Here is a 138,992-nt window from a genome sequence, read left to right as displayed (position 1 = left end):
CTAGGATGCCTTATACATGGTGCAGTCTTCACCTGCACTGACCCAGAGGCAAGGAAGAGTGCTTTGGTTTGTTTTATCCCTCCAATTTTTGTTTCTTCAATCTGGGTTTCTCTGTTACTGAAAACACTAACTTCTAACAGGAACTGGGAAATCCCATTTCTGAATGTAAAGCTAGTTTTATTTATATTTAAATATATTTTTGAGTTTATATTTTTGTACTTTTTGTGTTTGTGTTTATGCTTCGGCTTTTCCTTTGTCCTCAACTATTTGATCTTCCCGGTAGGCACCACACCACATGTACAGCAAGAGGTTATTTCCAACTCCCAGCTGCAGGCTTGCGGTGAGGCATTTACTGGGGACTTTCCTCTGTGGACTCCTTCCAGGCCTGCGCTAGTTTTTTCTCCCTAACCTCATCTGTTCCTCTTCAGTATTTGTTTTTTATCTTTGGTATAAGCAGTCATTGTTCACTAATAAAAAAAATAATGTGATCAGAAAAGCTGGATCTGTTCCATCTAGTCAGGTGCTTTGTCTATCCTGCTTGGAAGTGAGAATAGGGAAGACAAACTAACCCCTCTAACTCGATTTCTAGAAACAGATTTCTGGATACCTATGGCAGCTCTTTTGCTTTTGGGATGCTGACAGTCATTGCTGGAGGAGCAAAGTGTGTTATCAGCCCCTCTCAGAGCTGCTCAGAGCGGAGTGATGAGGCCAACTGCAGGCAGCTGCCCATCTGGGTGGCGATAAAAGGCACAAAAGGCTGCATCATCACTGTGCGCACCATGCCGCAGAAGGTCGTTACTGTTTGTCTGTGAATGATAAAAACAAAGAGCACTGGAAATGCTATTTCTGAAGTCATAGGAGAAACTGTGATGTCTTTTCTAAAATACCTGTCGGTAAATAGTGAGACTTTTCCAAAGCTGTAAATACAATTTAAAAGGTTTCAACCTCCTATCCTGAAAATGTTGAGGGAAAGGTGGGGTTGGTTTGCCAGATTGCTGTCAAGCTCTTCCTTCACTTTCTGGAAGAAGCTGGGGCTGCCTCAGGGAGGCTCACACAATCACTGTTAGTCACCCCGTGTGGTCATGGTCCTCCACAGGCTCTGTTTACTCTTGGTTTGAAAGGGGAAAGTCCACTTTCAGTAAATCTGAAAGCATGAATGCACACCTTAAACATTTGTACTTGTTTTTTTTTTTATTGTTCCTGGTTTTGGCTTTATCAATGACAGAAAAATCAGAGTGGATTCCTTTTAATATCACTTTATGTTGAAGTGAAAAGATCAATGCAAGATAGAACTTTATTTCAAAAATATCTTATTCTCCACTCCCTTGCCCTTACATATACACTCATTTCTACTCTTTAAAAGCCTAGGGCCACTTTTTAGTAGGTCTGACTATTTGCATGAGGGTGATATCTCAAACAGACTCAGAACATGAAAAAAAGCATGGGAGTTTGCAGTTATTCTCACTGAAATCATCTGTTTATTGTCCATGTGGCTTGTTGTCCTCATGGAAGCATGTGTGTTTCTTGTCCTTGTTTACCCAAGCTACGCAGCTTGTAGAGTGAACCAGACTTGGGCTACGAGAGTCCCTGCAGATCTGAACTAAGGCTTGACCTGTAACTTGAGTGCTGGATCCAAGGGGAAGGAGCTGAGAGGATTAGGATGCTTTTAAAGTAGAGCTTTTCGACTGTCTGTCTTCCGGTTGCAGTTGTTTTGAGCACATCCTGAGTCGAGGTTGATGTTACAGAAGCTTGGCTATTAATTTCCTGGCAAAATGACTCTGAACCCCCCTCATATTACAAGGTTTTGGAAGTGTTGCTTTATCATGTCTGATGGCTCTAAGCAGAGGCCTTGTTGCAGTCCGGATGAGCGTAGGTATCTTGGAGGCCCAGAGATGTGGTAAGCAGGTATCAGGTCTGTGTTACTCTGTGTTACTCAGCTCCAGGGTTTTCTAGTAGTGTTAAGGCCTTAACGGTTTAAAAAAAAAAAGAAGAAGAATGTGTAGAGCTCCTAAATGCTCCAATTTTAGCATTTCACTGATACTGGATGGAATAATGACCACTGAACACTACATCTACTAGGTTTTAATTGATTCTGTGGAAGTGCATATGTGGGTGTCAGGCTCTCCTGGCTCACAGTGCAGTGCTTCCCCACTTGTGGTCTGTGAAACCTTAGAGCTTGAATGTGCAAGTGAAGGGGAAAGAAAATCAGAGCAAGCAAATCTAGTTGGAGAATTATGGGGGTAAGGGGAAAGCAATAAATGAGCATTAAGATCAACCTAAGTTTTATATGGATGTTAGTGAAAAGTATGGGATCTTCAGCATTTCGGTGAGTTTTTTTTTTCCTTTCCAAAACCTTAAATAGTTCTTCCATTTCAAAGATGAAAAAAAAGAAAGGTTAGGAATTGCTGACCTAATGCTAGGTTTGATCTATGAACAAGGTCTTAGTAAACTTTCCAACCCGTGAGCAAAGGCTTTGAAATCTTCGCCTGCTTGTAATGGAGCTGAATGAGTTCAGTGGTAAATATGCAACAAGTGCAATGCGTGTTTCCGCTCTTTGTTCCCCTAGGAGTCATTTAAACAAAACAAATTCAGTGCACGCTAATAAAGTGGGTAGGTAGCTATTGCAGCTTAATAGCCTGGGCTCGACCATTTGGCTTGGCAGGGAGTTGAGGGAATGTTTCCAGCTAGGTTATGATATCTTCATCATGTGCTGTTATCAAGATTTGCATTTCCTGATGTCAAGCCACAGAGCTGGAGATAGGCTGCTCTTTCTGCACCAGGGCTATCCAGAGTTGTACGTAGCATATATGCTGCTCCACGCAGCCCTTTGTCATTGCTGCAGCCTTCTCCACTGGCTTTCAAGACATTCTCCAAACAAAGCGCATATTGGGAGTTCGCCCATTTGCTTTTTCTTTATTTCTTTTTTTTTTTTAAAAAAAAAAACTGTCAGTGATTGCTGGGACTAGCCATACCATTTTTCTCAATTCTACCTCTTAGCTTCATTTTAACAAGAAGCAGGACATAAATATTCTGGTCTGGGCTGTGCCCCAGGCCTGACACTGCTACCTGCTCCTGCACAGTGTGGTGACTCCTTAGCCACGGCTCTCCTTGCACGTGGGAGGTGAGAGCAACTGCAGAGCTAGAAACACAGCCAGGATTTACTTGGTGAATGATGTTCTATGTCTCACTTCCTCTACCCAGCTCCTCTGCAGTTCTTGTGCTGAATTGAGGCATGAGCCTCCAACAAATGGGACAGTGTGACCATTCATCTGCAAATGAACATCTGGTGTTGGTTTTTTTACTAGACTTCAAAAATAGTGAAAGAAACTAGAAAAAGATCTGCACACTGGGGAAATAATAGTAATGATTTCCAAACATTTTGTGTCCATAGCTCAGCATCTCTGAGGTTTGTCTTCTTCTGGTGGTTCGTAGAATAGAATCATAGAATCGTTTGAGCTGGAAGGGTGTCTTAAAGGCCATCTAGTCCATCTCCCCTGCAATGAACAGGGACACCTACAGTGAGATCAAGTTGCTCAGAGCCTCTCCAGCCTGATTTTTGGATGTCTCCAGGGACAGGGCATTCTCCATATCTTCGGGCAACCTGTGCCAATGCCTCACCACCCTTACTGTAAAAAACTTAATCCTTATATCCAATCTAAGACTCCACTCTCAGTTTGAAACCATTTCTCCTTGTCCCCCTCTCCTTGTAGATGAAAGTTTGTCCTTCGTCTACTAAGGTGGGAGCCTTCTCTGCAGCTCGGAGCATCCATGAGAGGTTACTTACGGCACCTCTACCTTCCTCTAACCTTGTAAGCATAATGAGCATATCAAAATTTGAGACGTGTTGAAATTTGCTTGAGGGGTCACTAATTACTGGGATTTGAAAATGAGCTAGGTAACGTGACAATACATCTTCTTTTCTTCAGGAAACTCTAACATTGCTGATTCACTTAGCATCCTCTTACAGCTGCTCTTCCAGCTTGGACTTGCACATTTTTTTCTTTCTAGTTTGGTGTGAATGCATTCTCCTTTGCTAGAAGATTGATTTCTAAGAAATCACGCCTGAAAGATTTTTAATTTACCTTCAACATTTAGAGGGAACTGATGTTCAGACATGCAATACGATGAAGTACAGTCTAGTTTAAATCAGAAAACTGTTAATCTTGCCAACTGGACCCCTAATTAGAAAGAAGCAAAGCATTTCTGGTGAGTGGCAGATCAACTGAGAAATTCAAATCAGAATTACTCAGAATCCTGAGTCAAATTCAGTCAATAACTGAGCAGAATTTAAAAGATCTTGAAACACAAGCATATAGAATATATTGTGATGCTTAATTGCTTACTTCTAATGGCTTTTTTAATTATTTAAGCTTTAGGAAATTGAATCAAACCATTATAAAAATGGAACTCTTAGTTATTTTGTCCCTGTTTTTGTAAAGAAATAAATGTTTACTTCTGTAGTCTTGGTTCTGCCAAACAAAAAATGTAATGATAATTGTGGCTTGCTCCCAAAGATACTTTATTATGTGCCCAGTGTTACCACTAGTAACATGTTAAACTTTGCATACATTGGTGGCTATTTTTTATGGTAAAATCTATACCTGAACTTCAAAGGTTATTTCAGCTCTCAAAGCAACAGTACCTAAAATGCTATACATTGAACCATGCACTTTAGAGGCTGATTTTATGTACCTTACCTTTTTAAGAGGCCCAGACCACAAATTAAAGGAGATCTTGCAATCCTCACTGCAAATGAAAGTCCAGCCTTTGCAACTGCTGCTCACATGACGTAGAGCCTGAACTTCCCACCTGGAAACTTAAATACCTGCAGCACACTTCACAACAAATTTTAAAGTTGTCTGTGTATTTGGCTGTACAGCTACCCTGAGCCTCTCTGCAGAACCTCTGTGTTTGCAGTTATGATTTTCAGTCACATGATGATCATCACAAAAGTCTAGCAAGGCCTCTTCCTCTGTACTAGTGGGGTGGTACAACTAGATGTTAGTGCTCAGGAATGTTATTTCCTACAGTAACAATGGGGACAAGTTCCTCTCTTTCCCCAGCAACTTTGGCCAGTCATGGTTGTGTTAGTGGAGAGGCTGCCTTACCATATGTCTCCAAAGTGGCTACTTCTCTCCTCTCTTGGTAGCCAGGTCCTGTCTCCAATAGTGCTACTGAAAATTAAAACAAGACCATTTTTCTGTTTGCACCAAAATGTGTTGAAGCCCTTGAGGACTGGTGGCGAGATGTAGGTGTGGGTGCTGCACCCTTGGGTGTGCTGAGACCTCATGTGGACAGAGACAAGTGAGGAGAAAGCAGTTAGGAGTGCCCAAGGTCTCCATAGGGAACATGACTCCAGAAGTCTGTCGCTCCTCCTGCAAATTGCTGTAGCTATTAGAACTCTGCCTTAATGAAGCTTGCTCTATGGTGATCTTTGTCCTGCAACACAGACATCAGTAGACTGCCTAATCTGTCCTCATAAAGGAAGCTTGTTTTGCAGGGGGCATGATGCAAAGAGTCTGCAAGCTTGAGATATCTGAATGTCTTCCAACTTGTATTCCCAAAAGTCTTGTTCTAGGAAATAGTGTTGAATATACACACAGTACAAAGGGGTGCAGGAGATGGAATCATGCAAAACATCACCAGTCTTGGAGTAGCACAATTGAATGGCCTGCTTTAGGTCTTTTAACTCAAGTTGCAGTGATTTCTTCTTTAGGAAATCACATTGCCTGGGAAAAGCAATAACCTGATGTGTGTTTGATCAGCCACAACTCTTGAGTCTAGAGGTTTATTTTCCAGCCTTCGTGTGGTCATGCATATGAATTTCAGGATGTATTTAGGCATAAGAGCCAGCTGATGTTAGTTCCCCCACTCACTACAGCAACTGGATAGTCTTCATTTGCCAGTCTAGCAGCAAGAAATATGAGCAAACTTTCCCACATTCTCGAGCCCCCAGACTTTTCCCTAAGTCTGAGTTCACAGCAGCCAATAGTCCCCAAGACTGTCATTGCTTCCTGTTTGTTTAGGTTTAGACATTCACAGACGTGCTTTGGGAATTGACTGTAGCAGAGCCAAGATGTGAAGTTTGCTGAAGGAAGTTCTGTGGTGGCAGAAGGAACTGGAAAAAATTTCTCCCTCTGCTTTCCCCAGCCTAGATGAGTTATTGACAAGTTCAGCAGAGCCATTGGCCTCCAGCTGACTCTGTCCTGCTTTTTTTAATATCCTTAAACCTTAGCATGAGGAACCAGACTCTCTGCACATTTGCTCTTGGGAATATGGTGACAAAAGTCAATGCACTCCCCTGGCGAGGTTGAAGAACCACCTTGAGAAACAAGCAAATTGGAAAAATAAACCACAGCAATAAAAACAAGCGAAGGAAGAAGAGCACAAATGTATTAGTCATCTCTTAATTGCTCTTGGAGCCCAATATGTTTAACATCCTGAAATAGAAAGCCCATCAGTTCAGTTCTGTACATTAGCAATTTAAAAAGAAAGTAAAGTAAGACCTCCTGAGAATGGAGTCACATATATTTTCATATTGTCAAACGAGTGCTTTTCCTGTTTGCAACCTCTCAACTTAATACTTCATGATATTCAGGACTTCTAGACAAATTCCATTTTGAACAAGAGAGAAGCGTTTTTCTGGGCTTCCAGGAAATGTATTTCATATTGCATGACCAGAGTGTGCCAACATCCTACTAATATGAACTCTTGTATGTGAATTACCCTGAGAGCTGTGCAAAAACTCTCAGACTTCAATGTTTTCTTGCTTGCAAATCTTCCTTTTGAAGCCTGTGCCTCAGAGGTGAGGGCATCTATAGATCCATTCAATTCAGCATAGCTTTTTTTTTGTCAATAAAATCTGTAATTTTTCCTAAACCATTTACCAGGCCAACTACCTCTCTCCCTCTTGCACAGTGAATATAATGAAAATCGCCTATGTGGGAATGTTTGGCTTGCACGAAATAGACCAAGTGATCTTCCCTGCAGCTCTCTGGGGGCCATCCTTTGATCCTGTTTCTTGGGTATATCAACTGTGCCAAAAGTTGCCATCACCTGTCTTCTGTCAAAGAACACTTTCCCCAATGTGTCAGTCCCTATTTCCTTCCTCCCCATGACTTCTCTCATTACTGCTTCATGCACTGGCATTTCTTCAGTTCCTGGGTGCTATTTCTTGGCGCTTCACATAGACGTGGTCAGCTCTGGTTTGGAGGCATCAGATCCTTTCTGCAGGACATGCTGAGGCTGTGAAGACAGCAACCATTTGAAATCTGCTTGTGTACAAATTAATGGTAGGCACAGGGCTGATGCTGTGTGTTGTTGTGTGACCCATAATTTTGCTTGGCATTGCTGACATAACTGATCCCACAGCAGTAATCAAGCAGGTTTACCTTCTCTAATGTGTTTCCCATGAGGTGTTGCTCAAGGTGATATTTTGATGGCGGAGAAAATTATGTATTGGAAAAAATATTGTGCTCATAGTTACACGGCAGAGATTAAATGGTACCATGTTGAAGAATGGTTGTTATGTGAAAATAACCGATATTTTAAACTGAAACTGTGTTTTTAACTATTTTCTTTGGAATTTAGAGGTAGGTGTTTTTTGTTTTTTGTTGTTGTTTTTTTTTTTTTTTTTTTTTTTTCTGAGCATTAAGACACTTTGGCAGTATAAATGACTGATTTTTAGAAGCACTTTCTAGCAGTGGATTCAAAGGTCATTCCAAAAGGGGACAAACAGATTACCAAGTCTTCTGATTTCTGGATCAGCACTCCACTCTTTCTAGTAGTTGCTCAAGAGTCTATAAATGCACTGAAATAATAACTGTTTTTAACAGAGAAAGAATACGCGTGCCTGGAGCAAAATCTAAAATCAGAACTGGAAGTCTAAAATCAGGTTTAAGAGTTCAGATGAATCTTCAGTTTTGGTCAAAATCCTTTCTCTCCACCATCAACACCACAGTGCTATCCATAGGTATTGGCATTCCTTATCATTTCTAGCCCAGAAGCCAGCAGGACATGAAGACATTCAACTTCCATAAGTTAATCACTGCTTGGAGAAAGCTTAGGTGAACAGTGCTTAATGCTATGCCAATTCCTGGAAGGAGAATGAGAATTTCATTCTACTGTGCTCCCAGTCTCCAAGCACTTAATCAGAGCTAAATTCGCAAGCAGCAGTCTCTCAAATGAGCTCAGCAGGGAGCAGTGGCATTTGCAGCATCTGCTGAGCTGACTTTCAGCCCTCCACTACCCGTGAGCTTCAGTAGTAGTGCTGGGGATAGCAGGAACATTGGTGTCAAAGGGAAGAAATTCAGACAGTCTGTGGAAAGAGATCTTCAGATGCCGTTATTTTTCATGCTTGTTCTGTAATCCTCTATTGCTGAGGGCTAATATTTAAAGCAAGGGTCACTGAAGGAGAATGAATGGGGTAAAGCAGTATTTGAGGAATATCTGGAAAAGAGGATCCCCACTGTCAACTCTGTACAGAGGGACCAAAGGAAATTGATTGTTTCTCTTTTGTTTCCTGGTGTAATATCCTGGGGCTGTGGACTCTCCCCTCATTACGTCAGGGTAACTGATCTAGAGTCAGCTGTGAGCAAAGGAAGCTGCTGGGAAAAAAAGTTTCCATTAGAAATGCAGGATAACCACAGCACGCTGAGCTTGACTTTTGGAGCACTTCTTGGCTTTAGCAGTACTGTGGAGCTGCAGTGATGGAGGGAGTTATCTCCTTGACAAGGCGATAACTGGCTGTGGTGTACCACATAGGGGTGGCCACGGGGCTCAAAGAAAGGGTTTTAACATCACTTTAAGCAGTGCTCCAGACGCGTGTATTTTACAGTCTGTGACTGAGGGAATTCTATCACCAGGCCCTTTTGGTGATGATCTGTGCCTGCTGGATGGCCACAACAACCAAATGACAAGATCTCATCACAAACCAGTTGGAGAGAATACTGACGTCATTCCTAGTGGGGGGAGTGCCGTGCTGAGACTTTGATTTCCTGGTGCAAGAAAAGAGGAGGAAAAGGTTTTCTTTTATGGAACAGCATTGAACCAACTTCAGTACTGGGGTGCATTCACAAAACTTCTCATACCTTTGTAACTGGGCAGTTTTCTAACCTGAGAAAAGAGATGAGTCTTCCTTGGTAGGGACTCCTTCAAGCTGTCTAGAATGACTGTGAATTGTTTTGGTATAGAGTTTGAATTGTCCTTGGTAATGTGTGGGGTTATTTTTATTAATTTTACCTTCCTGCAGCCCCTTGAAGATGCCCAGTAGGCTCAAAAAGCAAGCTTGGCAGCAGGGGTGGAGAGGGGGCACTTTTTTCTCCTTCTTTTATTCAGTTTTTAAGGCACATTTCTCAGTATTGAACAGGCAAAAACATTGTTGTTTATTGTAAACAACCCTAGATGTGGAATGTGGGAGATTTTTCTGCAAGCAGAAATGAAAACATTAGTTTGCTATGCATATGAGAAGCTTCCGATATATGTTGCTAAAAGACTTTTTAACTTTTTCTTTCCCTTTACAGCTTGTACCTGCAGGCTCTTTAACAAATCAACTTTTACTGATATTTGAACATTCATCTGTTTTTTATCTGAGGGTATCTAAGCTATTTTGCATGTCTACAGTGATGACACAGAAGTAGAAGGGTTCTTGTTGAGATGTGTGCTGATGGGTTAAGCGTTTGGTATGACTCTAGGGCAAACAAATTACCAGTGCAAACTTCTGAAGATCCATAACAGAATGTAAATACCTAGAAAGACTGAATACAGACTGTACACACAAGCTCTAGGGGTTATGTTTGTTTTGTTTTCTAAGCCAAAGTCGACTTCATTTGAGCACAATGAACTACATAAATTATTTCTCTCTCCAAACAACTGAACTTCAGAAAAAAATCCCCTCTCATCCCTAGCACATACACACTCAGACCAGATAGATGCCCCCAGAAATACGCATGGCCCTCTGGGCAGAAGTCCTTGCAGTGAGCCCCATTCCCTGCAGGATGAAGCAATCAACATTGAGATCTCCCCTGAGCAGCACCCGCAGAGGGAACTTGTTGCTATTTCATTCTGCAGCTGAAGAAACACAAAGTAGTGGCAGGGAGCCTTGGGGCAGCTGATTTAAGGGTTGGTTTTGTAAGCTGTTCCTTACTATCTGGCATTCATAAAATTTACCTTGAATAGCTGTTTTTTATTTTTGTTTTTTTCCTGCTAACCAATTAAACTCCTACCAGAAGAGCATCATGCTGGCCAAACATTTTCAGACCATTTCCTAAGCTGCACTAAGATGGTACCATCCATGTTGCAGTCCAATGGGTAGTGCTTTATTCCCAACTCCAGTTAAGATCTGCTCCGTTCCTTTCCAAGGGACTCTGCTAACGCAAACAGTAAATTCTCTCCCCAGAGAGAGCTTCCCACCATCCTCTGCTCTGTTCTGAACAAATGAGGTAGGATTAAAAGAGAATAATTGCTTCTGGGCAGTCAGTTCCTGGTCAACCACGTGGTGATTCCACACACTTTGGACAGAAATTTTAATTTGATGCAGAGTTGCTAATCTACATCAAACACACGAATGCCAATGACTGATAATTAATTGGGTATTTGTGTAAAAGTACTGCAGGAAGTATGTACTTGAAACATCAAAGGTTGAGTTTCAGAACTTCAGACAACACTCCTGTTAATGTTTTTGGGAATTGCCAGTAATCCAGGTGCCTTCCATTCATTCCCATTTACCCTGAAACCGTCTTCTACCCCCTCTTTGCTAACAGCAGAAGTTGGAAGGCATGTGGTGAATGAAGCAGGCATTGGTAGAAGGTGAAAACAGTCTATGGCAGCTGAATGTGGTCCTAGAGAAAGGGGTTCCTTCCCAGTCTGAGCTACAGAGCTCTGGTGAGGTGCTACAGGTGTTCTGCTGCTTTTGGTCATTCCCATTACTGTGTCCATCTGTGATCTGGTTTGATGCATTAAACCCTCAAAATTTGAACAGGAATTGGCAAAATGTGCTCTGAACGCATAACTTTGGCCTTCCAAGAAAGCTACATCTCCCTGTGTGTCTGCTGCCTCACTGTAAAATAAGGGCAACAGAGCATTTTCAGGGGGGTTATGTAAGTTTGTTAATACTCTCCAAAGACTTGGATGCTGTAGTGCATGTGTGGATGCGGCCATGAGGAAAAGACGAATTCTGCCCTCACCACAGGGGCTGGACAGTATGCCATGAGGAAGGCCAACAGTCTCATGCTGAGCTTTGACAAGAAGGAAACAACATATTAAATGACTGCTGATTAAGTGAGGACTTTTCATTCTTTGCATTAAAATAAGGAAGGAATGCCAGAGAAGAAGTCATATGTAGTATTTATTGTAGACTATTAACTTTCTGGATAAGGATTAAGGTGGGTGATTTGCCTTAGCTTTCTGTGAGGGATTGAAAGCTTTTGAATGCTACCCACAAGCATGTACATTGAACTAAGACGAAGGCACTATGCAAGCAACAGGAAGTCAGCTCTGTGGATTTTATGTCCGTGTGATTGACCAGCTGGTGGATGAAGAGATGGTGAGACACTGGAATATGTTGCCCAGAGAGGTGGTGGAAGCCCTTTCTCTGGAGGCGTTCAAAGCCAGGCTCTGAACAACCTGATGTAGCTGTAGATGTCCCTGTTCATTGTAGGGGAGTTGTATTAGATGAACTTTAAGGATCCCTTCCAACTCCAAGGATTCCATGATGCAGGGTATATATTCTACAAGTTGGTTCGTAAAGGGGTTTCTCTCTGCTTATAGCTAGCCTTTGTTCTGTCAATTAAAGGAAAAACTGAAAGAATGATGCAAACTCTGGTAAAACATTTCTCACTCCTTGCTGTTCCTCTTAGGCAGGTGATGCAATACCTGAGGCCGTTGGCACACTGAACTGATCTCACAGTTGACTAATGAGGAGCCAGAGAAGCCAAAGGTGAACATGAACCACATAATGGGCTTTGATGCTTCAGTGTGACTTCTTATGATCAAGTAGTATTACATCAGCAGAAAAGAAGACCAGAAGAGATTATATTCCTCTGAGACTCCCTAATTTTAGATTACAGAGTGAGTTAGTCAGATGAGAGATGTTTAAAATGAATAGGAACTTCTTTCTATGCCCACTTGAGAATTTCTGGCTTCAATAACAAAAACCACTAATAGAGCACAGTGGCAAAGAAAAGGCTGAAATTCTCATTTCAGTCAATTTCTGCCCTCATTTACCCTAGTATAGGCATACTCCTTCCTGGTGGCCTGGCTTTGCTGCAGCCAAGGACACTGGGTCACTCCTGGCAGACCTCTGCTGATGCTTGCACTGCAGAGCATCCTGCCCAATCGCAGATGGAAAAATCCATATTTTAATATATTTTTTTAACAGAATGCATTGCATCCAGTGGTTGAGGCACTGTAATTATAACAATTCATCACTGTCCTCAGTGTTACTGTTTTGTAAAATAAACAATGGTCTTACAATCCTTAAAAATGTGGAGGCCTTAATCAGCTTTTTCCTGGTTACAGTTATCATCCTCAGTAGGTGCTCAGTTAATGGTCCCTCCTTCTCTGTGAAGATTGAAATAATATTTGGAATATAATGGAGTTAATTTCAAGGTGTCTCGTTATATCTATTGGAACTCTTATTTTAGCCCATCTGATGTCATTAATGATACTTTTGAGGGAATGTGGGTTTCATTGACATTGTACTCTGAGACTTATTGATTAACAGTGACAAAATCTGGCCTGATTTGTCTATCTGGAGTTTCAAGTAAAAAGCTGCTGGTGCAGCATCACCACTTAATCGACTGAATAATTTTCCCCCATCAGATATCACAAAGATAAAAGAGATCAGGGCCTAATTATTTTCTAATGAAGATAGTTGATGTGCAAGCCACAGTTGTGTTAACTGAGGAAAGCAAGAGTGCTGTTTGCAGAGATTTGGATGAAGCTAAGCTTGCCTAAATGAAGAGTGGTCCATGCAGAGCAGACCCACAGTGTGCTACCAGCCTTTTGCAGGAGGTGTTCAGGAGCCAATTATTGCTTCTTTGTGAAGAAAGCCCCAGGGCTCTTATGAGACCAGGGCAAAGCCAATGCCTGCTTGCTGTGCTGCCAAGGGAAGGATCAGGTTTTGGACATTAGGAAAAACTTTTTCTCAGGAGTAAGTAATACATTGGAACAGACTGCCCAGAGAGTGGGCATCATGGTGGAGTCATCGTCCCTGGAGGTATTGAAGGAACATGTGGATATGGCAGTGAGGGACATGGTTAGTGGGCATGGTGTTCTTTGGTCAACAGTTGGACTAGATGATCGTAGTGGTCTTTTCCAGTCTTAATGGTTGTATAAACGTATCCACATGCAGCCTGGGGGTCAGCATGCCTATGGCTGCTGTCATTGAACAGGAAGTAAATATTAGCTTGTATTCAAAAGCTACATCTCATAAATCAATGTCTACTGGAGAGAAAATGGCAAGGGTCTTGAATTTCTTCAAGGATAACGTTGCTCAAATATTAGTAGAAACCAAGGCTGAGTACCTTAATAAATGGTCTGATCTCTGAAGCAAGCCTGTAACATTCCCACTATTTGTGTGTGAACTGCAAGGGCTCTTTCATTACACAGACTCTGACCTGAGATGGACAGTGCACCCACACACTCAAGCACCCTCTTTCCAGAAGCCCATATTCTAAGATCCCTGTTCAGCAGTGCATCCTCAGCCCCTCCCATGTCCCTGATGATTTCAGACTGGTTTAAGATCTAAGGAATAAAATTTAATCTCTCTTCATAAACTTGCCTAATTATCTGTGCCTTGGCTCTCAGTAGCCTCAGAAATTGTCGAATTTCTGAATTGTCTTTGCCAGCACCCTGGGGCACGGAGCTCCTTGCCCTACATGTTCACCCTCTCTCATAATTTTGAAGTCATCAGCAGTCCCCTTGATGGTGTGACGAATCAAGGAGAACAATTTCTACACCTTGAACCACTCATAATTTATTTTGCTTCTTCATCTCCTGTGTTTAGCTTCTCCTTAGAGTGACAAACCCAGGGGGTTTCATCACATTAACACGAACCTTTCTAAGCCTTTGATGGGCTCTATTACTCTCTTCTGAAAAACTTCTGCTTATTTAACAGCCGCTTGTCGGGTGAGCCGCACTGAGCGTGCTGTTCCAGGAGGCCGGCCCATTCATTCATCTTACAGCACTGTGACCTTTTTTTGCATTTATCTTCATCTCATTCCTTATAAATCCTTTTTGTTTCCTTCTCACTGGAGTTGGAGATCGAACATAAATCTTCAACGAGCTGCCTCGGTTTGAAAAATGTGTCTCTTTCCTCTATTTCATCTGCATGTTTAGGAGTAAAGAAAATCCTGTGGGAGGAGAAGAATGCAGTTTGTACGTCTGCCCTGCCCACCCACACGTCCTGCTGCCCCTTGCCCTGTGAGATCCATCATTTCCAAACAGCCTGGGGGGGCTCTCGCCAGCCCTTCAGTTGCTTGCTGACAGCTCTGTGCTACAGCCCAGACTCTTTTACAGTTGCCCTGCAATCTTGCTCTCACAGCAGAAAGTTCAGAGCTTTCTTTATCGCTCTGTGCAGTTTTAAGGGATTTAACTTAGAAATGTGCAGGCTTGATCTGACTGGGGCATACTCTGTGGGTAATTCAGAGCAGAAGCAGATCATTGGAACAGTTATGAATCTTTATTTGAAATAAAATCTGCTTCAGCATAAAGGTCTAAGATCATCTGGAAAACACTAAGCTTGTTTTGTCCTGCTACAGTATTTCTTCATGGACTTTTATTTCTGCATCTTGGCAATACTGCAGTAAATAAGGAAGTCACAGAGTTCAACTATGGACAAATGTAAGATATCAGCTGTAAATCTGTGGAAACATTTGACATCAGAGCGTTATTAATCTTTAGTCTCGTTAAGATCTAGTGGATAATTACAGTCCCAGGCTCTTGCATGTAGATTGATGTGTTTGGATAGTGGGACTTACAGTTATGACTTTGTGCCGGTAAAAATACAGATTACTATGGCAGCCTAGAATAGATTACCCAAAGGGGCTGTGGAATCTCTTCCTGGAGATCACCAGCAGCCACCTGGACAGAAGCCTGGGCAACCCTGCTTTGGGTGTTACTGCTGGAACAGGGGTTGGTTTGGATGGACTCTGAGGGCCCTGCCAGCCTCAGCCCTTCTGGGATTCTGTGTTAGCCATGGCCTGGATGCTGTTTTGTAGCGTCAGCAAGTTTAACATTTGTGGACTGCAGGATGGAGCAGGAACCTGAAAGCAATACGTCTTCTCAGTTTACTTTGCCCCACTTGCAGACTAAAGCCTGCATGAGAAAAGAGGCAGGCTCATGCTGCATTCAGGACCCAGTGTAGGTGAGATGTTACATGCACGACAGGCTCAGCAGCCTGCCCAAGGTCTGCAGAGCAAGGCTCGGTTCACAGCAGCCGTGTCTGACATGGACTTTAACAAAGCAGGCTAGGAAGCGGGGGTGGACCCCTCACCTAAACCAGATTAGGATGCTGAGCTCATCGTGGTCTGGAAACTGGCACAAAGTAGAGCATTGGACAGAGCCAGCAGAAACTCTTGTTTCATTGCTGGTTGCCAGGTAGCTTGAGCCTTGTGGAAGGTTTATTATCCAAGTAACAAAAGAGAAGGGTAAGTTTTCAGTGGCACAGAAAGATTACACTGTTGAGGTCCATCTGTGCACAGTTATTCTTCTTTAACTCTTATTGCTTTTTTCTGTCTTTTCCCCTCTACAAACAGAGAATGCCAGAAATGGGAGAGAAAAAGCAAAGCTCAGCCTGTAAGAGGGGCAGAAACTTGATTTCGGAGTGGTTTTAAGAGACTTCAAAACTTATCTAGCACAGGGAGCTCCAGTGCTGGAAGGCAGCGAGCAAGATAAAATTTTGTTATGCAAACTAGTAATAATAATAAAACCGCTAGTTGCTTTTATTTTTACACTCCTCTCACACACAAGGGTTTCCTGCAAAGAATGAGTTCTGTTGCTGCAGGGCTTGCCAACAGGGGAGAGCCTCACTTTCCAAAATAATTGTCCCCTGCTGCAGTGTCCTCATCGCCCATTGCCTGCCACAGGCCCTGCAGCGAGCTTCCTGCTCCAGCTGGCTTTCACACTGCCCCTTGGCTGCTCTCCTGCCCCTGAGGAGCTTTTCACAGGCTGGAAAGGCCAATTGGCCCCACGTGTACACTTGTGCTCTTGCACGGACCGTGCTTGCCTTTGCCTTGGTCTCAGCCTGCAGAGCCTGGAGGTCGGACTGCCTGATGCCACTGCCTGATGGCATCCAGCACCGCGTCAATGCACCTTGCTGAGGGCTTGTGTTCAGCACTGTGAGTTGTTCCATGGAGGAAAAATTGTTTTCAAAGGGTGAGAAAGAGAATGGCTCTGCTTTTTTTAAACCTGACAGGAATGCTTCCTATGCAGGCTGGTTTTCGCATTGTGTTTTCTTCCTCTCCTCTGGGACAAACGCTGTGTCTCTTTGTCGAAAGGAAGGATGTAATTGCTCACAGCCTGGGGGAGAGGGAGGCTGCTCTGGTGTTTTTGTTTTATTTGTTTGTCATTTTTGTAGCCTGGTTTCTTAAGATAAGCAGTTTGTTGAGCCATGTCATCTGTTTGTCTTCCTACACCATTCTTCTTGGTTTTATTGGCAAATTTCATTCTAAATTGACAGAGGTGCTTGAGATATCAGTGATGCTAGATGTCTGTAAGTTTTAAGGAAATGATGATAGATAAGCAAGAGAGTTTGCATTAACTTCCTTACTGTGGGACAAGCTAATAAAGTGGCCCTTTGCATCAGAAAATCCCGAGGAAAAAGGAAGTGCCTGTAATTGTCCTTATTTTAGTAGAGAACTATCTGACATGCCAAGGGGCATACAAAGTAAATAATGTATTGTCAAGGTGTGTCTAGCACTCAGATAATCATGCAAACGGGCACATGGAGCATACAGGGCATGCTTTGGAGGAAGGCTAATAGCACAGCTATTGCAGTGGATTTTCTTGTTTGAAAGGAGCTGCTGTGCTGATGATGTGGTGCTGTTCTGAGCCTCACGGCGAGTGCTCATCAAGAGCAACAGCATGAAGAGCAAGGGCACTAGTTGCAGAAAGGACAGTGGGTCAAAATCACTGTCGTCATCTCCTATAAATCTCACAGTTCTACCTTCAGGACTAAAACCAAAAACTGCCCAGTATGCAACTTCTGTGTGCAACAGCACAGACCTCAAATTGCTGGCACTGCATTCCCCCGCGCTTGAAAACCCACTGTCTGTATTTTTAACTGCACTTAGGTTGCATACTGTCAGGAGAAGTTAGAAACTCCATCTCTTTGGATTCAATGATATTGATGACCCTTTAAATATCAGAGAGCTCCTTGCGGCTCCTGGGCTTTTGCATACAGGCAAGGAAGCTCCTGTGCTGTATTGGCCATCTTGTGCTCTATTTTGTGACAGTTTGGGTTAGATAGCTGGAATTAAAAAAAAACTTTTTTTTTAAAACATTCTTAATCCACCAGATGCCCATGAATAACATTTATGATGAAATTCCTACCGGCTGAGAAGTGAGGGAGGCAGGGGAACATCTGCCGCTGTGCATGCAAATGGCAGCTCTTAAGTGTGTGTGACTGTGATACGGGAAAAAGAGAACAGGGACCTTGAAGGAGCACCTGGCTTAGGTGAGATGTCAGACTGTTGCAATTTATTAGAGAACAGATGTGCTTGCCTCAGGGTAGGTGTCCTGTGGTCTGAGAGGCCTTTTTTGGCATGGATTTCCATTCCCACCCTGAGTCCCTGATCCTACCTTAGCTGTGTCAGTTCATTGCCCCATAGCTCCCTTCAGACGAGCCACCTGACACAAGCAAGGGGAGTAGGGCCCAGCCTGATGGAATATACTGCAGAGGCAGCTCAATCTTTGTCAGAGGAGAAAGCAAGCCGTGCTGTTCCTAAATGATCACTGTAGTCTGTACAAACAGGAGCGCTTGTATCTTGAAAAGTAAATGCTGTCCAGCCTTCCCTTGCCAACCTGTGACTGAGGAATCTCATTCTAGGAGCAGGAAGTGCAGAAAGACAAGGTTGTATTTTAGACCTCAGGCAGAGAACATGAAGACTCACAGAATAAATAGCATGAACATACCAATCAAATTTGTTTTATACATAGCACCATTTTGGGATCTTAGTTCATTTTTAGCTGTCATTTTGGTGTTGTACAAGTGATCAAACTAGATTACCTTTGAGATTTCTGCTGTTTGGATGGAATAATTGGGATTTATTGGCTATCCTCAAGTTCAGGAGGCACTGGGACAATGCTCTCAGACCAGACATAGGGTTTGAACTTTGGGTGGTCCTGTGTGGACTCGATGATCCATGTGGTTCCCTTCCAGTTTGGGATATGCTATGATTCTGCCCTACAGTCTGAAGCACTGATTACTAGGTTTAAAAAAAAAATGAAGGTATGGCATGTTTGTTTTACAGGAATTTCACATATCTGCATATTTTGCAGCCACTCTACTTACTACAGAGTCTCTGTGACTGGTTTGTGAGTCCTAAAGGGGACTGGGAGAAGGCTTTGTTCAACAACTCCTGGCTTTGGCAGTTCTTGACTTTAAGAGGGAAACTGGAGATAAGGAGGATAGAAGGGTGAACAGATATTTGCCTGCTGAATGTTACACGCCTAGTACTGGCAGCCAGGAATCATGAATCTCCATCACAGGCTTAGCATCAGCATGGTGTGAGACCTTTGCCAGTCATTGCTTCTCCACTTCCATGACATTGCCCTGGGGAATGTATGACACAGAGTACTGTACACATCAGTCTTTGAAAGCAGATTTATGATCTTTGCATTAAAACTTGCCCAGATGACATGATAATAATAATCATAGTGCAATGAAGTTTCTTTGGTATTTATGTGCACGGCATGATAGAGGAATATATTATTAGCATGTGTTTTGCCTTATGGTGATTTATTCAAGCTTTTAACCTTGCTGTTGAAATTTCACACCTTTAATTGCTATCTGTGTCAGAAAATGGATGTCACCTACATATTCCCCAGCTCACTGCCATACACTAATTAGCTCAGAGGACAGCTCCAGTGAAACTAAAGCCCGGTAATAGGTGGGGATGGTAAAAAGTGAGTTCAGCCAGAAGTCAGGAGGTCTGATACAGCAGGCTCTGCATCATGGAACAAAATAGACAACACCTGTTTTAAATGACTAGCAGTCAGTTTCTGAAGACTTACGTTCCTAAGTGTTGCACAACATATTGGAGTCACATGCCAACCTGACAGAGCAGACAGCACTACTCAGGAGCACAAATACACATAGTTTTTCTGCTCTAGCTTAAAGAAAACTGTTTAATGCACCATTCTGAAAAATTGCTTGAGAAAAATAACAGTCTTGCACAACACAGAGGCTTAGGGCCATTCCCCATAGCATCTACCATCTCAACTTAACATGATTTGCCTTCAAATCCAGAGGGCTACATGGGGCTCTTCCCCCTTTCATTTCAAGAGTTTTCTCCATCTCCCCAATAAGAATGATGACAGCAATATTCAAAGCCTAATCTACTGAGCTCAAGTTATCAATTAACTTGTGCAGAATTGGCGAGCTTGCTTATCATTTAAGTCAACTTCCTAAATTTCAGGCAAACAATACAAGCTCACTTGAACATTTTCATGAAATACCACTGGAGCTGTGGGGACACTGTCTACTCACTTTGTTTCCACCTCATCTCTTTCAGTGTTATCCGCACTGTATTGCAGCTGGCTGGTGATACCAGTGATCTTTTTTGCCCTTGCTGACTGCTTAGGGTCAGTTGTCTTAAAGGCTCAAAATGGATATGCTGACTTTTTTTGCTTGTTGCAAAGGTACACAGTAAACCAGAAAGTTTAAGAACACCATGCAATTACAACACAGAACTGCACACAGCTACTTAGTAATGCATTTAAATGGAGACTCCAAAACACATGTACACCCATTCCTTAACGATTAAATAAAATGTCAACAGCTTGAATGAGCTGTGAGAGCCTGGGTTCTGCAGAAAGCCTTGATGTCTTTCTCTTGGTTTCAGCAAACAAATACAGCTTGGAGTGCACTTAGCTCCTGTGGAGAGAATCAGCACAAAACATACGCATCTTGAAGACCTATTTTGAGGACTCAACCAGGACTTAATTGGTACATTTTGTGATAGATCATTATCAGGCATGAATTCTACTTCAGGAGAGTACTCCAGACTAAGGGATTTTGTTTGTTAGTTATTTAAGATCTTCATTTTCATGTTCAAGGAGAACAAGCTGAATTCTCTTCACTGGTACACCAGTAGCTGCTCTGCACCTTCCAGTGAATTACACTGCTCAAATCCTTTAAAAATGGGGAGGTTTCCATGGCACCACTGAAAGACATCCTCTGAAGGGAATGTCATTGCCCTTGCACAAATGAAGGTAGAAATCACCCAGATAATTTTCATTTTTCCCGTGTTTCACAGGAATTAAAAATTAAAGGAGGCCTCTCTTGAATGCAGAGACCCCAGCCTACATCTGCAGAAGCAGCAGTTAGAGAAGTCTACTGAGTGTGTGGAAAAGAAATCACGAGAGCTGCTGCTCTTTCAGCAACAGTGTAGAATGATGGCTTCAGATGTAAGCTCTGAAGGGGGATTGTCCAGGTCTTACACCCATAATCCAGATGCCATGCTGCCTCTCCCTTGGAACAGCTGAGGGCAGCTCTGTTTCCAGACTATGAATGCAATAGTCTTCTCCAGGTTGGCACTGGCCCTCTCAGATAAGGTAACACAGGGAAGTGCTGCTCCTCTGTGTAGCTAAATTGGGGATTACAGTCAGCATCCCCCCATACCCAGTGCGGCTCCTCAGGAAGCCTGTGAATTCACACGTCTTCTTTTTTAAGGGGATGCCTGGAAGGTATTCGTGGTGAAGGCAGTGGCTGCTGTGACTAGTTTAATTAGTGCTTATGCACACTAATTCTACTAAATTTAGCACCTGGGTCTGCTAATCTAGCACCCAGCTGGAGGGCGTTGGATATCAAAGGAAAAAGGAAAGTAATTGCTCTGGCCCTGGGGATTAAGCAGTAAAATTATGATGGAGAATTGAGTCAATTGAAACATTTTACTCTCTCTGGGGAAGGAAAAGGAAAGAAAAAAAAGGGGGGGGGGGAGGAAAGAAAAAAAAAAAATTGTTACAATTGCCTGGGAAACAACTAATATATTGAATATCTGCTTAACATGTGCACCCAGCATAATATGTGGCATTACTGAATTGTTCTTGTATTGAATCACAAGCAGGATTTTACAGACTGATGCCATTAATTAACATCTATTAGTTATCTAAAAGTAAGAGTATCCCAGCTTTTCTGTATGTGAGCTCTCCAGCAGAGAGTAGAGGTCTTTCATGGGGACTGACAAATCACTGTCCCACATTCTGGTGAGAAGAAGGCAGACATATACTCTTGTGTTATTATCAGGAAGGGCATTCAGTTAAATAGTGAAATGTTGCTTCTCATACCCCCTCTACAGACTTTTAAAAACTTGTTCTTACTGGGCCCTAAGGAGTATACGTCTTCTGATAGCCTCAGAGGGATTACAGGCAGATCCTCCCCAGGGCATCAGCCGACTGTGAGTAGCACAGACCAAGCTGAAGATCCCCAGAGTGTGCTCTGGTGCCTTTCATCCTTATCCCTAAAAATCAGGTCAGTGAACCTGGGCTCTGCACTCAAGTACATCTCTGCTCACTGTGCTGCTTCCTCTCCTCCTGCAGCACATGTCCGTGTGTGAAACCCTGGCCCCTTTTCTCCCCGCATCTCCAAGGTAAGGAGAAACGCCCCATTGCCTGCTCAGCTCTAATGCTGCAGGCTGGAACCACTTGTCTTAAAATCAGAGTTGTTAAGATTGGAAAGACCTCTAAACTCATCGAGTCTAACTGCCAACCCTTCCCCACCATAGTTAGAGGGCCAGTGCCCCCTAAATACGTCCCTCAGTGCCACATCTACATGTTTCTTGAACACCTCCAGTGACAGTGACTCCACCTCCTCCCTAGGTAGTCTGTGCCTCACCTCTCATTCTGAGAAGAAAGTTTTCCTAAGGGCAGGAAGTGTGGTGGAAACCTGGCTCCGCTGAGTCTTGGTTTGTTGTTCTTCACTCAAGCCTCACTGTGCCAAGGCACGAGGAATGCACGGCATTGCCTTGTTCTGCCTTCTGGGCCTTTTCAAAGCCTCTGAGCCTTTGGATTTGGGGTTCATTTTGTGAGAAGTAGTCATTTTTCCAGTAAAAATGAATAGCAGAGACAAGCTCCTTCTTCTCCACTCTGTCCTAGACTTTGAGAAAGAGTACAGCATGTGTGTAAAGGCAGGAAAATAATCCAGATTAGCTGAGTACCATAGATTATTGTTAAAATTGCATTTCCCTTAATATTCAGGATTTTAAGGAATCCTGGATTCCTGAAGGGGTAAGTAATTATACACTGCTTCTTCTGTTTGAAAAAGAAATGCATGTATTTTAAGTTTAGCTATACTGAGGTGGCTGTTAGAAGGAGTTTCGTGTGGATAGACACACAACAGCTAACGTAAGGCAGGCAGCTTTGCATGCTATGCATTGCTTTCTGGAGGTGTCCAGCTCTTAACCCTGGCTGCAGAGGTATGATAGGCTCCAAACTTCACACATCTTACATGGCATTTAAACTAGATGCTGAAAAAGTGAGGGAGATTGGATAGTGCTCAGAATGTCCCTTGCTACCGGCAATTAGAATCAAACGCTAATTGCCTGCTTGGGTTTTTGAGGTACTTTATTAGGTATAATTTATGCCTATAGCTCTGGAAAACGTGGCTTTTCTCTCTTCATGCCCTGGTTTCACTCTCTTTTCAGCAGTGATTCCATTGTTCAGATACCTGTGACAGCAAATTTTGCTTCTGTAGCAAATTTTGGGTGCAAATTGCTTTGTGCAAAGTGCAACTAAGTGCCCAGAAAACAGTTTCACACTGCTTCTGTTCCTTCTTTGGGGGAAAAAAAATGCTCAAGTCAAACACTGGAAACACTGAGTTTTTGTATATTCCCACAAAGCAGAAGTCCTTCAAAGTGAACAAAGAAAGTGGTAACTTACTTTTGAGGAAGAAGAAAGTATAATGCAACATCCTGATATACTGAGCACAACACTTCATTTTGTCAAAAAAACAAACAAACCCCAAACCAACAACCCACAAACAACAACAAAAAAAACCCACCTTGCACTGCAAAGCCATTGTGCTCAACAAGAGGAAAATACATCCCTACGTGGAGATGTAGACCTGAAGCTAAGTTCAGTTTCTTTGTGTATAAGCAGACTGTCACCCCGGCGTTTCAAAGACTCACAACAAATACTCAAACCTCATTTGTTACAAATGAGATAATGGAAACCATGGTTCTATAAAGCACAAGGGAAGTTTTGAAAAAATGATGGACTGAGCTGTGGTGGGCAAAATTACAGCACTTTATATTACAAAGTACAAGTGGTTCTGTGCCTGCTGTAGTGGGTAACAACATGACTGCTCATGTAGCATTCACCGGATTATAGAAGGTGGTTACAGGATCTGTATAATTCCTGCTAAAGCTGAGACTTAACAATTACTGAGAATAATATTATGATGCAGCTTGTGAAATGGCAGCCTGCAGCAGGCTTTGCAGTCAGGCTGTCAGAGAAGGCTGTAAGCTGGAAACTTGGCACTCTAGGAAACTGTTGTAGAAGGTACTGATCCCGGGGATTCTCTTGACAATGTTGGGAAAATCTGAAAACAGAACTTAATTAAATGCTTAAAGGAGGCGTTACATTTTGGGAGATGAAATAAAAGTATCTTTATATTGCACTTTTATAAGTGCAATCTTGCTGCCCTCTGCCCAGTTAAGCAGTCTGCCAGCAATGAAACTGTTCACTCTGTGAGAGTTTTGTTGCACTGTACTTGATGGGAGAGGTTGAAGAAGGTTCAGAAGTTCAACAAACTTCCTAAAACATTCAGTAAAATTGATGACATAGTCCTTCTGGTCCAGAGGAGCCTAAATTTCCCTGTATTAGTGGATTAGATTTGAAAAGGATGTTGCAAACATTGTGGACTTCATCAAAACCTGGTCACAAACCCCACAAAGAAGGGGCTTGTTAATAAAAGAAGGTGAACCACTTGCTCACTCCAGTGCTCTTATGGAGCAAATCTGATTCTGGATGGAGCCAGAATTTTTTTCCCTCTAAGGAACTGGAAATTTCCAATGAAAATTCATATAGAACAGGAGAATCCAAATGACCAAACTGTGTCTAAATTCACTCCCTCCCAGGTATCATGTGTAATGTACCCTGCACAGTGAAACTCTGATCAGGGGCTCTTCAAAGCTGTTTTAAAACCTGAATGTCACAAAGCCTATTGCACTGGAAATGCAAGATTCGCTACAGATATATGGGTTGAATTTCAACCCCATTCAACTGATGACTCAGCTTTGCTTGTTGAAAGCCAGCTATCAATTTGCAGAAGGTCATTGAGGTCCATTCCAAAATATTTTTTGTTCAGCCAAACCAAATGCTGACTGTTTTGCAAAAAGGTGAAGCTGATACCAATGTTTTCCATGACAGTAGCAGCCAACCTGAAAAATGAGAGGATTATGGATGCCTAATATCTGTCACAGCACAGGAGTCTGCACCTCCTGCAATTAGAAGGGAAGGGCAGCAGAAAAGTCTGATTTAAAGTTCACGGAAGATTTAGGTAAATTCACTTAAAGAAAACAGCAGCCTGTGAACTCCATCCAACTTGGACTCTGTTCTTCTATTTCTGTTTTTAAAAGAAGTAATCCTGAGCTTTGTACCACACCTCCTTTTTCTATCTATAATGAAATCAGGTAAAGAAACTCAGTCTTAAACTTTAAAACCCGTTACCCACAATCTTTTTCCTTTTTTTACTGTCAGCTAATGCCCAACATGCACTGATCTGAGGTCTTTGATGAGTGAGCAACACAGTTTGCATCCGCATTAACTAATGGAATAAAGGTTTGTCTTCTGAGCTGAAAATAAGAGAAGAATGAGTTTAAGCTCTAAGAAAAAAAATCGAAATAACTGACTCCAGGAACATTCTCCCATTGCCTTTAAAAATAAGTCAGAGAAGTTAATAGAGAATTGCAGCAATGGTTTCAAACTAAAAGAGGAAATATTTAGATTGGATATAAGGATGAAATGTTTCATGATAAGGGTGGTGAGGTACTGGAACAGGTTGCCCAGAGAGATGGTTGGTGCATCGTCCCTGGAGACATCCAAGGTGTGGAGGGGGCTCTGAGCAACCTGATGGAGCTGTAGGTGTCCCTGTTCATTGCAGGGGAGTTGGACTAGGTGGTCTTTAAGGGTCCCTTCCAACACAAAAGATTCTACCATTTTCCCTTTCCCCTGTCATCCTATACCAAGTTTGTTTCTTCCCAGTATTGTTTGCTATTTGCTGTCTCTCTTGTTCCTTAAGCCAGACCTCCCCATGCCAGATGTTGTTTCCCTCTCCTGTAGCATTTCTCCTCTCCCCAGGTGTAACCTCCCATTCTCCACTGGCTGCTGCTGGCAGCTGTTCCCTCCAAGCAATATGTTGCTAACTAGATGCCTCCAGATGGAGAGCAACTTGCCTTTTCTAGCTGGCTGCTGTTTTCTCAGACTCCACAGACCCAGCATCAGCAGAAAAGGCTGGGGCAGGTCTGTGGCAGCCATTTGGTGCAGAACACTTGGTAGGCCTGATGGCTTCACCTCCCCATGGACACACAGGGTAGCATCCTGGTGAGCCACATTCAACCTGGTCCAGAGCAAAATGAAAATCAGCTGCTCCCTGATTTTAGGCTGCATATGCTCAGGCTGAAAAACAAACAAACAAACAAAAAACCCACAAAACAACAACAAAAAACGCCAACAAACAAACAACAAAATGTGTTGTTAAATAGGAACTTGGTATTTCCAGGATCAGGTCTAACAACACAGGACAACATTGCTAGAGTGCTGGAGAGGGAGTAGTGACCTTTGTGGGGTAGGGTACAGATTGGTGGATGTGCCTGGAAAGACAAAGTCTGCTGAGCTGACCGCACCGCAGAGCTGTATTTACACAAGCTGACCTGGATTCTAGGTAGCTACAAGCTATTTAACTCCTAGCAGTGCAAGCCTGTTCTCCCCCAATCTTCAAACATGTTGATAGAAAATAAAAAATAAAAAATAAAAAGCTATGATTTCCCCCCCACCTCTCTCTTTTCCCTTTGTTCTTGTGGCGGTTATTTTTTTTCATAACAATTTTCTTGAGCAAAATCAACACGCACTTTCTTTGACTTGAACTAATTAACACTCTTGTTTCCCTCTTAAACCATATGTGCACGGTCACGGTTGGATGGTATGCAGAGAATTGAGAATGTGCTCTTCTTGATATTTTTGAAAGGATTTATTGTGGAGAACTGAAACTAGGAGATGAACCATGGCCAATGGTGCGGGTACTCCCTGTGGATAGGCAATGGGAGAGTATCTTGGGCTGTATTAAGGCTGGCTGAATTTAGCAGGGTCTTTGCCAGTTATCCCACTGATTCCTGTCTGTGATTTAGGGAACAGCATCAGAGAATGCCGTATAAAGCAAAAAAGGATGGGCAGGATCAAGGAAATATGAAGACTGTGTTCCTTGGAGTTCACTCACTCACAGCAAAGCCATTTGGATGCCAGGTGAGTCGGAGCTTTCGTGTGCAGTAGAGGAGCAGGCATGGAATGAAACACTTTCCACTGAGCATTTCTTTTACTCAGGTATAATTTTTGAAAAAGCAAAAGGAAATATTTCATGTGCAAATGAGTTTCTTGATTATATGTTCTATCCTCACTAAATATGCCGGTTTAGTCCTGCAAGGTTGGAACCTAGTGATTAATACATTCGAGGCAATTAGGCTGTGAGCTGCCATCCTTACATTTGTTTGGTTATTTTCAGTAGCACATGCACACACTTGCACAGTTAGTCTGCATGCAAGGTGTAATTTATCTGTCTGAGGGCTGCATTCTGAGACACTGAGTTACCTCAGGGTGTCGTGATTCCTTTCCTCTCAATCCTCAAGGAATATCCTCGGTGCTGTCTGGCTTTTGCATTCCCATTAGAAATCAAGTTACACCGTAAAAGTGGCAGCAGCCATCTGCATGTAGCAGGTTGTGATTCCCATTATAGGTGAAATGTACCCATCTTTCTACCGAACTCTAAGGATTACTATTCCAGTCTCGTTATTTCTGCAAAGAATCTGTCAGCAGCCACAGAGGAGGATGCAGAAAATATATACAATGTATTTACACTTGGTGATGTTCAACATCAGATATTTGACTACAGTCTCATGACCAAGGGAATGTAGAATGAACGCTGTTTGAGACTTTGGTCCTTCGAAGCAGGAATCCAGCTCAAAGCCTGTGTTTAATTTAATTTAACTTAATTGTTCATTTCATTTAATTTATTTAATTCTAGTATTTGAAGATCTGTTTAAAATAAAAAAGCCACTGGACTGACTTAATTCCTACCTAATTTCCCTACATTCCATTAAGGCATTCAAACCATCTGTGTCTAAAAACGATACACACTGTGTAACTTGTCTTGTGTGAGCACTCATTATTCCTTGCATTGTTTTAATGTATACACACAGAGAAAAAGCCCTGCATTAAAACACCACAAAGAATGCAAAATCAAACACTTGAAAGTAAGGAATTACACCGGGTAAGGAAGCCTATGTAAATCTCATTTGGTCTGTGTGTGTGTCTGTACTCACACGTCTATGTTACACATGTATAAATAATGAGTGCAGTGTTTCTGTTTGTACTGGGACAAAAGCCTTTAATTACATGAGTACCTCCTGCTTTTTCCATAAAGGGTTTGCCTTGTTTGGTGAACAGGACAAGCCTGCTTTCAATGTGGGTCACTTTGCAGTGAGGAAGGCTGTTCCTCATACGACCCTGCCCCTTTTGTCGTAGTGGTGAATCATAAACGAGGTGGGAGGCTGCAAGAAGAGCTGAGCTGTGCCACTGCTTCTGCAGGGAATTGAATTCAACATTTAGAAAGACAGCTGGGCGACAGCTGACAGGTATAGAAATATCTGAGCTGGCTCCTTAACTCTACTCAAGGAGGATTCTCCTGACAAGCTCATGCAATTTAAATTGGCCATCAGAATGAACTTTGCCAATTTGCCCTGCTCTGAAGCAGGGATGAATGCAGGAGCAGTTCTGCAGGCAGACTGCAAAGGGAACTGATTTCTAGCAAGGAAATGATCCCAAGAAGCTGATGGACTTCAGCTCTTCTGGTGTCACCACTGTGTCTAGAAGAGAACAACCCGGTAACATAGAGCTACCTCAGGTTTATCTTTCTTACTCTCCAGATGCTAATACAGTACAGCAGGACCTTCATCTTCATTAACCAAATTTATGAGCTCATTTAAGAATTGGTAGTGTGGCAAGGTTTCTTTTTCTTAAATCCAGGTCAACTGTCTCTAATTATCTTACTTGGTTTTAATTCTTTATTAATCAAGTGCTGCTTCAGCAGCTTCAACGTTTTGCCCAGGAGTGATGTCAGGCTTCTGCCTCTTCCTCCAAGCCTCATCTGATGTTATTCCAGTTGCTTTTGTCTCCTTTTATGAGTGCATGCCTTGAGACTCCGGACTCTGATGTACAAAAGCACTGCATGTTCACGGTTGCCAAGAGGAGCTGTGCTTTGAAAATACAAAATGCTGCACTGTGCTCAAGAATGCTAAACTGCTAGGAGCTGCAAGTTAGGCACCCAAAACTTCATAGTTTTCACCTTAACCTATCTGCTTCTGGATTTCCCAATAAAGAGAATGGCAATAAATCTTTATTTTATGGAGATGCCGTGAAAATAAATGCATTAATATTTGTGAAACACTTGTGTACTTCGTAGGGGAGAACTATAAAAAAGCCCATGAGGACATTAATCGTTAGATGTTGAGAGCAGAGTTTGAAGATAGTGCATTAAATAAGTCATGTGGCTCCATACTGAACAAAGAGAAAACAAAATATTGAATCGCTGCTCATTAAGACCCAGATTCTCAAAGGTATTTTAAGAGCCTAAATCCCGCACAGAGTCAGGGCTTCTTAAGTGGCCATGTATTTTTTTTTTTCTTTTCATTTTTTTCTTTTTTCTGAAATTGGCAGGAGTTCTATGAGAAATATTGTATGTGAGGGTGTAATTATAGATTGCATCATAATGCACACATAATTAACGCATAACAAATTACTCAAGGAATCTCAGTCGCAGCATTTACCAACGCCAGTTTGCTTGGCTTTGCAACATTCATTATCTTTTCCAATAGCTACTGTACAGGTAATTTTTCTCTGGGTTTAGGATAACAAACATCCCTGGTGGACAGAGAATGGGAAGCTTTCCCTCGCTGCACACCATCCTGCACAGCAGTACAGACCTCTGCAGCGTGAATGGTACAAGTAATAGGTTGCCATTTTCTGCTTCTACCTGCAACAGGGAGGGATGGAACATTTTGCCAGTGGGTTTCACTAGTATTTGCTGACATTGGAAGAATGGTGAAAGTTGAGTGTCTTTAGTTTAATCCCAGGATTAGTGGGGAGTGCGCTGAAATGAGCACAGGCTTTGCTGCCTGTTCCCCACATAGTTCAGCCATTTTTACCATTTTTAATTAATTTGTCTCTCTTCCTTGTCCCACACCCAGCTCTCACAGTATACCTTGCTGTCGTGAACTGAAAAATTCCCCGTTGCACCTGGATAATGCCCTGTGCATCCTGATCTGATCCCATAGCTGGAATATGATTTTTCTGGTCCTTTCCAACCTGAATTATCCCATGATCCTATGAACTCTTCTTGGTTTTCTTCATTGTATAAATAGTCTGCATTCTAATAGGCTACTTTATTAATCAGTCTTTGTACCAAATAGCTTTGATTTATTGCATTGTCATAACTTTACCTCCACAATACAAGATTATTTTAGATAAAAAAGGCAACCAAGCATACATCCCATAAAACAGTAAAATATAGCCATGGTTGTTATTACACGAAATGAGGCCATAGCAATTCTGCATAAAACAGGAATTTGTTCCAGGTGCTCTTCATACTGCCATGGCTTCCCTTCCAAGAATATGGAAATGCTAACTCAACGGCTAAGGAAATTTGGTTTCTTTTCCTTCTCTGTAAACTGGGTCCTGACTCTAAATCCTGCAAGCTGTGGCAGGGTGCCAACAGACAGGATGCCCATTATGTGACCAGGGGCTTGCTCTGCCCAGGGTGATGCTCACTGGTTTCCAATGCTGCTCCAGCACTGAGACTCCTCCACATTATGGCAGGGATCAAAGTGTTCCTTTCAGTTCTGAACAGCAGAAGAGACCAAAGCCACCTTTCCTGTTCCTCCTCTCCAAACTTCTGAGAACACAGGTTAACAGCATGCAACTTCCTTAATATAATTCAATGACAGTGGAAAAAATATGCTGAAAGACACTGAGTCATTCTTGAGTACAACCTATGTTCTCAGTGGTATTTTTTTGTCTCCTAACAAACAGGCAACCCGAAGATACTTCATCTTCTGTCAGAGGTCAGTGAGGCACTGGTTAAGAAGCCCTGCACAGGAGTGAAAGGCTTGCTTCTGTAATCTTACCCTCAACATTTATTTGTGCATAACCTCCACCGTGCATTTGGAATATCCCTTTCAAACTGTTTCTGTTTCTCAATTCAAATCAAAATCAATTTTCACTAGAACACGTAATGACCTTTCTGTTATTTGAAAGATTCTTTCAGTGAAATATTACTTCAGTACTGCTACTTCTTCAAAAACACATTTCTTAGCTACTAAAAATGTATTTTCTTTTCTTTTGTTTCCTTTTTTTTTTTTTTTTTTTTGTCCTCAACCCTCCTGGACCCACAAACAGTCTCTTGAGGATCCCTATTTCAAGGATGGGAAAACTTCTGCTACATAAAAATATGTGATTCCCAGCAATATACACCTTGGAAATTTTCTGTTCCAAACAATATCTCAGAACGCAGGAGCAGCCCAGAAGAGGTGTTTTGCATGAATGTATATGGACAGCTTGAGAAATTGTCACCTCTCGTTATATGCTTTTCATTGCCCCGTAGGATTTTATTCAGTTTCTACATATCTGCTCTTTCACATCACTCCTACCCCTCTCTCTGAGGCTTTTTTCTTCATAGAATCACAGAACCACTTGAGTTGGAAGGGACCCTTAGAAGTCATCTAGTCCAACTCCCCTGCTACGAACAAGGGCACCTACAGCTGTATCAAGTTGCTCAGAGCCCCATCCAGCCTGACCTTATGTGTCTCAAGGGACGGGGCATCGGCCACCTCTCTGGGCAACCTGTTCCAATGCCTCAATAGCCTTATCATTAAAAAAACCCCAAAACTTCTTCCTTATTTCCAATCCAATCTGTCCTCTTTTTGAAACCATTTCCCCTTCTATCTCAACAGACCCTACTAAAGAGACTGACCCTTCTTTCTTATAGACCCCACTTCAGATACTGGAAGGCTGCTATGAGGTCTTCACGGAGCCTTCTCTTCTCCAGGCTGAACAGTCCCAGCTCTTTCAGCTTGTCCTTGCTGGGGAGGCATTCCATCCCTTGGATGATTTTTTCCCTCCCATCTCTTCCAAAGTTTTCTGTTCCTTGCTTTTAGTCAAATTTCTCAAATCTATAGTTTGATTCCCAAAGGTCATTTCTGTTTATTCTTGCCAGCTGTAGGCCTTGCCCTTTGTGGAAAATAAGAGCTGGTGGTAGCAGGGAACTGCTAGACCAGTCCTATTGCAGAAGGCATTCAGGAAGAGTAGTGAGCAACCAGTTGGGGTAAATCACAAGCTCACCATGGCAAAAACATGGAGAAATCAGGTGAGGTTCCTGTGGGTTAAGCACTGGATAGCAGGAGTCTGCAGGGACAAAGTGCAAAAAGCTGATGCAGAAAATAAAACTTAACTAGTGAGAGCATCACAAGTAACATGAAATCATTCAGTAAGTACGGCAGTGGGGAGAGGAAGTCAAAAGAAAGTGAATTAGTCATCAGAGACAAAGCTATTGACTGATGCTGGGAAGGCTCAGAGTGCCTAATGCCTTCTGCGCACCAGGCTTTGCTAAGAGAGGTCACTTGTGATTAGGTGATTGCCATTACACATAGCAGTGACAAAGGAAAAGGAAAGAAGAAAGTACAAAAGCATTCCAGCAAGTTGGAGGTGTTGGAGTCAACACGCTGGCCTGGCTGTGGGTAAGGGTGCTGAAAGGAGTGGCTCTGGAAAGGCTGGAAACATTACTGTCCATCCCTGGGAGCTTGGGAAGGGCAACTGAGGAATGTGCTGATGGAAAAGCACGAGTGGGGCCTTTCTGTGGAAGGGCTCTTTAAAAACACAGAGAGCAGGCAGCCATTTTCTTCCCAGTACAAATAGGAAAATCCACTGCAAACAGCCAGGAGGGTCAAGCTGACCAAATTGCCCTTGACAGCAGCAGAATGGACCTTGTTGTGGAAGAATGAGTGACCTTAGTTAGGTTCTGCGCCTCTATTCATAAATTAAGTTCGGTTTATGTGAAAATGTCAGCTAATGTTCATGGGACTCTGATGCCAGCAGTTATTGGTCATTACCTGGCAATCGAGTGGATTACAAATGCATTTCCAAAGGGGTCTGTTTCATTAGCAGCCTCCACAGGCAGCATTAACTGGGGAGTGACCAGAAGAGGATGAATTGGGAATTAAAAGCAATCTATAGAAATGCAACTGGAAGTGACAGGAGGCAGCACTATTACAGGGGGGTTCAGCAGGCTGAGGCCTACATGAGCCAGCAGGCTGAGCTACATGAGGGCAACAGGGAGCCATGAGGCAGCAGGGTTGTGATAGTGTGCAATAACAGTCATGGAGAAGGGCGGGGACTTCCTGGGATGCAGCTGTTGAGTAGGGAATGGTGGAATCAGATGGGATGGCAAAGTGTGTGAGGAGCGGGGTGGGGGGCTGCCCGATGCAGGAGGCCACAGGGACTGAGTCCTGCAAGCCATGCTGAGGGAAGCCATGCAGACAGGATCAGAGCCACTGGTAAAGCCTCATGGTGCCCTTCGTACGAAAGGAGCTGAGGGGAACGAGATCCGAGGAGTTAATGATGCACCGTAACTCATTTGCAGAGACCAGATCGGATAAATATGGTTGTCCACCACAGACCTGCTCTTCCATTCACATTCAGTGAAGATGTCATTTCTCTACTAATGCACTCATGTATTTTTTGCTCACTAACCACGTTCCTGTGTACGAGCACCTATTGATCTGCAGTCTCTGCTTCTCTTCTTCCATAGAAAGAAACAACTGCATAGCTCATCACGCACAGGCTGAAGCACTTACATGCCCAAGCGGGATCAGCCAAACACAAAAGTAACCTTCACCAATCCGAAATGCCTATGTTACAATTAACGGGAGGCACTCACACGATTAGTAGAAGCTCGCACCGATCCGAAGAGACGCAGACCCGCCCTCGCCCCGCTTCTACTCCCCGAAGCGCCCCGCAGCCCTAACCCCCCTCAGCCGCTCCTCCTCCTGCAGCGCAGCCAACCGCAGCCGCACTGCATTAGTAAAGGCGCACAGCGTAAATAATTGATCCGCGCAGCGCCGCGGGCCCGCCGCTCCCAGCCCTCTGCCTTCAGCGGGGCGGTGCGGGGCCGCCCCGGGCGGCGGGTCCCCGCGGGGAGCCGGGCCGGCGGCGCGGCGGGAGCAGGTGCGGCTGCCCGGCGCGGCGGGGGCGGAGCGGAGGGCCGGGCCGGCAGGTGGGGGCTGCCGGGAGGCGGAGGCGGAGGGCCGGGCGGCCGGGCTCGGCGCGGGGCGGCTGGGCGAGTGGCCGAGGCAAGGAGAGAGGCGGGCGGCGGCGGCGCTCCCGCAGCCCGGGCCGCGGAGAGGCCGGCGGGGCCGCCCGCTGCTGCTGCGGAGCCAGATGTGCGGGACGGGAGGCGGCCAGGGGCCCGCGGGGGGGTGCTGGGGGCTGCCGCCGCCGCTGCTGCCGCGGCCGGGGGGGGCCCTTTAGCTGGGAGCCGGGCAGCCGCATCGGGAGCTGCTGTTTTCTTCCCCTCCTTCCTTTGCTTTCTTCTCCTCCCTCCTCCTCCTCCTCACCAAAACCGGGAGAGGAGGCGTGTTCGCAGAGCCTTGCTGCACCGGTTTTGCTTGGTTCGCTGTTGCCGGGTTTGGTTCGCGGGGTGATTGGGCTGCGGGATTTTTTGTGTGCTTTCTTCGTTGTTGTTATTTTTTTTTCCTTTTTTTCTTTCCCTTTTCCCTTTCCCGTGGCCCATCGCATGCTCGGCTCCGGCTGGATCCTTCCCTTTATTTTCGGCGGTGCCGCTCGGAGGGGGGAAGGGAGCGCGGGGATGAGTGCTGCCTGACGCACGGGCACGGCGAGGGGGGCCCGCCGCCAGCCGCAGCCCTCTGCGCCCGCAGGGCGAGGGGCTCGCTGCCGCCTTCCCCTCTGCTCGCCCCGCTCCGCCGCAAGGTGTGCGTGCGCGGACGGCACAAGAAGGAGGAGGAGGAAAAGCCGCCCTCCGCCTCGCCGGCAGCCGCCGGGCGCCAGGGCTGCCGCCGTGCCCCCCCCTATGTGAGGCCCCCCGGGCGGCCGCATGGCGATAGAGCGGCGCCGCGAGGCGGGCGGCGGGGGCCGGCCGCTGCCCGAGGAGAACGGCTCCGTGCCGGGCGCCGCCGCTCCCCCCCCGGGGCCGCCCCCCGCCGGGGCCGCCGAGATCCAGGCGGTGCCGCCGCCCGCCGCCGCTTGTAGCCCTCTGCTGCTCGACTACGACGGCTCGGTGCTGCCCTTCCTCGGGGGGCTGGGCGGCGGGTACCAGCGCACCCTGGTGCTGCTCACCTGGGTGCCGGCCCTCTTCATCGGCTTCAGCAAGTTCTCGGACTCTTTCCTGCTGGATCAGCCGGACTTCTGGTGCCAGCAGGCCGACGGGCAGGGCAACTGGAGCGTGGCTGCCGGCCACGGCAACCGCAGCGGCAACGGCAGCATCTTCCCCCCGGCCGCTCTGCCCACCCCCGTTGCGGGAAACGCCAGCGAGTGCGATTGCCACGAGTGGCACTACCGCATCCGGGCCGGCCTCGTCCAGAACGTCGTCAGCAAGGTGAGCGGAGGGCTGTTGGGTCCCCGGATCCCCGCTCGCGTGGAACCGATACCCCCCTTTCCCCTTATCCTGTCCCCATTGCTGCGTGGGTTTGTCTTGGTCTCGTGTCTTGAGATGGCGTTCTCAGCACCGTTTGTGTGCGTGTCTGGCTGTCCCAGAACGTGGGTCAGTCCCATACAGGTGGCCATGGGAGGGCTGGGGCAGGGCACAGGCAAGGTGCCTCTCAGTTCTGTATGTGCCTTCAGAGCCAAGAGCCGGGCTGGTGCACAGGGAAACATGGTTCAGGGAAACAGACAAAGTTCTGCAAATGTCTCTCATTCTACAGTCACACCCTTGATACGGTTTTCAATAGAGTAGTAAGAGAGGAAATGTCTCGTGTGAGTTGTATACCTCTTCTGAGGTAGAAAGCTCTGTTTTCTGCTCCCTGTTGCAATGGCTAAAGTGGAAAAATTCTGATGAGGGAGGCTGAATCCTTCCTATATTCAAAAAGAAGCCTCATGTCTTCACCTTCTCAGGTTTTGCTCGTGCTCTGGCTGTGTGAAGGCTCTGCCATGGGCCTGGTGGTGTTAGCAGACAGCTCTTGAAAGCGCTGTGTTATCTGTAGCTCTTGGAAGCGCAGATTTAAGCTGTTACACCAGGAAAGTGGTTCCCCTTTGGCTCAAAACCCCCAAACTCAGCACAATTACTTCCTGCTAGAAGCGTGTTAGGGATTAGCTGTGCTTATCTGATTGGGAGAAAGCAATGCAGCAGTGACCGGGTGGCCGGTGTGCTCATGCTTTGCTCTGCCAGCAGGTGCTGGTATTAATCGTTGGAAATCGTCATTTCTCTTTGTGTCCCTCGAAAGCGTGTGCAACACTGGGGAAAACAAGCAAAGCCAACCCTCCAAAAACTGGAGTCCAGAATAGTTTTAAAACAAGCCTGCTGCACTCCTTCCATGAGGAAAGCACAGGCACATGGTGGATTTGGTTGGCTTGTGGCATTAGAGCGCTTAATGAAATTTGACATATAAGAGAAGCAGATTTCCTTCTGTTCGTAACCAGAGACGGAATGATTCGTATGCTTTTTGGGCTTCACACCGATGCTGGAGCGTAAAGAAATGATCTTGAAATATTTCCTTCTAGTGCAAACTGTAACAAAATTTTTTCTCAAAATGTTGGGGAACTTGTGAAGGTCATCATCACGTTGGCCTCAGATGGTTGAGGGAGAGTTAGTTTGCTATCTTGCACGCTTTCTTAATAATAATAATAATAATCAAGTGTTCTTTGGAAGAACTTGTGGCAAAGGGCAGATCAATTTTAATGGATAAATAAACAGCTGCGGTCCCTGCTGTCTTGTTTTCTACTCGAAAGAATAATAATCATCTTTTGAGACTCCGGGTTTTTTCAGTGTGGAGTTCTTGTTGTGTGTTTGCTTCCAAAAACTTGGCAGCTTTTTCTCTTCAATTTCTAATCCCTTATAATTGTAATTAGGTTGTTTTTATGGGGTCAGGATTCCTCCCTAGCTTGTGTTTTTGTTCTCTTTGGGGCTTTCTGGGTGGGTGTGCTGTCTGTTTTCATCACAGTAAAGAAAAAGGAAAAACCCAAGCAGAGCCTCAGTGTATGGCTGAATTGTCTTCCTTCTATAAACCACCAGGCACTTCTGAGGTGTGGGAGCATTCCTCATCACTGCTGACTCTCCTTGTGCGCGTCCCACCGGCCTTGGTGCAGAGGGACTTTGCTGGGGGATTGAGGAGGTGTTCCCATCCCAAGATATTCAGATCTCCCTTAACTCCTCTCAACTATACTTTAGTTTCTGTGAAAGATTATGCAATGTTCTCATCTTTCTAAGTAGAGTTTTATTAAATCTTAGTCTAATACGCAGTCATCTGTGTAATAGCCAAGGGTTATATGAAAATATCGTAAACAGAGCCAAAAGTATATCAATAAAAAATGCACTTTTGTTTGGCCACTAGGCCACTTTGTTCCTGTGGTAATGCATTGGAACAGGCTGCCCAAGGAGGTGGTGAAGTCACTGTCCCCGGAGGTGTTCAAGAACCATGTGGATATGGCACAGAGGGATATGGGTTAATGTGCATGTAGGTGATGGGTTGATGGTAGATGATTTTAATGGTCATTTTCAACCTTGATGATTCTATTACTCTAAGTTCTGCTGTCTCCACATCCTCTCCTCTCATGGTACCTCAATCCAGTGCTGTGTCTCTGCCCTTGTTCTCTCAGCTGACCCATCCCTACATCACACTTGGGGCTTGTGGAGTTGTGATCCAGCCTTACTTGTTGGCTGGCTGCTCCCTGCTCTGACCCAGGAGGCTGCTGGGGCTGGCGGTGGCCTCATACTCCTTGGAGGCCAGCACTGCCTCACCTAGCTCTGCCATCGCCCTGCCCTCCTCCAATGAGTCACTGGGAGCGCTGCTTTTTATAGTGCTGCCAATCATTAGAACTGGGAGAAGTAATAAAGGACGTGCTGCTCGTTATTTAATGCCGTTGAGATACATATAGCGAAGAGGTCAGGTGCATAATTTAACCACAGGAATTCCAGTGGCCATATTAAATCATGGATCTGAGCTCATGCCCTGCCTTGGTGCATAAATCTTGGTCTTGAGCTATTTCGTGTGTAAATATTCCTAGGAGAGTATCTCTCTAGGAGAATTCTCTTGTGAGGCTTCTTAATGCTAAATGCTTCTTGGAAGATTTTCAGCTGTTCTTTGTCGCATCGTCACCACTGTCACATCACTACAGAGTGCACCCCTATCACTTGTGAGACACATATCCTGAACTGTCCTTCGGGCCACAAGCTAGCAAGTGAATCATGTGAATGGACTGTGTCTCACTGCTGTCCGGAGGATGGATGCTGAGAAATATTTCCTTCTTTTTTTGAAAAGGAGAAAGCTGAGTCTCACTTTGGCTATTTGCAGAGTGGCCATTCCAATAAATTATTAACATTGACATAACAAGCAATGTAGTTACGTTAAATGTATATTGCTGTGCAGTGTATCGGGAAATTGGAGAGTGTACTTAGCAGGGACTTCTCCAGCCTTCTTGTCACTCTTTAATGGCTGCATCTTCTATCAATCTGCAAAACCAGCTGTACTCCTGGGGTGAAGTTTTCAAGGCAGTGCGTAGTTATGGGGTTGATGGCTGTTGCTTTTCCCTTTGTTACCAAGATGACCAGTCTGCTGTGTTCAGTATTGTTGTGTGGTGGTGGTTTGAATGCTAATCTGCATAATGGACACCAAGAGCTGGCAATGGGCAATGACTGAGGCTTGATTAAATTGCAGTGGATGGTAGTGCAGCATCCTTCCATGCGCGCTCGTGGCATTCCAGATCAGCAGTGCAGGGCCAAGTGGTTAGTTGGAGGCTGCTTTTTAATCATCTAGAACAATTATGTAATAGTATTTCATGTCTGGTCACATGGGAATTCTTGTTGTGGCTGCTTTTCTGTTCTGGATGCTTTGTTTTGCTGCAGTGCTGTTCCTCTTGGCTCTTTGCTTCCCACTTGGTTTGGGTTGAATCATCTTCCTTCAGAAGGAACGTGCCATGATTTTACCTACTTGCTGCTGGCTTGATCTTTTTCATTCCAGTTGGGCTGGGCCTCCAGCAGATTGTCTTCCCTAGAAAAGGGGAGCTTAAATCAGGGGAACCCCTGTGTGGTCCAGCTGTGAGAATGGGGCAGCGCTGTCTTGGTGGGGACTTGAGTTAGTTCAAGCAGTGGTGTGATGCTCTTTGCCTCTGCAAGGGCATGTCTGTGCCCTGCCAGGTTCTATTCCCTTCTCTTTCTTGCAGTTACAGCATTTTTCTGGTCTGGTCTTTTGTTGTTTTGTCTTTGCTAATCTGGCAGAAATTTTAATTTTTTAATTTTTTTTTTTTTTTTTTAAAAATCATCATTTTCTTTTTTCCTCTTGAGTTTTTTGCTGAGTTAATGAAGTGAAATGGCTCTGGGTGTTGCCTCATGCCCTGGGCTGCAGTGATGTCTTACAGGATTACTGCAGGTAACTGCAAGTAACCTGAGTGGTTACAACACAAATCTGCGTGTGATAACAGCGAGAAATTTGGCACTGCTCATGGGTTGGTATTTTTTGGAGTAGGAGACAGGTGTGCATTTCAAGTGCACTTTTAGAACACAGTTATTAATTCAAAGGGATCTCTGGCAAGGTCCTTCCCAAAAGGAGCAGTGACCAAGCTTTGGCACAGTGCCTATGGAGTCTCATCCTTGGACATACTCAGAAGCTGTGTGGACATGGTTTTGGGCTCCTGTAGCTTCTACTTAATCCCAAATCTATTAAACTCTCAAGTTACAGTACCCAATGCAGTAGCTGGGCCAGAGGCAATAAGATCAAAACTAGTGTATTCCCTTTGCCCATGTTTGTCTTGTATGGATTGACGGGGGAAAAGGGAAGCAGAGCGTGTAATGATGCTTTCCACTTATCAGGCTGCTAACGAATGCCATCCTAAGACAAGGCGTGAATCTCTGTGCATTCTGGCTGAGCAGAGTGCAGGATGTAGATGGCTGTTTGGGTCACAGCACCCACTTTCCCAGTGTTGGAGCTGTGCTGAGCTGGCTTTGCCTGCAAACAGTGCGTTATCATATGCTGATGTATGCGATAACTAACTGCCATCTCACTAGATGATAAATACGTGCCTAGTGAGCTCACACGTTGTTTTTATTTTCTTCTGGGGGGGTGCTATGTACACACCAAAATACTTTCAAGCAATTGGTGTAGAAAACAACAACTACATTAAAATCGATATTGTCACCAGGACTCATATAGACTTTTGGTGTGGGTTTGCTGTGCTAGAGGGAATGTGTACAGAGTTTATGTTTATTATCAGCTTGAAGATAGTGTCTTGGATACTGGAATCTGATTTCAACCTACTGTAAATCTTTGTTTCTACAAATGGCACAAACTATAACCATTTGGGAAGGTAACTCCACGTTACAAAATCTTCACACCGTTTTCAGCTTGAGAAATCAGACTGATTCTTGGACCTTTCCTATTCCTTATTTTCTGTGAATGTGTGAAACCACTGTGTTTTTTTTTGTTTGGTATTTGTGTTTGAAGAGGTTGGAGTTTTGTTGGTTTTCGTTTCCACTCCCTGGTAGATCCTGTATCTCAGTCATTCAGTCTACACACACCAGCCTTGCACCTGTTGTGGCTGGAGTTGTAAGCTTCAGTGTGTATTTACCAACTGGTCAAGCAGTTTCATTTCTAATGTGCTTTAGCAGTTTTCTCTCTGCTTACTCTGGCTGCAAGTGTGTGATTGTAAAAGATGCCCTCATCGTTTTCTTAAAGCAATTGTTAAGGAGGATGAACTGGAATTCAGGAAAAGCATTTAATCTGGAGCTGGTCATGCTGTTTGTCATGGTAACACTGAGATGAGAATTACAGGCCAGCTGGTTGTGAAGGTGTCCGTTTTCAATGAAGTAACATCTGGAATAGCATGAGATTTGTGGTTTTCCTTCACTTAAAAGCCATTGGCTTAAATTAAAGCTTTCCAGATAAATTCTAGAGAGCTGCTAAATTCAGAAGATGTTGAAAGAGATTTAAGCTTTCATGTTGCTTTGGTTCTGTTTTCCCCATTAGCCTTCTAGTTTCCATCCATGTCCCCCTCTGCAATACCTGGTGTCCCTGCCTGGAACAGCCATTCCCCTGCTCCTTCCTGCCCTTGTACTCCTGCAGTGTAGCTGCATGTCTCAGGGTTATCCATCAGCAACTATAGGTAAAAAAGGAAAGTTCTTTTTTAAATTTCTAATCTTATCCTTGGGAGGAAAGCTCAATATGTAGTATGGAGGTGTTTTTTTTTTTTTTTTTTTTTTTTTTTGGCTTTCTATTCTGTATTTAATTTACAGCTGAGAGAGAGCCCTGTATATGGGTTGTCCCAATGAAACACCAAGAACAAAACATCAGATAAATGAATATTTTCTGGTACTTGTTCTTGGGACACATATTTGGGCACACAAGGAGCAGGGTCAGGAAGATCAGGAGTGCTGCTTGTAAGGTAAGTTCACCTTACCCAGCAGCATGTAGTTTATAGCTACTCTTGTGCACTGTTTCAGAGCACCAGGTAGGTGGTTCAGTTCCCTGAACCAGGTGGTTCATCCCCAGCAGGATGGGTGTAGAGGAACTCATTTTGGCTCGAGTACTGTCTGTGTTCCTGTGCAGTACTGTGCTGCTGCCCAGTCTCCTGTTGGCCCATGGGCTGAAGTTTGTGAGGATGTCTGCAGCGTCACGATGTCCAACCTGCAAATATTGTTGAGGATTGGTCTTTCTTACCTGAGTTACAAAGAGAGGGCAGGGTCATGGCCATAATAACTTCATGTCACAATTAAGGCGTCCGATCTTTTTATCTGCAGCGACTGAGCAAGTGTTTCTCCTGACCAATGGCTTCCTTTTCTCATCTCCTTACCTTATCCCCGTTCAGGAGTTTTGTCCCATGCTTGGCATTTTTGAGATTTTTCTCCCAGTACTTAAGAAGGCCCGCGTGGTTTGTTTCAACTGTGTATTGTCCTGAAAAATACTGGCCTTGAAAGTGTTAACTTGGTTTTGATAATCAAATGATAGTGAATGTTAATATTTAACTAAAACATTGTGGATTCTTTATGTATGACTTCTATTTACAGTGCTTGGACCTGTTCAAGATAGCAACTTGACAACTTGTTCAGTTTTCTATTTATCTGGATCATGAAGTCAGTCCCACCAGAATGTGCCTTTCCAGAATAAGTGTGGTTAGCTAAAAACTGAGGTGTGGCCTTAGGACACGGTGAAAAAGATTTGTCTTAGTCAGTTCTAGTGAGAGGTGTTGTTGTCCTAGTCTTTCCATGTGCTTGGAGGGTGGCAAACATCTGTGGGTATTAAAACAAAGCATAGGTTTGAAGTCGGTCAGATCTGTGACAGTGGTTTCCCTGTGATGTCAGAACATATGTAGAAAAGGTGCAGCACAGATGTAGAAGGGAGATGAAAGTATCCTACATGTGAACGTAGTGTCCGTGGTGTCCATGAAAGCTGCAGGCAAGACTTTCTGCCTCCCAGTGCTTTGATCTTAGATGATATTATGGAGTTGGCAAAAGAGGAAGCAAATTACAACAGCTGGAAAACAAGTTAGTCAACTAATCTTAGTAGGGTTAAGTCTGGAGAAGATCAGAATGTTTCAGGATAAAGGGAACTGCTAGTGAAAATGAAAGAAGTGATAGAGAAGTGGGTGGTATGTGGATGTTACTAAAACTGATTTAATCATGTTGAGTATTCACAAGACTGTCATATGATTAACAAATCACCTTTTAATTGTTAGTGTATTAGTGATGATTATTTACCTAGCAAACTTCCTTCTTCCCTGTCCCAGTGGGGAAAAGAAACAGATCTGAGATGGGACCGAGGCTGGGAACAGAAGAGCTAATTGCTCCTGTTTAAAAGATGGAACTGTAGATTAGAAGAAACCTGTCTAGTTTTGTAGTGTTTCAGATTGCATCTCCTCACTGTTGGATTCTGCTGGCGTAGTGGTTATTGAATAGCTTGGAGGGTCATCTTCATCTGTTGCATAGACTAACGAGTAATTTGGTGCAGAGCAATGAAATTTTAAACAGAAGCCTTTTCTGTGTTAACTTAGTGACTGAGAGACAAAGTCAGTTTCTGTGGTCTTGTGTATTTGAAGTTTGTGGCTTGTTTTTTTTTTTTTTTTTTTTTTTTTTTTTTTTGATCACACCACTTCTGGAGCAATGTCACCACAGTGGGGAGAAGACTGCCTCAAGTGAGCCGTGATAAAAAGGCATCAAATACTTTCGTATTTGATTCGTGCACATAGATGTGAGTGGGGCAGCTCGGCTGGCAGGCATGGAGGTGGGGCGCAGAGCAATGCTGGAGGAGCACAGCAATCAGCATCGCATCACAGGGCCAACCTGTTTACCCTGAGGTATTATAGAGGGCATTGGCTGACAGTATCTTAACCTACCTGGTGTGTTAGGTTTCCCTCTTTGCGAAGGAGCTGAAGTTTGCAAAGCAGGTGGGAGAATTGTCTTATGTATCAGTGTTTGTGTGGTGATGTGTGGTGGTGTGGCACCCAGCCTGTGTGCTTTATTTGTAAGGCTGAAATACCAGACTTTAAAAAAAAAAATGCTTCAAAAATTAGGGTAGAAATTTCACAGCGGAGTCGTGTCTGTCCCAAAGATGAATTCCAACAACTTCAGACACTGTTAGGTAAGCTTATGAGATCAACGGTTGTGTACTGTTTTGAAGGTATGGAAACAGTTTTCATAGGTACGTGAAACTGCTTTCATGCAACACTGTGCAGTCTAATTATATCTTTCTGGGAAGCCTGCTGAGCACATGTCCTCTGGCTCATGCGTCTGCTTCTCTTTCTCTGTCCCCTAAACTCCTGACTTTGTGGCATAGTGAAAAGTATGTACACCCAAATGGTTGATACCATCCGAACAACTCCTTGCTACCTGAGTAAATGTTCTTCCAAACTTGGGCAGTTATTAACCTCCTCCCCAGTTCCCCCAAATATCAGTGGATGCTTGCTTAGTAGTAATTTTAGTAGAAGCATTTATTTTAACATTATTTATTTAACAAAAGCATCCACTTAGGGTGAAGTTGAAGGAAGTTAAATATATGGGGTGCTTGGAAGTCTAGTGTCATGCAGGAAGGAAGTGTCTTGAAAGCCTGGTGTTCTGGGTTCAGGCATTTCAGTATAGGAGGTGTACGTTTCTTTGTGTAGCTCTTGAAAGCAAACATACAACAAACGCTTTCAGTAGTGGTTTGCTGGCCTTCTTGTTGGTTTTTTTTTCCTTGACTCTCATTTTCCAGGTGAATCAGTTCCTTGTCAGTACCTGACAAGAACATAGGGCTCTTGCAGGGATTTCCTCTCATCAGTGGGAAGGACTTACTTTGGAGACTATTGCTTCTGAATGCGGCTGGTCAAAGAAAGAGGAATTTATTGTTGTCCCTTTTTCTGAAGCCTTTCAGGATTATTTGGTTTATATTTTAAACCTCAAATCACCATTTTGAAATGTGACATTATACTTACAGCTGGCTGTATTGGTGATCAAAAGTGCCAGGTGTTCCCAAGAACAATTTATTGATGCTTGAAGTACATTCGAAGATTGGGGAGTGTTTTTGCCCAGCTGTGTGCTCAACAGAGAGGCATTGCTGCCCTGAGCCTTGAAGATTAAAAAGATTAAATGCTCTTTTGTTGCTACTGCTGACAGGAAGGAGAGGCTGGAAGTGTGGCGGGGCTGCCCCTGTTGTATTTTTTGTCTTGATTTGTTGTTGTTCTGGTGGTTTTTTTGTTCAAGGATGTCTGTCAGTAAAACCAACTCTGTGCTGTGCGACAGTCTGGTGTGTCTCTGGGTGGCTTCTTGTGCAGCCTCTTCTGTGACAGAGCTGCAGGGTTACTTTCTGTAGAGCTGAGCATTGTGATGTTTTCTGGATCTTGTATGTTTTCTCAAACTTTAATGTTAAAACACAGCCAGGTTGTTACTTCTGGCGGGAGACTGAGAGAGGAAGGAGAGGAGAGTTGTCCTGTGGCGACCCATAGGGAGTTCTTGTCACTGTCCTCTACAGTGGCTGTGACTGTGAGCACTGCTCCAGCACTGAGTTACTGGGAGAAGGCATTAGTAGTACGGTAGAAGGACTGACTGTTCTACTTCTTTGGTTGGGTTTGGTTTTTTGACTGTTTTATTTCTTTTTTGGGGGGGGGGGCGTGAGGCGTGAGGGGGGTGGAGAGGGGGGAAGAGTATATTTGCAGTTTTTCTGGTTGTACTTTGGTCTACTGACTTGGAGTTTTTCCTCCAACAGTAAGGACCTGGGGATTGTTTTGCTTTTTGTTATATATAGGGTATGAAAAAAAAATCATTCTTTTTTTTAATAATTTTTATTTTCTATGTAGCTTGTTTTATTTGTTGTGGATTTTTTTTTTTTAAACTAATTTTGTGGTTCAGATTTTTGGGAAAAATACTGAGAGAATGCAAAGGCATTGTAAACTCTCACTATACAAGGTGCTTACGTAGAAATGGAGAGAAAAGATGGGTTCCAGAGCCATGTAGGGAAAACCACCAAGGTCTGGTAATAAAGTGATGAATCAGGAATAGGTGTCAGTGACATGTAATTGATTCTTGTTTCCAAACTGCCATGCAGCTTAGCAGCATGGGGCTTCTCGCCAGAGGGGTCTGGGGTGCCCCAGCTGGCTGTGGCGTACATAACATTTAGAGGCTGGGGATCCCAGGGTGGCACCTCTTCTCCAGGGACTAAGGAAACAGGCAAGGAACAGGTTTTACATTTGCATTTTACTTGCCTTAATTTCACAACAAATCTGGACTTGCTGTGTGAGTCCTGTTCAGACTTCGATCTCATGTATGGGATGGTTACATCTCAGGTGCATTAATTTTTGCCACGTGTCTTCTGAAGCATATTTCTAACAGTCCTCAGGCTTGAATTTTGGCTTTTGAAGCACATTGACTCTCTGCATGGGTGGTGACTCACAGAGATCAGTTAAACATCAGGATGCTAAAGGTGTGACTCCTTAAGCTTTGACAGAAAGTGCTGTCAGCATGTAAAAAACACTTGCAATGTATTGCACGTCTGCTCAGGTGAGATTCTGTACGTTGTTAGAGAAGTTACTTTTTTTTTTTTTTCTTTTTTTAGATGCCTTGCCATGTTTTGTATAGCTCTGGGTGTTGCCTCAGCGTATCACTTTATCACATCTTTTGCACTGGATGGAAGATAGAAAAACCCAGGGTTCACTGTGAATTTACCAGCGCCCTTCCTTCAGGCTGCGGACTGGTAACTCCCAAATGGGAGAGAGGCCATGGGTTTCTGCCAGAGCAGCTTCAGGATTTACTGGTCTCCCTGCTTGAAATGCATTAGTCAGCCTTTTGTAAGAGGTGATAGGAGGTTAGTGTCTAGTCTCTGGCCAAAACAGTATTCTGGTGCACGTTTACTTAGAGTGCCATCTGAACTGCCCTTCCCAGTGTGCAGAGACATGGGAGCTTGTGCTTGTTTGTGGAGCAAACCTGCTTGTCCTTTTTGTAGGACAAAGCCACTGGTGCTTGTAGTAGGTCGCACTGTATAGGCAGGCCTTGATGGCTGCATCTGTCTGTGCCCCGTTATGCTGCTCTCATGGACAGATGTCCATGATGTTTCAGATGATGTCCATGATGTCCAGTAACAGATGCTTCTGTTCTCAATTGACTCACGCTGGGCTGCAGAGGGAGCCTTCAGAAGGCAGCAAGTGGCCAACCATGAGATTAGCATGGAAGTAGATGTTTTTGCTTTCAGAGCGGCTGAGGAGTTGGGCAAGAGCCTTGAGAGCAAACAGACACATGGTTCCCAGATAGCTTATCAGAAAGTGTGCTCTGGGCATCACTGAAGGGCTTGCTGAGAGTTTAACCTTTCTTCTGTTTTTAAGCTCCTGCTCTGTGTGCTAAAGTGGACAACTTAGTGTGTGGCATGTTGTCCTGGCCTGGAATTTCACAACAGCCCTTTGTGAAGCTTGTTCTCCTCCAGCCATGAACCTTCACCTCCGCCTGGCCTGGCGTGCTGCGTTCCCTGTCTGGGCTCTGGTGGTGGCCAGCCATTGTGGCTGGCAGCGGTAGGCCCTGTGGGTAGATCGGCCTCGGGTTCTTTTTGTGGTGTTACTGCTCGTCTGACAGTAATAAGATAAAAATAAGCAACTTACTGAGATTGTCTTTAGGAAGTGCTTGTGTATAAACATGGCTATCTTTAATGCCTTTAATTTGTAATCTGTATTTAAGGGATTTCTCATTTCTAAGTGCTATACAGCCCTTCTGGATTGTGAAAATAAGCCCAGAGACTTCTGAAAGTTTGCCTGGAACTCAGAGGTACTTCCTAAATGTGGCTTTGTTTGTAGTTTGCCTGGACATTTTTGTTGCAAACTAAAAATTGATTCTTAATAATTGCAGATATGAAGTGGAAGAAATGTAATTCCTACTAAAATACTTTGAAGATGCCAAGAGCTTCAAAGAGCAGTTCTCACTGCCTTGCTGAGCTGCTTGCTGTAGATAGCCAATAGCTATTTGGTGGAGAAAAGAAATACCCATACCGCTTGCTTCTGGTTGCTTTGTGTGCCTTCAGTATGCAGCTTGCAGAATGGTGTAGAGAGTCAGACAAGCCAGTACAGTGACAAACTCAAAAATACATGTAATGAAAACAAAAGCCTGAGCCTAAGTGTTTGCAGAAAGCTGGCACGTTTCTTTTAGGCACAGAAGAGCTATGCTGCATTTTGGGGAGGATATCTTCTGTGCTGTTGAACCAAATGGATGAGTCAGAGCTGTATGTCATGAAGATGCCTAATGCTGCAGTGCACCTAATTGAGCTCTTTTGAGGGAAGGTTTGTTTTGAAGTTGCATCTGACTTTTGAGAACAAATTCATGTTCTCATTTTGCATGATTGGCCGTTAGATTTCAGTTAATATTTTTGGGACAGCCACTACAATTACATTATACACAAGCAGCTGTTTGTTCTGTTAAGTTTTAATTCTGGAGCATCTGATCCTCCAAAGTTGGCTGTACTTGTTTTTTATTAAATGTGTATGGCTACTGTTACCATCAATATTTGAACACTTTACAAACCACCAGCAAACATACCTTCCTACATTTATCCAAGGATACAATAAGGCTATCTACACTTTAAGCCCAAGAGACACTAAGTTGCCTGTCTGAGAGCAATGAGGATGTTGGGCTAAAGCCAGGAATGCAGCCTGGCTCTTCTTAGGCTTTTGTCCGAGCCTAAGAGGAAAAAGTCTTGAAGGTTAGGGAAGCCAAGGACCTTTATTTTTCCCATCTTTCTCATGGAAAGGTGGGTGTGCCCTGATAATGTGTGGGCCTCACAGAGTGGTCCATTTGGTCTTTTGGATGAAAAGGGTGTTTTTGGTATTAGGGATGGCTCTGGAATGAAAGTTTGGCTCCTGTCTGATTTACGAGCTGAGATGGAGGCTGCTGTACTAAAGCTCTCTGTCTCAATATGAAGAGCTGGTCTGATAGGACATATCATTAGTCTTTGTCACCTTCCGCATCTCAGGATGCTCTTCTGACAGCAGAAACATCTTCCCATTTTGCCTATGGGAGCCTGAAACCAGAAGCCACTAGGATCTTGTGGCAAAGGAGCTACTTTTCCTGCTGTATCTGAGTGATGCCATATCAGTCAGTAGCAGAACACCCTTCCAGGTTGTGTAGCAGTAGGTGTTTGGGGGCGTTATGGTGGTGTGCCCTAATTACATCAGTAGTGCTGGTTGCGTCCCATAGTGTCTAAACAAAAGTGGCCTAAGGAGGGAGAGATTTCTGTGCTGGGAGCTCCTGTTCTGTAAATAAGGACCTGATTAAACTTAATCAAACTAATCTTTATGTGAACTTCATGGGATTTGGGGCTTGATTTGAGGGGGAAAGCTTTCCCCTGCTGTTTCACAGAACTGCATAAATTTCTGTCACTCATGCTAGGAATGAAGCTTGAAAAGCAGTCTATTTTGGTGTTAGTATCTTCTAAAAGCATGTGAGAATTTCACAACTTATTTTGTTTTACCTGTCTTTCTTCCAGTGGGATCTTGTTTGTGATTCTGCCTGGAAAGTCCACATTGCAAAATTCTCCCTACTTGTAGGATTAATCTTCGGCCACTTGATAACAGGATGTATAGCTGACTGGTAAGTGCAATATCTTTTAATGCAGTATATCAATTAATGTCAGTATTAAATATTGCTTAGATTTTTATCTACTTCATAAAGAACCTTTGCTTCATGATGTTCACGTTCTGAAAAGAATGTGACGGACAGTTTAAAACCGTTTGTTAATTGCTTGAACTGAGTAATGTGCTCCAAGGTAAGTAACAAGAAAATAAGCTATTTGATAGTTGACTTAGTTATTTCCTGCTGGCACAATTTATTACAGCTGTAGAGCTGGTGTGTAACTATGCATTTGTTAATCATATAAGTGAAGCCTTTGGTTTAGGGTTTTCTTTTTTCTTCTTCTGAACTAGGAGATAAGGTAAAAAGAAGTTGAGAGCAGCAGTGATTTGACTTAATACAAGAGAGTTGTGTAATGTCAACCCTGTGCTTATACAGTGACTTTTGAGAGTGGTAAAAGACTGTTGCAAACCTTTCAATGTTCCATTTTTAAAGTTGTTGTTAAGCAAACATTCTGAATTAGCGTTAAGGAGTCTCAGATTTATGTGCTGTTGATATTGGGGTATTAAACACACAAAATGCAGTTCCTTAAATAACAGTACTGAAAACACTGAGGTTCCCTAATTGTTCAGAAAGTTCAGTTTTTATGCAAAAAGCGGGTCTTGTAGTGCAGGAGAAGGGGAAGAAAATTAAAGCCCTGATTCAAGTGATTTAAATAGAAACTTGCAGAATCTGAAACAATAGCTGTGATGCCGTCCCAGTCATTTCAGTGGCTTCCAGCACAGTTGCCAATGTCAGTGCTTTAGATGGCCCCAACTTAACTATTCCACTGTTTGCTAAACCAGGAAGGGAAGGAGTTGCTTAGTAGGGAAATTCTAAAAAGCCCCAGCGATGGCTCATCAGTCAACGAGTAGAGAAAAGGCTCCCTGCAGCGGTGCTGCAATGCATCTCAAACTTTTATAGCAAAACTACACCTTTTTCTTGAACAGTCATTAAATGTTTTTAGGCAAGTGAGGAATTATGACTTCTCAGTGAAGCAGGGAACAGGCATGGTGAAATACAATTGAATTTGATTAAAATGCTGCAGTGAAACAGGGCTGTAACAACATGTAGAAAGTATAGTAGGGAAACAAATGAGGGTTCTCTTTTGTTTTTCCAAAATAGGAGTTTGTATGGAGGAAGCAGACTTGCTGCCAAGCTAGGGATATGCTGCTGTAATTGACAAGTCAGTCACAAATAAGTGAGCAACTAAAGCACTGGCTGCAAGGGAGAGGTGCAGTAAGCAGATTTAATAGCTCTCTGAGAGAGGAGTGCCCAGTTCTGCCATCCATTTCTTTCCTTAGTGTGTAGTTTGCTCTACCACGTTCTTTTTCTGTGTTTTCCCTACAGTGACATTATGAGAGTTTAAGGACAAACAGTTTGACAGATGTAATGCTATGGAGAAAAGGGTAATTTGGTAACTGGGGGAAGAGTGCACCCTTTGTCCTTTTGCAAGCATTGCATTGCTCTGGCTGCCACCAGAGCTGATCCCTGTCGTCCTCCTCTCCCCCCATCTCCATTGCCATCTAATGTAACTGGTGCACCAAGGTAGTCCTGCACTGAGATAGTCCTTTTTCATTTGGTAGGGCAGTGGTGCTACTGAAAGAGCAGCTAAACAGTATTTGCTTTGTTATTCAATCACTGTTTGAATTTCTTCTGAGATTGGGGGTTGTGTGGAAAGACATACAAAGGGGATTGTACTTGTGAGAATTTTTTAAGTCAATCCAAACAAGAGCAGGCAAGATATGCCAGGTTGATATACAGAAGTGCTATAATCTTTCAACATCCTCATTTCACCTGTATATCACTATCTAGTTTAGGTAATCAGAGGAGGCTTTGGGTGTTGGGTTTAGATTGGTTGATTTATTGCTGTTTGGTTGTGGAGTGTGTATTTTGTTTTGGATTTTTTGGTGTTTTTTTTTGTTTTGTTTGTTTTAAGCCCATAAGAGCTTTTCCTTTTTGAAAGGTTTTTGAAGCTGCACGTGGCAAAAGCATAGTATGCATTATGACAATTTGCTAAGTGGACTGAGTGGTCTGTGATCAACATACAGTAGGTGGTGTGCAAGCTTCAGTAGCTGCGTGTGATAAATCCATAGGAGGAAGATCTGCAAACTTGTTAGGCCGTGTAAAAACGAGCAGTGTCCAAAGGCTGAGTAAGCTGCCTGTTTGGGCAGGGTGCTGCTGGCACTCTCGACTCAGAACAGGAGCTGTAGAGGTTTCTGCGGAAGGGTCCCTCTGGAGCAGGCACCCTTGGTGGCTGTGTGGCATCGAGACAGAAAGCCTGTGCCTCTTCCTGCCCTGCCCTGGTACTCCTTGGAGCCTTTGTGTCAACTCAAATCCCAAAACTTAGAGAGCCTGCAAAGAATGGCACAGGAAGAATAATCAGATTGGCTGAAGGACCAGTCTTCTCAAGGGTGGCAAGGCTCGTGCGTAAGAGCATGGGAAGGACAGGTCCTGTCCTCAAAACATTTGTCTTTTGCCCTGCACCTCTGGTGATACTGGAAGTATCTGACGCATCTGCATATCACTCTGCGTAGCTTGCAGGTTGATCAGAAGCCTGTGGTTGCTTGTATTCCTAGTTATTTACCTGTGTAGGCAGAATTTAACATCTGATATAGATAATAATATGCGATGCAGGCTGAGACTGTTGTGGCATGGAAATCTCTCTCTGAAGTAGTGTGGATGGCAGCAGATAGCATCCCAGGGCTGTTTTACAAGGGAGGTTGTGTATGGTTTAATCTCTCACAAGCATTTCTATGCAGTGTTAGTCAAATAACTCTGTCTACACATAAAAGGCTTTATATACTTTTAAGACAGCATCCTGTCAAAACGCTGCTGGATCACCAGCGATGTGGCTGATAGCTGCCCTGCAGTTCTGATTTTTATTTTTACTTTTTGAGGAATGTAATGAATTGTGGGATGAGGAGAAATGCTAGCTTTGTCTCTGGGAAGCAGTACTAAGGGGCACGGGGCTTTCAGAAGCCCAGGAGGATTTCCCGATTCTTTGTTAGCAGCAAACATTCATTTGCATAATTTGTATAATGGTAGGAGAAATTCCAAGCCCTAATGATGGGTAACCTCAAATAAAGAGGATAGGGGAGGAGAGGAAGGGAACTGGTGTCTGTGAAGCATGGAGCCTTTTTTAATCAGCATCAGGAAATAGCAGGTCAGGCTTGTGATGAGAATTAAACTCCTAATTCCGAGGGCTTGCCTAATGCCTTTCATCTATAAAACGCTTCCACAAATACTAATTAGTATGAATTGCAGCTTGACTGTTACGAAAACCAGGCTGTGAAATTCTGTGCACATCACTAATAACACAGAGTTCGTGGTTTTCGTATTCAAGGCTTGGTATGAGGTACTTTCCCTCCCTGCCCAAGTGCTGTGTGCCCCATAAACACAAAATGTAAAGCACAGGCATCAGCAACTGCCACCGTGTCTACCATGCTCCCAGCACATTGCATATCACTGAGGGGGAAAAAAGCTCACCCTGAGGCTCATCTCTCACTAGCTACGTTTGCACCCTGATGAAGAACCGTCTGCTCTGACCTTGTAGTGTCCAGCCTGCTCCCTGGTACTTGCTGCTTTCATAGGGTAGAATATGTTGAGTTGGAAGGGACCCATACAGATCCTCGAGTCCCAACTCCTGGCTCCACACAGGATGACCAATGTTTTATAAACATGGAATGTTTGTTGCCAACGAGTTAAGTCGTGGCGAAGTACCTTGCAGTTGATGCTGCAGTTGGGAATAAAAAAATTAAAACCCAAAAACCTGTCTAATATCATCATCTCTGGTGTACTTTGAAAAAGTGTAAGTGATAATACAATTACTGGTTTGCTTTTCTAGTTTCCAAAGGCATCAAATACAGTACCTCCTTTCCATCCCTTTGTCCTCTATTTCATTGATCTTGTTCCATTTTCAAGGAAAATCCAATGTTTTAGTTGTGACTGCATGTATGAAATACGCTTTACAGCTGCTGGTAACAATCAAATAATTGACTCGAAACACTTCAGTATGTGAAACTGGATTAGGTAGTGATGTTTATATGCTCTTTATTGCGCTGACATTCAGCCAGATAGCTGGCTTGCAGCTGACAGTCTGCTTTGAATGGGTCTGCGAAAGCTGCCTACGAAAAGCAAGTTCATATATTCTTTGTGGAAATGGCATATGGAGCTGACTGAAAGAAATCCTCAGTTCCACTGGAAAACTTGTGGGAGTTGACAAGTTGAAAAATTTTGGAAATCTCCACATAACGATCCAATTTTTGCTTAAAAATAGCAGCGTGCTTTGGTGCTTCATATTACCAGCCTTGCACAGGAGGGGGGAGGGGTGGAAGGGGAGTTATGAACAGTGAGCATGTGAGACATATGAAAGGAATATGAGGCTTTGCATAGGAGCTGACTTCTGCAGCAGGTGCCCTGTGTTTGGTAGCAGCATAGTTCCTCATTGGCACCTGCAGCTGAAAATCATCTCTGCCAGGAAGGGCTGCAAATGCTTACACCTCAGTTGCCAGTGTCTGCTTTGGAGTGGTGTCTTCCTCCTTTTCTCCCTCCTCAGCTGGTTTTGTGGGTCTTTTCAGCCACTGTGGGGATGTGACGTGAATGAAAGAGTGGAGCTCACCGTTTTTCTGCAGGCATTACTATCAGCTGCCTGAGGATAAGGGAAGCAGCACAAGCCCTTTTCTTACATCCAGTCCCTGTTGCTTAGGCTTGTCCTTAATAATGAAGCTATGAAAAGTGATCTTTTGAGCGTGCTTCTCTTGCAGAGGAGGCTAGAGAGCATGTCTGTTGGGAAGAAGAGACCTTTGCAATAAGCTCTGTGGCTGTAGGGAAATAATAAATGCTATCATGTAACATATATAATATAAAACCATCTCATCTGCTATTGAAAGCTCTGAGAAGCTGTTTTTGATCTCCAAGACATTTGTTTATGGTTCTGTTGTAGCTCCTAGTAGCTTCCTTGTTCACTGTTGGTGATGTGCAATTGGTCAACTGTGTTTTAGTCAAGAGGTAACAAATCACATGGTGACCCTGCTTAATCCCACCTGAAGTTCATCTGTCAATGCAAAGCTGACTGAAGAATCAAGTGGTTTTTAGTAAGCAGGAGGGTGGGGAAGATGGAACAAGCATTATAAACAAGTGGGAATATTTAAAAGGCATTGCATGATTTGTGCTCTTTGTAATGCTGGAGTATTACTGGTTTTTAACACTATTTCTCTCTACTTCCTTTCTTATTTTTAGGGTTGGTCGACGGCCCATACTGCTCTTCTCTGTCATATTCATTTTGATATTTGGACTGTCTGTGGCACTCTCAGTGAATGTGACAATGTTCAGCACACTCAGGTTTTTTGAGGGGTTTTGCCTGGCTGGAATAGTCCTCTCCCTGTACGCACTGCGTGAGTATACCTTTACAGCCCATCCAAATGTATGTTTACGGAGTATGTAGCTGTTGTGGGGCATCCTGCTTTCCTACAAGCAAACAATTCTGAATCATAGCCTTCAAAAAAAGCTTCAGCCTGCGTTTTAATAACAAAGTAGGGTTTTGGAACTATCTCTTTAGATTGGTACAAAGCAATGCTAAGTTCTACATTTTTCCTGTCTGGAACTATTCCAAAAATTGCCCTGCTACTTGCAGCTAAGAGGTTTTTTGTCCCTGCCTTGGATTGTGAAATACAGCAGAAATATGTGAGATGAGGAGCCTGATGTCTTCTTATCAAGGCTTCTTGATTCTTTGTAGATCTTGTTCTTGTGTTTTTGAGTATTATTTCAAGGGGGATAAAATCTGAGAGAATCTTGAAGGAAAGCCTATGAGAAATATCTGTGTACTCATAATGTCTAGGGGAGATGCCTGGTAAACTTGTTGTCAGAACATATGGAAGCCCTCTCCAGAGGCTGTGCCTTCAGAGGGTGCACGTGTGGTGCTGCCAGCTCTGAATGTGTCACTGGGATGCACTCCAGGGAGCTCTGTGTGCTTGTGCTTCCTTTGCTGTTTGTGATAAATGGGTAGTACGCCACCTGAGGAAAAATACATCATTTCCCCCCTTTTATTATGGCTCTGGAAAAGTATTGCCTAAATATATCCTGGGACTTGCTGTACAAATCTTCATAAAATTTTATTCACTTCCTACCATAGATGTTAAATCCTTATGGGTTATAGATACTGCAGCATCCTCACTCTGTGTGGAGTATTAAGCTCTACAGTATTTGTTTTTGCGTTTTGAGACTGTGCCATGGGGAAAAGAACCTGACTAGAATACACAACCGTTTATTCTTTTGCACCTCTTCGTAGTAGACAGTACAGTACCCAAGAGAGTTTCACTTTTTTTACTTTGCTTCTCTTGCCTTCAGTGATTTAATCCCACTTTGACAGTGAGGTTGGACCAGATGGTCCCTTCCAGCCCCTACAATTCTGTGATTCTGTAATTCCTAGCAAGAATTCTTCCTCAATAAATAAAACTATTATTGAAGACATGAAATCTTCTTTTGTATACCCCCCCCAGCACTGTATATAATAACAGTGAAACTTCATTAACCCTTTTACTTGGTGACCCTAGAGAACTTGCTAGAATGGAAGAAACCAATGTAGACAAAGTTGTTGCTGAAGCATAACTAGCATCAAACCTAATCTCTACTGTCCTGCTGTGGTTGACTCCAAATGCTCTTCATGATCTTGGCTGTGAAGAAAGATCAAGGACAGTAGGATATTCAGCTGAAATTAGAAGTAGTTTGGATTTTTCACTGTTCATTGAAGTATGTATGTTTTTTCTTGGTTGCTTTGTAGTTGGGCTTTTTATAATTTGTTACGAGAGTCATTGCAACTGAAAATTTTTGTTGGGATATATATATATAAAAATTCCATTATGAACCTGAGAGAGTCTGTGTTGTTGGAGTAGTTTGCCAGACAAGGTCCCATTCAAAAACAATGGAAGGGCAGGGTTAGTCCATGCTCTGTTTGATTCAGATCAAGGGCTTGAATTTGATTTCAGGCCCACCCTCCACCATAACTGAAGAGTTTGCTTGTAACTGCTTACGTAAGTTTGCCCATTGCAAGTGGGCGTGTGTCTGCATAGGGATTGCAACCTTCTGTGGAGTCCTCTTCTATTTCATAGCCTCTTTTCTCTGTTACTGGTTTTGGTTTCTTCCACCGAAGCTTTGGGCCCCAGAATTCTCACTTGGTTGCCCTGAGCAGAACAATAGAAAGTAGAAAGTTTATTCAGCCACAGAGTCACCAGCTGAAGTTTCTGATGCTGCTGTGCAGAAGAAAACTCTACAGGGTTGTACAGCCTGCAGTGGTAATTAGTCTGCCACAGAGATCCTCTTTACACTGTGTCGAGCTCGCTGGCTATGCTTGGATTTATGGCCCACCTCAGGACAATTATAAGTAACCATCCTGATGCTCTAGGAGTGGGAATAGCACCAAAGTGCTGCCTTAGAACATGTTGCTGCTGAACTTGAGTTGCCTTCACCATTCACACCATGCTCTGCTCAACAGCCTGATGTGGTTTTCCTGTGGGTCCCTGCCAGTGTGCTGAGCAAGCCCTGGGACAAGGCCTTGCCTTCTGTGCCACTGCAGGCTGGCTTCAGCAGTGCTGTGAGTTGGCTGCTTGTAGGCTGTGCACATGGGAAAGGAGGCTGCAGCAAGATCCTGTTTGGCCTGTTTTCTTAGGTGACAAATGTGACAGAGTGTGTGGAAATGGCCTCGTGTTCACCAGCAGAGGTTTAGATTGGGTATTGGGAAGAATTTCTTCCTGGAAAGTGTGTTTAGATATTGGAATAGGTGATGGAGTCTGCATCCTTGGAGGATTTAAGAGATATGTGGATGTGGTGCTTATGAATATGGTTTAGTGGTAAACCTGGTAGTGTTGTGTGATGGTTGGACTTGATGACTTTAAACATATTTTCCAACCTGAATAATTCTGTGATTCTGCACAGCATCTTGCTGCTCAGGACTTAACAAATCTGTTTCTTTAGCTAAGACGAAAAGTTGTCATGCAGTTGTTTTAGGGTTTTTTTATTTATTTATTAAACTTTTGCTGGGAAAGATTTCAGATGAGACTTCTGGTGAACCTTCAGGAAGAGATGGTCTGTGCACAGGTACTGGCACTTGCTGTGAATGGGGCAAGCAGAGGAGGAATGAACCTCGGATTTTTCTTCTCAGTGCTGCATTCGTCACCTTGTTTGGGAGAATAAGAGGGAGATGGTTCTTCTCACCTGAATAAACTACAATTCTATGAAACAGGCAGATTTTGAGAGGCTTTTATTTCATGATGCTTCCCACCTCTTCTGCCCAGTGTGCTGTCACTACAGCCTGATGCACAGAACTTGGGTTGCTGGTTCAGTGGCTGTGTTGGCTGAGTAGGAGAGTGCAGAGACAGCAGGGTGGGCATCTCTCATCAGCTGGGTGTGGGGTGTCGAAGCCTGCTGCCTGGCTGAAGGTGGGGAGCTTTGGATTGACCCATTGGGATGGAAAGAGCTGTGTCTGGTCCTAGGAGGAATTGGCCTTGAAAGGGGGGCAAAGGGGAACAACCCTGAGCAGTGGCGGGTGTGTCTGAATGCTGTCTCAGTTGGTGCCTGCAGGCTTTACAGCTGGTGAAGGTGTGCCTCTCCCCACAGATAGCTCTACTCTCTGGCTTCCAGCCCTGTGGGACAAAGTATGCTCAGCAGATGTGGAAACCACAGGAGTCGGCAGCAAACATGACTCTGGAGAGCATGAAGGGTGTGCTGCTGGGTCCCTCTAGCCTGGCGGGGATATTGCTATGGCCTCATACTGCACTTCCCTAGGGCTGTGGGTTTCACAACCCGCATGTGCTGATGCAGGAGCTGGCAGGGCTGCAAGCAGGAGGTTTGCACCCATGCCACTGCCAAGGCTGTGCTGGCATCAGTAGTTGTGTGGGGAAGCTGTCCCCGTTCCTCCAAGGGCAGGGCAAAGATCCTGCTGCCAGCAAGATGTGCCTGGCAGTCTCTTCTCACCTGCCTTTAGGTGTTTTCTGGGCCTGGGGGTGCAGAAGCTGTCATTACCCAGAGCAGAAGCTGGGATGATGGTGTTAATTACATTTAAGAAGGAGGTGGGGGCGGAAAGTATTTTTCTGCAGCTCCCGTAGCAGCACTGGTGATCACACCTGAGATCAGGCAGCAGGAGCTGCGGTGTGGGTTTGCAAGCTGTTTGGTTGTTTCATGGGTGGCTGAACTGCAGATTAGGCTGTGAAATTAGAAAGCCTAGGCTTGAATGGAACAGTAAATAGGCTCTGAAAATAGCTGTGCTGAAAGGGAGACATCTCTGCAGGTTGAAGTGAGGAAGCAGGAATGCACCTCTAATGTGTAGTAGTGGGATGAGTAGGCACATTGTTTTCTCCTTTTCATTGGTAGGTGGAAAAAGGTAGAAACACAGTGAAAAATAATAGCCTGTTTGGAAAGGCTGGAGAATGCTGGCAAAGGTTTCCAGACTGGTTAAGACACCCAGCTGTGATGCATCTTTCTCATTTGTAGTTAGGTCAGCCTAACCTGTTACTTGTGAAAATTACAAGGCACTGACCTGAGAGAGGCTCAGTGTGATTTCTTAAGCTGCCTTTTTGGGTTTTTTAATGCGTATCTTGGAAAGCTGGAGCAGCATTTTGGAAAGCTTGCTAATGTTGAAGAATAAGCTAAGGAGCATGTGGACTCAGGATGTTGGGCTGTGAAGCACCTCCAGACACGCAGCCCCCAACTCCACTGGAGCTGGAGTGGTGTAAGCAATAATTGCTCAATTTTTATTCTCCATTTTCCCCCCCTGACTCTTCAGCAGTGAACATGGTCTTGGTTAGGCAAGGCAGGTGAGGTGCTGCAGGCCACAGGCTCCGAGCCTATTCTGTTCCATCTGAACCAGCAAAATTAAAAACACTGTAGTGTGCCTTCTTCAAATCAGGGGAAGTGGAAAACATCCGGCTGTGTTCCAGTGCATTGACATGTGCTTCAGTTCTGCAGTAACACGCAGTTCTCTTGGCTGACACTTGGTGACAAGAGCAAGGTTGTTAAGCCACCTACCTTCTGTTTACATAACCAGCCTTCTGCTCACGTAATCAGCCCTCTCCTGTTCTGAGTCATCCAACTCGGGTCTGGGAGGGGTGATCATGGAGGGCTCTACCACACAGAAATCCCTCTAAAGAGGCCATTGATTGCTAAATGATTTGGACCTATTTGGTAGAATTAAGCTGTGACTCCTAATAAGAGTCTACTGGCCTTCTTCTCCTCGGTGATTCTTTCCCTTTTTTGCTGTTCAGAGTGGTGTTAACTTTTCTAGAGATGTGGAACCTGCCCATGGAGTACTGTCTGGCTCATTTGTTTTAACCTCTGTGAATGCCCTTGGGGCACTGTGAACACTTTTTCCCAAATTTTGGGAATGCTGTATTGTTTGGGGCAGCCAATTTGAAATAAATGTGTATCTATTCTTAAAATATGCCTAAGGGGAACAGTATTCTCTCTAGAGCTCCTCGGGAGGTTACTATGAGAAATCGTACCTTCTGCTGTGTTTCTTCTTCTGCAGTTTCTTGTAACTGATCATAACTATAATGACATTTCTAGGGATTTTTATTATTTCTTTAAGTTGAGTAACGGTGAGCAGACTTAGAGCTGTGCTGGATGGATGAGCAGACCCTTAGTGCTGCTGTATGTCTGACATCATCACAGCTTTGTGATTAATCGTGGAATTGCTAAGGCTGGGAAAGACCTCTAAGATCATAAAGTCCAACCATCAGCCTATCACCAGTCTGTACTTCCATGATCTGAGAAGTGTGTTTCTTCTCTGAGAAATGCAAGTGGATCAGAGACAAGGATGTGAAAATTCTGTCAGTCATGATTTTTTATTTATTTATTCTTTTTTCTTTCAGGAGACTGAATCTGCTACAGAAAGCTTCCTTTGTTGAAGGCATGCATGTGCCTATTCTGCTAAGTCTGATGGCTCACTGAGTTTTAGCTGTCCCCTTCCTCTGGCTGAGATCTGTCCCCCTGCACCCCACAGAACCTTTAAGCTTGTAGTGCAAGTGCTGGAACTGAGATGGGCAGGAGAGCTCAGGAGCTGCCTGGAAGGCAGTTGGTACACAGGCTTGAGCTTTTCCCAGATGTTTCTTCCAGTGAGGCATGGATGAATGCACATCTTGCTGTTACCTTCTGCTGCAGAAGGAGGAAATCATAGGTTCATAAATCACCTAATGAGCAGTGTTTCACTTCCCTTTCCTACTTTTTCTTACAGACTTGTCAGAAAAATCCAAGTGGCAACAGGATGTGCATAGAGGAAAAAAGTGTGTATGTGGAAGGTGGATGTAGCAGTTATCTGTACGACCTAAAGTCCAGCAACAAATGTCAGCACACAAATTCACATAAATATTTATGTGCTTTTCAAGAGGAACCGTAATTTAACAAGACTAGCCAAATTTCCATCCCCAGTCACATGGATATGACTCTTATTTTCTCACCTACAAATACCATGACCCCGTGGAATTTTTTTGTACTAGTTCAAATTAATTAAATTTCACTCAAAGCTGAAATTTGCAGGCAGTGCTCACTGCAGTATTTCCAAAAATGCATGTTATTTTGTCAGCGTAATAAAAAATTCACTTCAGTTTTAATTCCTGCCTTTATGAATTGTGAGACAAGAAATCAGTTCACTGGATTCTACTGAGTAACGCACACATCTCTGCAAGCACACCTTCAGTTCTACAGCCTGAGCTTAACGCTCTGTCTAAGCACCCAGTGTGTTCAGGACTGAATCTTTGAGCTGCTGATCATACAGAGTTTAGACTTAGTTTGGCAATCTAAAACAGGCAGTCCACTGGAGAAAAGGGGCGTTTGAAGATGACAGCTTGGTTTTGGAAGTATGGCTATTTCCTGATGAAGGGTTTCTGTGCTGAAGTGTGAATGGGAGTGTGGCTCACTGTTAGCTTCATCTGTTCGGGATGTGCATTCCTGCACCTCTGTGATTCAGGTTGGATTACGAAAAAAAAAATCTTATAAAGTGGTAATGCATTGGAACAGGCCAGGGAGGTGGTAGAGTCACTGTCCCTGGAGGTGGTCAAGAAGCATGCAGATGTGTGGGACTGAAGGACATGGATTAGTGTGCCTGGTGGTGATGGGTTGATGGCTGGGCTTGATGATCTTAGTGGTCTCTTCCAACCTTAATGAGTCTGTGGTTTCCCTGGCTCCTGGATGCCCAGTATCTCAGTCCAGCTTGTGTTCACAGGAATTCAGATCAGATAAACCATTCTTGTGGTTTCTCTTTTTTACCTTTCAGTCCTGTCTGTGGCAGAGATTGCCTTCTGTAGAGGCATACTCTCAGTTTGTGTGGTAAAGTTCAGTCATCTCCAGTATAGTCAGACACTGCAGTGCAGATACATCTCCACCAGTGGCTTACCTCACATCATTGACATAACAGTGGGCATGTATTTCATTCATTCTTCTGTGTGCCCTCTGAGGAGGGAGATTGCTGGCAGAGATGGCCTCAAAGCACTGCTGCTTAGCTGTGGATGAGGGGGCATTTGGTGTTGTGAAGGAGGGCAGACTCTGCCAGAGTGCTGCAGTTAACGTGGAGGTTGGTGGCCCTGCATGTGGCAGGGGGGTTGGAGATTCATGATCCTTGAGGTCCCTTCCAACCCTGGCCATTCTGTGATCTGTTGGAAATAAGTACCCAGTGCTGAGGCTTTGGTAAGTTGCTTTTCATGCCAGCTGTTATCCAATCATTCAGACTAATGGTGTGGAGAAATTAGGAGGGTGTTTTCTCTGTGAAGCATTCATTTCAACACATATTTAGGCTTGTGGACCAGGAATCATTGTTTAAAATAAACAGATTAATGAATCTGTCAAGTTTTCTGTGTGGTGGGGAGTACAGTGCTGCTCTCAGCTCCTCTGCAAGGCCCTCTTCCAGCCATAGTGATGTTTTCGCCTAGATCTTGGTGCTGTGCTGGCAGTATAGCTGCATCCTGGGTATGTAGAAGGTGGTTTGCGACTTCATAAGGGAGGTTAGAAGCAAAAGAATCACCAAAAACACACAGGAAGCAGAATCAATAATGTTAGACATGAAAAGCAATTTAAGAAGAAATGGTTTTTGGGCTTTGTGGGTTTTTTTAATTGTAGCAAACAAATGGATTTAAGAGCGACTTAAAAACTGTATGATGGTAGAAGTAGCTTATGTTGCAATTAAAACCAGCATTTCTAATAAAATCCCATTTTGGTTTCCTTTCTAGCTCTGGCTTGAAAAGGGGGTTTAATCTCAAACTTTTGATAGACTCGTTTTTCAAGACAAAAACAGATCTATTTCTAGGAGGTTTGAAGAAAATTAATTAAAGAGCCTCTGGTTTATAAAGCCATTAAAAATAACTCTGCTTTGAAAGTTAAAGAAATAAAGCTGTCATTGTTAGTCACTGATTGGAAAAATGGCTTCTCATGTGTCTGTGGAGTAGAGAAAACCAATTACTGCACTTGAACGTTTTGGAATTTGGACAGGAGAAACTTTGATTATACAACCCTCGTCTCTACCCATGTCAGTCTTTTAGTGTTATGGACCATCCTGTCCTGTTCTTGCTTACTTCATTCTTAGCGGCTGTGATACATCTAGGAGAGAATATGTGAAGTTCAGTCTGCACCTTGTAAGCTTTTAATCTGATGGATTCAACTTTTTAAGGAGACAAACTTCACTCTTCTTGATCAAGTGTTACATCTCAATAAACTAAAAATAAAAAATAAGTATCTGTACAGCTGACATTTGTCCTGACATTTTAGTCTCCTTCCTTGGCTGAGGATAGGTGCTTCAAACAGCTCTGGAGACAGTAATGCATGGCAAGGCAGAGAACAAGAATAGCCTGTGCATGACCCAAAGAGGAAGAGTAAGGAAAATAGAGTACATAGTGCATGCAACAGCTGTGTCTTCTCTCTTTTTCCCAGTAAGAGGGAATGTGACAGATAACTTTTCTGAAAGAAGATATCCGCTCCTATCCAGCAGCAATGAAAGATTTTGTATCCTAGCTATTTCAGAAACAAAAATGCAGCCAAGAGAAGCAGGCTGTGTGTCATGCTAGTCTGTGCAGATCCAGGCAGTGTTGCCCTTCTGGTGCTTTGAGTGACTGGCAGCACTTGCATGGGACGTATTAATGCCTTTTCCTGCTCGGACATCTTGGCATGAGATGTTGTGATGAGAAAGCATCTATTTATGTGGTTTCCATCCTTATTTCAACCCAGGTGTGCGTCCCTGCCTGGTGCCACTCGGCTGCAACCACCCAGCTGGCACCATGGTTCTGGATGCAGAAGTGGAAATCTCTGAGAGAGATCCTACTGGCCCACACAGTATAGTTGGTGGGCTTTTTATAGAGAAGATACAGATCTCCTCCATGCTCTGATCCCTGGAAGTATCTAAACTATCAAAATTACACTGCTGAAATAGACTGAAGCTTTTTCCCTGCTGTTGGAAGGAGATACAAATTTAGCTTGCTGTGGTGCCTTGCTCTAGGTGCAGTTTCATTCTTGAATGCTTGTTGCAGCAATGTGAAGTCTGGAAACTCTCCTGTTAAAAACAGATTAGTCTGTTACAAGTCACTGTGAAGCTTTATTCTGTGTGGGTCATTCTTGAACACGGAATTTAGGACATCTTTCTTACAGGCTTTTCAGAGATTATACTGTGTTTAATTGCAGCTTGGCAGCTACAGCAGGTTTAATGTGTTAGCTAAACGTGCGTTCTTGGACAGGTTGACATTTCCTCCCAGGATAGCTGACTGTTTGCAATAGTAGCAGATGGAAGTCCTTTCGTGTCTTCTGGGCATTAACGTGCATTGGAGATGAGTGGATGAACTGGCAGCAGAGAGAAAGACTCTTAAAAATGATTTATAGTGATCTGTATGGCTTTGTTTAACTTTATTTACTTCAGCTCTTGGTGTGAGGAAACTGGGTTTGTATTTGTTTAAAACTTCTAAAACTCAGTTGGAGAACCAAATATGATCAGGTCTTGCCTATGAGACTTCCAATTTTCTGGCTGGCTTTTCTTAGCAACATCTAAATTAGTGAATAAATAGAAGCCTCCAGTCTGCTGATGACAACAAATAATGTGTGATTCAGAGTAAAACAACTTGATTGTGGACTTGGCAACCCCAAGCCTTCGGGAGCAGAAATGCAGACCATCAATCTGATATTGCAATTCTGGAAAGCCTCATGAAAGGTCGTTTTGTTGCTGTTCTTTCAGTAAATTAAGTGTTTTAAAGAGAAGACCAGGTTTTATTTTTGGCTTTAGAGGGGAATAAAAAGTTAAGACTGAGGGGCAGAAATGATATTGCTTGCATCTAGTATAAAGATGCTGAAAGGTTCACTTTGTGCTGAACACAGCTCATATGACCTTGGTCTTCCCCAAAGTCTTTGGGATTTTTATAGGTTTTGGTGTAGTTTTTTTCCCCCCCATGTTTCTTAATAAATTTTTGATTGCTTCTTAGGTTGTTGTCTGGCAATATCTGACTACAGTGTGCATCTCTACTTTAAAGTAAAACTGAGTAATACAAAGGGAAGTTTCTGGAGTTGTGCGTTTAGGCTTCAAATATCGCCCATATTTTTTTGCTATAAATAGTAGTACCAAAAAGGAAGGCTTTGTTTCTCAGCACTGGAAGGGAGTAGTACTTTTTCTTTGGAAAAGACCAGTGAGAAAGGTATGCTGCAACGCACAACATATTAAGAGAAATTCGCTAAGATTTATAGAAAAATATAATTGTCCTGGTGATTCTGAATCAAGAATATTGGTCTGCAAAACATTATGCATAATTCTAACTTCAAATAGTAGAATTTTGACTTACATTTAAGGTGTTACTGTAACAAGGTTAAATGCCAAACCAGAATATCTCCATTTTTTTCTGCTGCAATGCAGTTATGCTTGTACAGGGCATAGCTGGTGTGAAGCAGTACTGCTGCTATAAAATGTCAGACAATTTTAAGTCAGTCATTTGGTGTAAAATGTATTACATGGAATGTTACTGTTTCTTCCTGGTGATCCTTAAGGAAAGCGTAAGAACTGTGCTGTGTGATCCTAGCAAATGCTGTTGCTCAGTGATCACAGGTACAGCTTTCCCATTGCTGTGGTCGCCTTGCAGAAGAGCTGCATTTTCACTCCTCAGCTGCATGCTGGCTCCTGAGGATGAACTCACATGGAGGAGCTCCTCCTGTTTAGCCAGTTTTGTGCTTGAAATCAGATGTGCAAGATGAAAGGGATTAAGGAAATTCAGAGGCATGTCTTGAGCTATTACCCTTTGTGTTTTAAGAGATCTGCCTTGTGCTTGCAGTGAGATTGCATCAGCAGTGGAGTTGGTGCAGCTGAGGGATCACAGCCTTTCCTTCTCACACATCTATTGTCTGTGTGCACTGAGAATGAGCTGAAAGCAGATGAGGTTCTCATGTACTGGAGAATACACTTCAGATGGAGTGAAACCAAAAGGAAGGAAATCACAACATTGTGTTATGAGAAGGAATGGCAACAGCCTTTGGACCTCAGTAAAGGAAGTTAAATGAGGGGTGGTATGCGCATATAGCCTCTAGCTAAGCTTGCAGTTCTCATGTGGGAAGGGGGTGAAACTCTCTCAGCTCACTGTTTTTGATAAGAGTCCTTTTTTTGCTTTCCCTCCTCCATTTGGAGTTCTGAAATTTTAGCAGCAGACCCAGCAAACATGGGTGTATGAGTAAATGGAGGAAAACAGGTAAAAGGTGCCTGATAAAGCACTAAATGGAAGTCATGGCAGATGACTTACAGGAGGAGAAGGTTGCCTAAAAACATATGCACATTTCTACTTTTGAAAGCTGTATTGCCTTGAGATTAACATTCTGCAGAAGATGCTTCATTTCCGTAGCATCTCTCTATGCTGTGGAAATCGTAAATGTCTTGTTCTGGGTCAAATTTAATTTCTGCGGTCTCTGAAAGTAATGCGATGCTCATAAATGTGATATTTATTCCATTCCTCATGCCCAGACTCCTGGGTCGTATATTTTTACTGCAGCCTTCTTCCTTGCTAATCTACTCTGTTGTATCGTGGGAATTCATAGGCAACAAGGACAGACTTAGGTGAAAATGGATGTCAAAATCAAATTTGTCATGGGATAGAGACTCCCCATCCCACACACACAGCATATAATCTACTGTAGGCATAATCTCCTCTTTTCTGTTCCTCTTTGTGAAGTTCTTAGCAATGAACTGAGACTGAGACAGAAGATGCTGACTGAGCGCAGTGCAGAATGGCCCAAGATGTTCTCAGAGATACCTTGTGTGTTGCATGGGTGTGAGGCAGGAGAGACAGTTGTTTCCCAAACTCTGCAGACATCAGTGTCAGCGTGTGTTTGTACCTGATAACCAAGCAAGTATTCCTTCTTCCATTCATTTAAATGAGGATTACGGCAACAGTCCAAAGCCTTTGGGCGTGAAGTCAGAGCCTTTTTTAGGAAGCTCCTGGAAAGCCTTTAAATAGTGCAGCGAGGGCAAGAGCTGAGAGGCTGCCCCGCTCCTCCTGTCCTGGGCTCTGTTGGAACTCCATTCTGAGTGAATATATTCCCAAGTACCGCTCTTAATGATTTTTATTTTGTTTCTTTCGTATTTTTTTATGTGTAGCGTGGAATCATTTAACCTTTCTATGTACATTATCCTCTAAAGATAATGTCTTTAGATGCATAATGAAAGGTTGGCCGATACAAATTGTGAATTTAGTTACATCTGATGGTAAAACGGTCTCAGATCAGGTGCTGGATCTACAGGCAGACAAAACTGGCTCCTTACTGCTGGTGTGCTTGCCTCTATTGGCAGTGCTCACGCTCTGTGTAACGCGGGAGGAGAGTGCTTTTTTGTATGTGTGTGATCCTGTGCCATTCTCCCTACCTGCACTGCCCTGAACTTTGCTGCCACTCTTTCCTCTCTCTTCTAGGCTCTCCTTCCCCATTTTTTCTAAGTATTTTAGGGAATGTTGAGCCACTGTGACTCCCCGTGGGACAGGGAGAAGGAGCAAGTCACGCGTTTATGTGTCTCGATGGATTTGCTGATGGCATTGCATCCTCTTTTGATCCAATGGAAATGCTCTTCACCTGAGCAAAGTTATATAATGCCATGCCTGTCTGCCTCACTACTGATTGTGATTTCCTGGTGGTGGCACTTAATGGCTTATGTATATTTTAAGCTTCAGCTGGATTCTCTAGACACAGCAGCGTGATCTGTTCCTCCACTCATCGCCACCACACTGTAGGGCACTGTGGGTGCTGGTAGCAGAGCAGCTGGCATTCTCATTACTTCCTGGGTTTGGTTTCTTTGCTGGCACAGCTTCTTAATGAAACACCTGATGAGTCAGTGTGAACTGATCTCACTTGGATGTAAGGCTGTCATCTCCTTGAAGGCCAGGGACGAGTTCTCAGTGTCGATGATGCTGTACACCATAAAGAACATGTAAATGTATAATTCTGCACTTGTAGGGAGAGCAGATTGCGAGCGGAAGTGGCGGAACCAGAAGGAAGAGTGTCCACTACTCTCTCAGGCAGCCCTTTTATGTAAGAGGGACATTTTAGATGTGCATATTGAAAGTGATTTCATCTTTCTGCCCCATTGAACAAGCAATTGGTTTTCAACAGCAGTTTGCAGATGAATCTGAGTCGTCAAAGCAGGCTGATTAACTGGAGGACAGCCAACTTAGCAATTGTTTGTCATCTGTTTAAAGCTAGCTGTGTACTTCAATATACATTTCAGAGGCTTAAAACTTCTCCCCTCAAGAGACGGTACAGTAAATTAATCTGTTGAGAAACTGCTGAGGTTTCAGCGTGTGTACCAACTTTTGGATTTAACTAAGTACTGGAGTTGCTGGAGATGCTCATCTCAGCGACATGCAGCAAAGCCTGGAAGACTTTATTTGTGCCTCCTTGCATCTCGTGTTTATGAACGGATGGTTTGGAATTCAGTTGGATCAAATGCGCTGAAGTGAAACCTAATTCCAGTCAGTTAATAGCAACTATTTCTCATTCAAACAAATGCGTTCTGCTTTTCCTCTCAGAACCAGACGATCTGAGAGCACAAATGCCTGTTTGTATTCTGAATATCTGAATTCGGGATTTATTGGAGACTAACCTGACTTGTAAAAGGCAGTGGTGCTAAGGAGTGTCTGCTCTAATCCAACAAATCTTATCTGTAATCTCCCAGTATTTGTCATCTTGATTAGTTTAAAGAAAAAATACAGGTATTTAAGAGTTCTTAATCTTCACAATCTCTCTGTTGGTTTGTTGGTGAGTGAAGCAAATAGACAGGGAGTGCAAGGAGAGAAGGTGAAGGGAGGGAGGAAGCTGCTACTGCTGTGCACAGGGTGCCTATTACTTATGTTTTCTAATTCACTTCATCATTTCAAAGGAGAGTTAATGAAAATGAATGGCTGTGATGCTACCTGGAGGGGTGGAAACTGAAGTAAAACTACAAATGAAAGTACAGGTCTGTTGGAGCACTTACCAATCTATGTCAGTGACAAGTGGTATCTCTCAGATGTCAGTGCTGGGACCGATGCTCTTTATTATCTTCATCAGTGGGATCAAGTGCACTCTCAGCAAGTTTGCAGATGACATCAAGCTACACGGTGTGGTTCACATATCCAAGGGACAGAATGCCATCCAGAGAGACCTAGACAGGCTCAAGCAATGAGCCCAGCAGAACCTGACAAGATCCAACAAATAAAATTCAGGGTCTCCACCTAGGTTGTGGCAACCCCTGCTATCAGTACAAGCTGGGGGATGAAAGAATAGAGCACACCCTTGCCAAAATGTACTGGTGGATGGCAAGTGTGCCCTCGCAGCCCAGAAAGCCAACTGTATCCTGGGCTGCATCAAGGGAAGCATGGCCAGCAGGTTGAGGGAGGTGCTCCTGCCCCTCTCCTCTGAGCTCTGAGACCTCATCTGGAGTGCTGTGTTCAGGTGTGGAATCCTCAGTACAGGGGAGATGTGGACCTCTTGGAGCCTGTCCAGAGGAGGGCCACCAAAATGATTCAAGGGATGGAACACCTCTGCTTCAGCATGAGTGGTGTAAAGCAGGAGGACTCAGTACTTGCTCCCTGTGCCAGTACCCGTTTTCTTCCTGAGATCCCCTTGGGTTTTCTAGGAGTGTTCTCTGAGCTAAGCAACTTCTGCTGCTTTTTTTCAGGTAGGAGAGTCACAGCTGTGTGCTGGGCAACAGAGAAAATTGGTTAAAATGAAGCCTGTGCTCCTCGATTCCCTGCAGTGCTGTTAGTAACTGTGTGCATGATGAGTACTGGTTAGTATTGATGGCTGGTAGAAAGAACAGTATTGTTTTTCGGTTTGGTGCTATTTTAGTTGTTTGTCAGTTTTCAGCAGGACATCCAACAGGCAGTGGGGCGCAGTCAGAGCAAAGTATGCACTTCCCACTGTGATCACAGAAATGCACAGCTCTTCATTTCAGACGTTGGAGCACGCACATTTCTAGGATTGCTGAGGTCTACCGTTTAGTTTGGAATGCTGCTATAGCAGCGATGCTTTGAGTCATCAGAAACACTGCCTGTTTGTTGTAAAGCTGTGTGCATTTTACTTTAGAAACAAACTAATTACCGATTTTGTTTTCAAAAAGTAACTTATTTTAAGGGATGGCTGTACAAAAACAAAACAATTTCCTGCTGTCCTGCAGTTTGTGTTGTTGATATGAAAAACTGTGAGTTGGATTGCACATACTTGAGTATTCTTCCTTCCTGGAACGGAGGAGCGCAGTTTAGTGCCAGCATTAGACCACACTTCTCACCAGGAGCCAGATCTGTGTGCAGGGCTCTGACACGCACACATTCACAAGAAATATGTTCTGAGTTGCATGCTTTTTTCCTTACACCGCTGACCTGTAGCCACTCTGTTCTAGAGGTCATAAGTTGCCTCTTGTTTTCTTCTACTTTTGAGAGGATTGGTTTATCCATTCTCGCTGGCTACTCCATATGCAGCACCAAACTGACTGTTGTCTGTAATTATGATTTCAGCTGTTCTCAGTTTATCGCTATTTATTTACCTTGGAAACAGGCCAGCGTTTTCCATGGGATTATTTCTCTTTGCTGAAGTAGCTGCAGTCAGGATGGCTAAGGCAAAGCAAAGCAACTATTAGTTTTTAGGCACTGAAGGCCAATTCGGGACTTGGAAGCCTTTAATTTATAGCCCAGAATCATTTGCTGCTCAGTGTATGGGAACTAGAAAGTGCTGTTGCTTGCATATATCCACCTAATGTTTTGCCTCCCTTGAAAACGTGAGAAATGCTGCAAAGATGACTGGTGTGTTATAAAAGCAGAACCTGCTGTAGGAAGTGATGTTGTTACTTTTTGGTTAACTTCCAGCAGAAGGGAGCAAAAGGAGCTTTTTCCCAGTGGAAGGGTAAAACTGTGATAGGAGGAAGAGCCTCAGCAGGCTGAGAAACTTCAAAGAAACTTGTGGAAGGGGGACAGCATTTTGTCAGGAGAGCACGAGCACATCTAACGAAGCAGATCCCAGTGAATGGTGTTTGTGTCTTAGCTCACTGCAGCAGCTGTTTTGATTGGGCTTTCCATTTGTGTTGAAATGTCCTGAAGTCTCATTGGTGCAGGTAATGAGTGTTGTTTCTCCTGAGGTAATGGCTTTGCTTATTTGAGCCAAAGGAAGACAGGAAGCCAAGTTAATTTAGTGTGGGCTTCATCTATGAGGTTTCTAGTGCCTTTTTTTTTAATAGTGAAAACTGGCAGAATAGAAAAAGGAGTCTTTGTGACCTCAAAACAAAACAAGACTGCTAATTATGTTTAGGAGGGTTGCTTAGATTGTCATAAATATTTCTGCTTGCATTTAAACCCCCAGACCTTCTTTTTTAAGAAGATAAGAGTTCAGGGTGGATGTCACTGCAATTTATGGACTTCACTCCCTGTTTTTACTTTGGTGCTGACTTCTGTGTGGTTTTATTTGGGCAGGCAAATTGCTGGGTGAAACTACCTGACCTAGCAATTGATGGAGCTGGGCAAATGGAGGGTTTGTAATTGCCTTGTCTGAGGAATGAGACCTGGAGTGTTATCTGACTTTGGCTTCCTTTGCCCTCTAGCTGCTGCCCTTCAAGTGCTGGGTGCCTGGAGGCCACCACAGGAGCAGCAGCCCAGTATTTGAGGGACAGTGGGACCCCAGGGGGGTTCCCTTGCTCTCTTCTCCTTTTCGTAAACACAAAATGAGTGGAATGGTGCAAAGTTCGAGTCACCTTGTATTTCACTATAATGAGGAGAGGGGGAGGCGAAGGAGGCAGCTGGATTCAGATTTCCTGTTGCTCTCCCTCTTCTGGTTCAGTTTCTCTACTTTCCTACTCCCTTGCTACATGCCCCTGTGATCCCCTCTCAGTCTGTGCTGCACAAGGAAGCCTTTGTTGCAGATGGAGTTGTGGTATTTGTGTGTTGTGAGAAACACTGCAACAGTAATCTATATTGGAGGCTCCAGGCACTTCGGAGCACTTCAGACCTGAGCTGTATGGTCCACACTCCCGTGAGTAAAGCACAGAGCTGTAGAGAGGCTTCAGGCAAATGAAAGGGATGCTGTGGTGCCAGCCAGTGCAAAGCATGCCAGTGGTTGCTGCAATATAGGTGCTTCTTCAGAGCAGCTGCTGTGTGTCCACACAGCAGCAGAGCAAATCTCAAGATAACTGTAGAAGGGAAGAAACTTTCGACAGATCAGTCACACAGAGGTTGCAGGGAGCATCATCCGCTTGGAGAAGGAATACTTCCTGGGGGAGTTCCACCCGCAAGGTGCTTTCCTTCACTCACAACTCCCAGTCTGCACTGTGTCCAGCAGCCCTCCCATGTCTGCGTTAGAGTGGCCTCGTTTATACCAAAAGTCATTAAGAAAAGCTGTCCTGGTAAGGCCACGGGCACTGCATGGAGCCCTCTTTAGAGTGAGCCTGTTGATGCTATGCTGCAAGTGTATCTTGTTCAAAGGCTGTACTAATTATAAATCAGTCTTGGGAGATGAGGGTAAAAATATCTTTAGTTGGCTTGTCTCTGTAAACAACCTGTGATGCTATTTGGAAACATGGCACAGTTTCTGTGTTGCAGGGAATACACATGCTGTGCGTGAATGACTTTAGCACAGCCAAGGTGCAGAGCTTTCTCCCGGTCCTGCCTATGAACAATGCAAGAAAGGGATTATTGGAATTTCAGAGAGGACAGGGTCAGTGCTGATGAGATGCTCCGTGGTGCGATAGAGGGAGACATCTGTGTTTTCCTCAGAGCTGGAGGAAGAAGAGGTGTTTATACCAAGTGTCTCCCACCTTTTTTTCTTTTAAAGAAACAACAACAAGGAAGCACCCTTGGAGTACCCCTCTGTTCTTGCTGTGTGGATTTTGGTAAAATCTCTCCTGTGCTTGTAGACCTGTGTTCTGAACTATACTTCTTACAAAAAGGGCCAAATACAGGCAGAGGAGCAGTCGATACACCTGCTTAAGTGCCATCAGTTCAGTACTTCGGGACTGCATTGATAGTCTTGAGGGGAGGATGCCCGAAGTGCACAAAAGGATTTATCATCAACTGGACTAAATTATTCATTGGGATACTAAAAGAAGAGCATGCAAAAATGTAAACTGTGCACAACACGCTGCAGGCTGTACCAAGCTAAAAGACAGGTAATCTTAGGGAAAAGATAGAGGATTTCAATTAGTGTAGCACAGCCAGAAGATGTATCAGCACAAGGGCAATGCCAGGTATTCATCATGGTTGTACTCGTTTTTTGGCAGCTGAAATACAATAGGGCATAGTGTGTATTAACAATAGGGTACAGCAGGGCCAGTTGATAAAGAATGCTGTAAATCTTGTGAACAAGCGATGTGAACTGGAAGCCTTTTGCTCCTGTTACCTTGTAATTTCCCAAGGCTTTCTCATGGGTTTTTCTCCTCCCTGTTTGTCTTGTGAACACTTATAACTCAAGTTTTTGAGATGTCATCCTCTTGTGTTCCCTTCCTGTATCAGCTCTGTTTTCAGTTATTGAGTACTTTTATGCTTGAATCTGTCTCCATCAGAATTTCAAAAGCTGGTGTCTCCCTTCTTTAGTTCAGACTCTATTTAACTGTCTCACTGAGTATTAGCAGTCTGACTGTTGAGTGTTTTACAGGAGGTGGGAGTCTTCTTTTGCTAGGGCACGATCACTTGCATGTATCCTCTCTGCATTTCTGAGTGAAGATGAGTGCTGTAGGTTAGGTGAGCGATGAAGAGGTTTCTTTCTTCTTTTGTTTGGTTATTCTTAATACTGTTGTGGAAATCCTGGATTGTAGAACCAGGTTGTGCAGAATTTTCAAAGCTGGTAATCTATTTTCTGTTTGTCACTAGTAGTGCTTCAGGCAAAATCCTTCTCCTCGTGAACAAGGTCTAGCCATAATCTGGATGACAAGCTCAGGTGTTACAACAGTGGGATATGATTACAAAAAGCGCCAGGACGTGATTAGAAGTAGTTTGCATTCAGGATGGTAGTTGATGTACTTGAAGTTGGTCAGCTTGGAAAAGGACTTGAGCATTTTGGGGATGAAGGTGCTTTCCTGTGCTTATTTCCAAGTCTCCCCCTTTTCTTTATCTGTCTCTTGTATATTAATTAAGAATAGACTTTGTGTGGGTGCAGATTTGTAGAGCCAGAAGTGAGATGTACTAGAATGACATGGGAAGTTCTGCCATTCTGCATGTGTATATATAGCTCCTAGACAGCCACAACAAAGGAGATACTGCTAATTATTTTCCAGATTTGATGGAGACATGAATTAAAAAAAAAAAAAAAAAGGTACATTAATATTTTTGGAAGATGAGTTGAGCAAAAAGTCTAAATTTGGAAGCTGCTTGATCTGTTTTTAAATAAAGAAAATGTGAGCATCAGCTAAAAGGAAGATGAGGGAGAACATTTCACTGAAGAATCAAAATCAATTTCGGCCTTGAGTTAAAACTTAAAAAGTTTGGCCAGGCATCTCTGTTAGATACACTCAGGAGGGTTGAGGAGGCATAGAAAAGTGTCTTCTTGAGCAGCTGGTCTGTGCACTTGATGCTGGCACTCCATGTAGTGCAGAGCCATCTGAAGCAGTAACAGGAAAAGAAGGCTATACAGAGAACTTCCAGATGTGCTGATTCAGAAACTTTTATCTGGAACGTTTGGGTTCTGGTGGTATCTTAGGTTTCCTTCATTTTTGGTGAATCCATTTATATTCAGTTGTGCTTCTTGGCAGTATCTTTCTTTTCACTTTGCAAGAGTGTCTGTGTTTCAAACTATACTAGGAGAGGAGGGAGAACAGAAATATATAGTTAGATGTGCAAATAAAATTGAAATGGTCTCCTGCAAAGAGAAGATTATCACACAGGATCTGCAGTGGAAATCACAGGTCTTTCTCATTATTACAGATGGCCTGGGAGATACTACAGAGATCTCATGTGAGATGAGGAAAGTAAGCACATTTGTCTTACTGATATGATTAGGGGGAAGGTCATCCCTGCCACCTTCACCTGGGAAAAATTTAGTCCTGTGTGCCTGAAGAACTGAGTAGTTCATGTCATTTTCTGTTGCTGCAGCTGTGGAATGCTCAGTTTTTGGCTGGATGATTTCTGTTTGTTATTTACACATCTTTCTGGTCCCTTTGCATCTTCATATGTTCTTGTGTCCTGGGACAAATCTAGCCTGGCTCATTGCTTGCATTCATTTGAATTGTAAGACTCCATTTAGCTCTTCACCCTCTGCTGAGTTCAGGCACTTCCTTGTCTGATATGTTTTAGCTTTCTTGCTCTTACTTAGTGTCACAGCTAATTTGACAAGGCTCTAATTTTGTGTCCCTTTTAGCTTTGCACAGTGGGCCATTACTATTCATGTGGCCCAAAGTAACGATGAAAAAAAAGTGTCTGAAACATTCTTCAACATTAGCAGCTGCTTCCAGCGGAGTCAGAGCCCTTGGTGCATTAAGTGTAAGGCTGTATCAAAATAGTTCTGAAGAGCTGTGCTTTCTGTGAAGGTTGAAATTGTTTACATCCTCTTTTTGCTGTAAGACGACAATGTTCTTGATTGTAGCATTGCTCAGATTTTTTGAAAGCTGAGATCTATTGATAGATGTGACCTGTCAATATGATATGACCAAATTGTCATAGTTCTGCCCCATTTCTTCCAGGTGTTCGGGGTTGTTCCACTCTCCCTTTGTTAAAACTGGAAAGTGCTCCTGAAGGAGGAGTGTGTCCTCTTGGTCATTAAGCCTTTCCTTAAACTGTGTTCTCATTTTAAACACTTATTTAGGAAGAAGAAAAGCTTTCTTCCTTTAGTGGAAGTTAGAAGCTAGCAGGTTCTCTGTGGGAACAATTAGCATTTCTTTTCTTGTCACTTTAAAATTTGTAGTTGTTACTATGCTACAGTTTGCATGCTAGCCTGAGAGCAAGGTTCAAATTGAAGTAGTTACTGAACTTCCTTGCTCCCAGCAGCTTGTATGCTTTTGCAAGTGTGCGAGTCATCCAAACTAAATGAATGCAGATTGGCTGATTACTTCAGATAGAGCTGAGGTGCACAAAAACTGTGATTACATCATGCTTGGGGTGAGTCTCCATGCATGCTGGAAGTATATGCTGGAATGGATAGGTTGAGTATGATCCAACTGAGAGGTGTCAGCAAAGTGATCTTCATGTCTGTGACATAGCAACTGGGAAGAGGAAAAAAAGCTTAAAAACGAAAAATAGAACAAAAAAGACACAGAAGCCACTGCGCAGGGGTTTTGCAGGGTTTTGGTTTGTAGCTAGGATATATGTGTCTCCATGTTTATTACTGTGTTGTTGGCACTGGGAAAAAACTGGCATCTTACATAGAATTACACAAGCTACTTTGTCCTGAGCCTGTGCTCTTTAAGTTAATTTCCAATATGTCTTTTATTAGTAATCGTCAAGTATTTGTGAGCAGAGGGGTGACATATTGTAACATGTGAAGTAAAAGCAGCTGAAATGAAATCAGATGATTGACGGTAAGGGGGGGCATAAGGAAGACAGATTGATTAGCTGCCAACGTGACAAAGAGCATTAGTTCACTGTTGGTTTTTTCTTTAATTTTTGTTTTTAATTTTGATTTTTTTAATTTGGTTGGGCTCTGAAAAATATTTATGTAAGGCAGTGCTGTCATTTCTTCAAAATAAATGTTAATAGCCATTTATATAAGTCGAACTGGTACTGGCAGGATTGATGCAGAAATACAGGTATTAGGCTGAATTTGCTGTATGCCATACATTCTCCTTACTTTTCTGGAATTTGTAGCACAAAACTGTTGTTGTTAAAAGCAAAGCTGCTTTACAGCGTTAGTTTAACATGTTTACTTTAAGCTTCTGAAATGCTGAATTGAAATTGTTTCCCAGTTTTATAGGTACTGCCAAGCCTTTAGCAGGGATGGGAATAACTTGGTTAGCTTTCATTTTGCCCTGCACAACACTAAAGTGATTGTGACTGTACTGAATGAATTGGTCAGAAATGGGGGGAGGGGGAGAGAATCTCAGCATGGTGCTAATAGTGTCAAGCAATATGGTTGTATGGCTTCAGCAGTTTATACAGAGTACGTATATAAAGTGGTGTGTTTTGTTGGTTTTTTTTTTTCTTCCAGGCACTAAGTAATGCATAATTGAAACTTTAATTCATTATTATTATTGTTATCAACAAATTAATATATTTTTCTCAAAAGTCAGGGTCAAGCTTTCTTGGCACAGGCAAACATTTAACAATTAGTTTTATTTAATCCAAACAATCTTTGCTGTTGGCAAACAAATTGCCTGTGTCATTTCATGCTCTGTGCTGCCAACACGTTCTCTGTTTTCCATAGTGCTTGTTATATCAAAGAACCGAAGAATGGCTTGGATTGGAAGGGACCTCAAGCATCAAGTTCCAACCCTGTGTCACGTCAGGGTTGCCAGCTGCTAGATCAGATTGTCCAGGGCCACATCCAACCTGGCCATAGGCATCTCCAGGGACGGGGCATCCACATTCTCTCTGGGCAGCCTCTGCCAGTACCTCACCACTCTCTCAGTGAAAAACTTGCCCCTGACACCTAATTTAAATCTCTCATGTAGTTTAAAACCATTTCCCCCTGTCCTATCATTATCTACCCATGTAAAAAGTTGATTTCCCTCGTGTTTATAAACTCTCTTTAAATATTGGAAGGCTGAAATGAGGTCTCCCTGTAGCCTTTTCTTCTCCAGACTGAACAAGCCTGGTTCCTTCGGTGAATCTTCATAGGAGAAGAGCTCCAGACCTCTGATCATCTTCATGGTCCTCCTCTGGACCCTCTTCAAAAAGGCTCCACATCTTTCCTGTTTTGAGAGGCCCAGACTTGTACATAGTGCTCCAGCTGGGGCCTCATGAAGGCAGAGTAGAGGGGGACAACCATGTCCCTCTCTCTGCTGGCCACCCATCTTCTGATGGAATCAGGATATCATTGGCCTTCCGTATTATGGTAATTGTTAGCACTGAGCGGGCATCACAGGCAAAGGTCTGTCCTTGCTGCACCAAGGCTAAGTTATGGATATTTTAGTGATTCATTAATTTTGAGAGTGAGAATCCGAACTGAACTTTTTATTCAAATTGCTGACGGTGTAAATCAGCATGATGTGCAGGGAGGGAATCAGACCATTTAAAACACTCTTGAGTATCTCTTTGGCATGCCAAGAAGGCCAGAACAAAGCTGTTTGAAACTGTGATAGCTGCTGTGAAAGCAATTAGTACTTTCTTTAGGAGTATTCTTTCCCTGGCTTTGTAGTTCAACAGTAGTTCATAGTTTGTCCCCTATGGCTGTCGGGAAGCTACTAGTCTCCTGAGGAAGCAATCCCAAGCACTGTCAGGTGGTTCTGGTATGGGCCACAGCTGGAAAGAACACTCCACATTTTCTATCCTTGCCTTCAATGTCCTGCATCCCTGGGCCTAGATACTTGTCATTCCGTTAACTGATTTTTTTTCTAAGCCTGCTTACAAATATGAACTAATTTAGCTCATGTGGTTATTGTGTATCCTCCTCCCCTTTCCTGTTCATGCTCCCTTTTCCTTCCCCCATCCCTTTTGAGCCCATTGACCAGTTTCAGCCTAACCTCTGCACCATGGTTGGCTTCCTTCCTGAGGAGCCGTCTGAGTTTGATCTCATTTGTTTGCAAGGCCCTCATTTTGAGGCAAGGACTACAAGCTTGATACGCAGCTCCTCACTATTACTGTGTTCCTCTCTTTGAAAGCAGGTGTTACTAGACTTAAAGTTTGGAAAGCTGCAGAGGAGGAGTGCCTAGAACTGAGCTTGGCAGGGCTGCAGGCCAGGCATGTGGCGGCTGCTGTGTATTGTCCCAGCTGCATTAAAATGCTCAGCATTCAGTACCTGCAGAGGGTGCTGAGCATCACCTGGAAGGCAGGAAGAAGCTCTTACAAAAGTTTTTGAGTAGGTAGTGAAATAGGTAAAAGCTCATAGGGTGTTTAAGCTCTGCTGGCCATTGCCAAGTTTCCACATGTTTATAATGTCAAGTGCTTCTGTAAACAAGACCTCAGCCCACACCCTCCTCCTGTGTAGGTGGCCGCAGAGGTTTTGCTTAAAACCCTGTGCGTGCCTGTGGAGAAGTGGTAATGACTGACGTAATGACTCTGCCAACTAAACTTTAACTTTCAAGAATCAGAGTATCTGGCTGGCAGGCCTAGGAGATGCTTACGTGTCCTGAAGCTTCCTGGACAAATGGGTGCACTGTGAATATTTCCAGCTCTTGGAGCAGCTGAGTAAAAGGAAAAGTAGCGCAGATCTAAAATAAAAGGAAGTGCCCTCTCCTTTTAGGTTAAACAAATAGATAGCTAGCTCTGAAGCTGGTTGTTCTGACTTTGTTGACAGAAGGCTTTACTGAAACCTATGCTAGGCAGGGCTTGTGGGGTTTGAATCTCTCAAGATCTGACTGATATTTGGTTAACAATGCAAGTGCAGGTAACCTTCTGCCCAGGGAGTTGTTTGGTGCCAGGTGATAAAATGCATCTTAGCATGGCACAATTGCTCAGGTAGGGTAGCAGGACAGTTGTGACAGTGTCTCCACTCTGGCCATTGCTTCTTGGGACCCACGTTGTTCCCAAGCATCTTTGCTGAGAGGGAGTGAGGGTCTCAGGTAGGTGCTTTATACTTAATGAGTAACTTGCCTCACGCAGAGCAGAGCCCTCTGTTCCCCACTCTTGAAAAGAGGAGCTGAAATAGAGAAATGGGAGTGTCCCACCAGGCCATGGAATTCCGTCCTGTCTTGGGGCCCCCTCAAGTACTGTGCTGGTGTCAGAGGGATGTTTAGATGAGCCCTCGTCTACACCATATCTCTGAGGTGCCACACCAGTGCAACAAGCTGTATGTCTTTAGATCATCACTGGCTTCTCACCTGCCTCTCACAAAGCCTATGTTAGGCTGCCTTGGGTGTGGTAGGCATTGGTCTGCATGTAAGCAAAACTGCAGCTTCTTTCTGCCTTTCTCCAAAGGGACAGGAATCTTCTTGTGAAGAAAAGTTTTTTGTTATTTTTAATTCTGTTTGATAAAGCAGTTTTTGAGGTGAAGGTTGCTGTTGGTAGAGCAGTATCCCCAGCAGAGACTTCTTTTTCTCATACTGATTATATAGCCATGTCTGTAGACCAAAGTCTCTGTATTTTGTAGGATTTCTTGAACTTGCTTCAGCGCTTTGAAGTTATCTGGAATAGAGACAATCAAAACAGATGATGAACTTTGTGTGCACAAAGACGTTATATCAATTAACGCTGGAGAAATCCAGACCAAGGAGCCCTAGGGGTCTTTGGGCCATTGCTTTTCTGGTTTGTCAATGCAAACCAAGATGTATTTGCAGTTACAGCAAGAGGTTTTAGTTACATTTAATGCATAAACTAGCAGACCAAGGAAATCCTTAGGCGTGCGTTGATGTTCTTAAGATATCTAGTGACACTTCTGGGATATGGCTCCTTCTGGAAGGGAAGCTGGATGGTATTTAGAAATCTCTTGAGTTTCACATTTTCACTGATGCACATCCAGTGTATTCATTTGTCTGAAAATGTCATTCATTCAAAGGTCACAATCAAACCCCCTTGAATGTAAACATTAGTTCCCTTCTCTTATTTAAAAAAGGCTGGAAAGAAGCTGCTAGGATGTGTTTCCTTGCTTAGAGTGCTTTGGATGTCCCTTAAGCCCTTGAATGGGAAGAATGCCTTGTGATCATTCAAACCCAGTTGAATTTACATGCCTGGCAATAAGGCTGTTCTGGGAAATGGAATGAACCTACAAAGAGATATATTTAAAAAACAGAACTATAGTGAACACACACAGAAGTGAATTTAAATTTAATTAAGCGGATTTAAGTCCACTTGTCTAATCTACCAGACCGAAGTGTCATTTGCTCTGTAAATTCATTCCCTATTGGCTTGGGTGCTTTTTTTCCCCTCTAGTTGTTTGCTGTCAATTTTTGCTTGTGAGATTTAAGAGCCGTTTTAAAAAAAAAAATTAAAACCAAGGTTAAGAACTTCACAGAGAGCTTTGTGTACATCAAAAAACTACTGTCACAACAATATCAAAAATCCAACGCCAAAGCAATATGTAAAGAGCGCTCTTCTGTACATCTTAACTGAGGAAGAGCTTTTCAAATCAAAGCCACTTCTGCTGCCTCCGTTTTTTATTTCCCCTAAGAAAAGTGTTTTTGAAAGGAACATCTGATATTGTTATTGCAAAATATTGTAGTCATAGAAAAATTGAGAAGTAATAGCAATCTGACCGCATCCTACCACCTGATAATTGCACAGTTCTGTCTCAACAGAAATGCCATCACTAAGATATTGTTACAGTGTGCTAGAATACTGAGGTTATGGTCTTATGATGCAGCAAATATGGTTTTGAATTTTTGTTAGTTGTTTTGGTTTGCACCTGTAAGGTTTATGGCAAGGACACTCTGGTCTTCAACCACAGTCAGTGTAAAAGAATCATAACTCAGTGTTTTTAGAAATTTCTGCTTTATAAGCATGGAAATACATGCACAGTGCATGTTGGGATACAGGGACATCTGTGTGTTCAGGCTCAGGTTACAATGCTTGTTCTTTAACCACTCAATGCATACTTGCAGTGACAGCCCCATTCACTCAGATGGGGTCTGCAGCAGGCTCGTATGCTGCTTAACGTAATCCACAAAATTGCAGTGATTTTGCCAGCAGTTGCAAAAGCTAGATCTAGCTGCTGAGTCCGAATTCCAATTTCACATCATATCTTAAAATAGAATATTTGGTGTGGGAAACACCAAGAGTTGGCCATAGATTTTTATATTCTTGCCTTCAGGCTGAAACTCTAGCTTAAAATAAGAGCTAAATTATTTAAGATGCTTTTCCAAGGGGAAGTGATCACTGGTAGTAATTCAAATATGATGACTTGTAATTAAGTATAGTTTTCACATTCATTTGGCTCTGTTCCTGGAAAACTGAGTGGGTGCACACTATATCTCTCTGTACACGTTCTTACTGAGGCAGTTGTAGGACTCAGCTCACACTTGCTCAGATCCTGATTAATAGCTGTTTTGTTTTGTTTTTTTTTTCTTGTGGTTTTTGTGCCAAGCTGCATTTGGATGGAAAATGGAGTTGAAAAGCACAAACAGCATTTAAAGACTAATTATTAGTAAAATAAAAGCTTGTTCACAAGCTTTTTTGCTTAAGTGAGATGGAAATTTATCAAAGTGTGTTCTTTACTGCTGTTCTTTACAGCTACCCAATCTCTTTAAACAAAGGGAGCATTGTGGCTTTTTGTTTCTGGTCATTATGTCCTTCAAGATTTTAGATATTACAGTAGATAAAATAGTGTATACCTGAGGGAAGAGGCAAGTAAGCCTTTGGTGTCCTGAAACCTCCCCTCAGGTCACTTTCAGCATCAGGTTCAAAGCCTGTAGTAAGGTCACTTTCAGCAAACTGAAATAAACTTAAATTAATGCTTTGCACATTTGTGGTGAAGTGGAGTTGTCAGAAAATAGGAAGACTTTCTGCAAACTCCTGTTTCAGAGCATTAGTCAGGGACTACTGTGACTTCAGCATCTGTCTTCCTTTAAAGCTTTCACAGCAAATCATTTATTGCTTGAATATACTTTTCAATTAATTTGGTTTAAACATTTTTTAGAATTAGTGCTGATTACAGTAAGCATACTTTGATTTCAGTAATAGAATTAAAAGGATTTGATTAAGAAATTCAGATCTAATTTAAATCTAGCTACAGAAGTGTGATTTGGGGTGGAAAGGTTCCTCATTCCCTCAACCATCTCCCATCCCAGCAGGTCTTGCTTTTGCTGATAGCCTGGTTTTAAAATTGGGTAAACATCATACCAAGATGAAAACCAACACAGTCAAACAGGTCTTCTGGGAAGGAAGGCTAGTCCTATATATTGCAGTGCATTGGAGGTTAAAAACTAAGTAGCTGGGTGTGTATGTCAAAAACAAGGCAAGGTTTCTGTGGACTATCTGATACTTCAGCAATGCACTTGTCAGCAGATTAGACCTAAGGTGTTTCAGAAACTGCTCATGATGTGTGAGATGGAGCATCTCTCAACTCAACTTTGGAATGCCTGGGCTCCTCCAGTATGGTGAGAGGGGGAAGAGCAACAATAAAAAGTTCTTATAGCACATTTGACTTCCTGAATTTACCTTTGTTTCCTACCTCATTCCTGTGGTGTATGACAGCCCTTATATCAGAGAAGACTCTGTGCTTAGGTGTTGCTTTGCAGATAGGCTGGCATAATTCTTAAGTCAGGAGTATGGGAATGAGAAAGATCACCTTATATCTGTTCAGGTAGGTGTGTTCCCAGGGGAGGAAGGAGAAACAATGATTCTGGAAGAACAGATACTAAGTTCATAGTTTTGTGTTGTCGTTTTTTAATTTCTATGAATAAAAAAAAACAAGTAGCATCAGACATAGATGTTATTCCTGTTTCTTCTTTTTAACAGTTCCTTAATTTAAAAAAAAAAAAAAAGTATTTTGCCTATGTTTGAGTGAAATCACACAATCACAGAATGGTTTGGGTTGGAAGGACCCTTAAGATCATCGAGATCCAACCACCTGCTATAGGCAGAGACACCTCCCTCCAGATCAGGTTGCTCAAAGCCTCATCCAGTCTGGCCTTGAAACTCGTCTGGGAGCATCCATACCCTCACTGGGCTACTTGTTCCAGTGTCTCACCACCCTCACAATAAAGAATTTCTTCCTCACACCTAGTCTAAATCTACCCTCTTTCAGTTTAAGGCTATTTTTCCTCATCTTGTTTCTACATGCCCTTAGAAAAAGTCCCTCCCCAGCTTTCCTGTCAGCCCCTTCTGGTACTGGAAGGCCTGTATAATGAACATGCAGGTGTTATAATTAACAAATATCCAGGAAAGTTAGGCTAAATAAGATTATTGCAACAGGATAACAAATGGAAAATGCTTACTGATGCTGTAGGCTCACAGTATTCTCCACAAGGAGTGATCTCTAGGAAGAGATCCTTCCTCAGTGGCAGTCAGCTCTTAAATGGGATCTAGGAGAAGTGGAGCCAGGCTCCATCCCTTCTGGTAGCACACCTGAGTTACCTTCACCTGTGCTCCCATGGCTGACTCATTGCTTGCCCCAGGTGGTCAGTCAGAGCATCAGGCTGTGATTCAGCAGTTCCCATACAAAGGCCACTATAAGCTTCCTCAGAGCCTTTTCTTTTCCAGACTGAAGAGTCCCCGCTCTCTCAGCCTGTCCTCACAGGGGAAGCTGCTTCAACCCTCTGATCATCTTCATGATCCTCTTCTGGGCCCACTCCAACAGCTCCATATCCATCTTGTTTGTTGGGGGCCCCAGAATTGGATGCAGTCAAGGCATACCATCTCACCATCAGCTTACTTCAGTGTGCTTGATGATTTCAGCAGGTGTTAGCCAACACTGGAAAGCAGCTGTATTATCTGAGTTGATGTCTGCTTTGTGGATGGAGTGGAGACCCTGATGTTCTCAGGTTCTGGAAATGACTTAGCCATTGCTATAAAAAATGATGTGAAGGGTAGTAAGCAAGTTTATATGGAGCTCCTCTCCGTTTAGATGTGACAGTTCATGGCAAAAAGTTAAGTTCTACCACAGTACAGCAGCCAAGGCATGGGCTGAACATGAGCCAGCAGTGTGCCCCAGCCAATGACATCCTGGCTTGAATCAGAAATAGTGTAGCTAGCAGGATGAGGGAGGTGATCATCCCTCTGTATTCAGCTCTGGTGAGGCTGCACCTCTAGTCTGTGTTCAGTTGGGAGCCCCTCACTACAAGAAAGGCATTGAGCGTGTCCAGAGAAGGGCAGCAAAAGCCGATCGGGGGTTTGGAGCACAAGTCCTCTGGGAGCAACAAAAGCAGCTGAAGGATTCTTTAGTTTGCAGAAGAGGAGGCTTAGGGTAAGGGAAGATATTGCTCTCTGCAACTCCTTGAAAGGAGGTTGTAGCAAAATGAAGGTTGCTCACTTTTCCTAGGTTACTAGCAATGGTGGTGGCCTTAAGTTGTGCCAGGAGAAATTCGGATTAGATATTAGGAAACATTTCTTTTTAAATGGAGTGGTGAGGTACAAACAGCTCTGAGGGATATAGTTAATGGGCACGGTGGAGATGTTGATGGTTGGACTAGGTGATCTTAGTGGTCTTTTCCAACCTTTATGAATCTACAATTTCACTGTTAGGTAAGGAGGGCTTTGGGGCTTGTTGTTACCCTTGTAAAGGGAAGAATAATCCCTATGGTTTGCAAGAATGGTGATGAACAAGCAAAAAGCATGAGAGTCTGAGATGGATGGCTTTGGCTGTGGGAAGGAGGTAGGTGCCAGGCTGCTTGGAATGCAGCTACTCTGGGAGGGAAGACTGATCTCTGAAGGAGGGTGTTTCCCTTTGCTTGCTCTGCAGCTCTCCTCAGTGCAGAGACCTGGCACACTGCCTGCTTGTGTAAGCAAGCAGCACTGCTGCAAACAAGTAGGCAAAACATGTATTACATGTAGTGTCTCCAAAGAAGCCCATTAGGAAGAGAAATACCTTAGTTCTCAAACAGCACCAACTTGTGTTCCTTGATTTCCCCATGCAGAAGATATCCTCAGTCTGGCTCCTGAGGAAAAAGATATTATTTTTCAAGCTCTATCTCTTTTGTCTTTTCCCTCTATTTATGAGACTTAAGAGGATCTTCCTCTTTCTGACAGCTAACACAATTCAAAGGAGACCCTGTGGCCCCTCTCAAAGAGAGACGGTGGCTGCTGAAGCATTTCAGGCGCACACATTGCCAAGATGGGACTCAGGGGACGTGGCACGTAGCTGCTAGCAGAAGAAAATGGGAAGGAAGGGAGTTCAGGCTGTGCTTCTTTTGAGGATCGTTTATTAAGCCTCACATCTGTGTCTTTGGATAAGGAGCAGATTTGGCCCACAGTACCAAGTCCGTAACACCATAAATTGCTGTCTGGTTGTCTTCTAATACAAGATATGGAAATCTGCTTTATTGCCAGCATTGCAGATGTACAAAGAAATTATCTATTGCCTTTCCTTCTTTCATTCCAAAGATGTTAAGCATGTATGTGTCCTACCGTGTTACATTAACTAGCATAGAGCCTCTGTTTGTAGCTCTTATGGCATTTATTAGCAAGCTTTTCACAGGGAATGTGCTTCAGTCAGAGAAAACTTATTTTTTTAGCCATAGTTCTGCATATTCTGGTCCTGTATAGGCTGCATTTGGCCATAGGCCTTCATAAGCTTCAGTTTATGCCTTGCTACAGGGATCAGTTTTAATTCAAGCAATGATGTGTGGGGAAAAGACTCTTCTGTTGTCTTATGGATGTTTTATAGATGATTCACACAAAAATCTCTCAGAATGCTTCTGCACATCGTTAGTTATCTTAAAGCTTTGTCAAAACCGTGGTCATCCATCCCACTTCATCTGTGTTTCCTTGGAAATTCAGTGCTTTGTTTGTTTCCTTGCCAAGAAGTGCATTGAGGATCATTTGGTGTGTAAGCAATAAAGAGTGTTCCCCTGGTGGCAGATGTTGTCCCTAAGGCTGCACAGCTGTGAACATGCTGGGGAACAAGAGGCTGCCAGCTTCTGGCCTTATTTCACTGCCTGATCTACCTAATAGTTTCACTTGTAATTTTATTTGTATGTCTTATTTATTTTTGAAAACCAACCTGTTTTTCTGTATTCCATACAAAAAGAAAATTGAATGAGGGGAAGTTTACTTATGTGGAAGAAATGAATTCCATTTTCCAGAACAGGGGATAAACTAGTCCTGGTTTGCCAGCAGCAAATAGCACTGGTGAAAGCAAGATGTTGACCACACTTCAGACAATTCTGAAGTTAGCCGTTTCAGCCTTGTTTATATTCAACATGATATTTTAGTTCTGTAAGGTTCAGAAGGAAATAAGGTCTCAAATATTCCCCGTTGCTATCAATTTTTAACCATCCAAACTTCAGAAAACTTGCTTCAGTTGTTGTAGAGTCCAGACTATGAATCTTTTAATGATATTTTCAACTACCAGGTTGTTGGAGAATGACAGCAGTGCATGTTAACTCTGTTAGGATGTCAGTTGGTTCTTGAAGAAAACACATCTTCCCTTTGTTCTGAAGCATTACAAATCATTTCCAAAATCCATGGGGCAGTTGTAGTTGCCCTCTTTGAGACAAAAGCCAGGAGATGAAGTACTTTTTCACCCAATGCACCAGTGTTCTGCTAAGATCAGAAACCCAGATCACATCCTGATAGAAGAGCATTGCAGATCCCATTCTATGGCAAATTCCCCATCTCATGTCAGAGCAAGGATTAGTTTTGCTGCTTTCTTGAGCTGGAGTGAAGTATTGTTGTGGATTTCTGCAAGGCTGTTCTACCCTGTGCCAGGAACCAGCAGCTGTTGAGTGAATGTGTAGCAACTCCTGCATGTTTTGAGAGGCAGTTATGTTTTGTGTTAGGATCCTTTGGTGTTCAGAGCTATGCAGAGTGAGTGAGATAAACATCAACCAACTGCACATACTGCAGCCCATAGCCACTGGGTGTCTTAACACCAGGGAAGTAAGAGCCTGAAACAGACAAGCTTTTTCTCTACACTGCTTTGGCACAAGGTATAATCAAAAGAAACATATCCGTTGACTTGTCTGTACCTTATACTCTTCTTTGATTATCATGTCTGTTGTACGTGACAGTGCTTTTTGCAGTACAGATGTCTATTTGGCTATTTCAGAACGCAGTGTGTTTTAAGTGGAAGTAGCATGGTCAGTCACAAAGTGGAAACACAGCTGAGGGAAGCATCAGATGTAGAAAAACCTGTTACATGGACTACAGGAGTACTGTAAATGGAAGAATTTCTGCTTGAAATACATTCTCTAGCTGAAAATGTTGGTTTATTGCTGCTGTGATTGTATTCTTTCACCTAGTACCATCGAAAATGTCCAGAATGATTTCCACATGATTATTCTGATGTTGGCCGTTTGTGTTCCATTATCTACTGTCCTATTTCTGTCTTAAATAATAAGCTCAAATTTCTTCATAATGACAGTTTCCTAATCTTTTCTGAAATAAATTGTCTTCTATGAATGTTTCTTGGAGATCTATGAATAATTGACTACCAAGAAAAGGGAAAATCCTTTTAATGGGCAATTGAATCTGATATGATGTATGAAAATTAATAAGTAGATCTAGAGCTTTAAATTTGCTATAAACAGTTCAGCGTAGGTGTGCAATGTTCAGGCATGAAGATGCTCTCAGTAGTACTAATTCCAGGCATTTTCCTTTGTTTCCTGTATGTTTCTGAATAACATTAATCTATTTTTCCTAATGGTTTAGTCTGGAGTTGATGCGTTGCGGTTCTGTTTGAATACGCTGACACACTGAAGTTGTTACATTATTCATGTGTAGGTGAGGGAGAGGATCCAAAATCAAATCCATTTAATTTTACTTTCTTTTTTTCTTCCTTTCTATTTTTCTATCTTTTTTTTTTTTTTTTTTAACTCCTCAGCATCAGTTTCCTCTTTGTTATGCTAGTGCAGGCATTTGCTATGATGGAAAAATCTTTGTATCTTTTAGGAAGGGCGTGCAATCATTGTTGAGATGAAAACTATTTTACAGCTGTTGCTTTTATGGTTGGTTTTGTATGTAGCTACTGATGAGCCAATAATAAATCAGCGCAAGCCTTTCATGCCCACGCTTTTCCTTCTTAGCACAGAACTTGGATATTTTTTGCTGCGTGCTGTCCTTTGTGGGGTGGACTGCCTAAGGAGTTTTCCAGTTCTGAAGGAGGATTTTGAAATGAAGTTACTACCATGCTTCAGATCTTAATCTCCACCACTGTTTGCAGATGATTCTCCAGCAGCCAGCTGGGTCAATATTAAAACCATGCTGCGCTGCCGAAAACCCTGCAGCCACGTCTGTATCAGCATTTCCAATTTCTCATATCTGGAGCTCAGAAATTGGCTGTAAATCAAGTTCCCTGTGGGGGAGAAAGAGCAGGAGCGGCAGTGTTCACCGAGCTTCTCACCCATCTGGCTGTGTTGCGCCCATAGGGCTGAGCCAGCCATGGCTATGGGGGACACCTGCAGGAAAAGTAGCCCCAAGCACAGGAGGGAAGAGGTAGTTTTGTGTTGGTGCTCATTGCCAAGCTGCGCTGCTTTTGATGAGCTGTGTACGGCTGGGAACCAATTACATCGTTTTCTTGGTATCTATGCTGCAGGCCATTTTCTTTTTCTTAATAAACAATTTGCCTTGTTTAATTTCTGTGCTGCCTATGTTTGTATTCTCCTTTTAGGAACTTGCATATTGCTTTTTGTCATCCATAGTTGTAGTAATAAATATATTAATGTGGTTAGGCTTGTACCTGGGTGATTGTTTTACTTTTTTTCCTGCATGGTTCCCAATCCCTCCCTTGATTCTCATCCTCCCAAATTAAAAATTAGCACCACAGTACAGTTGCTTTTGCCTTGATCCTTGTGGCCATGCAGAAGGCTTGCTGGAAACAGCAGCATCGTGGTGACAGTGGCATTCTGATAATAGCTAGCTCATCAGTTCTCAGGCTTGTACACCCTCAACTTTCCCATCTCTATTTGTTTCCATTTCAAAGGTGGCCTCCCTCTTAGGAGGGTTTATTTTAATCAAATGCACATGGGTGCCTGGCTGTGTTATTTATAGGTCTGCAGTGCCAGATGTGAAGTGCTCTGAGCCACAGCTTCTGAATAGGTTAGAGGAAATTCCAACTCAAGGTGAGAGTTATTTCCACTGTTTAACTCTATGCAGGAAAAGAGATGTGTTTGCATTTGGGAGTGAGGCTAACTCATGATAGGCAGTGTAAGTTTTGCAGGTTGTTTGTGTATTTACAGGCAGTGTACTGTCATGCAGTGAGTACTGGAATATAGAATCACAGAATCATTTGAGTTGGAAAGGATCCTTCCAACTAGTTGGACATCTAGCCCAACTCCCCTGCAGTGAACAGCAACACCCACAGCTACATCAGGTCACTCAGAGCCTCAACCAACCTGACTTTGAGTGTCTCCAGGGACAGGGCATCCACCACATCTCTAGGCAACTGTTCTAGTGCCTCACCATGCTCACTATAAGAGACTTTTTCCTTGTATCCAACCTCTTTTATTTTACTACATATCATCTCCAGAGTTATGTATGCTATTGTTTGCCTCTAGCTCAGCTTCTCCAGATGTAAAATTTTTGTTGAATTTCTTTCTCGGTGGTAGGCATGGCTATATGTGTTGGAAGATGTAAGGTAGACTTTGCATCCTCTTCTGGTGCTGTCTCTTGCTGGCATTAGGACATGGTGGCCGTTGTTGTCACTCTTTCTGGTGAAAACTGTTGGTCATACTTTCCTTCCTCAGTTATGGTCTTATTCACTACCTGCTGTAAGGCAGGAAAGCAAAATTAAATAACCGGCTCATGGCGTCCTTCGTTTCTTGCTGCTCTAGGCTCAGGAGTGCTTGCCTTCTCCCGCACAGCTGTTCTGCAACCATATATAAGGTTCAGCTTTGGAGAACCTGGGCTGTCCTCCAGCTCTGCTCTCCAAGGAGCACAGACAGGCTGGCCACGCAGACGCTGTGCACTGGGGCTAGGGTGAGCCCTCCAGGGTGCAGTAATGCGAGCAGACAACCAGGGCTATACCAGGGCAGCTGCAGAGCAGAACAAATGCTGTGGCTGTGCATTCAGCTCTGCTCGGTGTGGGAAGAGCTCCTTGCTCTCAGAGTGGTGGACCCTCAACCACCCAGCCCTTGTGTATCTAATGTAGCCAGATGTTTAATTTAGCAGATCCACTTCCTAAGTTTATTTATACAATAAAAACAAAAAATGTGTTGCGGGCAGCTGGGTACTTGACATCTGCTCACATTAAAGGAGAAGAAATTTCGAGATGAGAAGCCTGCGGTGCTGGTTCTTCACTTAGAAATATTACCTCTATACCCAGACTGATGAATGCCTTTTTCTGCATTAAAATGAGATCTGTGTTTCTTTCACAGGCAAATTCTGAACTGTTCAGGCACAGGGTTGTACACAGATGCAGATATCCCCAGCAAAATAAAAGCTCATTATGACAAATACAATTTTGTAAGGAAATTAATGGTGTACTTTAGTCGCTCGTGAATGTGTAGAGGAGTCATGATGGCAGTGGTTTTTTTTTTGTGAATGCAGCGTGTACCCTGAGTGGAGATTTTTCCACTGAAATGTGATTGTAGGGGTTTTTGTTGTTTAAGGCCAGTGCAGTACTGTGTAACCCTTTGAAAGCCAGTTCCCTTTCAGTCTCTGTCAGGCTGTGCACTGCAGAGCAGATGTCTGGCACCTCACTCGCCTGAGACTCAGGGTGTTCCATCATCCAACACTTAAAAGCACCAGGCATTTCCTCTCCTTTGGACGAAGGTGGTTTTGTTTAGAAAAGAGCTTGCTTTCATCTATTTTTGCTCTTGGTAGAAGTGGAATTCCTTCTTCCATATGGAACATCTGGTGAAACTGTAAATGTAAGGAAGTGACTGAAGAAGCAGTTCAAGTGAAGTATTACATACTGCATGATTTTGTAGAGTGTGTGTTTTATTGTGGCTTAACTATATAGGAAAATCCCTTAAAATAAAGAAACAGTGGCAATAATAGAAACTCCTGTTCTTAGAAACCTGAGCTTAAAATTGCTTTGTGAAAAATAGATGGCTGGCAAAGAAGCTAGCATTGCTACACAAGATGTCTGCAAGTGTCATGCATGCAGCTAGGGTAGTCTGAAGAGGCTTCTGCTTGCTTTACCCTTCCCTGCAGTCTCATGTGGGAGCTGCCTCAGATTATGGAAGCATGGGCAGAGATCAGAGAGCTGCAGCCACCTCTGTCTGTGCTCTCCATGTAGAACTTGTGAGCCTTGTGTCTTTAGACGTGTCCGCTTTTTCTCATTTTGAGCATCAAGCTCAAAGGTAGTGAGGCAAGGTAGTTGTGGTAGTCTTCACCACATGTAATGTAAGCCATTTAATTTTACCACCATGTGTTCTGATCCTCAGATCTCATGGTTAGAAAGTTCCTTTAATCCCTCCTCCAGACCTCAAGATGGCAAAAAGTCCTTCTTCTGAGGCTGCACTTGGAATAATGAAAACTGAAAAGGAAAATAGTAGAACTGTTTTTCTTCCTGTAGTCCATAAATAACATAGTATGCCTATAGAAGCTTTGTGTTTTGCAGCTTTGAGTTGTGTTTTGGTTTATTGTTTAGGACCTGAATACATTCTGAACAGTTCTGCTCTTTATTTTTATGACGCTTGTGTTACTCCTCCTTGTTTACTTGCTTATTTTTGCCTTTGGCTCAGAATTCAAGATATGTCCCAATTATAAAGCCCTTTGAGCTTTATCCTTCATTGTACAAGCTTTCGACTTCAGCTCAACAAATACAGCTGTTCCATGGCGGCACTCTCCACATGTCTGTCATAGCTGAAGGGTTTACAGCACTTCCAACTGTCTTTAGTTTTTTCCTTTAAATTTTGATTGGAAACATCACTCAGCAAGACAGAGCAGCAGCTCACATTTTCTCTGCTTCTGTAAACACATATAAATGGAAATGAACATTAATTTTAATTTTTCAAACAGTGTCTACACTTCTTTTAAGTAAGAACAGATCTTATGGATTTAGCTGTTCTTTGCAGGCATACAAACTAGATTGTCTTGTGGATATAGCTCGTTAGTGAGTATCTTCACAGAGAAGGTGGTGAGGCACTAGCAAGGGTCAACCAGAGAAGCTGTGGCTGCTCCATCCCTGGAGGTGTTCAAGGCTGTATAATCAATAGATATCAAGATGTTATAATCACAATAGAATCAAGAGAGTTAGGCAAAATAGACAACGATCACAAAAAGAGAATAGGTGGAAGAGCTTACCCTTTGGCTGAGCTCACCACCAAACACCAAGAGAGGTGATCTCCAGAAGAGATCCTTCCCCTCTGGTAGCCAGCTCTTAAATAGGTCCAGGAGGGCTGGAGCCTGGCTGCACCCCTTCCGGCAGCACAGCTGAATTGCCTTCACCTGTGCTCCTCTGGCTGACTCATGGCTCGCCTCAGGTGATCAATCAGAGGTTCAGGCCGTGACTCAGCAGTTCCCATACAAAGGCCAAGTTGGATGAAGACAGGGGCTGCCTGATCTAGTGCCAAATTTGGTAGTTAGCAGCCCTGTTCATGGTGGGAGGATTGGAACTAGATGAACTTTGAGGTCCCTTCCAACCCAAGCCTTTCTATGATCTTGGTAAAATCAGGATGTTAAGTAATGGAGTGGTTTTCCTAGTTGGACTGTGCAGCTTAAAAGTTGCATTGGAATCTTTTTGCTAATGGGTCCAAGGCCACCTTTGGGGAGGTGCTGGTGTCCCAGCACTGCCTGGAGCCACTGAGGTGCCCTTATGGACAGGGAGTGGCAGGGCCATCCAAGAAGCAAGCTTTTTTCTCCCATCACTCAATGCTTGTCTCAGGGTTGGGTATACCTGTCTAGTTTACCATGTTCCTTTAAGTGGTCAGTATGGTTGCAGAGCAAAGGTTTGCAGTGTTCAGTCTGAGCAGAAAACTGAGCTCAGCTCTCATACTTTTCCAGTTCTGCCTTTTCCTTCCTATCTCTTTACTGGGAAGATAAGGAAAATTTGGAAACTGTGACTTAACTATTCCTCTGATGTTAAGCAACAGAGTGATTTGTTCGTAGTTTAATGTGGGAAGATACATAGAAAACTACAGAACAGGCAACCAGTCCATGAGAAAGGGCTCATGTTAGCTTGGCAACGTGGGTAAACTGGCTCTAGCTTCTGCAGGTAGCTAGAAGAAGCTTCTTTGTGAGGGTGATCTTCTGCAGAGGATGTCAGAGTTGTGTTGTTGACTGTGAGCAGTCCATGTATTGTTGTACAAATGATAATATGATTGTAACTGACATGTTGCTTGCTATTTACATTTGTCTTCAAGGCAAACAAGTCAAACAGCAAAACTTAGTAGAGATACAATCTCCCCCAAATCCTGTGACCTCACTGCTGTACAGCTGCACTCAGGCAGGTGAGATCTGTGCCAGGTCTCCTGGCATTGCCTGCCCATAGCTCTGACTTTGCGTCATCACAGGCAGTGAAACACATCTCAGTCTTACCCACTGTGAAATGCGTAAGTCATATGGAGAATTGCTTGGGAGTTGATAAGGAGAGGTTAAATATTAACCTCCAAAGGGCAGAGGAGTGCATGTATGTATCTTGACAATTCTGTTTGAAGTTGTGATGTGTACGAAGTTTGCTAACACTGTCATCAGACCAAATGAAATCCACTTCTATGAAGTGCAGCTGGATTCTTTCCAAGAAGCTTAGTTTCTTTTAAATATTATGTTATTAATTAGTTCAGCAATTCATTCTTGTTTTGTTTGGAACAAATCAGCAACTTTTGCCATTTTGAAGCTCCACCATGAGTGACAGTTGAATGAAAGGTTTTTCACTGCTGAGAGCCAGCGTCCTCTGCAGGCTCCTCTTCTGCAAAGGAACATCTCTGTTAATCTCTGTGAGAGGGAGTTATGAAGAGCTGTCAGCTTTCTCATTTCCAGTTATTACAAATGAATAGGGAGCAGCCATGTTTTACCATCTGTTCAGCAGAAATATTCCACTTTTAACACAGTTTTATCAGGTATTTTCCCCTACTAGAACTAGTCTGTTTGGATTTAACATACAGTGTTGAACTAACTCTAACAGTGTTGAACTAACTTTTTTGGAGCTCCTACCCTTAGAAAACTTCAAATCCAAGCTGATGTTTTTGGATGGATTGTTTTGGTATTGTGTGGGCATACATAGCAGAGCAATTTATGTGGACATTGTAATGCCAGTAGCTCTTGTACTGTTCTACATCTTCAAGTCAGTCACTCTAAGGAGTTCCACTTCCTCGGTTGCCTTGTGAGCACTCTTATTCTGTCTTCCTGTCTTTACCTTCCCCTGGTCTGTGTCACTTTTCATGCTGAATCTCAGAGCAGCATTAAAGCAAAAGTTTCCTGCTAGTCTGTACAGCAGGTGGGTATCCTAATGAACTCACCTGAAGTGTAACAGCTTATCAGTTCCGAATCCCTGAGTTCCTCTTTCACATTGTTTACAAGACTTCTATTTAGAGTGTCCAGTGTAAATCTTGAAAAACAAGGGCACCCTGGGGGCCCAGTGTGTCACAGCCTCTCATAGATGCACTTATGAAATACTTTTGGCTGAGTTGCCAGCCTGCTTGACAGTTATGTGTATGTATCTCTATATACATATAGAGAGTATATGCATGTGATTACAACAGTGTATGGAAGTTCAAGAACCATTCACCCAAATATTTGCTTAGACCTTGTTGTAAAAACATTTGGGTGATGTGTTATTAAGTTCATACAAGCTAAAGGTACAAAGTGTTTGCTGCCCTAATGCCTTGGGGAGAAACATTTAGTAAACCCCAAACAAGGTATTAGGCTGTTTGTGCTTGCCTTTCTGGGAACTGTCTGAAGGTTGTGAGCTGAGATTTAGAAATAGCTGCTGTTGGAAAATTATTTGTCTGTTGGTTAATTAAGAGATGGCCATGCACATTGGCAGCTATTGATTCTCTTCTTTTATAATGTAAGTGACTCCTGTATTGCTTAAATTCTTCAACAAATACAGGCTTCCCCTCATTGGAAGCATAAAAAAGTAGAGATGCTCTGATGCTTCTTGCGCTGTGGTTTTTGTTTCTGCTGCGTTTTTTCATCCCCATCAAAAAGATGGCAACTGTGATTTAGAACCTGCCAGGAGAAGAGGGGCCAGCTGGCATGAGCAACAGAGGTGTTAGATTTGCAAAATAGTCATATGGTCAGCTGCATGCTTCTTTCAGAGTAAGCCAACTTTCTGGAACAGGGAAGAATGCAACAATTCTGGGCTATCTTACTCTGGGACAAAAATGAAAACAAATACTGATGTGGTTTTGGAAAGGCTGAGGTGAGGATGATGATTGGGCTGGCTCCTTTCTCTTATGGGGAGAAGTCAGGAAATGCTGAGCCTTCTGTTTTGGCTGGATTTTGGACAAGAGGTGTTGCCATCTTGGCCTGTGCTGTGTGCCTGCACATTGTGGTGATCATGCTGGCAGAAATTGGTATTGAGGCTAGAGGGTGCTTTGCCTAGCAGCAGCTGTTACAGCACAGTGGTGCCTGTACACAAAATGAGCACGTGGTGTGGTTTTGGTGAGAGAAACCCATTCAAATTAGATATTTATCTCCTAGCTCGGCCTGATAGCACCAGGTGCATTCCCTGACCAGGCATGGAGAGTGCCACTATGTGTGTGGAGAGATGTGACTGGGCTGCCCCTCATGGTCACAGAATCATAGAATGGCCTGGGTTGAAAAGGACCACAGCGATCATCCATTTTCAACCCTCCTGCTGTGTGCAGGGTCACCAACCACCAGACCAGGCTGCCCAGAGCCACATCCATCCTGGCCTTGAAAGCCTCCGAGGATGGGGCATCCACAACCTCCTTGGGCAACCTGTTCTTGTGCTTCACTACCCTCTGTGTGGAAAATTTCTTCCTAATACCTAACCTAAACCTCCCCTGTCTTAGTTCAAAACCATTCCCTCTGCCACCTCAGGTTACATGTTTGCATGTGGCTGGTTGAATAGTTAAACACATTCATTGGGTGTAAAAATTGGGTGGGATAGTGTGTGTTTAAAAGAAATTGACCCTGAGATGCACAGAAAAGTACTTTTGAAGGAGCATCAATGTCCTTTCCCATACATTTTAGGATAACTTTTGTCCTGTGCTGTGTAGGAGGAAAATAACCCCATTTCTCTTATTTGAAGTTTAGTCTGTTACAGCTCTCTTTGCTTGACAACAGATTGAATTTCTCCAGAGAGGAAATTAGATTTTTCCTTTTCTTTCTCTCCATCTCTGTCATTTGTTTACACGAATTGGCTGATTGTGGTGTGTGCGATAACCTTTCCTTCCACATGCTGCTTTATTTGCTGTTCCTTAATAAACTGTATTTACACAGTGTGCTTCCTTAGCTGCTTCTGGTGACAACCAAAATGATCGAGAAAAAGCACCGTGTTTAAACGGAGCCAGGAATGCAAGCAGGCTTAACCTGTGCTGAATTAGAAGCACGCTGATTGAGGCAAGGAGCGGATTGAGCTCCTGAGTAGGGCGTGCGGCACTTACAAGTTTGAGTCTATAACCACCTGGAAATTTCGATATATATGCAGGTATTTCTGGATTTTATTCATGTATTTATTTGTCCCCTGGTAGCCAGCTGCAAACTTCAAGGCTTGCTGGGGAGTTATTAATAGCTTCTGCTGTAATAATATCTGGTAGTCTAGCCATGGGCTGGCATGGGGGCTGTGTTCCTCTAGGGAAATCCAGCAGAATGATCTGCTTCCAGCTGAGGGCAAATCCCACAGAGGAGTCTTGAAGGAAGAGGCCCCTGGGGTTTGAGAAAGCTTGGTGGAAATTGGGAAATACAGGGCAGTAGAATGGTGTCACCTCTCAGCAGTCCCCAGGATCACTGGGTGTGGAGCGTGCCGCACACAGGGCGTAAAATGCTACTGACACTAATGATTTCAGGTGCCCTGCATTTCACACCTAACACTACATTGCCTGAGCTTTCCTCTGCTCAGCTGGTAATGAGGGCTTTGTTGCAGAACTGACTGTTCTCCCTTTTAGGGTAAGGATTGAATTTTGAGAGCCCTTGGGGTGAGGTAACTGAGACTTTTGGGTAGATAGTAATACGGTGAAAACTGCCAAAAGCTGTTTTTCTTCCCCTTCCCCTTTTCCTTTCCTTTTCCTTTTTTCCCAGCAAATTTTAAAATATAATATGAAACTGAAAATGAATCCATAGTCAGACCATCTCCTCAAGGATTTTTTTTTCAGTGGGAATGCTGTTGCCCAGGCTCCAGGTGTTTTTCCTGGCCATTTTCTCCAAGGAATTATCCTATATAATTACAGCCTTGGCAGCTCATAGACTGAAACTGGGAGGGGAGAGAAAACTGCAAAGGCACAGAAAGCATTTAGCTTGTGGTTTGTAATGTACCTAGCGTATGGACTGCATTGAGAGAATTGCTTTGTGCTTTGGGACCAGAGACAGGTGAATGAATGCTGAAGAGTTCTTCAGGCAGTGTGACTTAACCTCTTTTCCCTCCTGATGTATTATTTGCAAATGGTTTACTACTTTTTCTTCTTTTTTTTTTTTTCTTTTTAAAATGAAAGTCTTTGCTATTCATCTTTGTGCAAATGTCAGCCTTTGAGAACAAATAAGGGTCTTTCTGAATTCTGAAGCAAGAGGTCTATGACCACTGCGCAAGGCTAAGACCAAGCGGGAAAGGCTGGCTACGGCCCTTAGTCCCTTCCCAGCCCACTCAGCAGGTTTGGGGCCATGCCTTGTGGCTGCATGAGCTGGTGTCACCACAGCATTGATGTAATCCTTCCTCCATGGTTGCCTGTCTGTGTGTCCACCTCCTCTACAGAGCCTCCCATGAGCTCCCTCCTCTCACTTGAGCCATGACCTGAGCTCCCAGCCCCCGGCCTTGTGAACCTCGCCGGCCATGCAGGGCTGTGTGGTGCAGTGCTGTCCTTTTTGTAAATCTGAGCTTTTTTGGTGAGCTGTTCAGATGGCAATTAATTTTGGTATGGACAGTTTAGAGCCCTGTTGCCTTTAGCCAGCTGTATCTAGGTTTCCAAAAATGATTTTAAAAAAGACGTGGAAGCTTTTGGGACTAACGGCTCTCAGCACATGCATGGAAGACAAATGCAATCCTGACTTATGCCGTACTTCATCTGCTTATGGTGTCACACCAGAAACATTTTCTGCTCTGCTCCAGAAGCATTTCCAGCCACACTGGTTTTCAGATTAAAAGACATAAACAGGTGTTTGTCCCTTCAGGTTCTAGAGGGGAAAAGCCTCGTGACAGGTGAGGGAGGTGATTTTCCCTCTCTACTCCACACTAATGAGGCCCCCCCGAGTTCTAGGGCCCCCAGCACAGTAAAGATGTGGAGCTGTTGGAACAGGTGCGAGGTTGGCCACAAGGATGGTCAGAGGACTGGAGCGCCTCTCCAGTGAAGACAGGCTGAGGGAGGAGGGAGCTGGGCTTGTTCAGCCTGGAGAAGAATGGGCTCCAGGGAGACCTCATTGTCTTCCAGATTCCTTAAGGAGTCTTAAAAACAGAAGGGATTTAGACTTTTTACATGGTAGTGATAGGACAAGGGGGAACAGTTTTAAGCTAAAAGAGGGGAGATTTAGGTTCAGCATTAGGAGGAAATTCTTTACTCAGAAGGTGATGAGGCAGTGGCACAGCTACCCAGAGAAGCTGTGGGTGCCCCATCCCTGGAGGCGCTTATGGCCAGGTTGGATGGGGACCGGGGCAGCCCTGCCTGAAGCAGGGGATTCAGAACAGATCAATCTTTAATATCCCTTACAACCCAAGCCAATCTATGATTCTGTGATCTAGAAGGATTAAAACATTCTAGGAGTGCATGTTGCTCTGTTAGGGACTAAACAGGGCCTTTGCTGCAGTGATGGAGGGTGGAGCAAGAAGGTCAGTGTGTGAATCAGCAGTGGAGTTCTGAGTGCTCTGAAATCTGTCCTTATAGTTAGTGCACCAAAAATTGTTCACTTGAGTGTCCTTTTCTTGAGCTTGTTCTTGTTGTGATTGGGGGCAGCCAGCATTGGTGGTTTGTTTCTTATTCCCTTGGCTAATATTTGAAAAATTCCCATGAGTTTTCTAAATAGTACAGTGAGAGACCTTTACAGAACAACAAAGTGATTTGATTTTTTTCCCCCAGTATCTCTAGTGGGTTTATTTTGCACAATCACGCTCATTCTCTCATGAATTTCTTTCATGCACAATTTTGCATCCCTGTGCTCACAGCCACCAGATTTGCTATGTGTATGTGGTCTTTGTAGCACAGAGGACATGAGACAGTGGCTGCTGAGCCCTCATCACATCCTGAGGCTGTTCTTGGCAGACAGCAACAACCCAGTTTGGGTCTTTCGCACTCATGAGGGCACTGATGTTGTTTAGAATTTTTTGCTTCATTGGTTTCTCTCATCTCTCATAACTCTCAGACAGACTTAATGAATTTAATTTCTCTGATCTTTTTCCCCTCTTGGTCATGATAATTTATGACCATGATCACGTTCTTCACATCTTTTGGATACCTTTAGGTTTGTCCTTTCTCCTTTTACTTGGGTGAAGTCACAGTAGGGCTGCGACTGACATGTTGGATATGTGCCAGTCCCATGCTCTGCCTATTTCTGGTGCCAGCTCATTTGCTCCTCTCACACACTGTCACAGTGGTTTTGTTCATCACCAGTCTTAACACTTGTCTTGCAGGTTACTGCGTGAGGCTGACTGCAGCAATGTGTCTGGGCCTTGTTCTGTTCCCTCGGTGCCTGGGGACATCTCTGTACGTCCTATGTGGTTAGCCATGGGATTACATTGAGTGCAGCACACAACCACCAGAAATGGTTGATGCCCTTGTCAGAGGACATGGTTCACATTGTCTCTCTGTGTGGCAGGTTTGCAGACTGTAAGGCTAGTGTTCATTGATTTGCTCATTTCACTAGTGAAATGGCACACAGATAGACTTCCAGAGCAGAGTTCTGCCTTTCATTTCTGTGTCTCCCATAAGAGTCTGGGCTGTGCACTGAAGCTCGTGATGTGTGTGTGTCTCATGTTAGTGGTGCATGCAGGGCCCACAGCTGCATTGCATGTGTGGGGAGGCACTTGTCTTTGGGAGCAGAACTATGGGGCAAATAAGCAAAATCTTTTCAGTGCCTCTCTCCTTGCCCACACAGTGTTTTCCAAGAGCAACTGGATGAATCCAGGAGTTTATAATACTGGTGGTAATTTCTGTGTCAAGGGTTTGCTTGACTCTACACTCAGCAAGACATTTGAGGTGAAAGCCTTTTTGCTGAAAGGGAGAGCTGGAGTTTTCTCACTGGATTTGCCAGAGAGCTGATTTCTGCCTTGCAATGATTTCACATGGGTTGGTAATGTCTCTTGTGGACTGGGTGAGCACAGTGCAGCACTGGTGAGAGCATCAGGAAGCCCTGCTAGTTCTGCGTAGAGGTGCTGCAGTGGCTTTACTGACAGGGCTGGAAAAAGCCCGACTGCTAAATGCTTGCTAAAAACAGCAGCACTGAATATTTTATTGTATCAAATCGAAGACAGAGGTTGTGGAAAGTCAGTAGACTGTCCTGATATATAGAACATTTCAACAGAGATGCAATATTTCATTTAAGCAGAGGACTTGCTGATGATGCTTTAAGGTCATGCTCACCCAACTACTGCAAGGACTTTTTTCCCCCTTTCCAGCTCTTCCAGAGGAAAAGGCAAAAAAAGGCCTGTGATTATCCAGAAAAAAAAAAACATAAATGCCAGGCTACCTCTGAAGTGTACCCTGAAGTGATTTCCATCCTATGCAATGACTGGCTGCTGCATGTGGAGTTACACATATTATGCTCCAGTGATTCCAAAGAGCATAAGTTTTTTATTTTGGTGCCTCTTCCTGACGTCATGAAAATGTTGTTCTTGTCTCAGTGAATTTTTGTTATCTTACACTAACCTGAGCAATGCGATTGAAATGCTAAAGTTTCACCTATTTAATGCAGACTTCCTGTTTCTATAGCAACAAAAGTCATCCTTGCACTTAGTGGAGGCATGCTGGAGCATGAGTGACTGCAACTTCAGGGCATGGGAAAACAAACAGAAACACTTTGACTTGACGATCAGGACAATAAAATGGAAGTGAACTCTTTGCACAATTAAAAAAAAGTCACCAAGGCTTGGAATACTTCATTAGTAAGGTTGAAGCCATATTAATGTCATAAGAAGTCCTGTGTTTTAATCTCATTTCCCTAATTAAAATGTAAAAGGCCTTTATAGCAAGTGAGAGTCTTTGAGGGTTCTTTCTCCCCTTCTTTTCCAAAGCTGTTGTGTTTCTGGTTAATCTAACGAAAGTTTGGGCTGCTTCACAACAGATACATTTCCCTTTTGTGTTGACAAAAAAGCATCAGTGTTCTTTGCTACTGGCCAAAGGAAAAGGAAACAAACAGCATGTGGTGCTTAATCCTATATTTGATCTGCAGGCAGCCAGTTCCTTGTCAGTGAGTTTAGATCTGTGATATAGCGATAAGTGCTGAACAAGCTACAGATCAGAGAGTGAATAAATGGGCAGCTTCCTATTGTCTTACGGCTTTCCAATTACAATTTTAACAACCATTACATCATAATTTAAAATAACTATAGGAAACATCCTAAGGTAAAACACCAGCGCTGACAGCAACACATCATGAGTGTTTATGAGCTTGTGTTTCTGTATCAGCATACTGATAAGTACTCCACAACAGTTGTGGCAGGTTTATTGTGCTTGGATATTAATCTGTAGAAGTGAATGTAGGCAAGTGAGGAATATGAAATAGGGGGTTCTGTTGTATTCCTACTAGTGGAAACATTATTTATGTTTGGATATATTTGAAAAAGACAGTCCGAATTTTATCTTCAGGGTCTTCAAAAAGAAAAAGAAAAAGCCGCCCTTCTGACAAACTCATTTTCTCAAGAACAAAGGTAGCCACAAGTCAGGTTTTAAGGAAGCTTTTAACCTACTGGCATCACTTGTCACAGGGCAGCTGAAACAACTGATGCTAGCAGTGATGATGGTAATTCGCCGTACAACAAAAGGAAGGGAGGCAGGATAAGGCAGATATAAGCCTGTCTTGTTTGAAAGTTGATCAAGACTAGTCATTATGAAAACAAAAACCAAACCCAGAAACAATCCACTCAGCATCTGGCTTGAAACCAGCTTAGTTGCAGCATGTTTAGCTGTGAGAAGCTAGCATCCTGTAGGAGCTGGGATCCTGCTGAGGGCTGTGCTCTTCTGCCTCCAGGAGACTGATTGGGAAAGTGTCTGGTATCTTTGAGAATTGGGAAAAGGCTCTACGTGACATCTGTGGATCATCTTTCATCTTCTAGTCTCCTTAAATGTTTCTGAGGGGAAGGAGGCATAGGCTGACGATCAGAGATGCAGCAGGTCTGCAGGAGATGCAGTATGTGCATAGAAGTTGCACATGTTGGCACCACAGCCTGCTGCTAATGAGCTTCCCTATTGCTGCGAGGGTATTAGAAGCCCACGTACGTGAGGAAACAGGATTTATGGGATGGTACATAACTCTGACCGACGGTCTTGACGCTAAGTCTGTGGAATTTCATGAAGCTGGGCAACCTGCTGTGGGGAGGTGCTCCTTTGGAGGGCTCTAAATGCATTGCATGTGCTCTGTGTTTCAGGGATAGAGCTCTGCCCTCCTTCACACCGGTTCATGATCACCATGGTGGCGAGCTTCATTGAGATGGCAGGACAGTTCCTGATGCCTGGGCTGGCTGCTCTCTGCAGGGACTGGCAGGTCCTCCAAGCCGTCATCATCTGTCCCTTCCTGCTGATGCTGCTCTACTGGGTGTAAGTATTTCTTCCCCTTTGGGTCAAAGGCAGCACAAGTTCCTAATGCTGGAGGTGCCTGGAAGTAAGAGTGCTTCCCCATACGTATAAATTATTACCTTGTTCTTCTACTCATTTTGTGTGAAGTTTTGACTGTGAAGTAAGAAGGAATAATGGTATAGCTTACTGTAATAGCCGTAAGTTTTACATGTTGATGTGTCAGGACTCAGTAGGTGAGTATTCTGCTGGGCAGAAAGTTGTACTTTGTATTTTCTCTGGCAGTCGCTTCTACTTTATAGATGCAAAAGGACGCGTCCCAGCTTAACTGCTTCAAATTGTAGCTGTGCAGCTCAGTTTTCTCCTTAAACCTGCACTGTGGTTCTGGGCAGTCACTGTTCATTCCTTTGGCCTCAGTTAGCCCATCTAGGTTAAAAATAACACACCTCCTCTTGTGAGCATTACGGCTGGGCCCAGTGTGTGCCGAGGTGGCCAGCTCTTGAGCCTCCCTGCTAGGTTTTGCCCTAGCAAATTACTGTGTGCTAGGCTGACAGCCAGGTGGCTGGCCTGCACTGGGCAGCGTTCCCACAGGTCGCTTCTCTGTCCTGGCTCCTTCTGCTCTTCACTGCCAGCCCTATGGGCTGTGCTTTGGCAAAGGGCTCCAGGCCTGGTGCTGCCTGTCCTGGGGAAGTGGGGAGCTCTATCCCCACCAGAACTTCATCAACCTCCCAAAAACGTGTCTTTTTGCTTCTGTCTTAAGAGTGACACACAGTGGTGGCATAACATAGCAGAGACTTGCAAGAGCAGGGTTGTATAAAACTATAACAGTGAGAACAGACTAGATAAGTAATTTTAAAGTAATGCTGGCTGCATTTAAATATTTAGTTGCTGTGGACTGGAAAAGGAGAAAGTTGATGGTTGTAACACCTAGCAAGTTGCAATGTGTAAGAACTTGTTATGATGCATAACAATTAAGTTCTGTATTTTTTCTGTTCTTGGGTAAAGATAGAGTTCTCATCCATTCATCACTGTAACTGCTTAAGTAGAAATCTCTTTGCCCATCTCTGAGCTCACATAGGTGAACAATGCTTGTTGATATCTGTGTCCAAGCAGAATGAAGATATCTAACAGACATGATAGACAGGGTGAGTCCCCAGTAGTCATCTGGACGTAGCATGCTCCCCACATGGCTAAGGCAGAATCTCCTGCATTTCTTCTGAGAATTCAAAGGGACCTCTTCACAAGGGATCATAGTAACAGCAAATGCTACAACTTGTTTCCAAATCTGCAAGAGCTTTGTGGTGTTTTGGCTGGGCAGGACAGGCAGAGAACACAAATTAATCCCGCTTAGATGATACGTGATACAGCACACACGAGTAATAGGCAAAGCAGCAGAATTTACTTTGCCTGGGGTTTTTGCATTTGCTGAAATGGGCTCTGGTTAGGACAGCTGTTCAGTTACACTGTGGTATGTATAAACTCATCTAAATACACTCACACGTATGTATACTTTACCTACAATTAAGTTCTTGCTAAGGGTGAGATCCATATTGCAGTAACCTTAAAAAATATTACCTAACAGTACAATTGACTGCTCCACTGCTTAGAAGAGCTGGGGCAGCATTTGCAGCAAGGGTCAGTGCTTCGTGAAGGAAGTATGAGGTTTACTGTATATTTGAAGTTAAAAGAAGCTGATAAATTCATTCTTAGAGAGATCTTTTGGAAAATAAATGAAAATGAGGCCAAAGCAAGAGGAAAAAAAAAAAAGTCTGTTCTGAAAGTATCTGTATTGATGGAAGTGCAGGGCTTTGGTGGTGGTGGTGGCTGGTGGGGGTTTTTGGCTGGTTTTTTTTTTTAGATCTTTATTTTGTGTTGCTTTTGTTTGTTTGATTGTTTGTTTTAAATGAAAATGAAATGAACTTACCTGAAAAACATAGGGAAGAATTAAGCTGGAGAATTCAGGCGAATGTCAGCACTTGAGGGAAACAAGCAGATGAAAACAAACTCCTTTATATTATAACTGTATGTGCATTTCTGTGTATGCTTGTAAGGCAACTCAGTTAACATAATCTTGTCTTTACTGGGAGAAACTTTTATAGCAGCAACTGAACTTTATCTGGAGTGCACACCATACTCACCCATGTAAAAGAATGCCTTAAAATCTGCATGTTAGGAAGAAGATTTTTAACGTGTTTAAAAATTTAAAAATTCTGTTCCATTATAATCCTGGAAAGCAATTTTTCACTTTTTAATCTCCATCTTTACAAGAGAATTCAAATCACTTCTGCCATATGTTTTCCTTCTGTGGCCTGAATTATCCTGTGTAACTGCACAGCTCATCAGCTCATCGCCTGGCAGCGAATGTCCCCTGCATAAAGTGCTTCCTCCTTCTCCGTGTTCTTTCACAATGGTATTAATAGGCAGAACTCCTGTAATATGTTATAAAATTCTAATATGACCTATCTCAAGGTGATAGGATGGTTCCTGTATTATTTGTGGATCAGTGTAAAAGTGGAATGTCACCAATTCCTGTGCCCTGAGCCTTTTTTCTTTTACGTTTTTTAACAGATGATTTTTCCACTTTTTGAAAATAGTTATGTTAGCTACTATACTGAATGAGCAGCGACCCGCTATACTTTTCCTCTGGCAGAAAGTGGGGAGCAACCCTAATGTGTTTTCCATCTCTGAAGTATTTTCCCAGAGTCTCTACGGTGGCTGATGGCTACGCAGCAGTTTGAGGCATCCAAGGAACTTATCCTGCAGCTCACTCGCAAGAACAGGATGAACACGGAAAGCGACATCAAAGGAGTGGTGCCTGGTGAGTACAGCATGAATCCGGCCATTCAGGCAAAATCATTTTCTGAAGTTATTATCCAGAATTAAACAGTCTATTTACTGCCTGTAAAAATCATTCCACTTACTCGTTAATTTTGTTGTTCTTGAAAAACTGCTCTAAAGTCCAGAACCATCTTTAAAATTACAGTCTGATGAACAGTTCTAGTAATTACATCTCATCTGGCAGTGCCATATGCTTTTAGGAGCATCTTTTGGATGGTTTTACCATGGCTGCAGTGTGTCAGCTCAGTGTGCCTCTGGTAACTGTTGTAAGGAAGCTTCTAGCTGGGGTCCTGCCCGTCACACAGAGACGGGTGAGACGGCAGCACCCAAGCCACAATTTCCAAAACGTCAGCCACATGGCAGAACTAAATCACATCCTATTTCTGTATCAAATCTTGAGCCTGTTCTATCTGAGCAGTGCTGTCCTGGGGGCTTCTGATCCTACAGTCTTGGTAGCGTGCATAAATACCCATTTACAGTGTCTCTTGCAGACATCCTGTTTGCCAAAAAACTGTGGAAGTGTTTTTGGTTGATTTTTCACTATTTCATACTCTATGTACTCTTACCTCAGGAGCTGCAGGGGTACCTCACCTGCACGCCTGCCTACTGTTAGGAGTGATGCTTTCCCTAACCTGGCTGTAGAACGAGGCTTTATTTTTTCTGGAAACATTAAGATGAGAAGAGTGCCAAGTGGGTTAAATGAGTTTAACTAAAGATTTTGGAAGGGCCTTCTCTCTTTGTAGGTGTAAGGGGGCACTGATAATGTCAGTGAGGACATGAGAAAAGTAGAAATCCTGAGTCAAGAATTTGATCAAACTGCAGTCGTTACGTGTCTGGGTGGGTCTGTAAGCAGAAGAGAGTACATTTCTGTTTTTGTGTGTTGTAATCACAAAGACATCATTGCTGTAGCAGGGAATGGTAAAAAAGCCTGTACTTGTCTGTGTGAGAGGATGCCATTCAGCCTGATGCTGATAAGTCCTATTTCTTCTTAAATCTATTGCTGAGCTTTCTTGTCTGCATGGAAAGGGTTTTTGTTTGTGATTTCTTTTATTCTCTGAAATGGCTGGGAAACATTTTGCTTCAGTTCAGGTCTGTTGTGTTGCTGTTTAGTGTTAGTGATAGTAGTCTTGTGTGACTGAGTGACTCAATGTGCTGTCCCATACAGTCTCTTCCAGCTAGAAACCCCAGTGTAATTCTACTCACTTGTAACAGTCAAATTAGTATACCTTGTGTAACAGATTGTTACTGGAGTTGTATGTACACTTCTTGGCAGCTTATAGCAGTTCTATAACAGAAAGAATTAGCATTCAAATGGATGAAGTATTTCTGAGATGGAAGAAAATGCAATTCTGAATTGTGGTCCAAGGAGTGAAGAGGTGTATTTTCCCTTCTGAAGAACTGTACTCTCTCATTGTTGCAAGAAAGTTTTTAGTTGTCCCTTTGGTTATGCTACACATAGTGGAGACCAACCTTCTGTATTCTCTTTGTGCTGTAGAGAGGTGGCCCATGTGTTAGCAGAAAAAAAAATTAAAAACTTGTTTGGTCTGTTTGAGCAGTTTTCCAGTGTTCTTCTAGAAGATGCCTCTAAGGAGAAGAATGAATTGTCTGAATAGCGGTCACATTGGGGTTGTGATAACAGCCTTTCTGACTGGAGGCCAGCATGGACAGCTGATGGGTAGTGCTTAGCCCACAAAGCAGCAGGCAAACATTAAAGCTGGACAAGAGACATGGATTGGGGTTGAGAGCACTGTAAATTAACATTACACTCATTTTCTCAGTGACCTGAGCAGTGTCTCTCAGGGAACGGTGCTCTTTGACATTTTATCAATGACATAGATGGTGATTAAGTGCACCCTTACCAAGTTTGTTGTTGACACCAAGCTGAGCAGTGCAGTTGATGCAGCAGAAGCAAGGGGTGCTATCGAGTGGAGCCTTGATAAACTTGAAAGGTGGGCCCATGTAAACCTGGTAAGATTCAACATAGCCAAGTGTAAAATGTTACAGTTGGGTCAGGGTAATCCCAGATATGTATACAGATTGGGAGAAGAACTCCTTGGGGGTAGCCTTGCTGAGGAGGATTTAGCAGTTCTGATAGATTAAAAACATTACATGAGCTAGCAGTGTGCTTGCAGCCTGGAAAGCCAGCAGTATCCTGGGCTGCATCAGAAGGGAGTTGACCAGCAGGGAGAGGGAGGGGATTATCCCCCTTTCCTCTACCCTCGTGAGGCTCCAGCTACAGTACTGCACCCAGCTCTGGGGGCCCCAGCACAGGAAAGATGTCAGGCATTTGGAATGGGTCCAGCAGAGGGTCATGAAGATGACTCAAGGGCTGAAGCACCTCTCCTCTGAAGACAGGCTGAAGGATCCAGGCTTGTTCAGTCTGGAGAAGAAAAAGCCGATATGAGGGAGACCTCATTATGGCCTTCCAATATTTAATGAGAGACTATAAACAGAAGGGAAATCAACTTTATTCATGGGTAGATAATGACAGGACAAAGAGAAATGGCTTTAAACTAAAAGAAGATTTAAATTAGATCTCTGGGAGGAAATTTTTTGCTGAGAGAGTGGTGAGATGCTGGGACAGATTGCCCAGAGAGGCTGTGGATGCCCCATCCCTGGAGGTGTTCAAGGCCAGGTTGAATGGGGCACTGAGCAGCCTGATCTAGTACTTGATCTAACAGTTGACAGCCCTGCCTGTAGGGTTTGGAACTTAATGATTCTTGAGGTCTTTTCTGATCCAAGCTATTTTGTGATTCTGTGACTGCCCTAAGGATGTGAAAGCAGTGTATGTTCTGAACTGCAAAACAAATGGATGGTTGCCTCCTTAGCAAGGGCTTTGTTCTGGGACAACTGGTACACCTTTTGATTTTGGCTATGAACAGTTTGCCATCTTGAGATTTGGTGGTTAATGCAGTTGTGTTTTCTTCTTTAACACAAGAAAAGTAGAGAATTTCTGTGAAAGCCCACCCTGGTATCATTTTGCCTATCTTCTTTGGTGAATGATGGTCTGGATGTTCCCTAACAGAAAAAAAAAACAAAACTGCTTGACTGGACAGAATATCGAAAATGGTTTCTGTTGCTCAACTCTAGATGAAAACAAACCAGAAGGGTGTTGTGGATGTAGTGTGTGTAGACATTGCTTTCTAAGGTAGAGCCATTCAGTGGAAGAAGGCACAAAAACGTTTTTGCAGCTTGGAGAAATAATACTGATGGAATTACAAAAGTGTATGATGGTGACAAGTATTGTGTGTGCATATGAATGCTGATTGCAGTTAGGAAAGCTGTGCTTTTCAGGGGATTTTTCTTTGAATTAAAAAAAAAAAAAAAGTTCACCTTATGTTTGAGTCAGTCTGCTTTCCTAATATGAGAAAATAACTACAAAACCTTTGATTGTAGCCTCAGGCCACCACAGCTACAACTACAGTACTGTGTACAGACTGGGATAGATGAAGAGCTAGGTGTATTAGACAGAGGAAGAAAGCAAGTTTCCTAGCTCAGTAATACAGGGTGGCTTCATGTGATGCTGCTCCATATACAAACCTGCTGGACGTGTTCCTTTACAAGATCTTGCTTCTTGGTTGTTTATTAGTGCCAAGCTTAAATACCCCGTGCAACCCCAGGGGTTAGTCAGGTACATTGTGGGAAATTCAGTTCAAACCATTGGAATAAAGGCAGCCTTTAAGTCTCACGGACAAAAGAGATTTCTGTGTTAAAGGAAACCAGCCAGCAGGCAGTGATTTCTGTTGCCCTCTTGAATATCCGATCAGTTTTCAGAAGGGGCTCGTTTTTTTCCTGACAGTCCTCCCTTGTCCGCCAGTGGCAGCTGATGGAGTTTGTGCAGCTCCTTCAAGGCGTGCCATACAGGAAAAGTAGTGAGCAACAAGAGTAAGAGTGATGAATGTAAGTCTTCTTTTGCTGGCTGGATATACAGAAGTGGAGGAGGAGCTCATGCATGTATTGGCTGCATGTATCCCTGTGAAGACAGTAACGACCTGACAGCTACAGGATTTGAAGTGGGAATGGGGTAGAAGGGAGCACTGTACTGAGGATGTGCCTTGTGGTGCCACGGAGAAAAGCCAAATATGCTGTAAAATAAAATAAAAAGTAAAAACAAAGAAACAACTGGGTGGTGATCAGCTTCTCTTAAAGCTTGACTGAATTTCAGTGGGAGCTGGGCATGGAGGGCTCGCAGCAAACCCTGGTGCTCTCAATGCCTGTGTGAACAGAGCATGGATGTGGGCCGAGGAGAGGAAACCAATCAGAGGAGGAAAGCACTAAGAGGGACTGCTAATAGAGAGGTGAGGGAGTAGTACAGTGAAAAGAGCTGTGGGGGCAAAGTATGAAGATAGTTGAAGGTGACCTCCACGGGAAAAGGCAACGGGAGACAGAGGGCATTAATGGCTGTAGAGGAAGGAAGAAGGAGAGCTAGGGCACAAAGACCAAGGCTGTGACCATTTGCTTCCTTCTCCCTCCAGAACAAGTTGTCAAGCCCTAGGACGCAGTCTCAACATTCTTCTCCTGTGAAACCCACTTCTAAAATGTGTGCCTTACCCCTCTGCTGCCCAGCTTGCTTGAGCATCCCTCCATAGCTCCAGCCACAGGTAGCTGTAACGCCTGTGTAGGCATCTGAAACATGATGGCCCAAATACAGCTCCACACAGTGACATTTGTCCAGCTCCACACAATGACATCTTCTGTTGTTGTTTTGGTTTGATTTTTTTTGGTGGTTGTTTTTTTGGTAAGGTGAGCGGAATGTAAACACTGGCAAGTCAGGCTCTCAGAAATGCAAAAAGTCAGGTTGTCTGGGCAACCCTTGTTTGGCCTCCTGGCACGAAGATAAGATGCTACAGCCTTTAATAACATGACTGCAACCTATTTTTTCACAGGACATAGGATGGATGAATCAGTGCATAGGATGGACGATGCTGTGGGAATGAAGCTGTTGTCTGTTCCTCATTTGTTGCAGAATTTGGAAGGTGTGTAGTGAATGAGCCAGAGGGTTGCAGGAGGAAAGAGGGCAGTCTTGGGGGAACGAAGCTGAATAGCTCCTGAAGAGCTGTACTCGTGTCTGTGTCCACCAGGGATGTTCGTGCACAATGATAGAATATTCCCTGCAATTAAGCTCTTCTAGTTGTCACCAATGATTGTTTCTTCGGTGTGTGTCTCTATGGCATGTATTTCTGGGGCTTGGTTTGCAGAAAGGTAGATTGTTTATTTCAGTACCTACAATGAATATTGCATGCAGAGAATTCTGAGCAACCCAGCACTCATCTTTCTCAAGCTATACTCCTAAAAATGCTGAGTGATTTTTTCTCATTCTAGACATTATTCCTCTGCATTTCATCTCCCTGCATTGCAAAACTGGAATAATCTTAGGAGAAAGCAGTGGAGGTGATTTCATTGATATTTATGAAGCACGTGAATATTCTGACAGCACTGTGGGAATGTCTCTGAGGAAAGCTACGGTTTTGTATTCACTGTGAGGTCCGAATAATAAGGCAGAGGGGCACGTCTTGAATGAGAAAGGTAGAGAATATCATTAATAGCTGCTCGTTTTCTGACTGCACTGAACATTTTGGAAGAGAAAACTAATCTGAGATCATCTAATTAAGTGCTGTATCATAATGTGTATGAGCAACTGAAAATTGCAATGGCAGCCTTGTGTCTGGCTTTTCCCACCTTTTTTTGAATGTAATTAGAAACACGGGATTGAAACAAATTATTGCAGTCAGTCCTTTGTGGTTGCAGTCAATGAGTTACGCAGTTGCTCTTATTACCCGAGATTCATCTTAAATGCTGTTAGCTTTTTTGTCCCATGCTTTTGTTGGAAAGCCATTCCCTCATTCAAATCACTCTTACGCTTGGCTGCGTTTTAGCATTCAGTTCAGATATGCTGTAGCTGTCCAGATTCTTTGTCTTTTTTCTGTTCCCATTTGCTCCTGTTCTGCAACTGGCTCTATCTTAATTTTCTTATTCTCTTCTCCTATACTGTATCAGCAGACAGCTGGAGTTCTTCTCTATCTCCTTCTTTGATAAATAGACTTACCAAGGCTTCAGTTTCTCAAATGTTGGTGACCAGAACTGTAAAAGAGCACCCATATTTTGTTGGCTGAATTGCAAATACTTTATGAATGCAACATAAGGGTGCCATATAGTTAGAGATCAAGCAGCCTAGAGCCAGCGGCACTGCAGTCCTTGTTAAAAGCTCATATTCCAGCAGAAGCATTTCTCTTCAATCGCTGAGTTGTATTTTGCATTTCCAACTTGCTTTTGCCACACACGATCTCAGGTTCATCCATTTATCTCTGTGGGCCCATTTCTGTGCTGAACGGCTGATAGCGCCTCGCTGTCATCAGCAGTCATCGTTGACACATTCCTAAGTTTTGTGCCAAACTCCCTACTGAGTTTATTAAATATTGTTTTCATTTTTGAGAATAACACAAATCACCCAGCAGTAGTCTTCTCCATCCCGCTGTCATCTCCATTTTTCTGTCCCTTTTTGCTGCCTTTCCATCAGTCAGCTCTTTACCCGGCTCATATCTTTGTATGCGACTTGATAGCCTTCAATACTCCTCCAACATTAGGCTTTTCAAAAATACAGTACGCCAGGCTGCTAGTCACTGAAGACAAAAGCAAGCACAGGTGAGTTTCTGGAGACAGAAATCCTGGGAAGCACGAACAGCCCTGCTCACCAGCAGCTCATTGTGGCTGTGGCAGGTTGCTCAGCTCTGCATTTCAGCCCTGTCTGCTTCCTGCTGCAGAGCTGTTGAGCTCTGGGGACCAATAGAGCCTTTCTCTTATGCTTCCATAGCTCTTTTCATGTTCAAAACACTACTGACAGTAGCACTTAGCAGCCAGAAAATCCAGCAACACTCTGTCACCATATGACGTTTGTCACCTTGGACATCCTTTTTCAAGAGTTTGTTTCAAACTTTGTCTGTTTTACCTTTGCCAAGCAGTGCAGAGATGGGTGGCTTCGTTTGAAGCCTTGAGAGATGCTTTACAATTTTGAAAGCCGTGGTCTTGAGATGCTGTGGATCCCATGAGAATCCAGCAGCTCTGGGAGCTGTAGGCTGATGGGGTTCCCCTCCCTGTGAGACTGTCAGAATGTCCCAGTGAATAGCTTTAATTTCCACTGAGACATGAAGAGTTAGCATGCTGACAGTTTTCTTACTGAGTCCTTGAATAGGAAGCCTGCAGTGTGTGTGGGCTCCGGAGTATGGGAAACTCATAATGGGCCTCTGAGTACATAGGGAAAAACGTTTTTTTGTTTTCCACGCTCGCCTTTCTGGCGTATCAGAATGAAATGTTTAATGCAAATTTCTTCTGAACCGGTGACTTCAGTGCAAAATCAGAGAAAAAGTTGGGGGAGGGGGAGGTTTCCTGCTGTAACTGGCAGAGCAATAGTTTGCTTCCACGTGACTTTAATGGACATTGGCTTGACTTTTAAGATCGTGTCATTGACCTGCAGTGTTTAGACAGCCAAGGAGCTGCCAGGGCCCTGCTGCTGCTCTCCTGATGGCCAATCACAGTCACATACTTCATTTGTTGCAATCTCAGTGATGTTTTGTCTATTGTAAATGTTTGTGTGGGGGTGGACGAGTTAGTTTTTCAGTTGGTTTTTTGTTCTTGTTGTTGTTGTTGGTTGGTATATATATAAAGGATGGAGAAAGCCATCAGAAAGATACATGATATTAGAGACTTGGGGACAGCCAGTCTTCTGAAGGTAGTGACTTGTGAGTAGACTTGGATTTTTTGGAAATAGAAAAGATGGGGGGAAAAATAAGTGGTAGAGCCTGAAGATCCCACCAACATTACATGAAAGAATGGAAATGGCACCTGATTTAAATATATATATTTATGTATCGTGTCCTCTTAATTTCATTTAACTAAGTTGTGGCTCAGCAAAGCACAGATTGACAATGAAAAGTGACTTTGAGAAACACAAACACCCAAACTGGGAAAGCCCAAAGAGCGTGGCATTAGGGACAGTCTTCTGCTGATAGAGAAGGAGATGTTTTGCTTTGGAAGTCCAGATCTGGTCGTACTTAAGCAGACAGAGGGAGAAGCCTCGTGCCCCCAAGAAGTCTGTACAGTGTGTATTGTGTGGGCATTGATTTTTGTTGTTTCTCTTGAGCCAGATTAGTCAACAGTCATCCTCTGTTGAGCTCTTCAAAACCTTGTGCTTTTTCTTCTGCTTTGTTTGACTTTTTCAGTGCATAAGGTTTAGCATGGGCTCAATTATAGACTTTACAACACTGTCTTATCTGCTTTAGTTGTTCTGAATTATTTTCTTCCCATTTAATCCTTTCCAGAATCTTGCTACAGAAATCACTTTGACCTTGCTCTTTGAGATTAAGTACCACCATTTTTATTGCTTTCTTTTTTAAGATAGCCCTGATCCGTTGTGAGCCTGCTGTGTGCTTCTGTCTTGCAAATATTAATTTGACCAATTTCCTCTTTTGCTGTGCTATTATGATTCTGTGGGCCTCATGCTGCATGGATGCTGGGGAGAATGGATATTATCAGGTATAAGAAGGCTAGTGCCATAATATCCTGCTGAAGTACAGTCATTAAGTACAACGAAATACCTTTCATTTCTTTTCTCAGAAACGTTCCCTGTAGTTACAGCAGATAGGTGACCAGGAGTGACCTGTGAGCAGCGTGACTATTTGCATCTAAATAGTGTTTCTTTGGTTTATTATTTTTATGACACTGTTTTCCAGTAACAGCAGACAAACACATCTTTTGTTTTGCTTGTAATTTAGAGTTGGTCTATCTCATTTCTCTGTAGTGGTTCGCTTTTTTCTCCTTTTCTTTTTCCTCCTCTCTGTCTTGCATCTCTTGAAGGGATTACTGTTCAGTGAGTAGAGCAGAGGCCAGGGCAGTGCAATGTGGGCAGCTGAGGACACTGGGCTGATTGCCCATGCACAAAGGGAATGGAAGCAGGGTGCCGAATGGGGCCCTGCTGCTGTGGAGCAGGCTGGAAAGCAGCAGTAGAAGTCTTTGCCCTAAAAAACAGTTGTGATTTGCACTCCTGGGATGCAACGTTTTTGTAATTCTGCTGTGATTTCTGCTTGCAGCAGGCTTCCTGCCCTCCTGGTTATCTCACTGCTCTTGTATCTTAGAATCATTCAGCTGGAAAAGATCTCTAGTCCAAACTGCCAACCCGTCCCCACCATGCCCACTAACCCTGTTCTCAGTGCCACATCTTGAACACCTCCAGGAATGGTGACTTCACTGCTTCCCATAGCTTGGGAACATTGCCTCTGTTGCATCCTAGGTAGGAAGGAGTTCACTTTCAGTCTCTGAGCTAATGATCTTTTGGAACTGAGCAGTGTCTTGTTTTATCCTACACCAAGGAGAGTATCAGATGCAATATTTGAGAGGTTTGTGTGTTATTACAGAATTGGAAATAGAAGTTGTCTTGCAGTTAGCTCAGCGGTTTAAGGACGTGACACAGCTTTAGTTTTGAAAAAGTCACTGATGATGCTCAGGATTTTTTCCCTAAGGAAATGTCTTCAGTGTAGGGCATCTTTCAAAATGATTTCAAATATTTCAAACATGAGGGGGAGGAGGATGAACTGGCATAGTGCTATGAGCACTTGGCTTAAACACAGGTATCAGAAAAAACTGAGAGGATTCCCCCACAAATCAGGTTGGAACTCCAGTCCTTCCCAGTGGATTTCAGATATGTGTTACAGAAATGCACAAATTCTAACACAACTCAGGGACCTTTTATGAGCATGGTGCTGCCCGTGAGTATTTAGAAGTCAGCAGAATCCTGAAGATCTTCACAACATTTTGCTTGCTAGGACCACGTTCCATACTGCCTGCTTTCTAGATAACATTCTCACATGCAGGAAGGCTGTTGTCTGAAGGGACTCTTGGGCAGTTCTTCAGCCTTAAGGCAGTGGTTGCTGAGGGAAGCCTGGAAGAAGAGCAAAACCTGGGGTGGAATTCAGGCAGGCAGTTGTGCTTCTTGTAACTTGCACTAGTGTAACCATCAGCAGTATCCTACTCTCCAGAACATCCCTGAGATACCAGTAGTTCACTAAGCTGCTCCTTCTCTTTGTCATCATTGAAAGAATAGAATCAGTAAGGTTAGAAGAGGCAACTAAGATCATCTGGTTCAAACTATCAACCCATGCCACTAACCATGCCCCTCAGTGCCACATCTGTGCATTTCCTGAATACCTCCAGGGACAGTGGAGGTATTCATTACTTCCCTGGGCAACCCATTCCAGTGCTTTACTACTCCTTCTTAGAAGACATTTTTCCAAACATCAAACCTGAGCCTCTCTTGGTGCAACTTAAGGCCATTAACTCTCCTATCACTATTCTATTAGTCCTATCACTAGTTACCAAATAATTTGGTTCATTTGTTTTGTTTCAGAGCTGGAAAAGGAGATCACTAGGAGATCGAAGAAAGTCTGCATTATCAAAGTGGTGGGAACCAGGAACCTGTGGAAAAACATTGTGGTATTGTGTGTGAACTCGTAAGTCTCGTATTGTGTTTCTGTTTGAGTATTTTTATGGTTGGTGAACTGAAAGCAACAATGGGAAATGATAGGGGCTCTCTAGTGAGGGAATTTTAGCTTGAGCCTCTGGTAAAAACCATGGAGAAGTACCAGCTGTTGCAGGGAAACTATTTTATGTGGCAAAGTGGAGGAAGTGGTCATTTCAGACAGCAGCACCAGTTGTCATGCTGCAAGTGCACTGCCATCAGAACTGCTCTGACAGATCTCACACAACCACATGCTTACTCTTGCAAACATCTGCTGCTGACATCCTGGAGGGGATTTTTGAAATCATTAATACCACAGGAGCACAAGCTGATATAGCTGCGTCGCAGAGGAAGATGTTGCTTACCAGCAAACTCCTTTGTACAACAGTGCCCTTGATGTGGCCTCAAAAAGAAACTGTAAAGTTGTTTCAAATCTCTCTAATCAAGAATAGAGCAGTGCAATCCCTGTGTCCTGAAGCTTCAGCTAGTATGTGCTTATGTGTGCAAAGTGAGGCCTCTGCCTGAGAATTTTGCTGGTTACAGTCTCTGAGACCTGTCCAAAATTGAGCACTCTGTTTAAAGCAAATGGATAGGCTGTAGATTTAGCCTCTAATGAAATCCAGCTTATAGAAAGGATATTTTCTAATTTTTCTAGAATGCCCATTTGAATTTGGTTCTGAGATTTTTTCAGTGGGAAGTGGGAGCAGACTGGACATCTGCACATCCTCTGTTCTCCTTAGGAAGTCTGCAGTGCTCTTGTGGCTTTTTCTTCCCCAGTTCGTGGCCCCACTCTGCAGCCATTGTCCCTGCTAATAGGGGTGTGAACCAGTCTTAACACAGAGAAGACAGCTGCTGAAAGGCATGCAGTTTCTGCATTGGTTGTGGAACCAACTCTCTTTTTAGGGCTTTACATTCCTCTTTGCCATCTATCAGTATTTGGCCTGGTTCTGAAGCAGTGTTTTGTTCTTAGGCTAAGCAAGCATGTTGAATAACCAGAGTTAGCTGTTGTATACTCAGTGAATATACAGATGTTATAATTATGAAATACAAGAGAGTTTAGCTAAGCAGGTTATTACACCAAAGAAAGAATAGATAGAGTGCTTACCCCTATGCTAGACTCACTGTAAAACTCCAAAGGAGGGATCTCCAGGAAAGAGATCCTTCCCCACTGGTAGTCAGCTCTTAAATGGGATCTAGGAGAAGTGGAGCCAGGCTCCACCGCTTCCAGCAGCACAGGTGAATTGCCTTCACCTGTGCTCTCAGGGCTGACTCATTGCTCGCCTTGGGTGATCAATCACAGGTTCAGGCTGTGATTCAGCAGTTCCCATACAGCTGTATGTGGAAATACGGGGGAATTCTCCCTTTCACCCACACCATTTCTAGTGACACGTATTTGGAGATTCCCTAACCCAGAACTAGGGAGCCCACAGAGCGACCTAGAGCAATAGCGTATGGAGGCTGTTTGCCATTCGTATGGAGTGTGCAGCTGATGTGTGTTTAAGGAAATTGCTTTCATGTTTGTCTTTACGAGGTGGGAAAAAATAAATCTAAGTTCTGTTGATTCTGTTGCATGGGGCTGTACTAAGTTTTAGTAGTGTGGATGAGGCATAGAGGAAGAACCTTTCTCAGGGAGTAGTGAGTTATGGAGGCAGATAAATGTCTTCAGTTTCAGCAAGATAACTGAGCAATTCGTGGGGAAGCAGACTGGGTAGCAAAGCACAGATGATAAGGTAATCTAGTTTATTGGTTATGGCCTAAATATCAACCTTAGCAAGCATGTGTGCATGTAAGCAGGAGAAAGGGAGAAGATAGAAGCTGGTTAATGCTGCTCCATTATTAAAAAATGGAGGAGGAGATGGTTGGACTAGATGATCTTATAGGTCGTTTCCAACCTTGTGATTCTGTGATGCTATGATTCTATGATTTTTCTAGTTAATATTTCACTTAGAAGGAGGTGTTGTCTAGGTATCCAAAGCAGGTGACATTCCTCTATAATGGCAGGTAACTGCATAGCTGCTTGTTGTTGGGGGGAGGAGTGCAGTGCTGGAGGAAGTGTTCTTGAACTCTGGTGTTGATTCACAAGGTAGCAAGAAGAATTCCCTAGGCTCCGAGTAGTCACGCACTCAGCAATTGTGTATTCCCCAGCTGTTTCTGTGCTTAAATACCCAGTTTACACTGATAATGCTTCAAGTTGCTGACACTCAGGAGGATAGAGGTGTATCACTATAATGTACCTGCCATTCATTTTTAGAGACCTGGCTCTGCAGCTGTGAGGCACCATCAATTTGACATGAGCTTGCAGCAGGTTTGTCAGGTGTAGGTGCTGGGGCAGGAGGCCCTTCCCTGCAGGAGTACTGCTGCTGCCCTGGGGTTGTTGAGTTGAGAGCATCAACCTCCTGCTAAAGCCGTGCTGGTGCAGTGCAGCATGGCACCACACACTGTGACGTGTGGGCTTCTCACAGTGATTTCTCTGCCTCCAGCCTCCCTGCTCTCCCTTCTTTGTCTTCTTTATTTTTTCTTTCTTGCATTGAGAGGAAAGGACAGGGAGAAGAGGAATATAACAGTGCAACGAGATGTGGAAGGTTGGCATCATGAAGAACCTTCTAAAAGGAGAGAGATTGCTCTAATGTGATACACGTGTGTAGGCTGAACTAGGGGTTATTATTTCATCATAGTAATAATCATTGAAGAACGATGTGTGGCTTTGAATGCTTATTTCTAAGGGGTTTTCAGTTGTAACAGGCTAATGTGGGGGGTGAGATGCCATCTGTAGTAGGATGCAGTGCCGTGGGCAGGAGGGTCTTTCTGGAAGAGGTTTTTGTATTGTGCACATTTTGCTGCCCAAGCACACGGGTTGCTTTGTCACAGCAGTGCTGGTTGAGTGGGGTCAGCAGTTGGGTATGTTGGAAATAGTTTGAGGAGGGGTTCCAAAATGTGTTGGGAAAACCAGTCACAGAATCTTAGAGTCACAGAATATCCCAAGTTGGAAGAGACCATAAGGATCATTGAGTTGGTAATAAGAGTCCTTACAAAGTTTATCATATCCTGATCTTGACCAAAAGCTTTGCAAATAAAGACAGTAGATTGCAAATCTCCGCTTGAATAAGGATTTTTTTAAGTGATTTTAGTGATGTCTTATTTTAATGATAGCACCTGGAAAGCTAACTAGAAATGGGTCTTTTTGCAGTCGGCGTTGTATTCTCACAGCAGAAATGCTTCCCACGTGAATATATTCCTGTGCTGAGTTACATTGCAGTACGTGGTCCTGATCTCTGGCTGTCCTTTCCCTAGGCTGACTGGCTACGGCATTCACCACTGTTTTGCAAAAAGCATGATGGGGCACGAAGCGAAGATGACGATTACCCAGAACTTCTATGCAGACTACTATACCATGGCTGGGATTGCGCTGGCATCCTGCCTGGCCATGTGCCCCGTGGTTGGGTTCCTGGGGAGGAGAGGAGGCCTCCTGCTCTTCATGATCCTTACAGCTCTGGCATCGCTTCTTCAGCTGGGCCTTCTGAACTGTGAGTTGGAGATGCGCTTCTCAGGACCGCGGGAGGCTGAGTGTGGCATGTAGGGGTAAAAAGGTCACAGCAGTTGATGGTGGAAAGTCTGACAGCCAAGTAGCTGTGTGGGAACATGGCTGATTGCTATGCCGTGTGATCTGCTGACAGTGATAGCAGAAGTGTCACTTAGAGTATAGTATATTTTGGCTCCCTTTTATCAGTTAAAGTAGAACATCATTAGGTGCTCATAGGAGTCTCCTTTTCGATGTTTCCTTGCACTGGGCAGGTACAGAGATTTACACTCTGCCGGAGTTAACAGTTCACTCTCAAATGTTGGATGAAGGTTCTCCATGTTTTTGTTTTTTTTAATGGGAGGGGAGAATTTATTTTAGCATGTTCATAGAGTTGATGGAAAATGTTATGCAGTTTAGGTCGATTCCCCCCCACCTCCAAGGATCTTTGGATAAGGGACCAGGGAATGTTTCCATTACCTTTCTCAGATTTGATGTGCAGTACACCTGCTTAGCTTCAGCAGCTGAATTTATCTAAGGATTCTCCAAACAATTGTTGCCTTAGATTCATTAAGAAGAGGAATTGTGTTCTGGATGAGTCCCAGTGGTGAAGCTCATTGAGTGTTGGTGCTGCTTCTAGTTCTGTCACGTAAAGACCAGCAAACAAAAACGTATTTATTTCAGTGAAATGTGCTTTGGGAAAAGAGCTGTGTAAGGGCTTGGGATGGAAGGAACCTTCCCACTTGGGTCTGCTTTCTACATGGCCTCTAAAAGAAGCAGAAGTTAAAGCAACAGGTGCATGTCTTCTGCCTAATCTGGCCATCTTGCTACTTCCAAGTAATGTGAGGGTAGCAGTGAAACACAGCTGAGGAGCCCTACTTCTGCTGTGGCATGTGTGCAAGATCTACGTGTATATGTAGGTATGATTTAGGAGGTGATGCAGCTTGTCAGAGCGATTGTTCCTTTCAAAAGCAAGAGTTTCTCCCCCTCCTCTGGCTGCTATTGGGAGACCGAGACGTGCCTCTGGACAAACTGGAATTGTGACAAACACGAGAACACTGCTTGTGGCTGTTTTCCACTTCTAAGTTTAGAAATGACTTCAGAGCTTTAATGAGAGAGGGTTTTTGCATTGAGGATGGAAAGATTTTTACATTCCCGCATGTTGAGGGGGAGCCCTTGGCCAGCAAGTGTTGCCCATATTTATAGACTGTGTTTCCTGAAAGTGTTGACCAAGTCAACCTTTCGTGAACACACTGTTTGTGGAAGTGGGAAGGGGGAACAGTGAATATCTTTCAGGACATTGAGGAGGCTCCAGTGTTGCTCTCCACTTAGTACAGATGTTCACATTTCCTTTGAGCTCATTTACTGTGCCCAAAAGCATCAGCTGAAAGGGGAGAAGCTCTGTGCCTCATCTCATGTTCTGAAGTACTGTGACATGCAGATGCACAGTGTGTGTGTGTGTGTGTGTGTGTGTGTGTGTTCTCCCGAAACTCCAGGTTCTTGTGATGGTGTCCAGCAGGGTCTCTACAATACATTCATCTTTATTTCTAAGGGCATCATATATTTGTGGAGGCTGCCAAGGTAATAAACATAGCTGCTTTGTAGAGAGAAGGTACACTGGAGCCATTAAAATCTGGTTTCAGTTTTTCAGCAACAACAAGGGCTGATGGTGGGGAACCGTCCTGTAAGAATTGCTAGAACCTTTTCCATGATGGGTCTGTGTGGTTTTGTGGGCACAGCTGCCCAGAGAAGCTGTGGTGCCCCATCCCTGGAGGCTCAAGCCCAGGTTGGATGGCGCCCTGGCAGCCTGAGCTGGTGGGGGGCAGCCCTGCCCACAGCAGGGGTTTGGAGCTGAGTGGGCCCATCCAACCCACACCATTCTATGACACCAAGTTGCTAAAATCTAAAAACAGCCACAGACCCTAGGTGTTTTCTGCTGTGCTGACACGTGGACTTCAGTAGATGCCCTGTTCCTGTAGACTGTCCCTTCTTTTCTTAACCTATTTCTTTGTGAAAAGAGGAGTGAAAGGCAGCCTTGAGCTTTGGAGCAGCTTGTTTTCCTGCTCTAGACCATACCCCACTTCTTCCCCAAAACTGCTGGACAGCATTTGGAGAGAAGCAGTGACCCTACTAAATATTATATCTGCTACAGCTTTATGTTTCAGCTTAGCATAATTTGGGTGTAATTACCCAAATTCCCAAATGAAATGGGAATTGCAGAAGTGGGGAGAGGGAGTGTATCCATCAGCAGCAGACATTGAGGCTCATCCTTGCTCCAGACCCTAGGTTGCCCCTTGCATTGCTGCCAAGGGAGGAGGTCGCTCACCACACAGTGATGCTGACACTGAGAGCTTTGCTTTCCAAGCAGAGCCTGCATTGGCCATCTGCTTGGGGCTGCAGGATAGGGACAGTTTCTCTTCTCCTTCTTTGTTAACAAGAAAGAGGCCTTTGTATTAGCTCAGCAGTAATTCTGGTTCTCTTCAAAATGCTTTGCCTCTGTTATTGTCACCATTTCATTAGCATTTATTTGGCTGTAGCTGGCACGTCGCATCAGGGGGCTGTGGGACAGGAGGAGTGCATGGGGCTGAGGGAGGCATGCGGGGCTTGCCTTGTCTTTTACTCTGGATGAGTTGCATGAGTAACAACAGTACATTCTTGTTTTCTCTCCCTCTCTTATTTTTATCATATTGTAACTTCGTGATGTTGGATGCAGTGATTGGAAAATACAGTCAACTTCCAGACTCAGGTACGGTTTACATACATGTCTGCAATGTTCAGGAAGCACAGAGCCCTGGTGTGCAAAGCACTGCGCTCACACCTCTGTCTGCCAGCAGGATTTGTCTTCTCCTACAGACTTGGTGTGCATGGCAGAAAGGGCTTAGCCCTCAGCTGGCTGTGGGAATCATTCAGTACACTGCAGAAGTTGTGACCTAAGGACTTTTTGCTCTCCCAAGAGCTGATATTTTCTGCAAGAACGTAAGTGGGTGGTCATCTATTGGATCCAACACAAGTGAGGTCACGCTGAGTTGGAACAGTCTGCAGACCCATCACTCGCAGGGCATTGGCAGGTGTAATGGAAGTGGGAGCACTTCTGTTTTCCTCCCCTGCTGTCCCACGAGCCTCTCCAGCACCCAGGGCTTTGAGCTGTAGGTGCTGCAACCTGATGAACACCGCCTGCATCTGCCTGTCTGTCAGATTTGGGAGGGCAGTGTCTGGTGCCTAAAAGGCTGCCCAAATAGGTGGTGCTTTTTTTATTCTTCTGCTTTTTTGTGGTGGCTGAGCACAAACAATGTAGAGATCACTGCCATTTTTGGCATGACGTTACAATGTTTTTTCATCCGTGTTTATGTCTTGGATGCTTGGGTAAGGATTTTATAAATACCTGTTTTAAATTAGCTTTACAGAAATGACTCAAATCCTTATTTAGGGAGAATGAGTAACGTAGACCTGTTTTCTTGTTTTCCTACTTGGAGATTTGGCCTCATTCTCTCTTTTCATGCACATCCTTGTCTTGACAGGTATGAGTGACAGTGTCAAAGACAAGTTCTCCACCGCATTTTCCATTGTGGGGATGTTTTCTTCGCATGCTGTTGGAAGTCTCAGCGTATTCTTCTGTGCTGAAATCACACCCACAGTAATAAGGTGAGACACCAGGGCCCCTCACCTTAATGGGCAGGGAAAAAACTAAACTCATTTTCTTGATAACTGGCTGTGTAAGTTAACGTATAGTACGGGCTGGGGGGGAAATCTCCCATGATTGGAGACCACACAGTAATTTCCGAGCTGCTTTTTAATCGCTGCAGTCTGTCTGTCTAAGTAAATGCCTGTCTGAGGACAGAGTGGCTTTGTTTCAGATGGCTCCACCTCATACCCCATCGTGGTGATTTTCAGCAGGCTAGTCATCACGTGAACTGCATTTGTTCACAGCACGGTATGGTCTAAATTACTTAACTGAAGCGGATTCTGTAGTTTCGCACCATTTTGTTACTCTGCTTACCCTGCTGGATTTGTGCAAGTGGTAACTGTGTGAGCCCACAGCTGGGTATAAGATAGATTTACACAGGTGTGCAGAGAAGGATAGCTTCAATCAGTTCCCTGCTTCCATAGGGTGAGTTAATCCTGCTATAGGAGTGGTTCAGTGGAGAGGAGATGCTGCAGTATGCAGTGTTCAGTGCTGCAGGAGTACACAGGTGCTCTGAGGATCTGCAGCCTTGCCTACAGTACCACTCTGTTTAGCCTTTACTGCAGAATCATACTCCACCTCTTTGCCATTTTTCTCTTTGCCTGGAAGTCTATCTTAGCCAAGGCTCAGTGTTTCTCTGAAGGAGAGTGCTGTCATGCTGGGCGGTAGTAGAACTCAGGCAGATGATCTCTGGAGAGCCTTGTGTCAATTGACTGTATCTGTGGCTCATGTACCATTTTATTTATTCAGTGTTATCTTTCCCGGCACGAAGTTTGTGCTTGTGTGTTCTGGGTAATGCTTTCAGCAGTGCCACGGCGATTCAGGAGGCCGCTCTGATTCCCATTGAATTTCGTAGGAATGTAGGTCATACGAGTGGGAGGGAGAGGGAAGCGGGGAGGAGGAGGTTCTGAGCTTCCCTCTTCCCCTCCAATTACTCGTTTTTCAATAACTTTGTAAAAGCATTATAACAGAACTGTCAGATTTACCAGTCCCTTCAGTCCACAGCCTGCTCTTCTAAGCTCTGTGACTTTGTGAATGTATTTTACAGATAGTATTATTCCCACAGGGAAGGGCAGTGTGAGAGGAGATTGCACAGCGGCCCAAAACACTAGCAGCTATATATTTATGTGCCTGTCAATGGTCTCTTTATGGCTCTTTAATTTCTCCTCATCTCTGTTTGAAAGGCATGCAGATAAGGAATTGGCCGAGTCCTCTAGAACGGAATCTGCCAAGTGGGATCAGATATGCAGTGTGAACCTAGCAACCTTTTCCTTAAATTGCTCATGTTGTAACAGAGAGGGGGACAAATTCCTGTCTGGGAACCAAAGTTCTGCTTGCCCTGGCTCTGCTGGGTGACACCAGGCAAGTGACAATAGCTGGATGTGCCTCAGGGTCCCTGTTTATAAATAGGGATGATGATACTCTGCAACTCTTTGCAGTCCTACCATTGCAAACCTGTTGCTGACATCTGGTTGGGGCTGTAATTATGCTGTGGCTCTCAGGGCAGTCTGTAAACATGTCTTGGGTGGAAGTAGAGTTAAGCCGTGTATCACACTGTGGTGGGCTCTGGACTCATTGCCTCTTTTCCAGAATACCACTGGTATTCTGATGTCCCTTAGTGTTTCAGAGCATCATACTGTGTGTTTTATTGAATCTTGAGGAGCCTTATGGAAAAGAGAAGTAGTGAGAGGCTGGGGCTGTCTCTGAGGTTTCTATGGTCAAAGGGTTTATTTGTAACAGGGACTTCCAGCTACTGATTCTGAGCATCAGATAACACTGGTAGTCCATCTCCAGTAATCCTGATGAGATTACCACCATGGATTTCACAGCTCCTCAGCATGAATGGGCTGAGGAAAGTGTGGTGTCGTCCCCCTGTCCTCTGTGTCGCTGAGGAGTGGAGAAGAGGCCTGGACCAGGAGTTCTCTTGGTGTCCTGCTTTTGCCTCCACCCCAGGCACAGAAATGAAGCATGGGCAGTGATGGCTGTGTTAGGAGCTTTATCCAGCAACAGATGTCTAAAGCTGAGTTTCCAGCAGGGTATGGTGCTTTTTACTGGGATCTGGACCCCAGGCTGGTCTTTTCAAAGGTGTTTAAACTCCAGCCTGAAGCTGAGCCTCCAGTAGGCTGTTCATGTAAGAAGAAGGCTGGGAAAAGCTACAGGAGTTTTCAGGGGCTGACTTTAGAAGCAGCTGAGCAAACAGGATAAAGTCCTAATAAGCAGTTGGTTCTGAGGACAGATGGCCCACTCAAAATAGGATGATGGTGCTCTGTGCAAAGCTGAGAAGGGTGAGTCCTTCCACTTAGGCTCAGCCGGGCTCTGGCCAAGAGCACAGGGAAGGATGTTGTGCTGCATTCCGATGGACGCTGCCTGCACAGGGCAGCCGTTTGGTACACAGGCCCTGTCAGGACAGAGCAGGGCTGCCAGGCCACCTGCTAACTGCTGTGCAGCAGCATGAGCTCTGTCTGCTCCCTAGTGGTGGCACTGCTTCCCTGTTCTCAGAGCATGCTGCTTTCTTTTTTTTTTTTCTTCCCATTTTCATGTTTGCAATACAGTCAGACATGAAAAAACCAAGCACTCACCAACATCTATTTTCAGTCGTTCTCCTGCCAGTTTCTGAGGGCAGGGTAAAGTAATGCTTGTTCTAATTACTGCCGTGATGTGGAAAAACTGTATTTTTTTCCCCTTCCAAACGTGAAGCTGCTTGCCTTGTAGTGACAGAGCTGCCTTTGTTGCCTTTTCCCGCTTCCTTTCAGCCTCTCCGATGTCCTTCTGCAGCTGCTTTGAAGGATCACCTCAGGTCCCCTTGCTCACTGAGATGCAGTGTAGCTGTAGCAAGTGCTGATGTGAGCGAGCCAACTTGGAGAGCAGCTCACCATGTGTTCAGGAGGGAAGTTGTGCAGAGCACCCATGTGAGCCTGTTAATGAAGCTGCAGGAAGGCTGCTTGCACAAGGGGTGCATTCAGCGAGGTTTCTAAATTGCCATTGGAAAGCTGGCAAGGTTTTAATTAGGGCCTTTGCAGTATTTGGGGAAAATTCACTCTTGTCTATGAAAAGAGCTTCACCAAGTCTGGAGAAATAGAAGGTACGTACAGGAATTTGTGTCCTAAGGAGCGTTTTTTGAAACCCGCACATCTCTGCCACCGGGCCTGACCTCCCTGTGCAGGAGAGGGCGCCTTGGGAAGGGCATGCTGCAGCTCTGTAGGATGCAGCTAAGGGGACAGCCGTGGGTGACAGCCCAGAGATCTCGGTGTTCCTGCCACAGAAACAGGTCTGCACGTGTCTGCGGTGTCACCAGGCGGGATGGGGCAGCTCCGACCACCTGGCTGGGTGTGCACAGGGCTTGGAGAGGCTTCAGGGAAGGTAAGGTGTTGCTAGAGGGGCTGCTTGCATAACCCAGAGCCAAAATGGCACGGAATGCAGCCAGTGCAAACATTTCCATTCTTGTGATGGGGTGACGGAAGAGGCTGGTTTCACACTTCACGGTTCTTTTTGAGCTTTAACGCCTTTTCCCTCTTTTTTGGTGCTTGCGTGCATGAGCTAGTACTCTGGCACGTTGCTTTAATAAATAAGCATTTGTGCCATAAAGAATATTCTGTGAAGTTCCGTATTTATAATTTAAGCATTTACCTGTATTCACCTTTTTGTCACTCCTTGATGCACAGCACATGAATACACAAGGAAAGCAAGAGTGAGGTGAGGCACCTGCCTCATGGCGAGTCAGGAAGAGGTCTCAGAAATGAATCCCTGAACTCTTGACTTATTCTCCTATTTCAACCACTTGCTGTGTTATCTTTTTTTTTCCTGAAAATGATTCATGTTGGTACAACACCAGTGCATGTAGAGGTTCCAGCCCCAACACATTTTATAGGAAAAATATTTCAGCACTCAGTGCTTGGTACAACAGAGTGAGGCAATGGTCTGTGAAGCCTCATCTCCTGCCTCCGCTGGCCATTGCTGCCAGATACTTTGGGGACAGCCAAAATAGGCTTCTGTGCCTACCACTTCTTGTGTGTTTTGTCTAAGCAGGATGCTAAGCAAAATCTGGTTTGTCCTTATTAAATACGAGAGCACTTGGAATGTTTTAGAGGGCTGGCCACATACTCGCACAATACAGCTGCTCTTCTGCTTATGTAGGTGCAGTTATGTGGGTGTGAAAAGATGCTTGGGTAAGTATGATTATTCCCCCCCTCATAGCAGCAGATAGGCAGTAATTATCTACAACAGCAAAGCAACACAGCTTTATTTTGTTTTATTTTTGCACAGCACAAAAGCTGTGAGCAAACAGCCCTGCCTCAGAGATTTCAGAGTCCGTGTGCCCAAGTTGCTTGCCCAGTAAGACAGCCTGGGGCCAAGGGTCGTTGAAGTGCTTTTCCAGCACAGACGTGTGGGGCTGTGCTCTCACCTCTGCTGTGTTCACAGGGGCGGAGGGCTGGGGCTGGTCCTGGCCAGTGCGGGTTTTGGCCGCCTGACCGCCCCCATCATGGAGCTGCACAACCAGAAAGGCTACTTCCTGCACCACGTCATCTTTGCCTGCTGTACGCTCATCTGCATCATCTGCATCCTGCTGCTGCCGGAGAGCAAGAATCAGAACCTGCCTGAGAACATCCCAGATGGGGAGCACTACACCAGGCAGCCCCTCCTGCCTCACAAGAAGGGCGAGCAGCCCCTGCTCCTGACAAACTCTGAACTCAAGGACTACTCGGGCCTTCACGACTCAGCAACTGTGAGCGATGGCATCTCTGAGAACACCACTGCCAACGGGATGAAGTCTATGTAACTGGGTGGATTTTCTCCTTTTCTTTGTTTGTTTGTTTGTTTCTTTGGTGTTTGTTTTGTCTTTTTTTTTTTTTTCCCCTTCTCCCCTTCCTTTTGTATTTTATTTGATGCTGTTGTGCAGGAGGAACAGCACTTTGGGCAAAGGTGTTTTGCACAGGTTTTACAAACCAGTGATGGAGCAGATGCAGACTTGGGGGAATTCAACTCTGTTGCTGAAGCAACTTGTAGGAATCAGCTGTTGTGCAGATCGCTCTTGAAAAAATTATGGGGGAAAATACTCATCTGAGAAAAGACCTGGCTGGAGGTAGCCCTTCAGAACTCTTTTTTCCTGCCATTAAATATGTATATTTATTTTGATTTATTCTCAAGAAGCACTTTATTTCCTTTTCCTTTCATAGATCACAAAAATGAAGCCATCTTATTGTAAGAGGTGCAGCCATTCCAAGAAAGAAACCATGGGGGGGGAGGTTGTTTTTTGTTTTGTTTTTGTGTTCCTTTAAAGGAAGGAGGTATCCCTGCAAAGTTGAATCGACTGAAACTTTGACTTGTGCAACATTCTTCTGCCTGTGTAGAAAGGCAAAGTGCCCAGGTTGCCTGCTGTGTTTGTATACACCAAAAAAAAAAAAAAAAAGAAGAAACAAAGCAAAACCTGTTGTGACTCAAATTCTGACTGCATTTTAGGCAGCTTGTAGGTTTTTTTATAGCCCATGTGCATTTAAAAGTTACTTTCTAAATTAGTATGGGTTGTTTTTTTTCACCAAATGCATTGAAGAAAATCCTACCCAAACAGGCTGATTTTTCAGTAAGAATCAGCTTTACACATTTTAAGTCTGTTAGCCTATTTTAGACTGTTCCTGCTGGTGTTTAATACTAATGTACATGTAAATGATTTGACCAATGATGCAAAAATTAGTTTTGCCAAGAATGGCTTTAATTACTGGGAGGTCCTGAATCTACAACTGACTGCTCCAGAAGAGCACAGACCAGCAGGAACAAAAAGCAAGGAGTGTTGGCTACAGTCTGTACTTTTATTTCCCAGGGCTGTGTGGCTGCCATTGCCGCTCCTGGGAAATGAGCGTTCTGGCATTGCCCTGCCTGTGTTTAGAACCAGAGGTTTTGTTACCAATTTAAGGGACAGAGTGTTTAAGTGACTATCAAAAAGGAAAGAATGGATAGCCTGTGAATGATTTAATGTCTGTTGGCCATCTTGGGAGTTCTTGAAATGTTTAGTGGTTCTGATCCATGAATACATGGTGAACCCACCTGTACTTCCCCCCCTTTCCCAACTGCTTTTGTAGGATTTTCTTCCAGGAAAAAAAGGAAAAAAAAAAAAAAAAAAGAAAAAAAAGAATTGGGTCAATCCCACTCTGCTACACTAAAGAAAGTGAACATCCGAATTGTCACGTACTGTATGGATAGCACATCCATCACGGCCACTTGATGTCCTTCCTCTGGACTCCAAACCAACTCCTTGCGTTGGCCATCGGCTTTTGATTCTTGCTGTGTGATGACTGTGAGGATCCAGTTCAATGCAAGGACACTGTAAACAAACAGCTTTCTTGCATTGTCATTAACCTCTCTCCTCTCCCTCCCTCTTTTCCACTCAGGCCATCCATTTGTGATTGCACAGTAGTGCAGATGTTTGAACAAACAGAGCAGCAGGATGTTGATGTTGTATTGCGTGTCCATATGATTGCCACTTTGTTTGATGTACATCTTGCGTTTGCAAGCACGGAAAGCGCTTGTTTGCGCTTTCCTCCTCTACCTGCCCTCCCCCTTCCTCCTTTGCTGTATATATATTGTCTACTAACTACTGAACCTAACAATTTCCATCCCCCACTAGGCTGCTGATGTCCTCTTCCAGTCCCCAGTAAATCAGAGAGGTGCTGCCACAGCAGGCACTGAGGTGCACAGCACAGCTCAGATAACTGCCGAGCAGGAGGACAGGCAGACCTGCAGAAGCGACAGAGTTTGTCGTGTTCAGAATAGCAATGTTGTCCTAAAGCTACTAATTTTTGTACAGAGGATGTGGACATTTGGGTTCTTCCTGAGCCCGGTACAAAACACTGGACCAGTTGATGCTGATTTTGCCCAAAATTACACTACTGTTTTTTCATCTTTGCTAGACTTGCTGTGACGGCAAGAGCCTGATCTTCCTTACACCAAAGTTTTATTGCCCAGCTTGAGAGTGGCCGTTTCCCTCTTTCTGTTCTGTGCTGACTTCCACGATCTGTGCTCACCTAAGGAAAACCCAAGGCCTTTCAAGTCCGCACAGTATCCACGTGCCAAATTTGTGCAATACCTCTCACCTTCAGCATAAGAATTCTGTGGCAAGCCACACGCACTGGGGGGAAGAAGTGGGTTCACAAGGGAAATTGAGGAGGCAGAACAAGTTTGAAGGGAATAGCAAAGGTCTCTGTGTGTGCACTCAAGCTGCGGTACGGCTCTTGGAGCCCCTTCCCACAGCTGGCTGCTTCCAGCACCGTCAGCGGTCCCAGTGTGCTCACTGCTGGTGTCCACAGCGCTTTATCGTTTCCTATCGTGGTGTTTGCTCTCTGAGGACAGGCAGGCCCAGGGAAGAGAATGCTCGTTTAAACATATCAACGTTTATGTAATGAACACAAGGTGACAGGAATATTTGGCGCTTTTTGTTGTCGTTAGTTCTTTAAAAAGTGATGTGAATTACTGCAGGCTTTTTTTGTTTGCCTGTAAACAGATACTCGGTACTGATCTAAAACGTGGGGAGTCCCAGCTTCTCAGGCCAGTTTGGCCCTCCGCCTCCGTCACGATAATAGAACACAAGATCAGTAGCTCATTTTGCACCTTCTCCTGAAAGGATGAACAGTTCTGTGTGCTTTCTTCTGTTTTTGTTTCCTTCTCCCCACACTCGTAGCTGGAAAGCTTTTAAGCTTCTCTGGTGTGGGAGAGCTCGGCAGAGCAGTGGCCACAGGCAGACACTCGGTGCCTTGTCGCTCAGCTGTGGGCTCCTCCTCCTGCTCTGCAGCCACGGCCAGGAGCTGCTCTTCTGCAACGGCCGTTTCTGGCCACCACAGTGCAGGAAGCGCTCCGAGTTGTCCTGTCCTGTCCTGTCCACGTCAGCCCTTTTCTGCGAGCCTTCAGTAACCCCTAAGCCCATCCATGGATTTTTTTCTTCTGGCTTACCATTCAAGGGCTTTCTTCCTTCTTTCCCGTTTTAAAGAAAAACGTGAAAGTGGCATTATGCTTCATCTTTGTTGTCTTCCCTTTTAAGGTTTCCGTAATGCTTGTGTCTGACACACTACAGACAGATACAGACAGCATGGAGAAAGCTGTCATCTGTTTGGAGGTGTTTTCTGGCACCTGTGAGCGGGTTCTGTCTGATTTACCTTGCAATTTCGGTGAGCACGCTTGTTGTATGGTTGTTGGTTTTGTTTTGTTTTGCTTTAATGGAAGTATTTTGCTTAACTGTTGCCACTTCCTGGAGCCAAACACTAAAGGTCACCAAATTGGAAGCAGAAGTGCCATTAAATGAACTCTGTGAATGTCAAGTCAAGTTGCGCCTGTAGCTGGCACATAAGACAACACTATTAAGTGTGGGATCATCTCCCCCACTGTAACTTTTTTTAAGACAAATGACAAACCTCATTTTAAATGTATTGTGTAAAATGTTTTGGGAAAGGAGTAACAGTGTGTCATGTGTGTGGGTGAGACTTCCCTCCCCATCGCGGTTTCTGATGAAATTTTAAAGAATCGTGTTACTGTATGTTTTGATCATGAATAGTCTGGTGGTGCTTCCTCATAGCACAAGCTTAAATCGAGTACTGAAAACAGTCTTACAAGCTAAGTGTCTGCATGATGTTACATCCGTTGTACCTACTGAGAAACTTTGTATGTAAATGTACAGAATAAAAAGATGTTGTCCCATCGGTTTGCCTTCCGTGGTCTGTCTCCCTCACCGTGGCTTTTGATCCTCCACAAACAGAATGAACCGATTTTAATTCAGGCTAATTAAATCCACACGTTGATTTGCAACTAATTATCCTTTGCATTCAGTCACTGAAGAACAGCTGACTGCTTCCCAGGCTGTATAAATTAAAATCACTTCCAACAGCTGCTTTTGCTGCCGTGATCCTGAACTGCAGCCAAGCATTGGTGGCTGTGCCTACCAGGTAAGAACGGGCCCAGTGCTGCCACATGGATCGTGCAGTGCTGATAGCAGGTCTGCAGCCATGGACGTTCCAGCTTCTTCAGACAACTGGAGGCTGACTGTAATGCAACAGCACTCACCAATCTTCGGTGAACCTGGAGTTTTCAATTGCATCAGAAGTTTGAGTCAGGGCTCAACTTGCAGTAAAAAAGAAAAATACTCCATTTGCTCATCAGGTTGCTGTGCTCAGTGTTCCTAAAATAGCTGTGAAGAGTAGGTACTGCTCAACAGCACAGCATGTATTGACAGCTACAAACAGTCGTTACACCAGTGGCTCTGTGGTGTGTTTGGGGGTTTGGGGTTTTTTTCACACAGTTAATTTTAATCTGCCCCTTTTGTTGAACAAAATAGCAGGGGGATTTGCGTTTGAAAGGATATCCTAGCAAGAAGCAAGTCTAGAGCTGTAGCAACAGAATGCCTAGCAGTGGTGGGGGTATTGACTGCTCTGATTTTTCCAATGAGTATGTTCAATTTGTACACATGATGTTCTCCTAGCAGCTGGCAGACTTACCCACTGCTCCAGAAGTCAAGCTGTGCTTTTTCCCTCTACATCGCTGTCAGGGCTTACAGAAAACCCTTTGTGAAAGCCTCCCAGCGTCCAGAAGATGGAAGGAAATTCAGTGTTTAGTGCTAGTACAGCAGCAACTAAGGTGACAGAGCAAGGTAATGTTTGTTGTATTTTACAGCTGTTGAATATAAAAAACAAGTGGTTTCATTCTAATAGTCCCCATTTCAGCTATTACCATCATTTTCCCCTGAAACAAGAGACAGTGCTCTCTGGTACCCTCACAGGTGTTCATACAAACAACTAAAAGCTGCTCTGCCACATTCAAGTTGCTTCAACTTGGCACTGCTTTCCCAGCAGAGGAAGCAGGCCAGACGTTGTACGTGCTTCTGCAGCAATGTCCTTACAGGGCAGCACCTTTCTACTCGACCAACCTGTCCCCAGCTTGGCAGGGTAGCAAATCTGAGGTAAAAAAGCTCCAGGTCCAACTGTATTTAGGTCAGCTACATTTAATAACAAATGCAAATTCAACCAATGCAATACAAAACAAGCACACCGCTTAATGGCAGTGTGAAAACTGCACTCAGTTCTTCTGAAACAAAAACTTCCAGTTAGTTTACAATGATGCAAAGTCAAAACTTCTCAGGAAAAGCCATCATTTCTTCCTTGATCCTGTTTTCTATCAGTAAGGTGAAACTGCTGTCTGTGTTTGGCAGATTGTAGCTGACAAATACCTGTTTTTTGGTCTTCTTGGCTAAAACACAGAACAAAATATTCAGGCATAGTTTACTCCGTTACAAAAGCCATGGAGATACTCAAGCATTCATTCTAAAAAACGATCATGAAGAGGCCCACCAGACCATTCTCTAATTCCTGCATGCCAGGGCCCAGTTGTAAAGCACCCAGCACATGGGCAAAGCTCTGCACATTGCTAGAGTGGGCAATGTAATCCCACCTGGTGACTGAGTTTTTGGAGTGATGAAAAAGCCACCAGTCGCTGCAAAACCTCCCCATGCTTTCTGTGCATTTTGGACACTTCTTAAATATAGGATAGTGGAAGGGAAACAACGGACCAAGCTGAAACTGCATCACTGGCACTTGGTTCATGAAAAACACAGAGGGAGAGTCAACAAGAAACTTATCAGACCACAATTAGCAAAGTTCTTTTTTTTTCATTATCAACATCCCAAAAAGGCTCCCAAAGCTGTGCATTGTGTTTGTCAAAGCCTGCTCTCAGTGGCTGTGTTTCCTCTACTCTTCACTCCATGAACATCAGAATTTCTGGGCTACTGCACTGGTAACTACCTGGAGAGAGGTGCTATAAAATTAAGAGCTGTCATCCATCACAGAACTAATTAACAGTGACAAAACCAATGCCCACTGGGGCAGGAAAACTTAATTATCAGAGTAGAACAGATAATACAAAGAAGCATTTTATAAATAAAATGGAATTCTACTTAGATATTACCTTTGTGATATCGCTGTTTTGTAACTCCCTTAATAGATGGCTAAAGCTCAACTATTGAAGCACCATAGGGAAAAACAGACACTGGGTTTAAAATAGTTGCATGAAATAAAAGACAAAAGTGGTATTTAGGTCACACCACATTCATGACAGGAGTAAGCTGGGAGCTGCCCGTCCCAAGGAGAAATCAAGAGTGTTCCACTCAATATTCAAAAACATCATCTGAAACCTAAAAACTGAAAATAAGGACACCAGAAGGTGTAATATCTCAGTCCTTCTTCAGTTGGAAAATTAATTTCAGAAAGCCAATATATGTTTATAATCATATTTTAACACACACACACACACATATATATATAATGTAGCTTAACTACTCCTTTGAGCCATTTTCTTTCTGCAAATCTGTTTATTGCCATTTTCCATTCTACCAGCTCACCCACTCAGCATGGAGAGGCTACACATACACAAAGATTTCCCTAGAAGGGGGCTTCTCCAGCTCACAGGGAACATCTTCTAGGATACAGGTTTCTCAACAGGTTACATGCATCTCGTGTTACAGAGTGGAGGCAGGGCATGGAGGTAGGCTGTGGGAAGCAGTCTGTGCACCCAGCACAGATAGAAATAGGTATGTAGGAATGGGAATGCTGCAAATGTTCTCTCAGTGGAGGGAAAAAAATAAGGGAAAAGACAGAGCCAGAACATGAAATGCAGCTATTTGGGCTAGGAAGTCGATCAGACATAAAGAAAACAGTGGGACGATGTGCACACACTGACTATGGCAACACCAAAACTCCTGCCCCAGAACAGGGAACCTGGCACTGCAGGAACAAAGCACAGCGGATGGAACACAACTGGGAAGCAGAAGAAATAATACTATTTGCCTCCAGGTGGCATCGTGCGCTACTTAAACGAGTGCCTGCCAACAGTAGAATGGAAATGGCACATAAACGTGGTGACAGCACAGAGAAAAAGAAGTTACTGCCTGCCTGAAGTGTTCCGAGGTGACAGGATGGGTAAGAAGGCTGCCTCAGCTACGGGGCAGGCTGGGATCAAACAGCCATCTCTGTTATTGCAGAAGCTGAGGGAGTACAGAGGATTTATTTCCCTGGAGGAAAGCTCAATGCCAGCCAAAGCGATGCTTGGCATTTCTGCTCAGGGCAGAGCTCACATCTCCTTTAGCCATTCTGATCAGCAAGCACATGATTAGTCAAAGCCAGAAGTGTGTCACTGACTTTCTCTTTCCAACCCAAAGTGAAAAAGGTCGCCAGGTCTTCCTCAGTAGGGTGTTCCTTGGGCTGGAAACTACAAGTGAGAAGACAATTTATTAAGAACATAGTTGAGGGCTACCAGGGGGGAAAACTGCAGCTGTGAGCTGAGCCAGACAGGAACACTGACCAAAAGACCAGCTGGGCATGGGAAGCTTAAAATAAAATAATGACAGGTACTGTAGGCACACAAAGAGAAGGAAGGGATGAAGGTGTGTTATGCTGTGAGGAACAAGAATAACTGATATCGCGGCAGCAAGCTCTTGGTAACAAAGATAAGGACAATGCACTAACTACACATAAAGAAATCATGTTATACAGCACCCCATAGAATTACTAGTGACGGTGGAGATGCCTAAACCTGGTAAGAGAAAGAGCTGCCATCAGGGGAGGCTACAGCAGTAACTGGTAAAAGACAAGTTATAATGATGAGGAAAGGACACCAGCGATGGTTGTCCAAGACTAGCCCTGTCGAACAACCCTTTTTTATATAGGTGTTGGGCCACAAAGAAGTAGGGGCAGGCTCATGGACCTGCCTGGTGCTACAAACTCTTGACACAGTGCCCGTGATCAAGATCCAGCTTGTGAGGAAGAATTACACAACTTTTTTCAACTGAAATGACAGAAGCAAGTAGAAAGCAAGCAGTGCATCATCCTGCATCCAACACCTAGTATGAAGCACATCAGCAGTTTGCCCGCTGGAACTGTACCAGTCACCAGCCAGTGAGCTCCAATAACCTGCACAAGGCTGCTGTTGAAGCTAAGCAGGTGCTAGGTGAATTGACAGGAGGCTGTTACAGGAGGCATGCTAGGGGATGGAGGCATGCATTTGGGTTACTGCACACACTGACGTTGTGCTATGGGCACACCAGGATGCTCTAACAGAGGCTGGAGACCTTAAGGACATGGTTTAGTGGTCATGGTAGCAACGGGTTGAAGGTTGGACTTGATGATCTTAGAGGTTTTTTCCAACCTCAATGATTCCATGGTTACATGAAGGGGGCAACCCCGGAGGTGTGCCTTATGTGGTGCAGGGGCAGAGCAAGTGCTGGCACCTGTGAGACAGCTTGGGGCTCACCAGGGCAGATTGTGGGCGCTAACCAGTGAGAAATGAGACAGGGTTTGGTGCAATCACCTTCAGCACTGGGTGCAGTTTGGCCACTTACAATACAGTGAGAACATAAAGCTATGAGAGAGTATCCAAAGAAGGGCTATGGAAACAGGAGTGGTCTGCAGGGCAAGGGGTACGAAGGGTAACTGAGGTCCCTGGGTTTGTTCAGCCCAGAGCAGAGGAGCTGAGGAGAGGCCCGATGGCGGCTGCAGCTCCTCACGGGGAGCGGAGGGGCAGCGCTGAGCTCTGCTGTGTGTGGCAGCGACAGGGCCCGAGGGAACGGCATGGAGCTGCGTCAGGGGAGGGCAGCTGGGGTCAGGGAAAGGGTCTGCACCAGAGGGCGGTGGGCATGGAACGGGCTGCACAGGGCAGTGGGCATGGCCCCGAGTGCCGGAGTTTAAGAAGTGTTTGGAGCAGGACTCGATGGCTCCTGTGGGCATCTTCCAACTCGGGATGTCCTGTCTCTCCGCTGTGCTACGGCCGCCCCCCCGAAGCACTGCTTCCCGGCAGGAAGGCGGCCCGCCCCGCCCCACACGAGGCGCCCCCACAGCCCCCAACCCCACCCCAGGGCAACAGCTCTGTCCCGCAGCCCCGCACGTACCCAGGCGCTGGGCCAGGCAGGCGGAGGCGGTGTCGGAGGGGTCCCCAAGCAGCGAGGTGGACACGGGCACGCTGTCCTGCGGGCAAAGCACAGCGTGGGTTGAGCCGCGGATCGGCACCAGGCGGGGCGGGGACACAGACACACACACACATCGATACACACTCACTCGCTCACTCACCCGGGGGCTGCACATAGCCACGGCCAGGCTGGACAGGGCGGGCGCGGCGCCCACCCAGAGGAAGAGCGAGTCCTGCAGCCGCATGGCGTGGAAGTGCACCCGCTGCTCGCCCAATTGCCCGCTGAAATCGTGCAGATCGATGCAGCCCGGCGCTGCACCGCTGCCTGCGGCCTCCATCTGCTCGGCCAGGCCGCGGCGGGACCAGGGGGCGGCACCGCGCGGAGCTCCGCCCAGGCAGCGGCGGGACGGCGCGGGGCGGCCGCCAAAATGGTGGCTTCAGAATGGCGGTTGTGGGGGGTGGGTTTGGCGTCCTCGTTCCTGAAGCGGCACCCGCCAGGCTCGGCGGGTCCGCCTCACTAGAGGTAACGAGGCAGGCGAGTGGCGGAGCTGCGCTGGGAGGGGCTGAGTGCTGTTTGCGGGCTGCGGGTGGGCTCTGAGCTCTTCTCTTTGTGTCGCGCTCATCTTTGTGCTTCTGGTAGCCACGGGTTTGCTCTGCGTTCAGAAAGGAGGAAAAAAAAATAAAGAAAAAGAACAAAGCGGGCGCTGTGTAGCGTTTCTATCAGGAGCTGCACGGGTGGTGGTGGTGGTGAGGTGCCGGTGACAGCACCTGGGGTGGGGGAGGTTTGCCAGGGGGGAAAAGAGCCGTGTGGGGCACAGTTAGGTTGGGCTGCGTTGAGCCTCTGCTGAGCCTTGCTTTCCATCAGCGTAAGGGCAGTGAGGGTGAAAGGCAGGTGTGCTGGCATTCTTTGCGTTGCACCCTTGCAGGCATTTATTCACATAGGTAAATCTTTTTCTGGGTGCCCTGAGCCAGTTTCTCTGCTACATTAGGCCAGAGCCGGCTCTGTGCGGTCCTAGTGGAGGCTCTGATCTAGTGGAGCTTCCGCCCGGCGTGCCTCTCCTGCTGGGTAGGAATTGAGGCAGCAGTCCTCTTGTTTCTCCCTTGGTGTTACAACACCAAGTGTAGGTCTCTTCTGTTGCTCACAAGGCTGCCTCCAGGCTTGTTCCTCCCTCAGCACATTCTGTTCTCCTCCTCAGGAGTCATCTCAAAGGTAAAGAGCACTGGTAGCTTTCCCTGGGATCCTGAGACCTCCAGAACCCTTTAAAGCAAGTCCTTAAAGGGTTTAGAGTGCCCTTAGGGGGCCCTTCTGCATGTATGCAGTTCTACATATATAAGGTCTTTTGTGAAATACAACTGCTGCCTGTAGATCACATTGGGTCTGTGTTCAAGCTCAGAAAAGTATTCACCTGGCGAGTAAATGGAGGGTGAGCATGCTGGTTTGCCACGCAGTTGTGAAGGGTGAGTGGAAATGTGCAGAACCAGACCATCAAGTGTGAAACATGTTCTAATTACAGCGCTGCAAGGCTGTCAGAGCCCCTGCAAAACCAGAGGAGAGCATGATCCAGCAGCACAGGAAACCTCTTGCATTTCTTTTAACATGCTGATCTCTGTTTTGTAGCTGTGAAAGCTGAGCCGATTGTCATCCATCTGTTCTGTCAGGTACAAGGCCAGGTTGAACATCAACTGCAGTGAGGCATCTGATAGAAAATCAATGATAAAGCAAGGATACTGTAGCAAAAAGCACTGCATATGTACACAGGGATGTATTTATGTTGCTGCTGTGATGAGGTCCTAGCCCCAGGAGTGTGGTTTAAAGGCATGCACTTCTATTCTTCCTGTTCTTCTCCAGAAGTAATGTTGCCCATGGGAGCGACTGAATCCTACACGCTGAATCTGCAGCCCACCTTTTCCCTCTAAACCATGAGTAAATCT

The 138,992-nt window shown here is 44.1% G+C and overlaps 2 protein-coding genes across 4 annotated transcripts; one reads left to right on the top strand and one right to left on the bottom strand.

Moving 5' to 3' along the window:
* Positions 1 to 34,585: 34,585 nt before the first annotated feature.
* SLC22A23 (solute carrier family 22 member 23) lies at positions 34,586 to 128,665 on the top strand. Of its 2 annotated transcripts, XM_048938469.1 has the most exons (11): positions 34,586 to 35,092; positions 48,630 to 48,733; positions 53,993 to 54,147; positions 102,446 to 102,614; positions 105,281 to 105,408; positions 110,315 to 110,404; positions 115,825 to 115,927; positions 119,227 to 119,459; positions 122,166 to 122,198; positions 122,971 to 123,094; positions 127,554 to 128,665. In XM_048938469.1, exons 1-11 carry the CDS (start codon positions 34,592 to 34,594, stop codon positions 127,909 to 127,911), a joined length of 1,998 nt encoding a protein of 665 aa, XP_048794426.1. In that variant the 5' UTR covers positions 34,586 to 34,591; the 3' UTR covers positions 127,912 to 128,665. The 2 variants fall into 2 exon arrangements, with proteins under 2 accessions (XP_048794426.1, XP_048794427.1); XM_048938470.1 differs by lacking the exon at positions 110,315 to 110,404.
* Positions 128,666 to 129,223: 558 nt separating this feature from the next.
* PSMG4 (proteasome assembly chaperone 4) lies at positions 129,224 to 137,639 on the bottom strand. Of its 2 annotated transcripts, none has more exons than XM_048938493.1 (3): positions 137,222 to 137,612; positions 137,044 to 137,119; positions 129,224 to 133,355 (listed from the first exon to the last, which is right to left on the bottom strand). In XM_048938493.1, the coding sequence occupies exons 1-3, from the start codon at positions 137,396 to 137,398 to the stop codon at positions 133,234 to 133,236; spliced, it is 375 nt and encodes a 124-aa protein (XP_048794450.1). In that variant the 5' UTR covers positions 137,399 to 137,612; the 3' UTR covers positions 129,224 to 133,233. The 2 variants fall into 2 exon arrangements, with proteins under 2 accessions (XP_048794450.1, XP_048794451.1); XM_048938494.1 differs by having other exon boundaries at positions 133,239 to 135,368; positions 137,222 to 137,639.
* Positions 137,640 to 138,992: the final 1,353 nt, after the last annotated feature.

The sequence above is a fragment of the Lagopus muta genome, chromosome 3 (genome assembly GCF_023343835.1).
Source record: "Lagopus muta isolate bLagMut1 chromosome 3, bLagMut1 primary, whole genome shotgun sequence".
Classification (NCBI taxonomy): domain Eukaryota; kingdom Metazoa; phylum Chordata; class Aves; order Galliformes; family Phasianidae; genus Lagopus; species Lagopus muta.
The sequence above is the reverse complement of the archived record's forward strand: the minus strand, read 5'-3'. Positions and strand labels throughout refer to the sequence as shown.

Excerpts from the sequence above, each read along its gene's own strand:
- SLC22A23 (XM_048938469.1), top strand. The coding sequence starts at position 34,592 with ATGGCGATAGAGCGGCGCCGCGAGGCGGGCGGCGGGGGCCGGCCGCTG. Across the intron at positions 48,734-53,992 it reads ACAGGATGTATAGCTGACTG|GGTTGGTCGACGGCCCATAC; the intron begins GTAAGTGCAATA and ends TCTTATTTTTAG. Across the intron at positions 122,199-122,970 it reads CAGTCAACTTCCAGACTCAG|GTATGAGTGACAGTGTCAAA; the intron begins GTACGGTTTACA and ends TTGTCTTGACAG.
- PSMG4 (XM_048938493.1), bottom strand. The coding sequence starts at position 137,398 with ATGGAGGCCGCAGGCAGCGGTGCAGCGCCGGGCTGCATCGATCTGCAC. Across the intron at positions 137,120-137,221 it reads TGGCTATGTGCAGCCCCCGG|GACAGCGTGCCCGTGTCCAC; the intron begins GTGAGTGAGCGA and ends CTTTGCCCGCAG. Across the intron at positions 133,356-137,043 it reads CTGCCTGGCCCAGCGCCTGG|CCAAGAAGACCAAAAAACAG; the intron begins GTACGTGCGGGG and ends TCTGTGTTTTAG.